Here is a 144,179-nt window from a genome sequence, read left to right as displayed (position 1 = left end):
TGTATCTCTTTCATCTGGTCTTTCAGGTCCTTAACTTCTACTGCCTGTAAATCTATTTTTTCCTCTGTTTCTTCTACTCTCCTCAGGATGCGGTTCATGTCTTCGTGTATTAGTGCCATTTCTCCTCTAAGAGAAGATTCCATTTTGTTCATTACCGTTTCCATCCTAGCGAACATTTTTGCTATTTCTCCTTTGGTTGGAAGTTGGTCCTCCATCGAACCGTTCTCTTCCCCATCCTCATCTTCCTCACCCGCTATAGTGGAGGATCTTGCCACCTCCAGCGCCTGCGATTGTCTTCTTAATCCCATTTTCTGCGGATTCTCTGTATTTTTTTTGTAGAAGCCATTTTTTCGGGGGTATCTTTGGCTGGATTTTTTATCATATATTTTTTAATTGAGCTTGGACTGGCGCTTATTTTTGGTGGATTTGCTGTTGCCCCTATGAGTAATCTTCCCTTCATTCTAATATCCATATAGCCCCGAGGAATACTCAGATTACCATCCAGGGGATTATTAAATATCTGAACTATTATCAGGAAAAGAAAGTCGTTATGTGTGTACTATGAGTCATTCCGATTTACCCAGGCTTTAATCCCTCATATAGTTTCAAGCTCAGTTTAATATTTTTGTCCTTCACCTTGGTTTTAGACTTAAAGAGTTAAAAATCAAGTCTTTGGTCTTAATTTAACTTTTCTTATTTTACTGCAGCGAAAACGTGAAAGAAAATACAATGGCCGACAGTACCATTTTTTTTTTTAGAAATAGTTGTGGAAGAGACCAGTCCCCCGTAGAACATTGCAGGGAGTGCAAAGCAAGAAAAAATTATTTTATGGCTGTACCATTACGCGTTGATATAAATATATATATTTTCCCCCTTTTTTTTTCAGCGATTAAGAAAATTATAGGCACTTTTCCCTTACTTCAGGCTTTTTAAAAGAAACCGCCAGTCAGTGAGGTTATAGTAGAATGTAGTAATGTTTCTGTACCCGCTTCACCATTTTTCATTATTATTCATATTATTATTCATATTCATAGGCATAGTAATTTTCCTTCTATTATTTCTCTATTCAATTGTTCCTCTCCTACTCAATGCTCAGTGGTATAAACATTTGTTCAACATCAGTAAACATTTGTTGGCTGGTAGAACCTGTATCATTTACTCACGGCTCCAGATCTCCATAGGACCTTTTAGTATTATTACTCACGGAACCCAGTTTACGTCTGAACCGTCTGAGATCCTCTATCCTCCTGTTATCCTCGATGCGATCCGTGGTCTATCAGCCTCTCTAGGTTTAGAGCAGTCATGGACGGCTTGAACGGGTTGGGCCGACTAGAAACAGTTGCTTGAAAACAGTTATAACAGTTATAGAAACAATTTCTTTGGCAGTTTCTTTGGAAATACACTGCGCCTGGCAGAGGGCGGAAGAGTTGTAAAAAAAAAAAACAGTTGCTTGGGAACAGTTATAACAGTTATAGAAACAGTTTCTTTGGCAGTTTGTTTGGAAATACACTGCGCCTGGCAGAGGGCGGAGGAGTAATGCAGGGGTCTGCTATAACAGCGCTACAAACAGCAGAGGGTCTACAAACAGCGGAGGGTCCTGCAGCAAAATCCTGCAGCAAAATCTTCTCAACTGCAGGCTGCTTGCTGACCCCCCCCACTGACAGTTCTCGGCGCTCTGGCTGCACCGAGGATATCACTGCACACCCCGCACACACCCACTGCGTCCAGACCGATCTCCATACACCGCTCCTCCACTCTAGAGCACCGACAACCAGCCGACAGGAACTTACAGAAGGCACCGCAGGATATGACAGGATAAGGCAGGGTATGGCAAAAGGGTAGGAAAGGGAAAGAGAGGGGAGGAGGGGAGGGAGAGCCTGTGTAATGGGAGTAATGGGTCACGGGTGCGGGTCCTTTGGGCTACGGATCACAGGCTACGGGTGCCGTGCACAGCAGAGAGCAGCACGCCAACATACCGATACACTGTGAGCCAAGGTCTCTCCCCTCACCTCTCCGCTCCGCTTCGGCAGCCAGCACAGCCCAGTCCAGTCCAGCACAGCACGGCACCCGCTCCGCTCCGGCATCCAGCGTCAGGCACCCAGCACTGTCCGATGTGTGCGATATGTGCTGAACACACCGCTATGCACACCGCAATACCGCAACCCGCAGCCCACCACATGCTACACGCCAACTATGTCTTCCATGAGGAGATCCATGAGGTGCACAGGACGTGCAACTACTCCCGTGCTACGCCCACCATTATTAAAGATGATTTGATCATTCTGTCGTGCCTTCTGCAGGATATCTTCCTTAAGGGTGTAAATTGGAAGGCAGCAGATTATGTCTCTTGGGGAGTTATCATCAGGTGCTTTAGGCCTTAGAGCTCTGTGGGCTCTGTCATACTCTTTATGTCTGCTGCAATGTCAGTCATTATGGCGTAATTCAGGGGTGATCATTAGGTATATTACCTCTTGATGATCCCTCCGACGTTGGCAAAGAGATTTCATAATCCTCTCTGTCGTCTCCCCGCTCAGGGCTCCTCGTCGGCGCCATCTTGGAGCTCTTGCCTCCTCCGCTGTAACGGAATTTTATCAAGTTAGCCGGGGATAACTTGCTCTTTGGAGTGCCCATCGAACGCAGGGAGCGATTGTGGTGTCCCTTCTTTACAAGGGTGGACATATTTAGCAGCAGGGCAGGTTGTAATCAAGCTAATGTCTCCCTGGATGCCGGAGCTCCTCTATTCTGCGGCCATCCACTCCGCACACCAAGCCACGCCCCCCAGTTTTTCCTGTAAGAACCCAATTCGTTTTTGAAGGTAATGATGTTGACAGTAAGTCTCAAATTAAATGGCATACACCTTTTAGTCCCCAAGAAATGAGAGCCATATTAAAGGAATTGGGAGATACTAGAAAGAATCCAATTGGGTTTGCAAACAGGAAGCATATGAGGCTTCTGCTACTGACATTTATCAGCTTTTTATTAAAGCAGTGGAAAGCAACATGTCTGGCTATATACTTAAAGAATGTTGTGTAGACATCAAAAATCTAAATAAGATGGCTAGTGGATGGGAGGTTTGTGAAAAATTGAAGGAAAAATTGCTCCAAATATAAAAAAAACTGATATTCTGAATTTATGAATGCTAAGCAAGGAAAAGAGGAAGCAGCAGGTGCCTATTGGAGGTGGTTAAGCGATATGGCTGAGGAGGCAGGCCTTAAAATAGAGGAAGAGAAGATGGGAGAAATTGCAAGTCCATCTACACAACTGGTGAACAAAAGTTTTTTTGATGGTTTAATACCCCATTTGGAAGAAAAGTTGTTCACGGCAAGGCCTGAGGCAGGCAATATGTATATTTGAGACCTCCTGCCTATCCTGTTATCCATAGAAAACAGGATTAACCAAAAAGACAACAAACCCAGCTGAGGATCAATCTTCACCCCAGTATCTCCCAGCCTAGCGGTGCAGTAGGACGCTCTCTCGCGAGTCTGCTCACCTTAGGGCAACGAGAGCTGGACGCTCCAAACACGTGTCGGCTCTCCTCAGGGACTATATCAGCCAGGCAGGGTCCTCACGTAGGCACACCAACCCCCAGCCTCAGCTCTCCGCTCACTCCTGCCGACTTTCGCGATCTGCCTTCCCCTGGCTCCCTCCTTCATCCCTCCTTCCACAGCAAAGGTAAGCCCCTGGTGCACAGGGCTATCCCACCTCCCTGAGCTCTGCTGGCGGCCATCCATTTCAGGATAAGCCGTGGCGGCAGCCCTCGCGCCACCTCGTCACCTCGTGGAACGATTCCCAGCTGCCAGGTTTAGGAAAGGCCGTGGCTTCACCCGCGGCCTAGCTGCGCGCCGCACCAGCTACCTCCAGCAGCACATAAATCCCCCCCTTTGATCCCATCAGCATCCCCCAGCCATCGCCAGACACCCCGGAGCCGCATCCCCCCCCACTCGCTGACATCCAGGGCTGCAATCATCGGCTCTCCTCCGGCTGCCCCCCCGCTCTCTCCAGCTCCCCCCCTGGTACCCCTCCCCCTGGTCCTCAATTCTCGGCCGATACCCCAGCCGGTCCCCCCCCTCACAGATACCACAGAGGCCATATTATCCTGCTAGGGGCTCGTGGCGCCCGCATCCACAGCCAGGAAAGTCTGTGGCTTCAAACGTGGCCTAGTGTGGATTCCCGCGATTATCCAGCCTAAACCGCCCCTTTACTACTCTTTTCAGTACTTGATCCAGGGCCACGTCCGATCGCCCCATAGGGGGGTCATGAAGGAATTTTTTCCCCTGCCATGGCACATTGGCATAGCACGGATAGGGGTTTTTCGCCTTCCTTTGGATCAACCAGGGAGGTAGGATTCAGTGAATCGCCCTCCAGTCATTTACCGAACCCCCCCCTTATCGGCATCTGCCCCCCAGTGTGCCAGAAACTATGACTAAACTGAGTTACTCGGCTGCAACCATATGGAGACTAAAGCCATTGGCCTCAATATTACCAGCCGCCACCAAAAAAGTCTTAAGGACTGAACGACTGTTTATATCATGCGCTCTGGTCAATACAAGATCAGCAGTAAGACACTGATCTCATCCTACAATGCGATTTAGACTGCCTCTTCATTACAGGAAGCTGACTCACAGCTGACTGTAACACCATTCTAGGTGAACTGGTGCCTGAGAACTATCGCATAATAAGTTGCCTCTCGATCACTAAACCAGTCCTTCAAAATACACTTCCATTCATGGAAACCCTCTCCCTACAGCTTCAAACAAACCCCCAGGAGACTGTCCATATTCTACTCTGCTATAGACCACCGGGGCCTAAATCGCAGCTTCTCACATCATTGACAGAGTTCATGTCCACTTATACACTAAACAGCAAACATCTTTTGCTGCTTGGGGATCTCAACCTTTGGGCCAACTCCTCACAGGATCCTGTGGCCGTCGCCTGCATTGACCACTTGGAAGGACTAGGTCTGCAGCAACTAGTATGTGGGCCCACACATACTTCTGGTCACATGCTCGATCTTATTTTCAGACAAGATCTAGAAATAAAAATTCTGGAAAATGAGCCGTTACCATGGACAGACCACCACGTAATCAAATTCCTGATTACCAAAATAGGCTCTTTGACTAAAACACTAAAACCAGTGACAACACACTGGACCAGATCTCAGAAGAAGCTCCATTCGGAACTCTTCAAAACAACATTAGGGAACAAAGTAAAAACAATCCATTCACACCAGTCTGCCGCGGAAACCTTGGATGCCATTAACACAGCTCTACTACAGTCAGCCGACGTAGTAGCGCCCAAATGCAAAACCTGCATCCGGAAAATCAACTCCAGCTGGTTTAACAACCAGCTGGCATTGTTTAGGCAAGAACGCAGAAGAGCGGAAGCAGCTTGGAAAAGAAGCACTACAGACGAAAACCACGCCATCTACAAGGAAATAACAAAAACATATCACAAAGAAATTTTCAAGGCCAAAAAGAATAATTTTTCCAAGATCATCACCAATGCCCTAAATCGTCCCCGCAAACTCTTTAAGCTTGTCAGCCAGACCATGAATCCAGTCTGTCTAGAAGCTCCCAATTCAGATACCCAAGAATTTTGCAATGAATTATCGGATCATTTCATTAACAAAATCGAAAGGATCTGTGAAAGCATTCAGCAAAACAGCACCCCCCACCCCCCCTCAGTTACCTGCCCAGTTCCCACAGGAATCAGGCCCAAACAACAATGTTTACTCTAAAACCCATCTCCATCGAGGCCACTAAAAATATCATCAGCGCCCTGCGAAATAGCACAGCGCCTAATGATATCATCCCCACCAAACTGCTGAAGGAATGTGCCGATATTCTGGCACCACCTATCAAGCAGCTGATTAACCAGTCATTCAGGGAAGGCATAGTGCCCACCCTGTTGAAACAAGGTATAATCAAACCCATCCTAAAGAAACCCACCCTTGACCCCAAGGACCCTGAACATCGTCGTCCCATTACAGGTCTGAACGTCTTCTCCAAGGTAATGGAGAAAGTGGTGGTACAACAGCTGCAACAGCATTTAGACACCCATAATTTGCTCGATCCTTTTCAATTGGGTTTCCGTCCAGGGCACGGGACAGAAACAGCATTGCTCAAAATATGGGATGATGCTCCCGAGGCCGCAGACGAAGGAGAATCTTGTCTTCTAGTACTGTTGGACCTCAGCATAACTTTTGACACGGTAGACCACAAACTATTGCTGACTCAGCTAGCTGAACTAACCAAAGTCGCGGAATGTGACTTATCCTGGTTCGCCTCCTTTTCGGAAAACCGATCACAAGTAGTGAAACTGGGACCGTTCATTTCTGAAAAAACGCACGGTGTCTTGCGGAGTCCCTCAAGGATCCCCTCTGTCCCCGGTGCTGTTTAATATGTATCTTCGCCCCCCTTTTTGAAATCATCAGCAGCCAGAAGCTGCTCTACCACTCTTATGCGGATGACACACAATTGTACTTTCGCATCGGTAACAAAAAGGATCATCATCTCGGACTAGAGAAATGCCTCTCTTTGATAGAGAACTGGATGACAAAGAGTTATCTTAAACTCAACGGCTCAAAAACAGAACTTCTCCTGTTTCACGCCAATCATAAGAATCAATCGGCAACACCCTGGATACCTCCGCCCATTCTGGGCAATATCATCACCCCCAGCACCAAAGTCAAAAGTCTCGGAGTCATCTTTGACACCAACATGACAATGGATGCACAAATAGGGTCAGTAGTCAGCGGATCCCACCATCTGCTGCGTCTACTACGCAGACTTATTCCATTTATTCCCAAAGAGGACATAGCAGTCGTGGTGGGAACAATTGTTAACTCCAGACTTGACTATGCGAATGCCCTCTACCTCGGACTCCCAAAGTACCAAATCACTCGCCTGCAGGTCGTTCAGAATACGGCCGCGCGACTGGTGACTGGGAAAAAACCTTGGGAAATAAATCTCACCCTCACTGAGAAGCCTTCACTGGCTGCCGGTGAAAGACAGAATCACTTTCAAAGCACTCTGTCTGACGCATAAATGTATTTTGGGAAATGCACCCAAATATCTGTGCGAAAAAATAAAGGCTTACAACCCCAATCACGTCCTGCGATCCTCCAACCAAAATGTACTCCAAATCCCCAAAACCAGATACAAGTCCAAAGGAGAAAGAAAATTTGCTGTAATGGGCTCTCGACTTTGGAACACTTTACCAGCCTCCATTCGGTTGGAGGAGAACCACTTGGCCTTTAGGAGAAAGATCAAAACCTATGTCTTTTGAGGTCAGAGGAGAACTGGTTAAACAAGCGCCCAGAGGCGATTCAGTTTGCATGTGCAGCGCTATATACGTTTTTCACTCACTCACTCATTCACTTATGTACACTGGGAAGCAGAGAGGAAGAGGAAGAGGCAAATGCAATTTCAGAATTCATGGCAACCGGGGACCAATCATATGCTACAATTGTAATCTTCCTGACCGTAGACTGGAAAGGAGCTTAGAGGCACCTCATGCTGATCCCAGTTCTCTGCCAAAAGCAGTGGATCAGGCATAGGAAAATGGCATACCAGTATCAATCATGTTAAATTGGGGAGTCAATGGTCCAGAGGCCAGAGTAAAAGTATTTTGTACAAAAGTTCTTGTAAAAGTATTTACAAGAACTCCCCTACCCTGGAGGAGAAAATGAATTAACCTGGTTAGTGCAAGCCGAAGCGTTTTTAATATAGAGGACTTACCTCCAGGATTATTATCTACAAATGTTATCTCTGGTGTTGCCCTAACCAGGATCTCTACTGATTTGGTTGAGTCCAAGCCAGGGGCAGACTGACAACTCATGGGGCCCTTGGGCAACAGGAGATCATGGGGGCCCCCTGTGTACCTGCCCACACTCAACCCACACAAAGCCCCACCCCCAGCTTGCACTGTGTGGATGCCTCAATACTGAGTCGAACCTGAGGTAAACAGTGCACAGGGGGCAGCAGGGCAGATCATTGGATGTCAAGCAAGCACAGTACACAGGGGCAGCAAATTACAACAGGACATGAAGCATTGGAACATAAAACCCTTTCCTAGGTTTGGAAGGGCGGCTGTGGTGAAGATGATGGTGTTGCCCAGGATATTATATTTGTTCCACAATTTACCCATCCTCTTGCCCAAAAGATTTTTCTCCCAACTAAACTCTATAATAAGGGGATTTATTTGGCGGGAAAGAAATCCCACATTAGCTTGCAAATTCTGACTAAACCAAAGACAGATGGAGGCATTAACCTACCAAATGTAACACTCTACTACTATGTGACTCACTTAACACAAATCCTTGATTGGAACTGTCATACAAAATACAAAGACTGGGTGGGAATCAAAGGCCTGCAGACTAAGACACCTCTAAGATTTTTGCCATGGGTCTCTAGAGATGCACACCCTCTTAATCTTAAGCTACACCCCACAATTGGACCGACATTGAGAGTCTTCCAAGCTGTTATACAAAACCATAATATAGCTTCCACCCCTGGCCCAATGACGCCTTTGACACAAAACATGGAGTTTGCAAAGGGTCACTCTACTACATCCTTTCCCCACAGGGCTGACTCAACCCCCTTGGTTATGTCCCACTGTTTGGAGAATGGCAAACTCAAAACCTTCGAACAACTACAGACTCAACTGCAAGCTAAACATTTTACATACTGGCAATATGTACAGCTCCATAACTATATCAACTGCTCATCCAACTGAAAAAAATACTTGCGTCAAGCAACATTTTTTGAACAGCTTTATCTTGCAGGTGCCCCAGTAGGAGAGGCAACTTCTGTGATGTACAAGTGGTTGCAATCCGGCATAAACAGGTCACCTTGCAAGCATAGGAGGGATTGGGAAGTGGCCAGTTATACGGCGGCAGGTCGGCTCGGCTGTGCGAAATCACGTAGGTATACGTCATTTTGCATTTCACCCTGCTCGCCCCTGGTGCCGACGCGCGTGCCCGATGGGTGCGATCACCGCCGGGCACCCGCGATCGCTCGTTACAGAGCGAGAACCGGGAGCTGTGTGTGTAAACACACAGCTCCCGGTCCTGTCAGGGGGAAAAATTACTGTTTGTCTGTTCATACAATGTATGAACAGCGATCTGTCATTTGCCCTAGTCAGTCCCACACCCCTTCAGTTAGAACACACCTAGGGAACATAATTAACCGCTTCCTCGCCCCCTAGTGTTAACCCCTTCCCTGCCAATGACATTTTTACAGTAATCAATGCATTTTTATAGCATTGTTTGCTATAAAAATTACAATGGTCCCAAAAATGTGTCAAAAGTGTCCGAAGTGTCTGCCATAAGGTCGCAGTACTGATAAAAATCGCTGATCACCACCATTACTAGTAAAAACAAAATATTAATACAAATGCCATAAAACTATCCCCTATATTGTAGACGCTATAACTTTTGCACAAACCAATCAATAATTGCTTATTGCGATTATTTTTATGAAAAATATGTAGAAAAATACGTATCAGCCTAAACTGAGGGAACAAATCTTTTTTTTTATATATTTTTGAGGGATATTTATTACAGCAAAAAATATTATTTTATTCAAAATTTTCGCTCTGTTTTTGTTTATAGCGCAAAAAATTAAAACTGCAGAGGTGATCAAATACCACCAAAAGAAAGCTCTATTTGTGGGAAAAAAGGATGCCAATTTTGTTTGGGAGCCACGTCGCACGACCGCGCAATTGTCAGCGACGCAGTGCCAAATCGCAAAAAGTGGCCCAGTCATTGACCAGCAAAATGGTCCGGGACTGAAGTGGTTAAAACAAAATTCACAGATGAACAATGGCTTAATGCATGTATCTTAGCATACAAATGCTCTATCAGTACCAACACACAAGAACCATCATATAAAATCATATAAAATCTTGACAAACTGGTGTTTAACCCCAGCCAGGTTGCATGCATGGTACCCAGAAACAACAGATGCATGTTGGAGATGTGGTAACAGTTAAACCTCGTACACATGATCGGATATCTGATGGAATCTATTCTGATGAATTTTTTCGTCGGATAACCAATGAAGCTGACTTTCATCAGTCTTGCCTACACACCATCAGTCAAAAATCCGACCGTGCCAAAACTTTGTGAAGTAAAACACTACGACGTGCTGAGAAAAATAAAGTTCAATGCTTCCGAGCATGCATCAACTTGATTCTGAGCATGCGCGGATTTTTGACCGATGGACTTCCACACAGACGATGTTTTTTTTATATAGTTTTTTTTATCCATAGGAAAAATTTAAAACATGTTCTATTTTTTTTTCACCAATGGAAAACAAATTGATGGGGCCCACACACGATCAGTTTGTCCGATAAAACAGTCCATCCATCTGTTGTCATCGGACAAACCGATCGTGTGTACAGGGCTTAAGGGTACCATGCTGCATATCTGGTGGGATTGTCCAGTTGTATGCAATTTTTGGAGTGAGGTATGCACACAGATCTATTCCGGGTTACTCGACTGCCAATGGTGCCTGATTTAAAAAGTACACAGTATTCAGAATCGCTGTTTTCGGTGATCTGAATACTTTGAAGTGCAAAGGAGGGATTGGGGGTCTTTTAGACACCCGATCCCTCCATAAAGAGTACCTATCACCACCTATTACTGTCACAAGGGATGTTTACATTCCTTGTGACAGCAATAAAAGTGATACATTTAAAAAAAAAACACAATTTAATATTATAAAAATAAATAAAATAAATAAGAAAAAAACTATTTTTAAAGCGCCCCCCTACCCACGAGCTCGCGCAACAAAGAAAAAGCATACGGAAGTCGCGCTCACATATGAAAATGGTGTTTAAATCACACATGTGAGGTATCGCCGCGATCGTCAGAGCGAGAGCAATAATTCTAGCCCTAGACCTCCTCTGTAAGGCCCCATACACACAACCAAACATGTATGCTGAAACTGGTCAGTTTCAGCATACATGTTTGGTTGTGTGTAGGCGCGAGCGGGCAGAATTCCAGCAAACATTTGCCCGCCGGGCCTTTTCCAGCGGGCAAATATTCCTGGACTTGTTTTAAAACCGTCCGCTGGAATCCTGCCCGCTCGGACATGTATGGTTGTCAGTACAGACCTACCGTACATGTCCGAGTGCCCGCCGTCCCTCGCATGCGTCGAATGACTTTGACGTATGCGTGGAAGCATTTAAAAGGCAGGCCCGCCCACGTCGCCGCGTATTGTTTACGCGCGGACTTCTGTACGATGGTTAGTACAGCCATCGTACAGAAGTCCCCGGGCAGACATGTACAGTGAAAACGGTCCGATGGACCGGTTTCATCGTACATGTTTGCCCGTGTGTACCCGGCCTTACTCTAACCTGGTAAACCGCAAGAAAAAGTTTAAAGCGTCACCTATGGAGATTTTTAGGTACCGTAGTTTGTCGCCATTCTGCGAGTGCATGCAATTATAAAGAATAACATGTTTCCTATCTATTTACTCAGCGTAACATCATCTTTCACATTATACAAAGAAATTGGGCTAACTTTACTTTTTCATTTTTTTTTTATTCATGAAAGTTGCGTTTAAATCACCACTGCACAAATACCGTTAATATATAATGTTTGGGGGTTCTAAGTAATTTTCTAGCAAAAAATACAGATTTTAACTTGTAAAAACCAAAACGTCAGAAATGGGCTCAGTCATGAAAGGGTTATTACACTTTTATCTCCTATTACTCGTTAAGCAACTACAAATAATCCGTAGTGCGACATATGCTGAACGCAGCAAAAGCTATTATCCCCAAACACTGGAAAACGACTTATGTGCCCATAGTGGCAGGATGGTTACGTGCCGTAGACTCCATTTACAGAATGGTGGAGACAGCGGCCATGACCTCTGATAACACAGAACAATTCCACAAACTATGGAGAGCATGGTTCCTTTTTAAGTACTCTGATTATTTTGCTAAGATTCAAAATGGCTGATTGCATGACCTGTGAACCCTGACTTTGGATCTTAAATAAGTAAGTGGTTCCTTCTGGTTGATCTTCCTCACATGGAAGTACACATTTTTGATGTCTACCTTTTAATAGGTATTTACGTGAGTCTTGAATGCTGTCCCTCCCCTGACCTAGCGACAAATTACCTGCATAATGACTGTGAGAAAAAATTGCTAGCCAAGAATCGATGCCTTCCACACCCTCATGTCCCTTACCCCCTACTCACCCCCCCCCCCTTTTCCCACTTTCCCCATCTCACTCTCTCTCTCTCTCTCTCTCTCTTTCTCTCTCTCTTATCTTGTCTTTGGTCTTTTCTATCCCCCCATATATAATGCTATTTTCGATAATGATCTTCATAAATTGATGTGACATTATTATCTGTGTTCTCAATTTATGACAAGACTTATTCTCTTTTGTATTGGTTTCTGTTGACACATCGGATGGACACCCAAATGGATGACACTATTTTGTTCAGTAGCAATTTATAACATGACATATGTTTGGTGTATTGTATGTGAAACAGTAAAACTGCTGTTGTATGCTTTGTTATCACCTTGTGATTTCTCAATAAAAATGTATTGGACAAAAAATTATATATAGGTGACTTTCACAATTTGAATTTAGAAATTCAAATTTTAAATTTTGAATATAATAGAATATAATAAAATAGAAAGAATGTAGATGGTTTACAAAATTAGAATTTAAAATAGAATTAAACAATACATCTGTCTTCCAAAATTCTAATTTAAATTAAATAGAATTGTAAAAATAAAATAATAGAATAAAATAAAAAGAATGTCTTCTGAAATTAGAATTTCAATTTTTGAATAGAATAGAACATAATAAAATGAAAAGCACATAGCCCTCTTCTGAAATGCAAATTTTGAACAGAAAAGAATAGAAGAGAAAATAAAAGAATATAATTTAGTAACATAAAAATAATATAATTTAATAAAATAAAAAGATTATATCATTCTTCTGAAATTCTAATTTTGAAATTAGAATTTCAAATTTTGAATACAATGGAATAGAAAGTATATACAGGTAGCCATTATTAAAATCCATAATTTCAAATACAATATAATAGAATAAAATCTATAGCCTAATTCCAAAATTTGAATTTTGAATTTTGAATAGAATGGAATAAAATAGAATAAAGCTGTCGTGCAAAATCCAATTTCAAATACCAAAATTCGAATTTTGAAAAAAATAGACTAAAAAGAAAAAATATAGCTGTCTTCCAAAAATCAAAAGTTGAATAGATTAAAATAGAATGGAGTTGAATGAAGTAGAACGAATGTATCCAAAATGTGTATTTCAAATACAATAAAATATAAAAATATATATCTGTGTTTGGAAATTAAAATTTTGAAATATGAATTTTGAATAGAAACACATAGATTATACGCGCAAACCCACCGATTTTTAGATTGCAATATTACCGATACCTCTACAACAAGCTCTGCACCTCATAGGATGAGGTTAGGGTGGCGGCCCTGTTTATATCCAATCACAGAGCCCTGGTGAATGTGGGGATTTATGGTTATTATTTCGCTGTGCTCTCACGAGTAATGTTACACCAATTCTGTATACGTTCATGATGTTTAATCACCTTCTGCTTGATTGACATGTTCTTACAATAAAAAATTATTTGGAATAAAAAAAGAAACAAATGGATTTGGGTAAAAAGAAGGAAAATAGCCAAATTCTTACATTTTAATTTCAAATAGAATAAAATAAAATTGAGAAAATACATAACTAACTCTCAAGATTAATATTTTGAAGTTCAAATTTAGAATAGAAAAGAATAAAGTAGAAAGAATGTAGCCGGTTTCCAAAATTAGTATTTCACATAAAATAAAAAAATATAACTGTCTTTCAACATTCAAATTTTACATTTCAGAATTTGAATAGAAAAGAATAATCATCTTTTGAAATGTAATCTTCCCATTTTGAATATAATAAAATAAAATAGAAAGAAAATAGCTGTCTTCAGAAATGACAATTTTGAAATTAGAAATTTGAAAAAATACAGTCATCTTTCAAAATTCTAATTTTTAATAGAAAAAAATAGAGCAGAATAGAATAAAAAAAATAAAAAAATGTCAACCTTCTTAAATTTTTAAATTTGAGTTTCAAATTTGAATACAATAGAATATAAACTATATAGTTGTCTTCTAACAATTCAAAAATTTAAATGTCAAAATATTAATTTCAAATTTAGCATAGAATATAATAAAATAGAAAAACAATAGAAAGAATATAACTGTTTTTCCTTTTGAATACAATATAAACTAAAAAAGAAAGCATATATCTGTCCTTCAAACTTCATTTGTTTTTTTTGTTTTTTCATTTTAAATTCAAAACATAATAGAATATAAATAATATAGATATCTTCTGGAAATCACATTTCAAATAGAATAAAATAGAAAACAGAGAGATAGAGATGACTTCCAAAATGTGATTTTAAAATTAGAACTTTTAATTTGAATAGAATAGAATAAAAAGAGAAAGAATGCAGCTGTTTTCCGAAATTCAAATGTCACATAGAATAGAATAAAAAAAATATATAGCTTACTTTTAAAAATTGAATTTTGAAATTTTAATTTCAACTTTAGAATAAAATAGAAAGAATATAGCTGTTGTCTGAAATTCAAATAGAATAGAAACAATAGACATTTTTTAGAGTTAAACATTTGAATTTTGAATAGAATAGAATGAATATAATCATCTTTCAAAAGTAAAATTTCAAATCAAATTAAATAGAATAGAATAAACTAGAAAATATACAATTTCTGGGGAAATTGTGCGGCGTGGTCTTGCCTCCACCAATACTCCTGACTGGAGACGGTGCCCCTGGAGATGTAAATGTGATCCAACAGTGTGTCAATCCAGTTCGATCCATTGCCCCATCAAAAACTGCTTCATCAAAAACTACCCCATCAAAACTGCACCATCCTATTTGCCCCATCAAAAACTGGTTGCTATGAAGGGTTGCTATGGAGGGTTGCTATGGAGTGGTTGCTATGGAGTGGTTGCTATGGACTGGTTGCTATGGATGGTTTGCTATGGACTGGTTGCTATGGACGGTTGCTATGGACTGGGTGCTATGGAGGGCTGCTATGGACTGGTTGCTATGGAGGGTTGCTATGGACTGATGGCTATGTACTGGTTGCTATGGACGGTTGCTATGGACGGTTGCTATGGACTGGTTGCTATGGACTGGTTGCTTTGGACTGGATGCTATGGAGGGTTGCTATGGAATGGTTGCTATGGACGGTTGCTATGGAGTGGTTGCTATGGATGGATTGCTATGGACGGTTGCTATGGACTGGTTGCTATGGACCGGTTGCTATGGATGGGTTGCTATGGAGTGGTTGCTATGGACTGGTTGCTATGGAGGGTTGCTATGGACTGGTTGCTATGGAGGGATGCTATGGACTGGTTTCTATGGACTGATGGCTATGGACGGGTTGCTATGGACGGTTGCTATGGACTGGTTGCTTTGGACTGGATGCTATGGAATGGTTGCTATGGACGGTTGCTATGGAGTGGTTGCTATGGAGTGGTTGCTATGGAGGGTTGCTACGGACGTATTGCTATGGACAGTTGCTATGGACTGGTTGCTCTGGACTGGTTGCTATGGACGGTTGCTATGGACGGTTGCTATGGACTGGTTGCTGTGGACCGGTTGCTATGGAGTGGTTGCTATGGACTGGTTGCTATGGATGGGTTGCTATGGACTGGTTGCTATGGAGGGTTGCTATGGACTGGTTTCTATGGACTGATGGCTATGGACGGGTTGCTATGGACGGTTGCTATGGACTGGTTGCTATAGACGGTTGCTAGGGAGGGGTTGCTATGGACTGGTTGCTATGAAGTGGTTGCTATGGAGTGGTTGCTATGGACGGTTGCTATGGACTGGTTGCTATGGACTGGTTGCTATGGACTGGTTGGTATGGACGGTTGTTCTGGATTGGTTGCTATGGACTGGTTCCTATGGACGGTTGCTATGGACTGGTTGCTTTGGACTGGTTGCTATAGACGGTTGCTATGGAGTGGTTGCTATGGAGGGTTGCTATGGAATGGTTGCTATGGACTGGTTGCTATGGACTGGTTGCTATGGAGTGGTTGCTATGGAGTGGTTGCTATGGAGTGGTTGCTATGGACTGGTTGCTATGGACGGTTGCTATGGACTGGTTGCTATGGATGGTTTGCTATAGATGTGTTGCTATGGATGGGTTGCTATGGACTGGTTGCTATGGACTGGTTGCTATGGACTGGTTGCTATGGACTGGTTACTATGGACTGGTTGCTATGGAGGGTTGCTATGGAGGGTTGCTATGGAATGGTTGCTATGGACTGGTTGCTATGGACTGGTTGCTATGGAGTGGTTGCTATGGACTGGTTGCTATGGACGGTTGTTCTGGATTGGTTGCTATGGACTGGTTGCTATGGACGGTTGCTATGGACTGGTTGCTATGGACTGGTTGCTATGGAGTGGTTGCTATGGATGGTTGCTCTGGACTGGTTGCTATGGACGGGTTGCTATGGACTGGTTGCTATGGACTGGTTGCTATAGACGGTTGCTATGGAGTGGTTGCTATGGAGGGTTGCTATGGTGGGTTGCTATGGAATGGTTGCTATGGACAGTTGCTATGGACTGGTTGCTATGGTCTGGTTTCTATGGTCTGGTTGCTATGGACTGGTTGCTATGGACTGGTTGCTATCGACTGGTTGCTATGGTCTGGTTATGGACTGGTTTCTATGGACTGGTTGCTATGTATGGTTGCTATATGCAGAGCATGCAGAAGTTACGCAGAGCCAAAAAAACTGAGCCATATCACCTCAGTGTGTGGGAGGAGCTATAGAAAGCCCTCACAGATGTGTGTATGAAGGTTTTTACCTCAGCGTCTCCTAGGAAACCAATGTAAACATATGCAAACACACTCTAACCAGGCGTCTCAAACTGGCAGCCCTCCAGCTGTTGCAAAACTACAAGTCCAATGAGGCATTGCAAGAATGACAGTTACTATGGACCGGTTGCTATGGAGTGGTTGCTATGGACTGGTTTCTATGGATGGGTTGCTATGGACTGGTTGCTATGGAGGGTTGCTATGGACTGGTTTCTATGGACTGATGGCTATGGACGGGTTGCTATGGATGGTTGCTATGGACTGGTTGCTATAGACGGTTGCTAGGGAGGGGTTGCTATGGACTGGTTGCTATGGAGTGGTTGCTATGGAGTGGTTGCTATGGGGGGTTGCTATGGACTGGTTGCTATGGACTGGTTGCTATGGACTGGTTGGTATGGACGGTTGTTCTGGATTGGTTGCTATGGACTGGTTGCTATGGACGGTTGCTATGGACTGGTTGCTTTGGACTGGTTGCTATAGACGGTTGCTATGGAGTGGTTGCTATGGAGGGTTGCTATGGAATGGTTGCTATGGACTGGTTGCTATGGACTGGTTGCTATGGAGTGGTTGCTATGGACTGGTTGCTATGGACTGGTTGCTATGGACGGTTGCTATGGACTGGTTGCTATGGATGGTTTGCTATGGATGTGTTGCTATGGAGTGGTTGCTATGGACTGGTTGCTATGGAGGGTTGCTATGGACTGGTTGCTATGGACTGATGACTATGGACGGGTTGCTATGGACTGGTTGCTATGGACTGGTTGCTATGGACTGGTTACTATGGACTGGTTTCTATGGAGGGTTGCTATGGAGGGTTGCTATGGAATGGTTGCTATGGACTGGTTGCTATGGAGTGGTTGCTATGGACTGGTTGCTATGGACGGTTGTTCTGGATTGGTTGCTATGGACTGGTTGCTATGGACGGTTGCTATGGACTGGTTGCTATGGACTGGTTGCTATGGAGTGGTTGCTATGGATGGTTGCTCTGGACTGGTTGCTATGGACCGGTTGCTATGGACTGGTTGCTATGGACTGGTTGCTATAGACGGTTGCTATGGAGTGGTTGCTATGGAGGGTTGCTATGGTGGGTTGCTATGGAATGGTTGCTATGGACAGTTGCTATGGACTGGTTGCTATGGTCTGGTTGCTATGGTCTGGTTGCTATGGACTGGTTGCTATCGACTGGTTGCTATGGTCTGGTTATGGACTGGTTTCTATGGACTGGTTGCTATGTATGGTTGCTATATGCAGAGCATGCAGAAGTTACGCAGAGCCAAAAAAACTGAGCCATATCACCTCAGTGTGTGGGAGGAGCTATAGAAAGCCCTCACAGATGTGTGTATGAAGGTTTTTACCTCAGCATCTCCTAGGAAACCAATGTAAACACATGCAAACACACTCTAACCAGGCGTCTCAAACTGGCTGCCCTCCAGCTGTTGCAAAACTACAAGTCCAATGAGGCATCGCAAGAATGACAGTTACTATGGACCGGTTGCTATGGAGTGGTTGCTATGGACTGGTTTCTATGGATGGGTTGCTATGGACTGGTTGCTATGGAGGGTTGCTATGGACTGGTTTCTATGGACTGATGGCTATGGACGGGTTGCTATGGACGGTTGCTATGGACTGGTTGCTATAGACGGTTGCTAGGGAGGGGTTGCTATGGACTGGTTGCTATGGAGTGGTTGCTATGGAGTGGTTGCTATGGGGGGTTGCTATGGACTGGTTGCTATGGACTGGTTGCTATGGACTGGTTGGTATGGACGGTTGTTCGGGATTGGTTGCTATGGACTGGTTGCTATGGACGGTTGCTATGGACTGGTTGCTTTGGACTGGTTGCTGTAGACGGTTGCTATGGAGTGGTTGCTATGGAGGGTTGCTATCGACTGGTTGCTATGGACTGGTTGCTATGGACTGGTTGCTATGGAGTGGTTGCTATGGAGTGGTTGCTATGGACTGGTTGCTATGGACTGGTTGCTATGGACGGTTGCTATGGACTGGTTGCTATGGATGGTTTGCTATGGATGTGTTGCTATGGAATGGTTGCTATGGACTGGTTGCTATGGAGGGTTGCTATGGACTGGTTGCTATGGACTGGTTTCTATGGACTGATGGCTATGGACGGGTTGCTATGGACTGGTTGCTATGGACTGGTTGCTATGGACTGGTTGCTATGGACTGGTTACTATGGACTGGTTGCTATGGAGGGTTGCTATGGAGGGTTGCTATGGACTGGTTGCTATGGACTGGTTGCTATGGACTGGTTGCTATGGAGTGGTTGCTATGGACTGGTTGCTATGGACGGTTGTTCTGGATTGGTTGCTATGGTCTGGTTGCTATGGACGGTTGCTATGGACTGGTTGCTATGGACTGGTTGCTATGGAGTGGTTGCTATGGACGGTTGCTCTGGACTGGTTGCTGTGGACCGGTTGCTATGGACTGGTTGCTATGGACTGGTTGCTATAGACGGTTGCTATGGAGTGGTTGCTATGGAGGGTTGCTATGGTGGGTTGCTATGGAATGGTTGCTATGGACAGTTGCTATGGACTGGTTGCTATGGTCTGGTTGCTATGGTCTGGTTGCTATGGACTGGTTGCTATGGACTGGTTGCTATGGACTGGTTGCTATGGTCTGGTTATGGACTGGTTTCTATGGACTGGTTGCTATGTATGGTTGCTATATGCAGAGCATGCAGAAGTTACGCAGAGCCAAAAAAAACTGAGCCATATCACCTCAGTGTGTGGGAGGAGCTATAGAAAGCCCTCACAGATGTGTGTATGAATGATTTTACCTCAGCGTCTCCTAGGAAACCAATGTAAACATATGCAAACACACTCTAACCAGGCGTCTCAAACTGGCAGCCCTCCAGCTGTTGCAAAACTACAAGTCCAATGAAGCATTGCAAGAATGACAGCTACCAGCATGACTCCCACAGGCAGAGGCATGATGGGACTTGTAGTTTTACAACAGCTGGAGGGCCACCAGTTTGAGACCCTTGCTAAGGCGCAGAGGAAAGTTCCCTCAGCCTTGTGTGGGAGGAGCCAACTCACCTCACAGCTGTTTGTGAGGTGTTATTAAACCCCTCAGCGTCTCCTAGGAAACCAATTGTTGGGTTTGCAGCCTCTCTGTAAACACAGCAGAAATTGAGGAATGTTTTTTGAATACTTGTCCTTCAAATGAAGGTATTTACCTCACAGAAAACACCTCACAGAAAACACCTCACAGAAAACACCTCACAACTACCTCACAACTGTGTGGGAGGAGCTATAGAATCCCCTTACAGCTGTGAGGAGATTTAATTACCTCAGCGTCTCCTAGGAAACCAATGTAAACATATGCAAACACACTCTAAGCAGAGACTCAGATTCTTGCTTTAAATTTTGAATACTTGTCCTTCAAATGGTTGTATTTTAAAAACTGTAAATCGTACAGCGAATATCTTTATATTTTACGAATTACAAGACCCAGACCTACATTTTGATGTATAGTATGTCTCTGAAATAATAAAGTTGAAGGCACAGTCGCAGTTTACAAATTCCTCAGCAAGTTTTCGTTTTCTAAACTTTGACCTCCATTGACTTCCATTGAAATAATGGATGGCGTAGGTTGCAAACAAATTGTCACATTGTGAAAATGGTTTGGTCAATCACTTAGCCGTGAACACGTGTGGTGGCAGCAGGGATAGCTGAACGTTTTGATATAAGATTTATGTAGGTCGGCTTGAAAATGAGGGAGTGGTCGCAGTTTACAAATCATGTGCTGATTTTTCAGTTTCTGACATTCCACACTGTACCTCTCCCCATTCATTCCTATGGGAAAATTTCGCCGCAAAAAATGACGATATTTCGCGAATGATTTGGCGAAACGTTCCACAAAGTAATAGCACACCATTCTGGATCAATCCGCACGTTTCGATATATTACTCGTCTATGTAGTGTAAAAACTGTGGGAGGAGATACCGTTTAAAATTTGGCTATAATAATAATAATAATATATATGTGAGATAACAATAAGTGCTCTTGCTATGCAAGACCACTTAAATAGAAACAATATTTAGCCGACTTCCAAAATTAGAATTTCAAATCAGATGAAAATATTGAATATACAAAACAAATTCTAAAAACAAATGATTGTAAGATAAGAAATATGAAGAAATGAAATGAGGAATCTAATGAAGGAATCTGAAAAGAAACAAAACAAATGTTTGGGTTGTGTAGATCTCTACTAGCCCCTCCCCCATAAAGTCCAGATCGGGGGAGGGGCTGCAGTGATGGAACTTCCGCCAATCACCACACAGGATCTCTGGAGCTCAGTCAGAGTGACCATCGGGGTCACCTCTCTTACTAAGGCCCTTTTCCCCCCAGCGATTGGTGAGTTTGGTCAGGTGACCAGCTCTGGGGAGGAGTCCTGGTTGTGTCATTCTTTTTCCATGTGAGAATTATGGAGGTCGCTGGGCTCTCGGCACCCTTCCCCCGATGATCTGTGCCTTGCAATAATCCTGTCTCTGATCTCTGCAAGCACTTCCTGTGACCTCATGACCTTTGCTCTGATACAGAATACATTGTCAGCTGTGATCCCTTTTATAGAGAGGTGTGCGCCTTTCCAAATCATTCCTCCCCCCTCCCCCCCAAAGGTGGACTCCAATCAAGGTGTAGAAACATCTCACCAACCATCCAGAGTTGGGAGGAAGCTCCTGAGATAAATCCAAAGTGTTGATGTAAAGGGTGTGAAGACTTCTGCCAATGTGACATTTCACTTTTTCCTTTTCCATCCATTAGTAACATTTCTAATATTGTGATGTCACTTTGTCATTATGGGATGCTGAGCGTAGATGAATGAGAAAACAATGAATGGAACATCTGTAGTATCATCCGGGGGGAGGGGAGGGGGAGGGGCAACATAACAACCCTGAGAGGAGTGAAGGGGTATTTATCAATCATCTGTATGATGAGAAAATCATCCATTCACCAGAAAATTTTCCCTTTCATCATCTAAGACACGTTCATCTTATTTGTATTATAAGAAGATTTATTCCCAATATGTGACGTCTTCTAAGTTATAAAAGAGACATCCGACTTCAACATGTTGTGTCTCTATGGACAGGACTGTGCAAAAGTTTTAGGCAGGTGTGAAGAAATAATGTAAAGTACAAATGATTTCATATCTACAGATTTACTTCTTTATTTTTATCCATTTATAAAATGCAGAGTGAGGGAGGAGAAGAAGAATCCAAATCCAATCAATATTTCAATCTTCCTCATCCGATCTTTTTGGTCTCCTAATACACCCCCAGTCTATGAAGGGAATCAGTAATCCGGGTCACATCCGCTGCAGCCGCGGCGCATAGCATGGGGTCCGGTGCGCCCCGCCCACCAATTCAGGTGTGAATCCGATCCAAAATCTTTGTCTGAATTTACACCTGAATGGGAACGGAAGACACACAGGACCCTTTTTATATGTGGAGCGCGGCCGCCCCGGAGCTCCATTGAGAGCCGGTCACACTCTCCTGACATGGGAATCGGATGCGGGGAAACCCACATATGTGTGACCCGGACTAATAGTCAGCAAGCAATGACTTCACATATTGAGATTGTTTTCACATTCAAGTCCAATTCAATTCAAGTTTGATTCCATTCAAATAATTAGTTATGTCAGAAAAATTTATTTTTCATTATTTTGGATTGGTTGAAATTCATTATTACTGTAATCAAAAATTCAGACAAATCCGAATCTCCGAATCACATAAATTTCCTCCAAATTTTGATTGGGAATGAAATGAAGCGCACATGTCTGATAGTAACCCGCCCACACCAGAAGGGTCCAGGGAAGCCGATCATACACAACAATTTACACTCCATTATCTTTCTTCTGTGGAATTCAAGAGATACATGTGATAAAATAAAAAGTAACAAATAATAAAGAGAAAAAAGTAACTAAACTGATGAGAAATAAAGACTTGTAAAGTGTAAATGATGGACAATGAGTAATAAATCTTGTGCTTGTCTCAGGTAGAGATGATACAAATTGTGTTTCATTTCCTTTTGTTTCAATTTGTTATTCTAGTTATTTTGTTTTGTTAAATTCATATTTGGGATTCATATTCAGAATTTGTTTGATGTGTTTTATCAAATTTTCTTCAAATTTACAGATTTTTTTTTAATTTGAAATGCTAAATTTTAAATTGGTCAAATCAATAATGTAATAACACACACAGTCTTTATTTCACAAATATGTTTACAGTTCAAATTCAGATTTAATTTGATGTAATATTAATTTCTGAAATTCGTAAATTCGAAAATTCGGGAATTCAAAATTTGTAAATCAAAAAACTTCAGAAATTTGGAAATCGAAAAATAAGAATAAAAATCTGAAAATTCAAAAACCTGACATCTTGAAAATCTGAAATAATTAAGTGGTCTTGCATAGCAAGAGCACTTATTGTTATCTCACATATATATTATTATTATTATTATAGCCAAATTTTAAACGGTATCTCCTCCCACAGTTTTTACACTACATAGACGAGTAATATATCGGAACGTGCGGATTGTTCCAGAATGGTGTGCTACTACTTTGTGGAACGTTTCGCCAAATCGTTCGCGAAATATCGTAATTTTTGCGTCAAAATTTTCCCATAGGAATGAATGGGGAGAGGTACAGTGTGGAATGTCAGAAACTGAAAAATCAGCACATGATTTGTAAACTGCGACCACTCCCTCATTTTCAAGCCGACCTACACAAATCTTATATCAAAACGTTCAGCTATCCCTGCTGCCACAACACGTGTTCACGGCTAAGCGATTGATCAAACCGTTCTCACAATATTACAATTCGTTTGCAACCTACGCCATCCATTATTTCAATGGAAGTCAATGGAGGTCAAAGTTTAGAAAACTAAAACTTGCTGAGGAATTTGTAAACTGCGACTGTGCCTTCAATTTTATTATTTCAGAGACATACTATACATCAAAATGTAGGTCTGGGTCTTGTGATTCGTAAAATATAAAGATATTCGCTGTACGATTTATAGTTTTTAAAATACAATCATTTGAAGGACAAGTATTCAAAAATTAAAGCAAGAATCTGAGTCTCTGCTTAGAGTGTGTTTGCATATGTTTACATTGGTTTCCTAGGAGACGCTGAGGTAATTAAAACTCCTCATGCACAGCTGTAAGGGGATTCTATAGCTCCTCCCACACAGTTGTGAGGTAGTTGTGAGGTGTTTTCTGTGAGGTGTTTTCTGTGAGGTAAATACCTTCATTTGAAGGACAAGTATTCAAAAAACATTCCTCAATTTCTGCTGTGTTTACAGAGAGCCTGCAAACCAAACAATTGGTTTCCTAGGAGACGTTGAGGAGTTTAATAACACCTCACAATCAGCTGTGAGGTGAGTTGGCTTGCATATGTTTACATTGGTTTCCTAGGAGACGCTGAGGTAAAAACCTTCATACACACATCTGTGAGGGCTTTCTATAGCTCCTCCCACACACTGTGAGGTGATATGGCTCAGTTTTTTTTGGCTCTGCGTAACTTCTGCATGCTCTGCATATAGCAACCATACATAGCAACCAGTCCATAGAAACCAGTCCATAACAACCAGTCCATAGCAACTAGTCCATAGCAACCAGTCCATAGCAACCAGTCCATAGCAACCAGTCCATAGCAACCCTCCATAGCAACCCTCCATAGCAACCACTTCATAGCAACCGTCTATAGCAACCAGTCCAAAGCAACCAGTCCATAACAACCAATCCATAGCAACCGTCCATAGCAACCAGTCCATAGCAACCAGTCCATAGCAACCAGTACATAGCAACCACTCCATAGCAACCCATCCATAGCAACCAGTCCATAGCAACCAGTCCATAGCAACCAGTCAATAGCAACCAGTCCATATCAACCCGACCATAGCAACCAGTCCATAGCAACCAGTTCATAGCAATCGTCCATAGCAACCAGTCCATAGCCATCAGTCCATAGCAACCCTCCATAGCAACCAGTTTTTGATGGGGCAAATAGGATGGTGCAGTTTTGATGGTGCAGTTTTTGATGGGGCAATGGATCGAACTGGATCGACACATGGTTGGATCACATTTACATCTCCAGGGGCACCGTCTCCAGTCAGGAGTATTGGTGGAGGCAAGACCACGCCACACAATTTCCCCAGAAATTGTATCTTTTCTAGTTATATAATGAACTAACCTAGTAATAATAACTTAACTATTACTAACTATTAAGTTATAGGTATCAAAATTTTCTTTTAAAATGTGGTTGTTAGTGAACCTAACAAATACAAATTTATCTGAAGTTATGAATTATCCGTAATAATCAGTGTCGTATCTAAACAAAGTAACAAATTAAAAATAATAATAATAATAATAATATAAATGTATTAGTATTATTATTATTATTATTATTATTATTATTATTATTATTATTATTATTATTATTGTTATTTAATGTTTTGTTTAGATACAGCATTCTTTATCTCAAGTAATTCGTAACTTTGGATACATTTGTATTTGTTACATTCGCTAATAGCCAAATTTGAAAGGAAATTCCAATATCTGTTATTTTATATTTATTATTAGTTAGTTAATTATTTCAAATTTTTAGGTTTTTGGATTTTCGTTCTTCACAATTTTCTAATTTTTCATTCTTATTTATATATTTTCAGATTTTCAATTTTCCTAATTTTCAAATTTTCAAATTTCCGAATTTTTGAATTTACAAATTTTCTAATTTTCTACTCTACGAATTTTTATATTTAACAATTTATGGTTTCTGAATTTAAAAATTTTACAAAATTTACCAATTTTACAAATTTGTTCCGAACCCCAAATTTTCAAATTTCCGAATTTAAAATTTTCTATGGATTTCCAAATTCTGAATTTATGAATTTTCAAATTTTTTAGGTCAGCTTTAGTGATATTTTTTTTTTTTACAGATTTACAATATCCAAATTTTCTAATTTTCAAATTTTACAAGTTTCTTGATTTCCGAATTTTCTAATTTATGAATTTTTGGAATTGTAGAATCTCCGAAAAAAAACAAATGAAATTAAAACTACGGGCCAGATTCACATAGAATTGCGGCGGCGTAATGTATCGCATTTACGTTACACCGCCGCAAGTTTTACGGGAAAGTGCTTGATTCACAAAGCACTTGCCTGTAAACTTGCGACGGCGTAGCGTAAATCCGTCCGGCGCAAGCCTGCCTAATTCAAATGGGGCGTGTATCATTTAAATTAGGCGCGTTCCCACGCTGAACGTACTGCGCATGCTCCGTTTTAAAATTTCCCGTCATGCTTTGCGCGAAATTACGTCGCACCGACGTCATTTTTTGAATGGCGACGCGCGTTACGTCCTTTCCTATTCCCGGACGACTTATGTAAAAAAAAAAATTCTAAATTTGACGCGGGAACGACGGCCATACTTTAACATGGCTAGTCTAAATATAAGCCATGAAATAGCAGCTGTAACTTTACACCGGGAAAAGCCGACTAGCGACGACGTAAGAGAATGCGACGAACGCGTGTACCTTCGTGGATCGCTGTAAACAGCTAATTAGCATACCCGATGCGGAAAACTACGCAAACTCCACCCAGCGGGCGCCGAAGTATTGCATCTACGATCCAAAGGCGTACAAAGCCGTACGCCTGTTGGATCGAAGCCAGAAGCTGTCATATCTTGGTTTGAGGATTCAAACTAAACATACAACGCGGGAAATTTGAAAATACGCCAGAGTATCAGTAGATACGCCGGCATATTTCTTCTGTGAATCTGGCCCAACATTTTTTTTCAGCAGTGCACATGTCTAATTTCAGGGACACACAAAATGTTATATAGTGGCATGTTGGGTATTTACGGAACACAATCTTATATATTATATTTTATTAACAATTGGGGAATGTATTTCATCTGTGTGCACTAAGATCTAATTAACTGTGTTATTTTTTAATATGTATTGGATAAACTGTTTTATTAAAAACATAAAGTGACATAAAACCACCAACATTTTATTCTCCGGGGTCTCTGCTATCAGACAATATAGAATGTTTAGGGGGTAACTAATCTTCAGTAAAAGTGATGAAGGTGATATTGTAGAAGAAATGGCACACATTTGTAGGATGAATGTTGTATTTCTATATTATGGAGGTGTGATGTGATTGGTCAGGAAATGGTCAGGTGGTGTGGGGTGATGACATCACAAGGAATCTCATTCTGTACTATTTTATGGAATGAAATCTCTTTTGATGTCCTAATTAGGGTTGAGCGAACCCGAACTGTAAAGTTCGGGTTCGGTACGGACTTTGGGTTTTTTTTGCTCCTGAACCCGAATAATTGGAAAAAGTCTGGGTTCGGGTTCGGAGTTCGGGTATGTTTTGGCGCGCTGCACGGCAGTCAATCGCCATTCGTTTTACTACTGTGACTGAGGACTGATCACAGTCATGCCTACTTATGGCATGGTTGTGATTGGCCAGTGCAGCATGTGACCCAGCATGTGACCAGCCTCTATATTAGATCGAGGCACACATCACAGATCGTCACTCTGCTGTAGTTATGATAGGGAGAGGCTGCTGCTTATTCTTAGGGACAGTGTCAGAGAGTTGTATCCTGCTTCAGAAATCTAAACAAGCACACTTTATTCATCATCACTCTGCTGTAGTTATGATAGGGAGAGGCTGATGCTGATTCTTAGGGACAGTGTCAGAGAGTTGTATCCTGCTATATAGGTGAATCTCTGCCCATTTCACCAGCACTCTACCTGTCCCCTGTGATATACTGTCTGTGCAGTACATTGTTTAGGGCTGGCTTCCTGCTTCTCGCTATAGGTAGAGAAATATATAGGTGAATCTCTGCCCATTTCACCAGCACTCTACCTGTCCCCTGTGATATACTGTCTGTGCAGTACATTGTTTAGGGCTGGCTTCCTGCTTATTGCTATAGGTAGAGAAATATATAGGTGAATCTCTGCCCATTTCACCAGCACTCTACCTGTCCCCTGTGATATACTGTCTGTGCAGTACATTGTTTAGGGCTGGCTTCCTGCTTATTGCTATAGGTAGAGAAATATATAGGTGAATCTCTGCCCATTTCACCAGCACTCTACCTGTCCCCTGTGATATGCTGTCTGTGCAGTACATTGTTTAGGGCTGGCTTCCTGCTTATTGCTATAGGTAGAGAAATATATAGGTGAATCTCTGCCCATTTCACCAGCACTCCACATGTCCCCTGTGATATACTGTCTGTGCAGTACATTGTTTAGGGCTGGCTTCCTGCTTATTGCTATAGGTAGAGAAATATATAGGTGAATCTCTGCCCATTTCACCAGCACTCCACCTGTCCCCTGTGATATACTGTCTGTGCAGTACATTGTTTAGGGCTGGCTTCCTGCTTATTGCTATAGGTAGAGAAATATATAGGTGAATCTCTGCCCATTTCACCAGCACTCCACCTGTCCCCTGTGATATACTGTCTGTGCAGTACATTGTTTAGGGCTGGCTTCCTGCTTATTGCTATAGGAAGAGAAATATATAGGTGAATCTCTGCAAATTTCACCAGCACTCCACATGTCCCCTGTGATATACTGTCTGTGCAGTACATTGTTTAGGGCTGCCTTCCTGCTTCTTGCTATAGGTAGAGAAATATATAGGTGAATCTCTGCCCATTTCACCAGCACTCTACCTGTCCCCTGTGATATACTGTCTGTGCAGTACATTGTTTAGAGGTAGGTTCCTGCTTCTTGCTATAGGTAGAGAAATATATAGGTGAATCTATGCCTAGTTCACCAGCACTCTACCTGTCCCCTGTGATATACTGTCTGTGCAGTACATTGTTTAGAAGTAGGTTCCTGCTTCTTGCTATAGGTAGAGAAATATATAGGTGAATCTCTGCCCATTTCACCAGCAATCTACCTGTCCCCTGTGATATACTGTCTGTGCAGTACATTGTTTAGAGGTAGGTTCCTGCTTCTTGCTATAGGTAGAGAAATATATAGGTGAATCTATGCATAGTTCACCAGCACTCTACCTGTCCCCTATCATATACTGTCTGTGCAGTACATTGTTTAGAGGAAGGTTCCTGCTTATTGCTATAGGTAGAGAAATATATAGGTGAATCTCTGCCTCTTTCACCATATTACACTATTTTTGTATTTAACATTTCTCAAAATTAGGGCAAGACCCTAAATTTGGGAAATATGAGTAAAACGTCAAATAAGGGACGTGGCTGCTGTCGTGGTGCTGCTGGTGGAGCTCCTGTTACAGGGAGAGGACGTGGTCGATCTGTGCCAGCTACACGCACAAGTGAAACACCTTTCTCCGGTGTGAGTAGCCGACAGAGCCTGCAGTGGTATTTGGTCGGGCCTAATCCAGCTCTACAAATGTTGAGGCCAGGAGCAGAACAGGCGGTAGTAGATTGGGTTGCTGACAGTGCCTCCAGTTCCTTCACATTGTTTTCCAACCAGTCTTGTGCTGAAAGTTCAGAGTTGGTGCCTGCAGCCGATGTCCACCATCAGTCTTTCACCTCACCCCCTTGCAAATCAGCCAAGCAGTCTGAGCCCCAAAGCATGCAGCAGTCTATTCTTCTTTTTGATGAGTCTGTTAGCATGTGTTCCCAGGGCCATCCACCTAGCCCAGTCCCAGAAGGGGAAGAGATTGAGTGCACCGATGCCCAACCACTTATATTTCAAGATGAGTACATGGGGGGACCATCACAGCACATCTTGGATGATGATGAAACACAGTTGCCAACTGCTGGTGCTTTTGCAATTGTGAAGACCGACAAGGAGGGCAGTGGTGAAGACTGGGTGGAAGATGATGTGCAGGACGATGAGGTCCTCGTCCCGACATGGAATCAACCTCATGCAGGTGACCCGTGTAGTTCGGAGGAAGAGGCGGTGGTCGCACAGAGCCACCAACACAGCAGAATAGGGAGAAGGGTGCCAAAGCAGAGCGTCCGTCCCCTAGACAGTACGCCTGCTACTGCCCAACGCAGCAAGGGACCGAGCACACCAAAGCCAGGTCCAAGGAGTTCCCTAGCGTGGCAGTTCTTCACACAATGTGCTGATGACAAGACACGCGTGGTTTGCACGTTGTGCAATCAGAGCCTGAAGCGAGGCATAAATGTTCTCAACCTGAGCACAACCTGCATGACCAGGCATCTAAGTGCAAAGCACGAGCTGCAGTGGAGTAGACACCTCAAAAACCAAGAAAGGTCTCTGGCTCCTCCTGCTTCCTCTTCTGCATCAGTCTTGGGCCTCTCTGCCTCTTCATCCACCTCCGTAGTGACAGTGCCACCTGCCACCCCTCAATTAGAGGACCGGCAAGCAACACTACCACCTGGGTCACCAAACATCTCCACAATGTCCCATGGAAGCATTCAGCTCTCCATCTCCCAAACACTGGAGCGTAAGAGGAAGTACCCTTCTACCCACCCGCGATCCCTGGCCCTGAATGCCAACATTTCAAAATGACTGGCCTTTGAAATGCTGTCATTCCGTCTGGTGGAGACGCAGTTTTAAAAGCCTGATGGCATTGGCTGTCCCACAGTACGTGGTGCCCAGCCGCCACTACTTTTCCAGGAGAGCCATCCCTTCCCTGCACAACCAAGTGGGGGACAAAATCAGGTGTGTACTGCGCAACGCCATCTGTGCCAAGGTCCACCTAACTACGGATACGTGGACCAGTAAGCACGGTCAGGGACGTTATATCTCCCTAACAGCGCACTGGGTAAATGTAGTGGCGGCTGGGCCTGAGGCGGATAGCAGTTTGGCGCATGTCCTTCCACCACCGAGGATTGCAGGGTGCTTCAGTTTGCCTCCTGTTCCTAACTCCTTCTACTCCGCTTCCTCATCCTCTACCGTCTCCTTAATCCCCTCACTGGAGCGTGAACGCAAGATGCGCAAGTACAAGCACACGCTGATAGATGCGCTGCTGGTGCAATTCCCACCTGGCAGCGGGGCACAGTGGAAGCAGAAGGTGAAGGCAGAGGAGGAGGAAGAGGTCGCTAATGCAGCAGGGGCACCGCCAGCACCTCAGAAGGCAGGGTTAGCATGGCCGAAATGTGGAAAAGAAAAGCTTTGTCAGCACCCCACAACAAACAGCACCACCAGCTGATATGGAACGTTTTAGCAGGAGGCAGCATTTCAGCAACATGGTGGAGCAGTATGTGTGCACACGCCTACACGTACTGAATGACGGCTATGCCCCCTTAAACTTCTGGGTCTCCAAATTGGGCACATGGCCTGAGCTTGCCCTTTACGCCTTGGAGGTGCTGGCCTGCCCTGCGGCCAGTGTATTGTCTGAACGTGTATTTAGCACGGCAAGGGGCGTTATCACAGACAAGCGCAGCCACCTGTCTAGAGCCAATGTGGACAAGCTCACGTTCATTAAAATGAAACAGGCATGGATCCCACAGGACTTGTTCGTACCTTGTGAAGAATAGACACCGGACCGGCCTTACCCAGCCATTGTTTTTTTCTGATCTTTCTAGGGTTGCCATCTCATCCCTTTAAAATCAAAAACATATTAATTACACAGGTTCTCTGGCTGATTAAGTTGCTGCTAATTAAACTCACTTGGTGCCTTATCGACAGTAAATTAGCCCCAGAACCTGTGTAATTACTCTGTGTTCAGGTTTAAAGGGATGAGGTAGCAACCCTAGATCTTTCTCACTCTTTTGGGGTTTACCCTAATTTAAAAAAATACATATATTAAAAACCAAAACCTGCTGTGTTGGCTACCTCCTCCTCCTCTTCCTCCACCGCCGCTTCCACCTACACCGCCACATCCACCTCAACCTCCTAATACATATGGACCTCGTCCTCCTAGGTCAAAATGATTTTATTTATGTTATTTTATGTTATTTTGAGTTATTTCCCTATCCACGTTTATTTTAAGAGTATTTGCCATGCTGTTCCCGACATTTTGCAAAATTATTATTTTTTTATGTTATTTTGAGTTATTTCCCTATCCACGTTTATTTTCAGAGTACTTGCCATGCTCTTCCCGACATTTTGCATTTTTTTTATGCCATTTTGAGTTATTTCCCTATCCACATTTATTTTCAGAGTACTTGCCATGCTCTTCCCGACATTGTGCTGCCATTTGCAGCCCTCCAGCCCGTTCCCTTAGTTTTTTAGAGAAATTTTTGTAGTCAAAAATCCGGGTCCCCATTGACTTTAATGGGGTTCGGGTCAAAGTCCGGGTTCGGGTTCAGTCCCGAACCCGAACTTTTTTTTCAAAGTCTGGGTTCGGGTCCGAACCCGGACATCCAGGTGTCCGCTCAACTCTAGTCCTAATCATTAGAGGTAAACCTTGAGTGAATGAATTCTCATAAGATGGAGATGGTGATTTCCAGAATAGGTAATACATGTTCACATGACAAAGGTCACATGACAAAGGATAACACTTTCCACTGACAAACATCACCTGATATTACAAAGTTCAATCCCATTACAACTTTATCAGACAAGACATGAAATGACATGGAGTTGGGTAAAAGGTTTTCCTAATGACACGTCAGCCTTACATTACATAGACATATTATAATAAGAAAAGATACAATTAATAATTATCTTATCATTTCATAAATTCTTCCTCATTACCTCTATGACATTCAGGAAGGGATTCCATCTACTTTATCAGAGCCGCCGATCCCTACAATCCCTCCACTAATCTCTCCCTGTGCACTTTATATTTTCCCTATCACAGATAAATCACATGTCACTATGGCCACTGTGACCTCACTCTATTATAGAGGGGGCGGGGCCATCCAAAACCTTCCTTATTGGCCTTGTAAGTTCAAAGGTCAGGAAGTGCATTATGATAATAAAGACTTTTGTCTGACAATTCCGGCACTGATGAGGATTGTGCTATTCTGGGATGTCTGATTGTTTCATTCTAATCACATTACAAATAAAATAAATGTGTTTTCCTAAAATAAAAAAAATCCTCCACGTCTTACAAATTCTGCCGGGGGTGTGTAGACTTATGAGCACAGCTGTAGCTCCGCCCCTGTACAGTATATACATGTAATATAGAGAGAGCTCTATCTGTACAAGATTACATCATAGATGATTTTGGGGGGGACAAGAGGACCCTTGTAGGGGATATTCTCACCGGATTTCAGGGGTCCAGATACCCCAGGGGGCAGCAGTGAGGCCCCGTAATGTCACCCCCTCCTCTTGGAAACATTGGAAGTCGGGGCTCAGGTAAGTATTTGTCTTTTTTTCAGCAAATGATTAATTTTTAATCCTCCTTTTCAGGTGATTTGTCTTTGGGGTGAAGATTCACATGAAATGACAACAATGGAAGATTCCTGGACAATGTACATCAGTGAAGACTCTTTGGGGAATCATGTAACCGGGGGATTTACAGGCAGGAATTGTGGGCAGAACATTGTCACCCCCATAATTCAAAGTGTCCAAACAAGGACTTTATATCAGTGTCACCAGATACTATTTCCATGGAGACTTGTGATTACATAAAAATAATCTTTGCAGGTAATGTTATGATGGTAAAGATTATATGGGATGGAAGTGGTCGGGTTCCATCAACATGACTGAGATCTTTGGATTGCAGTGCTGGGGAACATTTTATTATGTGTCCTGCCGGTGTGCTCAGATCTTTACACCCAATAATCATTGTACGGACCAATATCTGTCTTCAACTACTGACCAATAGAGAACTCCTCAATGGTCATCACATTATCTGCTGTTCTTCTATTAATTGAGGTATTTTTCCTCACATAACATGTACAGCAGGGGGCAGTCTAGAACCTCAACCACATACTGGTCACCTCCATCCAATGGTACGTCCTTCTTCCTCTCTAATACAAAGATACGATGATGTGAAAGTATTTTAGTTGTAGCCTCGCCTTCCCTGCCATGGTTTGCTTGATCAGGGCAAGAACAGCCTTACATGGAAACAGCAAACATAATGTAAAAAAAATAATAAAAATAAATGTTAAAAATACATAACAAAACAGTGATGGTTGGTGGGAAATGACTGGGTCTGGACCGACGTTTGACTCTCACTAATATCAAAGGTGACGTTTCTACCTTTTGCGGGGTCTCTGGTGAAGATCGGGGGGGGGGGGTACTTAGACTCGGTTCCTCAGTCCTTTTTGTGGCTCCCACCCTCTCCAATGTACAGATAGCACAGAGGGGCCACTATTCACTTCATCCATGGGAATCTGGTTCTCTCTGGCCTTCAGAAATGGTCTTTGTAACCCATTAGAGAAACGCCCCTCTCTCTACTCTCACCTCCTGATATTCCTTGTAGTCATCACCTCTGCCAGGCAACACATCAATAATTGTATTACATCGCTTCCCTTTCTTCTGACTCTTGCTTCAGGAGAGGAGATTTTGATGTTTGCATTTCTTTTCAGGTATATTGATTATTATTTGGTGATGATAGGACTTCTCTTTTATGCTGAACTGATTTTTTTGCAACACGACTTCTCTATAGAAAAGTGTGATTTTGTTTCCTGTGTGACTGACTGCATTTGTCTATGTGGATCCGAGTTCCCCGGCTGATTTTTTATATACAACAAGCGCTCTATGACCAACTTATCCATTGAAGAGGTCAGACTTATAAGGGGAGTGGATGACGGATTGGGGGGTTCCTGAAGAGATTGAAGAACACAAAGGATCTCCTTCCGTGTCACTGAGGAGGAGATTTATTACACTAAGGCCCCATACACACGAGAGGATTTATCCGCAGATACGGTCCAGCGGACCGTATCCGCGGATAAATCCTCTCGAGGATTTCAGAGGATTTCTCTGCGATGGCGTGTACACACCATCGCATTGAAATCCGCGCTGAAATCCTCTGGCGATGACGTGTCGCGCCGTCGCCGCTATTATGACGCGGCGACGGGCGCGACGCTGTCATAAAAGGAATTCCACGCATGCGTCAAATCATTACGACGCGTGCGGGGAATCCCTTTGGACGGATGGATCCGGTAAGTCTGTACAGACGAGCGGATCCATCCGTTGGAATGGATTTCAGCAGATGGATATGTTGTGCAGCACAGCATATATTCGATCTGCTGAAATCCATCCCAGAGGAGATTTCTCCGCGGAAACAGATCCGCTGGCGTGTACACACCATAGGATCTATCCGCAGAAACCCATTTGCTGGGATTTATCTGCGGATGGATTCTATCGTGTGTATGGGGCCCTTAGTATGGGGGGGAATTGATCTTCACATGTTGTACATCATTAAAGGGAATTTCATAATTTTTCACATTCTTTGGTACTTTTATTGTGGGATGAGATTGTGTATGTTATATCATTGGAGATCTATGTATTCATCTTACACTGTTTGGCACTATATTATTCACACATTTAATATTTATTATTGTTTGTGTAAGAGTGATTATATTTATTTGAGGAATATTGATGAATAATATACTGTATAATGTTTTGGGGGTTTATTTATATATATATATATATATATATATATATATATATATATATATATATATATATATATATATATATATATATATATATATAATAATATATATATAATTTTATTTTTTTATTTTTTATGCAGTGCTGTGTATAATTGTAATACTTATAGGAAAGGATTGGGGCCCTTTTGGGTAAGTACACTCATTTCAAAACATATTAAGCCAACGTAATTCTAATGTTTAATGTCTTCTTCAGAATAAATCCTATGATTGATTAATGAGCACCTGGAACCTGTTTTTAGCTTTGGAGGTTTTCATCTCAGGATCTGGTGAGGTGTGGGGTAGGAGTGTTGTCTCTGCAGCATTGTATGGGGAAGCCAAATACTCCCTTGTGGTAGAAGTTTACAAAGAAATATATACAAAGAAATATATACAAGGATTTTTTTTTTATTAGGTCCGAGAAAGTTAATATCCTTTCAAATGTACTCAACTTATCTCTTAACATGTGAATTACTGAGAACAAGATCTCGTCAACATTAACTAATATTAAATATAATTTTTGAATACACCAATAAAATGTATTTATTAATATATCCGGATACATCTACATACAATATAATAACGTGACCCTGACACTAAAAATACATCACAATCAGCTGATAAAAGAACATGTTTAATATTTATCTTCGGGGAAGGTGGTGAGTGAAATCTTCCCTCTCTTGAAGAGTGATGGTGTCTCTTGTATCTGACACTTTAGGATGATTTGGATACTTTGTCCTCCTCTGGTCACTGTGGTTCCTCCTCACTGAGTGACTATATTGTTCTGTAATGATGTAACAGCTGGTGGGAGGAACCACTACACCCCGCAGGGGACAAGGTTTCCAACCAACCCAAAGTGTTTGATCCCAGCAGTGTCCAGAGCAGACATTAAACTCACCATCCATCAGAGAGGTAAGTATTAAATGTTCATATATAACAATGTTCATTCTCAATACTCTAGCAAAATACTAAAATTAACAATAATAGAGATAATGTTATAACTACTGGTAACCCAGTGTTCCTCCATACATATTAGTGGATAGCTGCTTTTGTATTCAGGTCAGGTCTGAACAGAATTATGTAACATTTTGGGAAAAATATACAGCCAAGAAGTCCAGAACTTGAAGCCATTATAGCAAAAACCTCCACAGCCACCATGTATTTCCCTCTGGTGCTCAGATAGGCCGGGATCATGGCAATCCAGACACTGCAGAACACCAGCATGCTGAAGGTGATGTACTTGGCCTCATTAAAACTGTCCGGTAATGTCCTGGCTAAAAAAGCAATAATGAAGCTCACAGCTACCAGAAGCCCCATATATCCCAGGACAGAGTAGAAGCCGATAACCGATCCCTCATTACACTGAATGATGATCTTCCCCTGATAAGAGTGAATGTCCCAATCCTGGAAGGGAGGAGAAATAGACAACCAAGTGACACAGATTAGGACTTGAACCAATGAGAAGACACAAATGATAGAATTGGACAGTTTGGCTCCCATCCATTTCCTCCAGGGACTCCCGGGTTTGGTGGCTTTAAAAGCAATGCACACCATGATACTTTTGGCAAGTAGAGAAGAGACGGCAACTGAAAAGATGACACCAAAAGAGGTGACACGCAGCATGCAGGTCACATCTACTGGATGGCCGAGGAACAAGAAGACACAGAGGAAGCTTAGGATGATGGAGACCAGGAGAAGAAAGCTCAGGTCCCGGTTATTAGCTTTAACAATGGGGGTGTCCTGGTAATGTATAAATATCACCAATATTAAACCAGTCAGAAGACAACAGAGGATGGAGACAGCTGAAAATACTCCAACAATGGGATCATCAGTGTAGGAGAGAAATTCCACCACTCTTGGAACACACCGATCCTTCTTCTCATTTGGCCATTCTTCATCAGGACATTTCATGCAGTTTTCACTGTCTGCAGGAAGAACAATACAAACACAATGAGCATCGGGGTCAGAGCTTCTGAGGAAATGAATTGTCTTGTGTTCTCTCCCTTAGTGCATTGGGGGAGATTTAAGCCTAACACTGAATTTTTTTTCCATTCAACCCCCTTGGTTTAACAAATAAAAACTGGAGAGCTACAAAATAATGTTAGTACAGTGATCTCCCCCACTGAGCTTTGGTGTTCTGACAGGGGGATCTATTGACTGAGAGCGCTGATCGGGGGGGTAGATCGGCAGCCAGCTTCTGTTGGGTTGGCTGCCTTACATATTGGACAAATGTCACCCGATATTCAGCCCGTGTGTACTAGACTTAAAGGGAAATATAATTAATTATAGTAATCTATCACACAGTTTTAGAAAAAATATACTAGGGATGAGTTTGAGGTTCGGGTCGAACATAAGTTTGATTCGAACATCGGGTGTTCACCCGTTAGCCGAAAAAAGAACATTATGGGGACTTCACGGCTACTTCTAGTGCCGTGGAACGCCCCATAATGCACTGAGAGATCGCAGTGCATTGCTGTATGATGATTAGCCAAAGCATGCGCCATGACCTGCATGCTTTGGCCAATCCCAGTGCCCTCTGCTAAGAGAGCCATAATCATGGCTCAGGGGGACTAAGTCCACGCCCCACACTATGTAATGCTGCCTGCACGGTGGCCCAGTGTAGTGTGTTGTTGGTGTGAACGGAGAGAGTGTGATTTAGATTAAGCGGTAGGTTATTTCAGTTAGCTGCAGTGTATTTCATATACAGTACGTATATACAGCCAGTCTAATATATATATATATAGTGTAGCCTATATCTGACTGCAGTGCATTCCTGGTGTACTTTTTCTACTACTTTTCTGGTGGTGTACACAATACAGTGCAGCTGTAGTGCACTTTTCTGGTGGTGTACACAGTATCTAATACAGTGTAGTGTAGTGTAAAACAACATTTTTCATCATGTCTGAAAGGCCACCAAGAAGAGGCAGACACTCACAGGCCACTAAAAGAGGGCAAGCAGGCTCTGTGTCTACAGTCAACAGTGCTGGTCGTGGATATGGTACATCCTCTGCACATGGCCACACTTGTCCTATTTTTCTGCTGCTGGCTGTGTTATTGAGCCACAACTTGCAGAAGAGTTTGTGGAGTGGATAACAAAGCCGTCCTCACCCTCCTCATCCTCTGTCACCCAGTCTCAGAGTAGTTTGCCTTCCAATGCAGCTGCCAAAGCGGCCTATTCCACCGGCTCCTTGTCCACAGTCACTACTTCTGTTGCCCCACCATCAGGCACGGAGGAGTCCCCAAACTATTCGACCGCAGTGTCGGTACATGTTGCTGGAGGATGCGCAGCAATTTGAAGGACCTGAAACTGGCAGTCATGTTCTCCCAGTTGCAGCATACTGCCAAGTTTGCTCCAGTGATGAGCAGGGAGGGGGTGATGAGGTCGCTGACTCTACTTGGGTGTCTGATAGAAGAGAGGAGAAGGAGGAGGCACATCTCCAACAAGGCAGGATGCCCTCCAGGGGGCAGCCATCCTATTGCATCACACTGCAGAGCTAAGCAGGTGCAGGGCGCTGCTGACTCCCCGCTGATTTTGAAAAGTTATTTGGTGTGGGCCTTTTTTGAGATGTGTGCAGCAGATCGCACCGTTGCTGTTTGCAAGCTATGTCTTAAGCAGATCAAGCATGGCCAAAACAGCAGCCTTTTGGGCACCATATGCTTGACCAGACATATGACGACCTCCCATGCAGACCATTGGCAACAGCACTTGAAAGACCCACATCAAAGAACAAGGCGGACTTCTCCTTGCTCCTCATCTGGGATCTCCAACCCCACCATACGTCCAGTCATCTCAGAAACCTGCACTGAGAGGAATGGAGATATAGCAATAGGTGTCCCAAGTACTTGCGGCCAATCTTCTAGTGACACCACCATCAGATTTTAGCAGGCAAATTTCCCTACCCCAGTTGCTAAACCGTCAAAAGAAATTTGGTCCCAGCCATCCACATGCTTAGCGTCTGAATGCTCGCTTGGCGAAATTGCTAGCACTGCAACTGCTGCCTTTTCAGCTGGTAGACTCTGCCCTCTTTTGTGAATTTGTGAATCAGTGGCAGGTTCCCAAACGCCATTTCTTTTCACGAAAGTCCATTCCGGCTATGTACCAGCATGTGGAAGGCCATGTCTTGGCCTCGTTGGACAGGGCGAGCAGCAGGCATGGACAGGGACATTACCTTTCTTTCATGGTGCACTGGATAACTCTGCTAGCAGGACAGGACAGGACAGGGTTCAGTATTGTTGGAGCTTGTTTATGGCTGGTAGACTCTGTCCCGATTGTGAAGCGCCGCCCGCCAGCCTGAATCCCGGAAGTGATGACATCATTACATCACGGAACCTCCACGATCACCGTCCCAGCCGCCAGCCAGCGCTGTACACATTCAGTGCAGACAGAACTGCTACAGGACCCAGATCTCCACCATCAGCCCATGATGTACACACTTCACCAGGACTAAAGCGGATGAAACACATTTAACCCTTGACATGCCTGATTATCTCTACTCATATGTGAGTGTTTTTAATCCCTTTATATTAAAGATGTTTAAAATATGCTGCACTTAGAGGGCGCCACTCTCTTTCTTCTTGTTTGTTCTTGGAGCCTCTTCTAGCTTCCATCTACTTACTCAGCAACTTTCCTTTACACCTCCTTACATGGACTATATACCATATATGGACTCATAGGGCCAGATTCTGGTACATTGTGCATATCTCTACGGCGGCGTAACATATGTCATTTACGTTAAGCCGCCACAAGTTTTTCAGGCAAGTGCTTTATTCACAAAGCACTTGCCTGTAAAGTTGCGGCAGCGTAGCATAAAACACCCGGCGGAATTCAAATTTGGCAGGTAGGGGGCGTGTTTCATTTAAACACGCCGAACGAACTGCGCATGCGCCATCCCTAAGATATCCCAGTGTGCATTGCTCCAAATGACGTCGCAAGGACGTCATTGGTTTCGACCTGAACGTAAATGACGTCCAGCCCCATTCACGGACGACTTACGCAAACAACGTAACTTTTTAAATTTTCGACGCGGGAACGACGGCCATACTTAACATTGGCTGCGCCTCATATAGCAGGGGCAACTTTACGCCGGGAAAAGCCTAATGTAAACATCGTAACTTTACTGTGTCGGCCGTGCGTACGTTCGGGAATTCGCATATCTAGCTAATTTGCATACTCAACGCGGAAATCGACGGAAGCGCCACCAAGCGGGAAAAAAAAAAAAAGTTACCCTCCGACAGTGTAAGAGACTTACGCCTGTCGGATCGAATGGATATCTATGCGTAAGAATCAGTCGCATAGATACGACGGCCCAGATTAGGACTTACAACGGCGTACATGGCGCTGCGCCGCCATAAGTCCTTTGAGAATCTGGGCCATAGTGATTTTAACTCCCTTCCTGCCCATCCACTTTCCACTTTCCATTTATATATTTTATTGTTCTTTTTAGACAGCTATATCCAGAGTGTGCCATATCAACCCACTGTTTTTTGTAGGAATGATGCTCTGTTGGACCTGGTAATCTCAAACCATGCAGATCTTATTACTAATGTTCAGATAATGGAACACCTGGTTATCATAACATGATTTCATTGGATGTTCGCTGTAAGCAAAAACCACATACAGGAAAGATAAAAACACTTAATTTTAAGAGAGCAAATTTTCCAAGGATGGGGGCTGCTCTCCAGGTCTTAGACTGGGAGAGAATATTGGCATCGATAAACACAGAAAATAAATGGGAATTCTTCAAAAAGACTGTTTATGAACTCACTGCAAAGTATATTCCCATGGGCAATACGTTTAACCTCTTCCATACAGGGCAGTTATACACCCTTCCATACCAGGCCTATTCTGGCACTTCTCTCCTACATGTACAAATCATAATTTTTTTGCTAGAAAATTACGCAGAACCCCCAAACATTATATATTTTTTTTTAGCAGACACCCTAGGGAATAAAACGACGGTCATTGAAACCTTTTATCTTGCACGGTATTTGCGCAATAATTTTTCAAACGCCTTTTTTTTGGAAAAAAAATGTTTCATGAATTAAAAAAATTAAAAAACAGTAAAGTTAGCCCAATTTTTTGTAAAATAGGAAAGATGATGTTACACCGAGTAAATAGATACCTAACATGTCACGCTTTAAAATTGCGCACACTCATGGAATGGCGCCAAACTTCGGTACTTAAAAATCTCCATAGGCAACGATTTGAAATTTTTTACAGGTTACCAGTTTAGATTTACAGAGGAGATCTAGTGCTAGAATTGTTGCTGGCACTCTAACGCACGCGGCGATACCTCACATATGTGGTTTAAACGGCGTTTACATATGTCGGCGGGACTTGCGTGTGCGTTCGCTTCTGCGCGCAAGCTACCGGGGACAGGGGCGTTAAAAAAATAAATTGTATTTCTTTTTTTCTTTTTATACATTTATTTCTTTTTTTACACTTTTTTTTTTAATTTTTTTTTTTTTGATCACTTTTATTCCTATTACAAGGAATGTAAACATCCCTTGTAATAGGAATGTGTGTGACAGGTACTCTTTATGGAGAGATGCGGGGTCAATAAGACCCCACATCTCTCCTCCAGGCTGGAAAGCATGAAATCGGTGAAAAAAAATTCACCGATCTCATGCTTGCTGTTGCTTAGCAGCCGCAATCGCGGCTTTGTTTACTTACGGGACCCGGGCGTGACGTCATCACATCGCGCCCGGGTCCTCCGACGGTCATAGAGATGACTGGTGACCATCTGGTCACCAGTCATCTCTATGCTTCCTGCGAGCGCCGGACGATTCGTTCTCCGGGCCCCCGATGGCACGGGAGAGCCCGGAGAAGCACCGGATGGCGGCGGGAGGGGGGGGATGTCCCCTCCCGCCGCCTGTAAGAACGATCTAGCGTCGGAACCGCCGCTATGATCGTTCTTACGTTGTGCAGAATCGCCGGCACAAGAGAAGGATATCTGAATGATGCCTCTAGCTCCAGGCATCATTCAGATATCCCCCCCACAAAGCCCAGGACGTCATATGACGTCCACTCTGAACGGCAGAGGTTCTTTGTGGACGTCATTTCACTATGGGCCGGTAGGGAAGTGGTTAAAAGGCTAAAAATAAAACCTATGTGGCTCACGGCCAAAGTTAAAAAAGCTATAAATAATAAGAAAAAAGCTTTTAAAAAAATATAAAAATGAAGGAACACTGGTGTCGTTTAAATGTTACAAAAAATATAACAGAATATGTAAAAAGGAAATCAAGGATGCGAAAACTCAAAACGAACGTCAGATTGCAAAAGATAGTAGGACAAACCCCAAAATTATCTTCAAATATATTAATAGTAAAAATGTTAGGTCTGAGCATGTAGTATTTACAAAAGTATTTACAATTACAAGTATTTACAAAGAGTATTTACAAAATAATCTAGAGTGGGTGATTGGGGACAAAGAGAAGGCTAATTGATTAAATGCTTTCTTCAGCTCTGTGTATACAAAGGAGCATGGGGGAGTTCATGTCCATAATGGGGGTGGTAGTGACACAGCCCCAAATTATCCACAATGGCTCAAAAGTGATATGGTCCAGAAATATTTAGACACAATAAAGGTGGATAAAGCACCTGGGCCTACTGGCATCCACCCACGGATCCTAAAAGAATTGAGCTCTGTAATTCCAAAGCCATTGTATCTAATTATAAGGGACTCATTAATGACGGGAATAGTACCACTGGATTGGCACAGGGCCAATGTGGTTCCCATATCTAAAAAGGGAACACAGGGCCAGATCCTCAAAAGGGATGCGACGGCGTATCTACTGATACGCCGTCGTATCCCTGTTTCTATCTTTGGAACTGATCCACAGAATCAGTTTCCAAAAGATAGGGAGAAGATCCGACATGTGTAAGGGACTTACACTGTCGGATCTTAGGATGCAGTACCTCGGCCGCCGCTGGGGGCATTTCTCGTCGAAATGCCGCTTCGGGTATGCAAATTAGCACTTACGGGGATCCACGAAGCTTTTACGCTTCGTTTTTTCTCCTTAAGTATTAGTTTGCAATCGCAATATTAGGGCTGCTTTTACAAGACCTAAACTGTTTAGGCCTTGTAAAAGTAGACCCTTCTACCCCGCGTCGCCGTCTTTTTTTTTTCGATTTTTTTTTTCCCGCCGCAATTCTCAAAACCCGGCGCAACGTAAAACCGCGCAAAGCACGTCTGGAAAATGACGTCGTGAGCATGCGCAGTACGGCCGGCGCAGGAGCGCGCCTAATTTAAATGGGACTCGCCCCATTTGAATAGGAACGCCTTGCGCCGGCCGGATTTAAGTTACACAGCCGAAAATTTCTAGGTAAGTGCTTTGTGGATCGGGCACTTAGGTAGAAATTTTGCGGCAGTGTAACTTAAATGGGAATATTTAAGTTACGGCGGCTGGCTGTGGATCTGGCCCACAGTTTTTACCAAGTAACTATAGACCTGTTAGTTTAACTTCTATAGTTGGGAAGATACTGGAGAAATTAATAAAAGACCACATAGATGAGTTCTTGCTGGAAGAAAAACTATTTAAGCAACAGACAACATGGATCCATGAAAGACAGAAGTTGTCAGACAAACCTGATGTCTTTTTATGGAGAAGTAAGTAAAACCTTGGACAGAGGGATGGCGGTGGATGTGGTATACTTGGACAGAGGGGTGGTGGTGGATGTGGTATACTTGGACAGAGGGGTAGCGGTGGACGTGGTTTACTTGGACAGAGGGGTGGCGGTGGACGTGGTATACTTGGACAGAGGGGTGGCGGTGGACGTGGTATACTTGGACAGAGGGGTGATGGTGGACGTGGTATACTTGGACAGAGGGGTGGCAGTGGACGTGGTATACTTGGACAGAGGGGTGGTGGTGGACGTGGTATACTTGGACAGAGGGGTAGCGGTGGACGTGGTATACTTGGACAGAGGGGTGGCGGTGGATGTGGTATACTTGGACAGAGGGGTGGTGGTGGACGTGGTATACTTGGACAGAGGGGTGGCGGTGGACGTGGTATACTTGGACAGAGGGGTGGCAGTGGATGTGGTATACTTGGGCAGAGGGGTGGCGGTGAACGTGGTATAATTTGACAGAGGGGTGGCTGTGGACGTGGTATACTTGGACAGAGGGGTGGTGGTGGACGTGGTATACTTGGACAGAGGGGTGGTGGTGGACGTGGTATACTTGGACAGAGGGGTGGCGGTGGACGTGGTATACTTGGACAGAGGGGTGGCAGTGGATGTGGTATACTTGGGCAGAGGGGTGGCGGTGAACGTGGTATAATTCAACAGAGGGGTGGCTGTGGACGTGGTATACTTGGACAGAGGGGTGACTGTGAACGTGGTATACTTGGATTTTGCAAAAGTGTTGAATACAGATCCGCACACACGGCTCATGTGTAAGGTAAAGTCTACAGGCTTGGAAATATCAGTTTGTAAATGGATAGAAAACTGGCTAAAAGACAGAATTCAGAGAGTCGTGGTTAATGATTCTTACTCTGAATGGTGGAAGGTTATCAGTGGTGTACCCCAAGGTTCAGTGTTGGGACCCTTACTTTTTAATATCTTTATAAATGATATCGGGTCTGAGATCAAAAGTAACTTTTCTGTCTTTGCAGATGACACCAAGCTATGCAGTGGAATAACGTCCTTACAGGATGTCTCCAATTTACAAGCCAACCTCAATGCTCTGTCTAATTGGGCGACTATGTGGCTGATGAGGTTTAATGTTGATAAATGTAAAGTTCTGCACTTGGGGGCAAAGAATATGCATCATACATACTAGGGGGAGTACAACTGGGAGGATCCGTAGTGGAGAAGGATCTGGGGGTTTTAGTTGATCATAAGCTCAATAATAACATGCAATGCCAAGCTGCGGTTTCAAAGGCAAGCAAAGTCCTTTCTTGTATAGAGAGGGATGGACTCCAGAGAGAGAGATATCATCTGTACAAATCATTAGTAAGACCTCATCTGGAATATGCAGTTCAGTTAAGGGCCCCAGTTCTCAAATTTAGGGAGATGTTCGGCCTGCAAAGTGTAAAGTGTGTACAGAATCACTTTAAAGGACTTTAAATGTTTTCATTTTCTAATTCAATATCAGAATTTATTCTTAAAGGGACACTAAAGGTTCAGGGTTTAAAAAAACAAACACACATATCATACCTACCTCCACTGTGCAGTTCATTTTTCACAGAGTGGCCCTGATTGTCCTCTTCTGGGGTCCCACAGAGGCTCTCGCGGCTCCTCCCCGCAAGAGCTAACCCCCTCTGAGAAGCTCTCTCCTGTGTGATACAGTCGGCGGCCATAGTCGCCCCCCGGAGTGCCGTGTCATTGATTAGATTGACAGCAGCAGGAGCCAATGGCTGCACTGCTATCAATCATCCAATGAAGAGCAGACAAGGTCTGGGGGAAAGCAACACAGGATCGCGACAACAGAGATTCGGTGCTCAGGTAAGTAAAACGGGGGCTCGGGGGGCCGGTGACTGCAAGGTGTTGTTTCACCTTAATGTATAGGATGCATTAAGAAGAAAATACAGCAAAGCTTTACAACCCCTTTAAATGAAACATAAAGCTTACCAGATTGGTTTGATATTTCTCCTTCTGAACACGGAGCACAATTATAACAACATGGGTGATATCCTTCTCTTACAGATTTTCTGAACCCCGGAAGACATTCCTCGGAGCATTGACCTCTTGGGACCTGAGATACTATAGAGCTATATGATCTATTCAAGAGTAAAGGTACAGATATAATAGTGTAGGGAAGCCGAGCTTCTGATGTTTAATTGCAATTAGCCGACCTCCAGCTGTTGCAGAACTACAAGTGGACATGGACCATTCCAGAAGGTGGCCCTTCATTAGTCTGGATACCACAGAATGTTCTGATCCAGAAGACAGCATCTAGGAGTACTAGCAGAATCCTTTCATTAGAAAGGTTACAGCCATACAACTATCAGTACAGTATAAACTCTGCTTTAATAATCCAAAGTGAAAATTCTTAGATGGATAGAGAGGGCAATCTGTCACAAAGACCTTACACAAAGATTACTGAGAGGGGGTGGGGAAACCCCAGCTGCCATGGTGCACATTGGCACCAATGACAAAGTCAGAAGGAGATGGAGTGTCCTAAAAAGCTATTTTAGGGACTTAGGAGCTAAATTGAGGAAAAGGACTTCCAAGGTAGTATTCTCAGAATTACTACCAGTACTTCGAGCCACACCAGAAAGGCAGAGGGAGATTAGGGAAGCAAACAAGTGGCTGAGGAGCTGGTGTAGAAATGAGGGGTTTAGGTTCCTGGAGAATTGGGCTGACTTCTCCATGCCAATAGACCTTACTTTGTACGGTAAATGTCTATGGGGAACTGTATCAAATGTTTTTGCAAAATCCAGATATACCACGTCTACGGGCCTTCCTTTTTCTAGATGGCAGCTCACCTCCTCATAGACAGTAAAAAGATTGGCTTGACAAGAACGATTCTTTATGAATCCATGCTGATTACTAATAATGATACTGTTGTCATTACTAAAATCTTGTATATAGTCCCTTATAATCCCCTCCTAGAGCTTGCATTCAATTGATGTTAGGCTAACTGGTCTGTAATTCCCAGGGATGTATTTTGGCTCTTTTTTTTTTAAATATTGGCGCTACATTGACTTTTCTCCAATCAGCTGGTACCATTCCAGTCAGTAGACTATTCATAAAAATTAGGAACAATGGTTTGGCAATTACTTGACTGAGTTCCTTAAGGACCCTCGGATGCAAGCCATCGGGTCCTGGTGACTTAGTAATATTATATTTTTCAAGTCTATTTCTATTGCTGTCCTCTGTTAGCCATGAGGGGGCTTCATGTGATGTGTCATGAGGATAAACATTGCAGTTTTGGTTACTGAAGTCCCCCTGTGAAGACTGAGGAGAAGAATAAATTCAATACCTTCGCCATCTCTCCATCCTTAGTAACCAAATTCCCTTCATTATTCTTTATAGAACCAATATGATCTGACCTCCCTTTCTTATTATTTATATACTTAAATAATTTATTGGGATTTTTTTTACTCTCCTCCGCTATGTGCCTTTCATGTTCTATCTTAGCCACCCTGATTGCAACCTTACATTTCTTGTTCCATTCTTTGTAAAGTTGGAATGCTGATGATGATCCCTCAGCCTTGTATTTTTTGAAGGCTTTCTCCTTTGCTTTAATATGCATTCTTACGTTGGAGTAAAATTGTTCGCTGTTCGCCGAACAGGCAATATTAGAGTCGAACATGAGTTTGACTCAAAGCTCATCCCTACTGGTGACCCCACAATAGGGAGAAAACTTCTCTGCAAAAGGGAATTTAATAACACACACGGCCATTCACTAAAATTAGAAGAAAAATGGTTTAACCTTAAACTGCGTAGAGCAGGGATATGCAATTAGCCGACCTCCAGCTGTTGCAGAACTACAAGTCCCATGAGGCATAGCAAGACTCTGACAGCCACAAGAATGACACCCAGAGGCAGAGGCATGATGGGACTTTTTGCAACAGTTGGAGGTCCGCTAATTGCATATGCCTGACGTAGTTTTTTTTTACTGCGAGTGGTAAGGGTGTAGAGTTTTCTTCCACAGGGGGTGCTTTAAGCGGGGGAGGAGCATCGATAATTTCAAAAATCTATTAGATAATCACCTGAATGACCACAACATACAGGGATATACAATGTAATACTGACATAAAATCACACACATAGGTTGGATTGATGAACTTGTGTCTTTTTTCAACCTCACCTACTATGTAACTATATGTAAAAATCAACCACATTTTAGGAGTCACTCATACAGAAATCCAGGTAGCTCCTTTTTTTATGAATATACAGTAACTGCAAATTTCTGATCGGGGGAATTACTACTCTCTTTATTTTCTTATTTTTATGGTCAGATGAATTCAGAAGGTCTGGATAAAATCTGGCAATGGATAATACTGGCGATCATTCCATTCCAAAGTCTTTTATCTTCTTCTGTGCACAGGAGTCGGGGTCCTTCTATGAGTGTCTATGTCCCAGTCTGTGTGATGAGGAGGGGGAGGTAATAGTAGTCAGTCACATTCAGCTGGACTTGTTCTGTAATGTAGAAGATGTTTTGTAGTTCATCCACTTCTTCAGGTATAATGAGTGATGGGAACATATCCCGATATTTATATCCACACATCTAGACCTGACACCTTCATCTAATCACCATGGAATGAGTCAGGGCAGATGTTGGCCGTCTATGAACAGGATGGGGGAGGGGGTTAGGTTTTGTCTGGAGATGGGTTTAGGGTCAAAACTAGAATGTTTCTTGTATAAGTTCTGGATCAGCTTCCCCAGTGTAACTCACCTTGTCTCCTTTCCATGTTATTAGCTCTGGATCTAGTGTAAGTTGCTGACCCTCTGAAAGGGACCCATCAAAGTGACCCACAATCATCCAATCAGTGAGATTTGTATATGAAATTCTTGTAATCCAATTTGCAATTTCCAGTGGGCTGGGCAGTTCTCCTTTATCATTAAAAATCATGACCTCGCCATTCTGATCCTTGTACTGGACTTCTTTTACATAGCGGGACAGCTTAAATAATGACAGAAATGAATATAGGTAACAAGTATATAGAAGGTTTAGTAATTTTGTTGAGTATAGATTGTTTATCTAGTTATATCTCAATCAGAGAATGTCATCGGGATCAGATGACCTGTTTGCTGAGCATTTATAATCAGATACATTTTATTGGGACTATTTATAAACAATTTGCCTTGTGAATGTGAACGCTCCAGAGATAAATCAATAATTCTTCCCCTTTACAATACACTGGCTCAGCCTCATCTTGGATATACAGTTCAGTTTTGGTCACTAATCCTCAGGAAAGATGTCAATGAATTAGAAAGAGTTCAGCAAATGGCAATAAAAGTAACAAGGAGGACAGAGGATCTCATCTATGAGGACTGATAGATTACAGATATTCACTCCGGAGAAGAGGCACGTAATCCTTTTGCCGCCTGGTCCGTTTGTCATACACACCTGACAGAGGGAGGTTTTGCACACAATCCGGTGTCTGCAGCCCCTGGGATTGTGTGTGAAACTGACAGGTAGCCTCGCTCTCACACACCCTCGGTACCAGCACCACCATGCTCCACCATGCTTACCAGGCTCTGCTTGCCCATCTGCGGGCCTGAGAGCTCCATGGCGGATGCTGGTTTCTGGAGAGGAAGGAGAAGAGCGGACATACATCCATTCTCCTCCCCTTCTTCTCTGACATCACTTCCGGGTCAAGTTCTCGGTGTCCCTGGCTCGCTCAGCCAGAAAATAATGTTTTGCAATGTGATCTGCATTGTAAAACATTTAGTGGAGCACAGAGGAGACATTGGGGTCTTTTAGATCATGCATATCTCAATAAAGAGAACCTGTCACCAAAAATACATTACATAGGGGACTTTTTGTGCCCTATGTGATGGAAAAAAACTGTTGTGCCCTCTTACATCAAATGTACTTGACTTCCTTCATCACCCAACAAAGTAACTTTGGTTGAAATCTACCTCCCCTATATGTATGTAAGGACAGGTACTCATATATATATATATATACATATACACACAACTCCATCTCATTATGCTGTTACATTGTGCTAATCCTACTCTAACCCTGTCTGTCCCTTCCGGGACCATTAAGACCAGACACACACTAGATCTAATGTGCTTAATATGTCACATGTCCAGTCACATGACTCTGGCCCTTTATGAAACCAACATCCATCAATGTAAACATAACCCTCACATATTTAGCATGCTGCACTTTAATATTAATACTATATTCCATGAACACTGGCTCATATACAGTATCTCATAAAAGTTAGTACACCCCTCACATTTTTGTAAATATTTTCTTCTATCTTTTCATGTGACAACAGTGAAGAAATTACACTTTGTATCTACAATTTTGTGTAGTGAGTGTACAGCTTGTATAACAGTGTACATTTTCTGTCCCCTAAAAATAACTCAACACACAGCCATTAATATCGAAACCGCTGGCAACAAAAGTGAGTACACCCCTAAGTGAAAATGTCCAAATTGGGCCCAAAGTGTCAATATTTTGTGTGGCCACCATTATTTTCCAGCACTGCCTTAACCCTCATGGGCATGAAGGTCCCCAGAGCTTCACAGGTTGCCACTGGAGTGCTCTTCCACTCCTCCATGATGGCATCATGGAGTTGGTGGATGTTAGAGACCTTACACTCCTCCACCTTCCATTTCCATCACAACACTGTAAGAGCCCATGGCTGGACAGACGTGCCCCCAGGGAAGGCAACGATACCCTCCCCGGAATCCAAAAGCAACACATGGGTAAGAGGGGTCCCCCGAGAAACTCCCAGCAGATCCAAAAGGTGCCACCAAGGTGAAGGGCACAACAGCCACATCACCAAGCTCTTCAATTCTAAAATAAGAATATATAAAAATAAAATACCATTCCCAATGTATCTTAAAAGGGAACCCCCCTACAAAAACCTCCTTAGCAGGCATGAAAAATAAACCATACACCATACCTAAATATTAGAACACTAGTCAAATTCCAGAATAGTAGTGGATATCGATTATGACCAGCACCAAAACAACCGCTTAGTGGCACTATCGTCTGTATAAAATACAAATATTTCCCATCAGTATTGACAAAAAATAGCATATCCCATTGAGAAACACCCAATGGGAGGACATAGTAGTGCTAGGTTATACATTGCTATAATATCCCGTATGTGGCATACCTCAAAAAGAACCCGTCCAACGCTCCTGCAGCATCATCGCCATCAGCCATGACAAACATGCTGGGCGGCGATAGTGGTTAAATAAGAAAAAGGAAGGGGCGCGAACGGAGCGTGTAGTGCCATGACGCAATTACGCCCGATGCCACATAACACCGAACAGGGCAACGGGATGCATGACGTCATGACGTAATCATGTCCGACGTCACGCAGCACCAGCGCCTACCAACAAGGCTACCACCGGGACTTCCGGGACTATGAGGATAACGGGACATACACCATTGTGTGAGCAACCATGTCACACGTACTGCAAGCATTCAACTATGATTTAGACTCTGAGGGGGCATTATATCTAGCCACACCTACTTGGCTGGTCTATAGTTGACGCTTTATCAATGCCAACATAGCACCGCCGGTCATATATTTTTTGTAGCCACCACTCATAAAGGGGAAATCAAAAATGTGGGGTAAAAAGATAATCTAAAATATGAAGCATCAAAGGGCACACCCGCTGATGCATGCATGGCCCCAAGGCAAGCACCCACCGGGAAACCCCAAATGGCAGCACACCAGGCTATAAAATAGGCCGCCCCCAAAAAAGAAGGTGGCCCACATGCACCGGGTGGGAGAAAAAGAGAAACACCCCAAAGGGTCACCACAGTCAACCCCGGGGACACACCAGCCCAGCACGGCCCAAATCAGGGCAGGAATAAAATCAATATCTACAATATACACACATTACAGAGTACCAAATGTAACATATGGATAGTAACATGCAATAGAAGGAATCATATAGAGCAGATGGAAATGACTAAAGCATATCAAATCAATGGACATACCAAGGGTGTTATCACAGAGTACCCACGTTTAGGGATAGATTAAAGCAATATTAGAATGGAATCACTCTTTTTCACATCCTCCTGAGGCAAAGCCTTTCAAAAAGGGCCTGAAGCTAATTTGTTCATTTAATCCAGGAGGCATGGTAGCCCCAAGGTCCGCAATCCAGCGGGTTTCCTGCTGGAGCAGCACATTGTTCCAGTCTCCTCCCCTGAAATTAGGATGAATCCTATCCAGAATCAGAAACTGGATCCCGGGAAACTTTCCCTTATGTTGTTGTATCACATATCTCCCCAATGGGAGCTCAGGATTTGCATGGAGCTTATGTGTCTAGGGGCTTGCTTGTAAAATTGCAATTTCGTTTTGCCTACATAGAATCTATCGCATTGGCACGTCAGAAGATATACCACTCCCTCGGTTATACAATTAAAGAAATGGCGAGGTCTGTACGGGCATCCATTGGGAAAAATATTGCCCTGTCTGATATTCATGTATTGACATACTGGACAGCCCCCACATGTGAAGGTACACTTTTTCATGATAATATGTAAAAGGGGGCGCTCATTACAGTGTGTAATCAAAGTGATTGAATAAATCCGTCTGTACCAACAACTTAATATATACAAATGGTGAACAATAAGGTTGCAATAAGAAAAATATGAAAAATTAGATAAAAAAAGGAATAGTGTACTAATAAAGTCCATTCAAATAGTGATTAAGGTGAGATCCATTCAAACAGGTCCTGAACAGATTGAACTGGAAGAACAATATTGAACGTTCATATCAGAGGTGTCATCCTCCACCAAGAAAAAGATCCCCCAAAAGTGCTCTAATGGATGGCTCCTTACCGCAGGATGTTGACCTAATTGTTTAGAAAAGGTCATAAACAGTGTTTGGTCACTAAACCAGATATAGGATTCAGCTATGCAGCAAAGTGTCTCCTGGACTCGGATGCTCTCATAAAAGAGGGAGAAGGAGAACCGCCATAGTGAAGTATTGTTTTATTAAATAATAAAAAAGACAACATAGCCAGATGGCCTCTTACTTGGAGTAGTGCCTGTGACCCGGCACTGAGGATAGTCGGCAAGGCAGGTGTGCTGTAAAGAGAGTTCCTCGCTGGGGAACTGACGTGTGTGGAGGAGATTCCTCGCTGGATAGACAGCGTGCGTTCCAAGCACGAGAGCCAGCGGGACCGGAAGTGCGTCGTTCGTACGTATCTGGGCGCCTCGACGTACGTTTCGTGGTCGTGGTTTTTCATGGGTCTCGATAAAACACTCCTTTAAATTCACTCTGGACCAACTGGTCCTTGAGAGAAGAAGCCCGTCGATAAGTAATGACCGGTGCCTTGGTCACAAATGGACCAAGCATAGGATCTATAGATAGAAGATGCCAAAACTTGGTGATAATACCCTTTACAGCTTGATGCTGATTATGGTATTTTGTGATGATCCTTATGCCGCATACACACCATCACTTTATGTGATGAAAAAAAACGACATTTTCTGTGAAGTAAAAAACGACGTTTTTGAAACTTCAATTTTCAAAGACGAAGTTGCCTACACACCATCGTTTTTCTCACAATGTTCTAGCAAAGCGAGGTTACGTTCACCACGTTTTTCCATTGAAGCTCGCTTCATAAGCAGCTTCTGGGCATGCGCGGATGAAAAAATGTCATTTTAAACGACGTTTTTGCTACACACGGTCAATTTCTGTGAAGTAAAAGTTGACGTTTTAAAAAACGACACATAAAATTGAAGCATGCTTCAATTTTTTTTGGTCGTTTTTTAGAAGACATAAAACAACGTTTTCCGCCACACACGGTCAATTAAAGTGACGTTTTTAAAAACGTCATTTTTTTTCATCACATAAAACGACCGTGTGTACGCGGCATTACAGTGTTAATATCATCACTTTTCTTCTTCTTGGGACCAAACAAAAGTTCATGTCTCTCCTGTCCATTGGCCCGTCTGAAGGCTTTTTTCAGACAGGTATGGGAATGCCCTCTTTGTAAAAGTCTATGCCTTAAGGCTCCAGCCTCCAAGAGAAAGGTATCCTGGCTGGAGCAATTTTGCTTCAGCCTCAAATACTGGCTATACGGAATGGATTTAACCAGAGCCTGAGGGTGTGAGCTAGTCGCATGGACAACAGTATTTCCAGCCGTGGACTTCCGGTATAGTCCACTTGACAGACTTCAATCAACATTCTTTGTCAAAGTTACGTCCAAAAAAGTGATACTTGTTTCACTGAAGGCAACAGTAAATTTCAAATTGAAGTCAGGTTGGTATGTCATAGAGAAAATCTGGTATAGTTGTACCAGTTGAGCAGCCTTATAGTACTTCAAGAAGTGGGGAACTCCCAGTCCACCTCTCCACTTTGAGATAAAAAAGTATCTCATAGGGGACTTGTGTCCTCATGTGATAAAAATAAAGTGTAAGAAAATAAAGTCAAATCCATACACTTTAACCCCTCACAATACATATATATGAACCTCCCCCACATACAAACATATACAAAAATAAGCCCAGATGGTAGGGACTTCTGCACACTAAAGCTTTAAAGTGATACTAAAGGTTTGTTTTTTATTTTATAAATATGTTCCTTTAAGCTAGTGTACTATTGGTTCACCTACCCTTTCCTTCATTTTCCCTTGTAAATGCTTTTTTCCGTGTGTGTATTGGTAACTTCCTGTTCCTCATCTGTAAGCTTGTCCCTTCATCCGAGCAGTTCTTCCATGGGGGTTACTATGCGTGCTTGCCCCCTTCCTTGGAACTACATCCCTACGTTGAGACGCTGTGTGGGTTCACAGGCACGGGAGGCATGGGAGCCCAGGGCGTGTTTAAGATGCTGTAGCTCTGACTATGGGCGTGCTGGGGAGGTGGGAATGGGCATGTTTAAATGGGAGGCATCTGGCATCTGTGCAAGGTAGAAATAAAAATGAGAACTAGGCACGTTCGCGTTTTCTCACAACAAAAATGCGGCACTGCGCATGCACGATGCCGCTAAGCATCAAGGGAATTGTAGTTCCTTTGAAGCCGTGACGTAGATGCAGGGAGCTCACTCGAAAACCAGGAAGTAGAGGAGAATATACAGAGAGGACGGAGGGAGTGCTGATTGTAACGGGAGGGCCCGTGGGACCCAGAAGCTCTTAGAAAATATGAGATACTCCTTTTTTCAGCTTTCCCGATGCCTCTTATGTGTAAATCACCCTGTGTCTCTAATAGGGGCACAGGGTGAATGAGAACCCCACTATGGTCTGTGCTAGTCAGATTCAATGTGGTATACATTGTATATATTGTTTGTTGGCTGTTGTGCACTATAAGCTTGCTGTGATGAAAGGGGTGGGGTGTGATTGCATCCTATTGTCTATTGAAGTAATTAAGTCTGCTACTGTGGTGATGTGGATTGGAGCTTGGTAGACAGTCTGGCTACCTATTATGGGATGTTTAAGTGTCTTGCTGTGAGGAAAGGGGGGGGGGGTCACTCCAGCAACCCCTCCCCTGCTAAGACTGTTTACTGAAGGAGAAGTTTGAACACACCTGACCTGTATCACCATTGTCATTGGACAATTTAACCCACCCTGTTTCCCAAGGGTGGGAGGGATGTATTTTGAAGAGAAATGTATTACCATGTGCTTGCAATAAAGATCCATTCCCTGTTTTGAACCTCAAACAGAGCTATGTGTGTCATTAATGGGGGGGGGACTCGTATGGGTCATGTTCGCCGGATTATGGAGTGTCGATAGCTGCCTTGTGTGCAAGAATGGAATATCCTAAACGGCTTTAACCCCTGTCCGATTTGGGGTTCCGTTACACTGATAAAGCGGAATTTTCTAACAGGTAACTAAACAATTTCTGTACAAATAACATCTAGATTCATGATCTATATTGCATATAGATAAGATATTGACCAAAAATATTTTACCATTACAACCCCTATAATTTTTCTGCACATGTTATCAACACATATGCTGGAGTGAGAACAATAATTTATCAGTTATCTGGTGTGAGTGGATCATGGGTGTAATGTCAGGCTTCTGCAGACAAGTCCTTTAGCTTTCTGCCCATACATCTGTACAGGCTTTTTGTTAGAAATCTGGAGGACTTGTGAATGGACTATGAGAGCACTGATCAGCACAATCACAGTCCATCGATACTACAATTCTGCCTGCCATGATGGAAGACAGGACTTGTAGTTTATTCATTCTCAGATTCATGTGAATTAATACCATGGCTGTGTGGGCAGAGCTGTTTTTTAATGTGGTTGTGGTTTTGGGAGAGAGGAATCCACTAACCACTGGCACGGGGGTGAGGGAACATGTGCTGGAACATTTTACACCCTAAATATGTTTCTGCCATGTAACATGTTCCAAAAGGTGAACTTATGGCCCATACATACGATCAGAATTTCCATTGGGATAAACTCAGACGGATTTTTCTGATGGAATTCTGTTCAAGCTGTCTTGCATACACACTGTCACATTAAATTCTGACCGTCCAAAACGCAGTGTAGTACAACAATACGACGAGCCAAGGAAAATTAAGTTCAATGCTTCTGAGCATGTGTCGATTTGAATCTGAGCATGCATGTTTTTTCTCCCCAGAGTTCCATACAGATGTTCTCTTTCCAAGTCCGTCGGAATTTCCAATGGAAAAACTCCAATGGGGCACACACATGGTCGGAATATCTGATGAAAAATTCCGTCTGACTTTTTCCATCGGAAATTCCGATCGTGTGTACAAGGCTTAGCCTTTAAAGCATTACCTATGGAAAAGTGAAGGTACTAAGGTTTGTCACCATTTCAGAGGTACAGGTAATTTTAAGGCTTGACATACTGGCTATTAGGGATGGGCCGACCAGACCCCTGTTCGGTTTGCACCAGAACTTTCGAATACTGAGAAAGTTCAGACCCAAATAACGAACCCCAATATATATGCAAATTATTGGGCATACAATAGTTATAGGGATCTGGGTTCTGCCCTGGGGGACATGTATCAATAAAAAAAGTTTATGAAAAACATCATTTTTAGATGAACAGTGATTTTTAGATTTTTAAAGTGAAAGCATACAAATTAGAAATTCCTTCCAATATAGTGCCTGGGGGGTCCCCTTAGTCTACCTGTAGAATTGCAGATCTGTACCATGTCTAGAATCTGCTTCAGCATTAATTGCTTTTATAAAGCCATTTTCCCTACAAACTATCATTATTTTGCTCAGCAACAGCTGGGGAGCCAATGTGTATGATGAGGCCACAATGTAGTGCACGGGGATTAGAGATTTTTTGGATACATTCTGGTGTCACGTTGACTTTGGATAGAAGTAACAGGTGCAGAAAAATTGTTCTTTGGGTATCGGTGGCGCCTTCCCACTGTAACCCTATATAGGTGATCGTAATGAAAGCAAGAATTGGCCTTGCTGTAAAAAATTGCAATGATATGCACCTGTCAAACAGGTGCAGAAAAATGTGTCTTTGGGGGCTAATTCTGCCCATGAAACCTATGCCAAAAATATTCTTCCAGATGAAATGATTGAGCACCCTCAAATCTAGGCAGCCTTGAAGTCCTGCAGAGATTCCACATCCAAAAAAGACTTAATCAGTGACATCGGCATTAGGGGCATCATAGCTGGTAATCTAGGACTGATTCATTTTTATAAAAGTCAAACGGTCCACAGAGTCTGTGTACAGATGCATTCTATGATCAATAACAAAAACTCCTGCAGCACTGAATGCCTGTTCTGAAAGCACACTGGATGCAGGGAAGACCAACAACCCAATAGCATACTTGGCAAGTTTGCCTTCAAACACTGGGCATGTGGGTGGCAGTGACTGTGTTTTTTTTCCACTGATGCAGATAGGGCATAGAAATTTGCCGGCTACAATCTACAGCTGATGGTGTGCTGCTGGTAGATGTGCTGTTAGGACCTGGGACACCCTGTGCTTTACCATCATCCCTGTCAGTGGAGGCTGCTGAAAGGTAACAACTAGAGTTGAGCGGACACCCCGAACTCCGAACCCCATTGTAGTCAATGGGACACAGACTTTTAGAAAAAAAAATGCGCGGAGGTCCCCACAAATTCAATAACCAGACCCTTTAGGTCTGGTATGGATATTAAGGGGAACCCCGCCGTCAATTTAAAAAAAAATCACGTGCGGTTCCCCCTAAATATCCATAACCAGACCCTTCAGGTCTGGTATGGATATTAGGGGAACCCCCGCCGCCAATTTAAAAAAAAATGACGTGCGGTTCCCCCTAAATATCCATAACCAGACCCGTTATCCGAGCATGTTGACCTGGCCGGCCGCAGAAAAGAGACAGAGTGGACAGAGTGTGGCCCCCCTCTCCTGAACCGCACCAGGCCACATGCCCTCAACATGGGGAGGATGTCCCCATGTTAATGGGGACAAGGGTCTCATCCCCACAACCCTTGCCCGGTGGTTGTGGGGGTATGCGGGCGGGAGGCTTATCAGAATCTGGAAGACCCCTTTAACAAAAGGGACCCCCAGATCCTGACCCCCCTGTGTGAAATGGTAATGGGGTACACTGTACGAATAACGCGCTGAAGCTGTGACATTACTTATATAGTGGAGGCAGGGCCACCCGTCACGTGACCCTGCACCCTCTGACGTACCCTCTGCTACATCACTGGGGAAGCCCAGGAAGAGGGAATACTGGGCTTACCCAGTGACATAGCAGAGGGTACGTCAGAGGGTGCGGGGTCACGTGATGGGTGGCCCTGCCTCCCCTATATAAGTAATGTCACAGCTTCAGCGCGTCATTCGCTGGGCTGTGTCCAGCTGTGAGAGGAGGTCGGCGATGCTGCGCTCTGGATGGATGGATCTTCTCATCGTTGGAGATCACCCTCATCCGTCGTTGGATCTTCTCATCGCTGGAGATCACCCGTCGCTGGATCAGGACAACGTTGGAGCAGGAAGCCGGGAACGAGTGGATTATCACCGCTGGAGTTTTTTTATTTTTTTTATTAATAAAGGACTTTATTCTACGGTGTGTGTTTTTTTTTTTTACAAGAATTTACACTTCCTTCGTGAAATGGTAGGGGTACAGTGTACAGGGGGGGTCAGGATCTGGGGGTCCCCTTTGTTAAAGGGGTCTTCCAGATTCTGATAAGCCTCCCGCCGCATACCCCCACAACCACCGGGCAAGGGTTGTGGGGATGAGACCCTTGTCCCCATCAACATGGGGACATCCTCCCCATGTTGAGGGCATGTGGCCTGGTGCGGTTCAGGAGAGGGGGGGCGCACTCTGTCCCCCCTCTTTTCTGCGGCCGGCCAGGTCAACGTGCTCGGATAACGGGTCTGGTTATGGATATTTAGGGGGAACCGCACGTCATTTTTTTTTAATTGACGGCGGGGTTCCCCTTAATATCCATACCAGACCTAAAGGGTCTGGTTATTGAATTTGCGGGGACCTCCGTGCATTTTTTTTCCCGAACTCCGAACCCGGACCCAAACTTTTTCCAATTATTCTGGTTCGGGTCCGGGTTCGGGAAAAACCCAAAGTCCATACCGAACCCAAACTTTACAGTTCGGGTTCGCTCAACTCCAGTAACGACTTGGTATCGCATTGGCAGACTGAAGTGGGTAAAGAGGAGGAGGAGGAGAAACAGATTTGTACCCATTTTGTGTGGCTTTTAGGTGCTTTTTCCAACGGGCTGAGTGGTTGAACATTAAATGCCTTGTTAGACATGTGGTACCCAAATGGTTGGTGTTTTTGCCACGTTTAATGTGCTTAAAACACAGTTGGCAGATAGCAACAGTGCGATCTGCTGCAGATGAGCTGAAAAAGGCCCGGGTAGCTGAGCTTTGGGGAGTTAACAGCTGCAGAATGTGATGGAATAGGGTGGCTGCTCTCTACTCTTTCTTGATGTCGGCCTCCTTGAGGTTGTACTGCCTCACCTTCAGTTTCCTCTTCTGCTCTATCTGGCACCCAAGTCGCATCAGTGGCGTCATTATCATCATCTCCATCTCCTCCATCTTCATCATTACCACTGGAGACAACTTGGCAATACGCTGCAGTTCGGGAACATGAATGCCAATTTGTCTACCAGTGTTCCTCCCTCTCTCTAGGCTCATGTTCCTGTCATCCTCAACCTCAGAATCAACATCTGAATACAGTAATGGCTGGGCATCATCAAGGAGCAAGTGGCTGACACTGTGGTCAAATGAATCAGCTGACTCCTCAATGGCTGATGTTAGGGCTATGGCAGGAATAGATGTGGACAAGGATTCAGGTTTATCCACTCTGGCAACTACAGGGGACTGCACACTTGTCTCTGCTTGTGTGACAGAGGATGAGGAGGATGAGGAAGGTTTAGTAAGCCAGTCCACCACCTCCTCTGCATGCTGTGGCTGGATAGCACAGGCAAACTCACTAAACAGGGGAAATTATGCCCTGCCTGAGGACTGACTACCACGTCCACCTTTGCCTGTGGACACATTTGTTGCTGTCTCCCTTACAGTGCCAAGGGAACGTCTGCCTCTCCTTGTTGTCCTCCCAGACATTATTGGGAGGGAGGGGGCAGTGCTTATAAGCAAGTGTAAAGAAGAAGTTGAATTTTGTATGTAGATGCACTTTAATCAATGTAAAGAGGTGTTTGGTGCACTTTAATTTGAGTAATCACACTATACAGACACACTCCATGGATACACTATAATATACTGCAATATAATGCCCAAAAATGTACAGTGATGCACAGAACTACTGTATTTGGCGTTAAACTGGCAGTAACGCATGCAAAACTATATGGCATTAAACTGGCAGTAACGCACACAAAATTATATGGTGTTAAACTGGCAGTAACGCACACAAAAAAATATGGTATTAAACTGGCAGTAACACACACAAAATTATATGGTGTTAAACTGGCAGTAACACACACAAAACAATATGGTATTAAACTGGCAGTAACACAATCAAATAGACGGTGTTCAACCATCACTACACTGACGCTATCTGAACTGTTCCTACTCTAGCTATACACTAATGTCAAGATTACTGACACGGTCTCACTACACTACAGGGAAACTATCTGGTCTGTGCCTACTCTAGCTGCACACTACGCAAAGCTGAATGATGGTCCTCCTCATTACACTCACACTATCCCTTGACTGACACTAAACTAATATTCTAAACTGTCAATTTAAGCAAAATATTGCAGTATGAATGAATGAATGAAAAACTTATATAGCGCAGCACATGCGAACCAAATCGCCTCTGGGCGCTTGTTGTTCCTGTCTCCTTTGATATCAAAAGAGATGAGTTTTGATCTTTCTCCTGAACGCTAAGTGATTTTCCTCCAACCGAATGCTGGTTGGTAAAGCGTTCCATAGTCTGGGACCTTGGACCGCGAATCTTCTTTCTCCTTTGGACTTGTATTTGGCTTTTGGTATTTGGAGCAAATTTTGGTTGGTGGATCGCAGCACGCGATGGGGAGCATTCCCATGGATACATCTATGCGTTAGACAGAGTGCTTTGAAAACGATTCTGTCTTTAATGGGCAACCAATGAAGGGCTCTCAGTGAAGGTGAGATTGATTCCCATGGTTTTTTCCCAGTCACTAGTCTGGCCGTATTTTGAACGACTTGCAGACGAGCGATTTGGTACTTTGGGAGTCCGAGGTAAAGGGCGTTTGCATAATCCAATCTGGAGTTTACAATTGCTCCCACCACGGCCGCTATGTCTTCTTTCGGAATGAAAGGAGTGAGTTTACGTAGTAGGCGCAGCAGATGGTGAGATCCGCTGACTACTGACCCTATTTGTGCATCCATTGTCATGTAGGAGTCAAAGATGACCCCGAGACTTTTGACTTTGGCGCTAGGGGTGATGTTTTTGCCCAGAATGGGCGGGGGTATCCAAGTTGTTGCAGGTTGATTCATACGCTTGGCGTGAAACAGGAGAAGTTCTGTTTTCGCTCCGTTGAGTTTAAGATAACTCTTTGTCATCCAGTTCTCTATCGAAGAGAGGCATGTCTCTAGATTGAGATGGTGATCCTTTTTGTTGCAAATGCGAAAATACAGTTGCGTGTCGTCTGCATATGAGTGATAAAGCAGTTTATGGCTGCTGATGATTTCAAAAAGAGGACGAAGATAGATGTTGAACAGCACTGGCGATAGAGGCGATCATTGAGGGACTCCGTACGATACCGTGCGTTTTTCAGAGGTGAAAGGTCCCAGTTTCACTGTTTGTGATCGGTTTTCCAAGAAAGAGGAGAACCAAGGTAAATCACTGGCTACGTCAGCTAACCGAGTCAGTAACAGTTTGTGGTCTACAGTGTCGAAGGCAGCGCTCAGGTCCAGTAGAACCAGGAGACAAGATTCTCCTTCGTCTGCGGCCTCTAGAGCGTCGTCCCATATTTTGAGCAATGCTGTTTCCGTACCGTGTCCGGGGCGGAAACCCGATTGGAATGGGTCAAGTAGGTTATGGGTATCTAGATGCTGTTGCAGCTGTTGTACCACTACTTTCTCCATTACCTTGGAGAGGACATTTAGGCCTGTTATGGGATGACGATGAAGGGGGTCCTTGGGGTCTAGGGTGGGTTTCTTCAAGATGGGCTGAATTATGCCCTCCTTCAACTGGGAGGGCACTATACCTTCCTTGAAGGACTGATTTATAAGCTGCATGATAGGAGGTGCCAAGATGCCGGCGCATTCCTTCAGCAGTTTGGTGGGAATGATATCATTTGGTGCTGTGCTGTTTCGCAGAGCACCGATGATATTTTTAGTGGCATCGATGGAGATCGGTTCTAGAGTGAACTTCTGTGGGTATTATGTGAATGATTGCAGGGGGGGTTGAGGGGGGTATTGTTTTGTTGAATGCTTTCCTGGATTCCCTCAATTTTATTAATAAAGTTATCCGATAATTCATTGCAGAACTCTTGGGTGTCTGAATTGGGGGCTTCAAGACAGACGGGATTCATGGTCTGAGTGACCATCTTGAAGAGTTCACGGGGGCGGTTGAGGGCGCTGTTAATAGCCTTGGAAAAGTAATTTTTCTTGGCTATGAAAATTTCTTTATGGCATTTTCTTGTTATGGCCTTGTAGATGATGAGGTTTTCTTCTGAAGCGTTTCTTTTCCAGGCGGCTTCCGCCCTTCTGCGCTCTTGCTTCAGTAACGATAGCTGGTTGTTGAACCAGTTAGAGGTGTTTTTCCGGATGCAGGTTTTTCGTTTCAGCGCTATTAAGTCTGCTGACTGTGATAGGGCTGCATTTATGGCATTCAGAGTTTCTGAGACTGTTTGGTGTGGTTGGATTGTCTTTATTTTTTCCCTTAATGTGGTTTTGAAGAGTTCCGAATGGAGCTTCTTCTGACATCTAGTCCAGTGTGTTGTCACTGGTTTTGATGTTTTTGTTAAGGGGGGGATTTTGGAAATTATGAATTTAATTGCATGGTGGTCTGTCCATGGCAACGGTTCATTTTCCAAGACGTTTATTTCCAGGTCTTGTCTGAAAATAAGATTGAGCGTGTGACCTGAGGTATGTGTGGGCCCACATACTAATTGCTGTAGCCCTAATCCTTCCAGGTGGTCAATACAGGCGTCGGCAACGGGATCTTGTGAGGAGTTGGCCCAAAGGATGAAATCCCCGAGCAGCAAAAGGTGTTTGCTGATAAGGGTGTAAGTGGAGATGAACTCCGTCAATGATGGCAGAAGCTGCGATTTTGGGCCAGGTGGTCTATAGCAGAGTAGAATATGGACGGTCTCCTGGGGATTTGTTTGTAGTTGTAGAGTAAGGGTTTCCATGAATGGAAGAGGGTTCTGAAGGGCTGGTTTAGTGATTGCCAGGTGATTCTTGTGAATCACTGCCAGGCCTCCTCCTCTTTGCCCTATTCTGTTTTCAGTTATGATACGATAGTTTGTTGGCACCAATTCTCCGAGAATGGTGTTACAGTCGGCTGTGAGCCAGCTCTCTGTAATAAATAGACAGTCTAAATCGTGTTGTAGAATGAAATCGTGGATTTCTAGTCGGTGTTTTACCGCCGATCTTGTGTTGATCAAAGCACATGATATGTGCTTAGGCTTGGCTAAATGGCTGAGATTCTTGACAGTCGATCGATCTTCAATAATCGCTTGATTCTTAGGGCGCTTTTGGTGATGGCTGGTAGTATTGCGGCAAAACGCCTCAGACCCCAAATGGTTTTTGCGGAATACCGCAGCTTAACCATAGTTGCCAACACCATGCGGGGGGGAGGGGAGATTTATTAGGGGTGATGGAGGGGAGATTAACTTAATCCTCCCTCCTGGCTTGGTCCAGAGGAAGGCAAAAAACCCCGGCCGAGCTGTGCCAATCTGCTGCGGCAGGGGAAAAAATTCCTTCCTGACCCCTCGAGAGGCGATCGGGCAAAGCCCTGGATCAAGTTCTACTTGTATTGAGAGGGGGGTGGTGGTGATGAGGGGGCACCCTTGTTGCTGGGTGTAGCAGATGGTGGCAGATCAGGCAGCCGGAACCAGGCTGGGAGCTGCCTGTTGGGTGGATTGGTTCTGCTGAGGAGGCCAATTTTTCAGTGAGGGTGGATAAAACCTGATGGAGAACAGATAGACCATCAGGTCCACCTGGTTGTTAATTGACAGCACTCCACAGCAGATTGACAGCTGTGGAGGCCCTGATCGCTGGCTGGGAAGAGCGCAGGGAAGTGTAGGTATCTTTTCTGGGGGCGGGGGGGGGGTTTCAGGGTGGTCTTGGCTGCGATCGCCGGGTGTGTGAGGCGGCGCGCCGCTAGGCCGCGGGTGAAGCCGCTGTCTTTCCTAGATTGCGGCTGCCGCGGCTCTCCACAGGCCGGCGCGGATGTCCGGATGGGTGCGGAAAATGGCAGAAGGTTGCGGCGGGGAGGTGGTGGGGGGGATCCCTTGTTTATGGACGGGGATGTGGGGGTCTAGTAGAGGGGTAAGGAGAAGGGGAGAGCCGTACTGGTCGGGTTTCTTCGGCGGCTTGTCCTGAAAAGGACGGCCGTCAATGATTCCAACAGATGGCCCTGAGAGCAGGCTTACCTGTGGTCCTCCCTGGAGAGGGGGCGCAAGGGAGAGCCAGGGGGCTTCAGGGTAGGCCGGGGGGAAGCCAGGTAGTAGTCTGCGAAGGAGAGCTGGAAGCAGACAGCAGTCAGGGGGAGAACAGGGGCAGGGGCTGGGTGAAAACCCTGCCTGTCTGGCTCCAGGAGCCGTGCGTCCTACTGCTAGGTCTGCACGCCGATTACTACTGGAGCTCAGTTCTAGCCCTGGGGAGGAGTCACTCTTTCAGACTCAATCCTAGTAGCACACTATCTAACTAACTAATAGCACTAAACAGAGCCCTGTTCTATCTCTCTCCACGCCAAAATCACTCTGAAAATGGCTGCCATTGAAAGAATACTTTTATACTGTGAGGTGGGAATGAGCCATGATTGGATAAAGTCATGATGACAGTCATAATAAAGTCGCTGAATGACCGAACAACAAAAGTTTGGCCGAACTTATGCTCAGGCCCGAACCATTCGCCCATCCCTACTGGCTATATATTTATTCAGTGCAACCTCATCTTTTACATTTTCCAAATAAGTGGGTAATATATTACATTTGTATGCCCTAAAATTATCTTAGTGTATCTTTTACTGAAAACAAAAGATTACATTTGGTAAACCATTGCACTAATATCATGTGACAGAAAAAGATGATACTATAAGCATTGTTTCTCCAGGGTCTCTGCTTTCAGAAAATATACTGTATACTGTTTGGGGGTTTTATATAATCTTCAGGCCTAAAATGATTTTTTTTAATGTAGCACTACCCCCGGAGGAGCTGCTAAGTATTTTTGGGTGGCACGTTACCTCTGGCTCGAACCAGTGGTCATCACCACCATCTGACAAATAGTCCAGATCAGAGTCCGCATACTCTTCTGCAGGTAAACATGTGCGCACAAATTTGTCACTTTATCCCCAGTCTGCTTACCAGTTCCTGTCATGGGCTCCGCGAGGGCAACATCTTCCCCAGAGTCTGGTCCATGTAGACGCTGGGGTAGGCCTCGAATGCGGCCGCGGGAGGCCTTCACATAGCCCACCTTCTTCCCGGCGGGTATGGTAGGAACAACTGCTGTGCAAACATTTTCTGTAACAACATCTGCTGGTGGCTCAGGAACATTTTAGCGACATCATTGTTGGTGTCACTCACCGTAGCAGACACAACAGGTGAAGAGCTGGAAGTAGGTCAGGAAATAGCTTATTCTAAAGTGACAGCGCCTGTAACCCAGTCCACTCGATAGGCGCGGGGCGATTCAGTAGACTGACCCACTCCAAACAAATAACTCCTCCCCCTTCTGGGCATCTCAGTCAAACAACCTGACCTTAACCTCTTCTTTACGAGCACAGTTCAACACCCCAACAAGTTCAGACTCTCAATAGCGAAATGACTTTCCAATTCTGTTGCTAGAGGTAACAGCCTATCACGAGCCCCCACATGTAGCACTACCCCCGGAGGAGCTGTTGAGTATTTTTGGGTGACACGTTACCTGACCTCTATCTTCTCGTTGTCCAGGGGAAATGGAGAGTCTGAGGAATTCCAATGTCCACACAATGCACTTCTTTTTCTGAGATTTATTTGTAGAACTTGGTAGAAAAGAAGTAGAAAGGGGTGGAAGGGTAAATAGGTAGGCTGGTTCAGGTGTATAATCACAAAAAGGAAATACTCCTGCTTCCAGTAAACAGTCTCTCATCACCACTCTAGCCAGAGTGGATATTACTCACCCGGATAGGTCCCTCTCACTGGCCTAGCAGCCGGGATAGCGCACGGAATAAAGTACAATCTCTGCCACAGACCTTCCTTTATGAGGAGACACTTTGGTCCAGAATCCCCTGCCACAGGATTAAACACCCGGATCTCTCCAGCTTAACCTTGGTAGAACTTTGGATCCGACAAATGACCACCATCAAGCCTCTCAGTGTATGGTGCATCCTTCAAAGAAGTTTCCAGGCCTTCTCCCAAGATACCAGCCTCTTGCATGGTCCTCTCCAGGTTAGGTCCTCTCCTGGCTTCCTTCATCAAGTGGCTTCCTCCCGCAGGGCGGACAGCACAGGATCACTGTCATGGACCTTGGGGTATTAAAGTGTTTCTACTTGACATCTGTTACACAGGAGAGGGACATTACAAGCGGTTGGCTTATTCAATGCAAGGACACCTGCTTTTAAGATGCTAAGTAAGGTGAATTGTGAAAGACATGTCATTAACCATTATGTGATAACCCTGTGTTAAAGCCTTTTGATTATCAGGTGTGGGTATCTTCTGTCGGAGACAGTCCGTCTGGCTAGAATTGTGAATTGAAGGTTAATTGAATCTATTATGTGTGTTTGAAGATGTATGTGTTTACACTAAGGGCCTTTGTATTGTTCTAAAGGTCAGAAGCCTCCTGTCAGGAGTATTGAATTAGCATGCTATTATCTAAAGAAATGTAACCTCTCAGAGGTAGTAATTAAGTTCTGCTAAATAGACCGGGCTATTGTGTACCATTGATTACCCCTTGGGGCTTCTGTCTCAATACACATAATAGTCTTTCTATCCAAGCTATTGGACCAATCCCTGTTGACTATTTCAAGTCCTCATTTGCATGATTAAGGAGGACCTGAGTGAGGACTGCATATACTTTACAATTGACCAATAGGAAAGCAGTTGTTGGGAGTGGGATGTTCCAAATTCTGTATAAAAGTGTGCTGTGTACTTGAAAATAAAGAGTCCTGCTTGAACATACATACAGCCTGCCTGGTGTGTGTTCTTAATGGGTCTGAACGGCACATAGCTGTAGTTTGGATCCCGGAACCTTGGATGACTGGACCATCAGACGTTGCATTCTGCAAGCTGACTCAAAAGTAGCAGAGGAGTGTCGGGAGAGCAGGACCTGAGCGAGCAAAGGGGTCTCGTCACAATCACCTTTTGCAAATGCAGGCCCCAGTCTGACTACTGGGCCTACCAGGTGAAACCCCGACCCCAGACCAACGTGGTCCCAGAGTCAGGCCTCAGGACGTGTAGATGGGCCACGAGGCATGAACAACGAACCCCCGCCAATGGCGTCTGTCCCTTAAGTACCCCTCCCCTGCATGCACAGCAGGGCGACCAATCCCACTGATTCACTGCCGAGGGGGACAACCAATACACTCTGACTTTGCTGCTGCCAACCTTGGCCTGGGATGGTAATAACACCCCCATGCAAGCAATGGTGGGTACTCCCAGCACAGCCATGGATGGAACAGAGGCTAAATTGCCCTCAATCACATTTGTCTGACCCAAATAACAGTTCAGACCCCCACTAAATTTACATCAGCGCCTGTTCAACAGGAGCAGGGCGCTACATTAACCACTAGCCGACCGCGCACCGTCATTATACGGCGGCAGGTCGGCTCTCCTGGGCGAGAGCCCGTAGCTATACGGCGGCTCTTTGAGCCGCCACTAGGGGGCGCGTGCGCGCGCCGCCGCTCGCCCCCGACTCCCGTGCGTGTGCCCGGCGGGCTCGATTGCCGCCGGGCACACGCGATCGCTCGTTACAGAGCGGGGACCGGGAGCTGTGTGTGTAAACACACAGCTCTCGGTCCTGTCAGCGGGGGAAATGCTGATCTTCTGTTCATACAATGTATGAACAGAGGATCAGTGTTTGCCCTAGTGAGGCCACCCCCCCACAGTAAGATAACACACATGGACATACTTAACCCCTTCCCCGCCCCCTCGTGTTAACCCCTTCACTGCCAGTGGCATTTTTATAGTAATCCAATGCATTTTTATAGCACGGATCGCTATAAAAATGCCAATGGTCCCAAAAATGTGTCAAAAGTGTCCGAAGTGTCCGCCATAATGTCGCAGTACCGAAAAAAAATCGATGATCGCCGCCATTACTAGTAAAAAAATATATTAATAAAAATACCATAAAAATACCCCCTATTTTGTAAACGCTATAACTTTTGCGCAAACCAATCAATAAACGCTTATTGCAAATTTTTTTTACGAAAAATATGTAGAAGAATACGTATCGGCCTAAACTGAGGAAAAAAAATGTTTTTTTATATATTTTTGGGGGATATTTATTATAGCAAAAAGTAAAAAATATTCATTTTTTTCAAAATTGTCGCTCTATTTTTGTTTATAGCGTAAAAAATAAAAACCGCAGAGGTGATCAAATACCACCAAAAGAAATCTCTATTTGTGGGAAAAAAAGGATGCCAATTTTGTTTGGGAGCCACGTCGCACGACCACGCAATTGTCAGTTAAAGCGGCGCAGTCCCGAATCACAAAAAGTGCTCTGGTCTTTGGGCAGCAATATGGTCCGGGGGTTAAGTGGTTAACATGTGTGCAAAAATTTAAAAAAATGCTCCAGAAGTGAAAGGGTTAAACACCTCTAAACTAAACATGAACCTAAACTGGGTGTAATCTTTGTCTGGGCGCATTGTGTTCCAGTACTGAACTGACCGAGTATAAAAAGATACGAGTAAACTTTCATTGGACGCTCTCACCTTATACTTTAGTGTGTGTGAATTTATTTCCGATTTTTTTTTATTCATTTTAAAAGAGAAATCCATGTCATGTAATGCTTGAGCCAAAATGTAGACTGAGATATACACTCTATAGGATGTTTTCTCATCAGGATAATATAAATGAAGTGGAAGATTCTCCAAACTGCAGTCCCTAAGAGTACATCTTTGTATGAGTGGAATAAGGACATTTTTCATTTGGTTTTTTGAAAAGCATCCAAATTGAGTTATGAGAATATCCTCTATCAGGGGGTCATTTGGGCGGCTGGATGGATAAATATTATAAAAATATTCCAGCAATTCCTTTATGTAAACGGGGAGGAATGTAAACACTAAACTGCAGTTACTGAGAGCTAAAATCATGTCACTCATTGACCAAGAATCTGGTATAATAAATGTTTTCTCCATGTAATAAGGGACATTATTATACAAAAAATTGTAATAATACAGACTTACTGAGCCACAAATAATAAGAACGTCCGTGGTTGAGATCCGCAGCTCTGGAGGAATTTTATCATAATTCTCATTAGACACCAGAATCCTGAATTCAATACAAATTCCATGATCAGATAAATGTTTGCTGAGATGTCGGATCTCCCTCTCTCCGTATTCATCATCAGATGTAAGGATCCCGACCCAGTTCCACTTCAACCTTTCCAGTAACTTTGCTATGGCCACATATTGCATCTCATCATCCGGAACTGTCCGGAAAAAGTTTGGATACATCTTTCTATCACTCAGCAATGTATCTCTGGCTCCATAACTAATCTAGAAAGAAAGAAAACCGTCTGTATAAATAATGTGGAACGCTTAATATCCAAATGGAAAGAAGAAAACCTTAGAAAATGTTTAAATGGTCTTTAGAGAGCAACAAAGTGTCGTCTGATCTGTCTACAAGAGGTCTATAAGCAGATTTTAGTGGTGCTTTTATTTTCACCGGACCAACCAGATAAAGATGTAAGAATAAATGTATTATTTAACCTCCCTGGCGGTCTTCCCGAGACTGACACGGGGTTAGATTTTCTTGCTACTATCGGTAACCCCGTGTCAGTCACGGGCTTGCCTCGCTAGATCCACAGGCACTTTTTACTTACCTTGTCCCTGGATCCAGCGATGCCACCGCGCTGTGTGAGCGAGCGGGACCTCGCTCGATTCACATAGTGCCTCCGTGTGACGCCGATCTCCGTTCCCTGCGACGTTACGACGCACGGGGACGGAGAACGGCGCCAAATTCAAAAAAGTGAACAAACACTATACACACAGTATACTGTAATCTTATAGATTACAGTACTGTATGTAAAAAAAACACACCCCCCCTGTCCCTAGTGGTCTGCCCAGTGTCCTGCATGTCATTTTATATAATAAAAACCTTTTTTTCTCCCTGCAAACTGTAGATTGTCCATAGCAACCAAAAGTGTCCCTTTATGTCAAAAATAGTTTTAGATCAGCTAAAAAACAGCGATAATAAATTATAATTACTTGCAGAATTGTGCGATAGCGATTTGTGGGGAAATTCGTCATAAAAAAATAAAAGTAATGACAGCGACAATTCTGCAACTGAGCAAATTTCAGTGATTTTGATTTGATTACATTATTGAATAATTTTTATTATAATTATATTATTATTTGTTATAATTATTTATAATTATTTATTATATTATAATTTATAATTTTGTTTTTAAAAAAATGTAATACACGGGATGCCTATTAGAATCTTGTTTGGTCAGATTTAAGTGAGTTATTTCTAAAAATTACAGACCTACAATATAAAACGCCAAATTTCCTTGCAAATAATGGTACCGCTTTTAGCATGTTTTTTCTGAAAGAATCATACCGCCAGGGAGGTTAATAAATGACTACAGCCATCAGTGAAATCTCATAAGACATTAATGGTGGAATTTATCAAAACTGGAGCAGTCAGAATCTGGAGCAACCAATCAGCCTCTATCTTCAGCTTGCTTAGTTAAGCCTTGAAGATGAAATATGGAAGCTGATTGGTTGTCATACACAACTGCCCAGATTCTGGCTGCTCCAGTTTTGATAAATTCCCCTCTAAGAGTTCTTCCTCCTGTAATCCCACCTAGGGGTCTCCTGATCATCAGTTTTCTGGACAGACACTCCCACTGCAAGACTGATTTTGGCTTTAGCTGGTGGTGGACAACCGAGTATAAACACAATTACCATCTCAGCTCCTGAACTTGTATATCCTTTATGGACCAGATCAATGTTTACATTTCCACTATGGGTCTGTCTATTCAACCAGAACTCTCATTTCCTCAGATAACACATCTGTGATATTCTGTATATACTGTAATGTTTTCTCAAAATAGAAAAAAGGTGCCAACCTTATGTGTATATGTGTGACAGCTGCCCCTTTAAAGCGGTGGTTCCCCTAAAAATAAACTTTTAACATTGCTTTTCCCACATTAATTACGATTAGAATCGGCTGGTTTTATTAAAAAAAAAAACGTCCGTACATACCGTTTGCTATATTCGTTCTCACCGCCACTTCCGGGTACGATGCTGAAAATACGGTATGTACGGGGATAAGATAAAAAAAACAGCCGATTGTCATTATGACAACTCGGCTGAATATAATGTTAAAAAATGTTTTTTTTGGTGAACGCCCGCTTTAAGGTAAGTTTCCTCCTTTAACATCACAATCTATGGCCCGGATTCAGATACAATAGTGTATCTATCGGCGGGCGTAATGTATCTCAGATACGCTACGTCGCCATAAATTAGGGCGCAAGTTTCGTATTCAGAAAGAAATTGCGCCCTAAGTTACGGCGGCATAACGTATATGGTCCGGCGTAAGCCTGCTTAATTCAAATGTGGGGTGTTTTATATAAATTAATTGTGACCCCACGTATTTGACGTTTTTTACGAATGGCGCATGCGCCATTCGTGAAAGAATCCCAGTGCGCATGCTCGAAATTACGCCGCAAATCGTCAATGCTTTAGACGTGAACGTAACTTACATACAGCCCTATTCGCGAATGACTTATGCAAACGACGTAATCGACGGAAAATTTGACGCTGGCCCGACGTCCATACTTAACATAGGATACCCCTCACATAGCAGGGGTAACTTTACGCCGGAAAAAGCCTAACGTAAACGACGTAAAAAAATGCACCGGGCGGACGTACATTTCTGAATCGGCATATCTACCTAATTTGCATATTCCATGCGTAAATCTACGGAAGCGCCACCTAGCGGCCAGCGTAAATATGCAGCCTAAGATACGACGGTCGGATCTTAGGGAAATCTATGCGTAACTGATTCTATGAATCAGTCGCATAGATACGACCCCGCAACTCAGAGTTACGACGGCGTATCTGGAGATACGCCGTCGTAACTGCTATCTGAATCTGGCCCCATGTCTTTAAATGTATGCTAATGTCTTGTATATCTTGCATTTTTCCCTAATTACCATGATTGTAATATGCTGTGAATGTCCCCTTTTGTCCACATGCATGTTGTAAGCTTTCCATGCTTTTTTTTTGGCCTACATGCAACCTTCTCTTCACTAACCTGTCCAGCATGCTATCCTAGGCCCAAACACACCTAGCCTAGTCTTTTTTCTACCTAATTTTTGTCTGCTCCGTTGTAGTTCTGCCCCCCCCCTTAAAATGTGTCTCAATGTATTTTTTATCATTCAATTTAGGCAGAGTGCTACCTGTTTCAAATTTTTGGGCCTAAACTCAGCTAGAACCCCCCCTCCAAAAGTTTATTTGGCCATCAGAGGGGTGAGGAGTCTGATAAGTGGGACTTTTTTTTTTACATGAAATACTCCAATAATAAATATACTGTGATGTTGCACAAGGATGTTTTTTGTATTGTGATAGCAATGTTTGTGCCAATGTCATAATTGCATTTTTTTGTTTGTCCCCACAGTTTCCCTCCACGCCACAGGAATGGCAGACTGTGGCAGAGAGGCAATAGACGGGAAACACGTCCGCATAGTGCCGCCACCCCGTTCGGAGTCGTACTATTTCAACTATAAAGGTTTTAATAGTATCGTGTTGATGGCAGTGGTGTCGGCACAGTACGAATTTTTGTATGTGGACGTGGGAAAGAACGGCCGGCTGTCTGATGGGGGAGTGTTCGCGCAGACGGAGTTTGCCAAGCGTCTACAGTCTGGTGGTCTGGCACTGCATTTTGTTTTTCTCGCGGATGAAGCTTTCGGGCTTGGACCTCACCTCATGCAGCGTTTTCCCCAGAGAACCCTCACCCCGGAGAGGAGGGTTTTCAATTTTCGGCTGGCCAGAGCCCGGAGGGTGGTCGAGAATGCCTTTGGGATACGCGCCAGCCGGTTCCGCCTGTTCCAGACAGCGATACACCTAGCGGAATATAAATTGAACACCGTTGTTTTTGCCTGTTGCATTTTGCACAATTTTTTATGCAGGCACTCCCAGTCATACCTAGCCAACATTGGTGCTGAGGCAGGACTACCCTTAGATACCTTTCCTTGCCTGGACACTGGTCGCGCTGGCTTGGCCCCCCAATCTGCTCGTGAGGCACGCGACAAATATGTTGAGTACTTCTTGGGTAGGGGGGCCATTGCTATGCCAGAACATATTTCTTTCTAATTTGACCCCCAAAAGAAAGAAATATTAATTAGTAAATAATTTGACCATTGGAATTTATACAGTTGTTTGTCATTCTTGCTTTGGTTTCTTTTATCTGTCTCCCTGGTTCTCCAACTAGTGCACTTCTAGTGCCAAATGTATTTCTGACGTCACCGCACGCTGAGGACGAATCCTCGTTCTGCTACGCCGGCCAGCTGTATATGTTTTTAAGCTGTTATTATCTTCATGATTGTAAGTGCATCCGTTTACCTTTCTTATTAAATTTATTGCGGTAATACACTATGTGAGTCTCTCCTTGTTTATGGACACTCTGCCACTCCATTGGTGACCCTCGAGGACCATAACATCAAGGACGCTCTGGTTCCCCATGCTGGATTACATCTTTCCCCGCTTTGTCTGATCCCCAATGGGATCATAGGCTCTGGTAAGGGTCAGTGTGTGCACAAAGAGCCAATACCTTAGGCTCCGTAGGAACTGCTCTGACCCTTTTGAATTCTCTGAACAAGCTAAGGTGCTGACGGATAGATTTTTGGAAAAAGGGTATGATAAGAGGTCTCTAGAAGAGACTTTGGATATTGTTAGCTCTATCCCAAGGGCCGATCTCTTAATAGAGCGACCCCCAGGTGAACGTGACCAGTTTCAGGGGTGTGCCCCTTTTATCACCTCCTATTCCATTCAACATGGAGGTGTTAAACAACTGATTAACAAACACTGGCATTTGGCAAAAAATGACCCTGTACTAAAAGAACTTCTCCTGGAGAGACCTAGGGTCATTTTTAAAGGTGCACCTTCTCTACGAAACCGTATAGCACCCAATATTCTGAATCCTCCTTGTAGTGTCTCAAACTTTTTTGACCAGCTAACAGGGTTTTATCAGTGTAGATGTTGTAGGGTTTGTTCTAACAACTCATGCAGGAACAGACAAACTACTACTTCGAATCTACCGTTACTAGGAAGGAACACTGTATAAAGCCATTCATCACCTGTGGGACAACAGGCGTTGTTTATTTACTGCAGTGCCCATGTGGTCTTCAGTATGTGGGCCGTACCAAGCGACCACTACGTGTTTGTTTGAACGAACATATCACCAACATAATTATGGGCTTTAAGAATCACTTGGTATCTAAACATTACCTTCTGAAACACAATAAAGACCCATCCAATACATTATTCTTGGGAATAGACAAATATAAGCCCAATTGGAGGGGTTGCTCTCTGGTGAGAGAAATATCAAAGCTTGAAATGGCTTGGATACATCGCCTAAAATGCTACACACCTTATGGTCTAAATATTGATACCGATGTTAATGCATTCATTAATAATGCTTGATGTTCAGTATGAATTTATAATGTACCTAATTGTGGTTTATTTGTATAAGCCTTGCTTTTTTTTTATTAATTCTCAATTAATATTGTATTATTATTTATAAAAAAAAAAAAATTGTCCTCACATACTTTCACATAAATTTTTCACTAATAAGGCTTAATTGCCCTATGGATACTAACCTACTATTGGTTCACATTCTCATGTAATTCCCAATAAGGGTTAATACACATTTTTTATACACCTAATTAGGTTTACTTTAGTTCACAATGGAGTTCCCCTCAATTCCAGTAGGGGGTCTGTATATCTTGCCTGCTAATTTTGCAGGTATCTTTTTACACGTTTTTGACCTTATTATATTTTAATTTTTAACATTACATTTTATTATGTAATGTTTATAATTATTGTATATAAAACAACATTTCTTTATCTTTTCATTTGTGTAAATTCTGACTTGGCACAGATCTCCCTGTCTTTAACCGCAGAGACTTTCGTTTCTCTGTAGCGTCTGTATTATTAGTTTCCCATTTCCAAAATGAAGTTTTCTTTATTTCGGGTTCCTGGCGATCAAAGCGAGGCTTGGATATATAAAGTGGTGAATCACTGCAGAGCCCATTCCCATTGAAAACATCAACGTATGACGAAACGCCTGGGATGACGGCGTGCAGTGACGTCACTGCGTTTACACAAGGAGGAAGGGCTCCTATTTCATGCTGGCCGGCATTTGTTTTTATCGCTCGATTGCACTTTTCTTGTGTAAGTAGCATTTTATCTTTTAACCACTTGGCAACCGACCCATTGCCAAAGTACGTCCTGTTTTTAAAGATGGATATCTTGGTAATGGCAGCAGCTGCTGCCACAACCGAGCTATCCATCTTTAGTGCCAACGGTCCTGTAAACGATAACGGCGGTCTCCGCAGGGGATTTCGCCGCGAGATCACCGTTATCGGTGGTGGGAGAGGGCCCCCCCTCCCGCTGCTCTCCCGCGCCCTCCGCCGCTTACCGGAGCCGTCGGTAGCGGCGGAGGAGATCGGGTCCGTTCGGCACCTGTGTGGGGATGCGACTGAGGGAAAAATCACCCCCACCCGTCCCCATATGTCTGCTGGGCGGAAGTGACGTCAAAACTTCAGTCCCGCCCAGCGTCTTAAAGCAACATTTTTTTTTCTGTCATTTGAAAAAATGACAGTTTAATTTTTTTTCTTTTTTTGCATTTAAGCCTAAATATGAGATCTGAGGTCTTTTTGACCCCAGATCTCATATTTAAGAGGACCTGTCATGCTTTTTTTCTCTTACAAGGGATGTTTACATTTCTTGTAATAGGAATAAAAGTGATATTTTTTTTTATTTCAGTGTAAAAAATTATAAAAATAAATAAAAATAAATAAGAAAACAATTTTTTTTTTTAAAACGCCCCGTCCCGACGAGCTCGCGCACAGAAGCGAACGCATACGCGAGTAGCGCCCGCATATGAAAACGCGATCGTTAGAGCGAGAGCAATAATTCTAGCCCTAGACCTCCTCTGTAGCTTAAAAAATGCAACCTGTAGAATTTTTTAAACGTCGCCTATCGAGATTTTTAAGGGTAAAAGTTTGACGCCATGCCACGAGCGGGTGCAATTTTTAAGCGTGTCATGTTGGGTATCATTTTACTCGGCGTAACATTATCTTTCACAATATATAAAAAAATTGGGCAAAAATTATTGTTGTCTTATTTTTTAATTAAAAAAAATGATTTTTTCCCCAAAAAAGTGCGCTTGTAAGACGCAAATACGGTGTGACAAAAAGTATTGCAATGACTGCCATTTTATTCCCTAGGATGTCTGCTAAAAAAAAATATATAATGTTTGGGGGTTCTGATTAATTTTCTAGCAAAAAAATTGTGATTTTTACATGAAGGAGAGAAGTGCCAAAATAGGCCCGGTTGTCAAGTGGTTAAATAAACCAGTTTGTACATACTACGCTATGTTGCGGTCTCCATCCCTATATGTGGTATATCGTTGGCTGCCTGAAACGGTCTAGGAAGAGTACCCCACACTAAGGCCCCATACACACGAGAGGATTTATCCGCGTATACGGTCCAGCGGACCGTATCCGCGGATAAATCCTCTCGAGGATTTCAGCAGATTTCTATGCGATGGCGTGTACACATCATCGCATTGAAATCCGCGCGGAAATCCTCTGGCGATGACGCGTCGCGCCGTCACCGCGATTATGACGCGGCGACGGGCGCGACGCTGTCATATAAGGAATTCCACGCATGCGTCAAATCATTACGACGCGTGCGGGGAATCCCTTTGGACGGATGGATCCGGTGAGTCTGTACAGACGAGCGGATCCATCCGTTGGGATGGATTCCAGCAGATGGATTTGTTGAGCATGTCAGCAAATATCCATCTGCTGGAAATCCATCCCAGGGGAGATTTATCCGCGGATAAATATCCGAGTGTACACACCATAGAATCTATCCGCAGAAACCCATTTGATGGGATTTATCTGCGGATAGATTCTATGGTGTGTATGGGGCCTTAGTCTGGTCATATCCCGCCGTGGATTTCGTATTTGCTGTGGTCTATGCTGCATCTCTGATCCATCTTGTGCTGTGACCCCATACCCTGGATTATCCTGCTATGGAATATAAATAACGCTGTTATTTAATCACCCTCTGGTAAGCCTCAGTCCATGTGGTGGCGGCGGCTCACACATTCATCAGTGCACTGGGCGTTGTCTGTTCTGGAGTTCAACTGTTTTTGGACATTATTACCACTTTTGTTTTATTTACAAAGGACTTGATTGTTGTTTTTCATTTAAGTTGGCGCAATTTTTTTCTTTTTTCTACAGTGTGTACATTGGTGGTGTGTATCCTTCTAATTTTCACAACTGTTCGTCAATCAATCACTGGGTGATGTCCTCTGTGTTTCGATTGTTTAATCACGGATTTACACTATGTTAGTATCTTTTTCTTTGGGTGTTCCGTGCAATTATCGGTGAATGAATGAATGACTTGTATAGTGCAACGCATGCGAACTGAATTGCCTCTGGGCGCTTTTTCCAGCCAGTATCTGCTTGGCTGGTGCGGTCATTTTTACCCCGTAGGATCATGACACGCTCGGTGATTACTGAGGACCCCGTCAGGAGGCACGTTACGGTTTATCCATTGGATTGTGACACTTCCTGCACTATCTGATCCGTTAGGATCTTAGACTCTGGTAAGGGTCAGCATTTTTGTTTTGGTGGTGGTTTCCACATTTTCTCATCTATTGCAGCGGTGTGATATCTCAACACTATATAAACTGAACACGTTCATGATATTTATTTTGGACCTTTTTTCATATATCAAAGACTGTGCAAGAAAGGCTTTTTCCTTCATTTGGACTATTTGCTTTAGTTTATTATTCACAGATATTCAACACCTGGTTTTCTATATATAATTTTGCACATGACTTTTCACTAAGGCATATTCAATCTCATTTTTTAGCGTGACTCCATTTTTTGCTTTGTATTATTTATGTTGTATAACATTTTTGAGTCGCTGCTTCATTCTCTTAATATTTTATGTGGTATGCGCATTATTTTCTTTCTCCAAATGTAGTTCTCCATTTCACAGTAATCACTCACTTTTTTTAAATCTACAAACTGGTATTGAGCATAGAAATAAGAAGCCACTCAAACTTTTTTTTTTGTAGAGTTTTATTCTGTGCACAACTTGTGCTTTTTTGAATTATTCAGGTAAAAACATTTTTTTTTTTTTTGCTGTGGTACAAAAAAACATGCCTTTTTCAAAAAAGCAAATATCAACAAACAATGGAACTTACAAAGTTCAACCTTATTAGAAACACATGTGATGGGGTGATGTCGCCCCGGAACAAGCCAAAATTTGAAGATGCACACATTTTGATCGGCAAAATGGGGATTTCTCTCCTGATCCCATGACAAAAGTCAACATGTGCTATCTGCCATCATGGGTGATCAATGGATGTGTTTTGGGGTGCAAACCCTTCCTCTCACCTACTTGAGTAGCGAGGAAGAGGTTGCACCCACCAAGCACAGACAATCGATATCCTGTGATGGCATATAGCACATGTTGGCACACTGTGTGCATCTTCAAATTTTGGCTTGTGGATTATCCAATACAAATTGGTGTGCAAAACATAACATCTAAACTGGTTTGGGGGGGGGGGTTAATCTTTTATACGGCCCATCATGTCAAGGATGTTCTTATAATTTTGCTCAATGACATTCATCCTTTTCCAAATAATGTCCATTTCAGTACTGCATTCCATAATTTGTTGGATCACGTTTGGGCACTAGCACCGGAGAAAGGTGTCCTAGCAGATGCTGTGATACCACCATGTTCATCCCCTAAAAAAATACAAAAGTGTTTATTAGAAATGTGCAGGCCTACCTACATCTCTTTTTCCCTGTGAAGCTGGGGTGACAGACACTGACCTGTTGTGCTGATAATCTCCACCTCCCCATCTTCAACACCTCCTTCTTCCACAACTCCTTCTTCCACCTCTCTTTCTTCCTCCTCTATTTCTTCCACCTCTCTTTCTTCCTCCTCTATTTCTTCCACCTCTCTTTCTTCCTCCTCTATTTCTTCCACCTCTCTTTCTTCCTCCTCTATTTCTTCCACCTCTCTTTCTTCCTCCTCTATTTCTTCCACCTCTCTTTCTTCCTCCTCTATTTCTTCCACCTCTCTTTCTTCCACAACTCCTTCTTCCACATCCTCCTCCTCCACATGCTGAGGTTGGTGGGGTTGTTCGGGTCTGGGCCTCTTTGCCTCCTCCGAATGGTGTCCTCTTCTTTCCCCTAATAAAATGAAACAATCAGCACACAGATATTGGAGGGCAGAAATAGAAAACATTGCTTAGAAGTGGGGTACAATTGTCTGTTTGGGATCAATCCTAAAAACATCCCCTTTGTTTTTCTGACTTCTCCCAAGCTGGAATACTGCCGCTTTTTGGCAAAGTGACACACATGGATGCACCCCAAAAAAAAACATTTGTTGGGGAGACCCTAATAAAAATGTTAGTTAGCTCTTGAGTCTAGATGTGAAAACAGCTGCTTATTATCACTATGTGAATGAATCCGGTTTGCATTTCACATTCTAGTAAGGTTGAACAAACACATCATCTTGACAACAATGTTTATAAATGTTGGTTTACGCCAAATAGGCATGTTCAGGTGTGCTTTTCCTGGAACACCGGAAAACATCGGATTTTGGAGGAATGATGTTTACAACGAATGGAAAATACGACACTTTGCCAACTTGTAAACAGAAATTTGTCATGTTAAAAAGTACAACCAGGCCAAAGAAGCACATGGAGAAAAACCTGTCCACAAATTATAAAGACAATTGCAAAAAGCACATAACAATTACCTACTTTTCTCAATAATTCTCTTGATCTTCCTATACTGCTCTGGCTCCTGCAATTTCAAGTCAGACCACCTTTTTCGGAGCTGCTCCTTGGACCTCCTGACCCCAAATATCTCATAAAGTCTCCTCGCCACTTTGTCCATTATTTTGTGCTTCCTCCGATTAGGGGTGTGGTATGGGCCATGATCTCCATCATAATCTTTCCTCTGCAGTATGTCCACCATCTCTTCAAGTGACATATTTGTCGCTTTGTAGCGCCTGGGCCAGGATCGTGACGTTACAGCATCCGGCCTTTCCTCGTCGGGGCAGGATCTACCACGCACCTGTGACTCCACCATATTGTCGTTTCACAATGATTAGGGGTGTGGAATAGAGGAAAAGGTCCGTCATGGGCGGGCGAAGAGGGTGGCGTTTCACGCATGCACACGGTATATAAGGAGAATGACGTGAGTAGGTTTGTTACACATAGTCTGCACAAGCGGAAGTGACAAACGGCAGAAAAGAGGGTAAATGTGAAACTGGGCCCATCAGAGGCCTATAGACTGGAGTCATGGGATGGGGGGTTTATATGTTGATTGCACCCTTGAGCAATTTGTTATCTTGGGGCCCCCCATGCAATATTTCTCTCCATCTGCTCGGAGACATCTCCAAAATATTTATGTGAGACTGCAAAACCTCTGTATTTTATTGTGTATCAGATCAGGCAATGATTGTGCTTGTTGGACAGAGGTAATTCAGCAGTGAATCATCTCATCAAAGCTGAGGGGCATGATATCTACACATGAATGGTGCCTTGATGAATGCTCTCATTACTTTTGCATGTTTTTAGGACACTTATTTAGTGAAATGTAAATACAGAGTCTGCAGGTAAAATCAAAATTTTCCACAACAATGGGGCAGAGCTGGGCAGCATTTTAGTGGCAGCAGGAGACACTGTGTTTGAAGGTCAAAAGATTGTGCGCAGATTCTGACAATGTAAAAGCTGAGCCTGGTGTTTATATGTTTTTGTTTTGCTATTCTAGAAAGAAAAATTTAAAATGGAGAAATTCAATATCCCCGACGTGCTAAGTAAATGTATTGATAAATACAGGGAACTGACCTGTCTATGGGACGTCAGGCACCCAGCCTATCAAAAGGCTAATGTGAGAGCGGCAACACTTGAGCGATTTGCAGAATAAATGCAGACTTGGATTCCGAAGGCCACATCCACCATTAAATGGGATAAAATCAACAACCTCAGGGGCACATACAGAAAGAACTATGTCAAAGTGCACCAATCTTAGAGGTCAGGAGCATCAGCAAGTGATGTAAAGGAGCCCAAGCTGTGGTACTACAAGCACCTCAGCTTTTTGCATGATTCAATAGAGGCCCGGGAATCAATTTCTAGTCTTCCTTCCACCCTTTCTTCCACCCTTCCTTCCAGCGGCCTTTCCACGGTTCTCCCCACCCCTGCAGAGTGTGCCCAGGAGCTGGCTGACACCCAGGAGCCATATCTTCTGACCCAGGAGCCAGATATGCTGTTCTTCAGTGAGGTATAGTAGTTTACAACATATTTCTTTCTTGGCTGCAAATTAGTGTTGGTTTAACGAGCTGATTTTGTAACCAAAAAGGAAAGCTTAGAAAAACAACATAAAGTCAAGAACATGAAAATGTGTGTGATTCATTTTGCTAAAAATTAAAACATGTCCCTTATTTCTACACAAGAAGAGACCAGCCAGGAGGCGGCAGCTCCGGAAGGCGTCAGCCAGGAGGAAGTGGTGATTGGCAGCCATGAGGAGGCTGGGCCGAGTGGCAGTCAGCAGGTGCCATATCACAGGTGCCTCCCCTCCAGATGCGCCCACCAACAAAAAAGAGGTGCTGGAGCCAGTTGGAGGAGGAGACCCTGCGGGTGATCAGGGAGGCTGCAGAGATCATGAGGGCCCCGCTGAACCCAGTGGAGAGCTACGCCTCCTACCTAGCAAACAAGATGCAAATTTTGGGGGAGGGACAAAGGGGCCTGGCCCAAGATCTGATCAACTCTGTGATATGGTGGGGGAGAAGGGACCTGCTGACTGTGACCACAGAATTGAGTGACCCGGCCCGGGCTTCTTCTCCTCCTCCTCCTGCTGCCACATCGTCACCACCCGCAAGGGTCCGTGGACGGGGCCGTGGAAGTACCGCTGCAAGGCAGCCTGGAAGGAAGGCTGTAAGGAAGACCAGAAAGTGATTCTCTGGCTTCCAGCTGATTTTTCCCCAAACTGAGGTTGTTGTAGTACCACAGCTTGGGGTCATTTATGTCATCTGCTGCTGCTTCTAATTTCTGGGATCTGGGGACAACATTGAGACTCCTGAGGTTGTTGATTTTGTTCTTGATCATGGTGGAATGTGCCTTTGGTGTCCAAAAAGTCTGCATGTATTTTGTGAATTGGTCAAGTGTTGCTGTTCTTTTTTTGATTTGGTTTTGCCAGAATAAATGGCAATTTCATTTACGTTAAAACCTTGTCTATTGTGTTTTCTGGTGAATAGCCATCAAACATTTCAGAAATACAATGTGTAATTAACAAAGGACACAACCTCCTTGAGGGGGGTTGAAACAAACACATTGGTGTGATAACTTGACCAAAAAAAAAAACATTTCTCCACAAAAAAAAAAAAAATTGGTGTGATAACTTCAACAAAAAAAATATATGTGGAGTCCAAAAAATTATTTTGGAGATCTGGCTTAATCCAAAAACATAAATAAACATGAGATCACAAGCAAAAAAGAAAATAAATCAGTATGGGAGAACTCTGTCTAAATAGCATCAGCACAACAACGTGTTTATTCTAGCAATAGAACGAAGAAAAAAATGCGCTGAAATAAACGAGACACTAATTTTAAAAATGTAGAATGTGCCATGTCAAAAACGAACGCGAGTTTTACAAGAACGAGCGCTCCCGTCCCTTCATTTAGTCTGAGCATGCGTGGATTTTGGACAGATGAAATTGAACTTCATTCCATTTTCATCGGTTTTGTCCGACCGTGTGTACAAGGCCTCAGATAAGATTAACACATCAAAGGGTCTTCTGTACCTTTGATATGTTAGAATTCAGCTGGCTTTGACAGTTCAATTGAATTCCTGGTCAATATGATAACGTAATACAATATGTTGTGCAATACATATAACACAATATATTAAATACGTACACATATATATTAATATTACAACAGGGTCAAGGGAAGAAATAATGGTCTGTTCAAAGACACAATTTCTGGAGTCTTGCAAGTAGTCATCCGACATATTTCCGATGTTGCAAAAGTTCAACTGAGCAAATTTTAATGTCTCCTAGAGACACCACTATGCACATGTCCAGAAAGTCTCCTAAGACATCACTCAGAAGGCTTTGAATGATTTTTGGAGCATTGCACGGTCCCAATGTCCATTCCTTCCTCAAAAGGGTGCAGGCTCAGTTCTTGAGGTGTAGGGACAGGTGCTGTGGAACTTGATGAAGATTCAGATCGTCTCTCTCTTAACCTACGATCTATTGTGACAGCACGTTGTATGGTATCATTGAGAGATTGGGGGAGATCTGCTCTAGCCAACTCATCCTTGAGTGGTTACGGAGTGTAATATCGTCCCACTCAGTATCAATGGCCCACCTCTGAAATTGCGCTATGAAGTCCTCAACAGGTCCTGTACCTTGTTTGAGATTCCTAATAGCATTTTCCGCAGTGAGTTGCTTGTTGAAATCATCATAAAGCAAGGACATAGTTGCGAAAAACTGTGGACATGAATTTAGGATGGGATCCTATTTTTCTAGGTAGGTATTTGCCCATGCCCATGGTTTTAGTTTTCTGAAAATTTATAACGCACATGTGAATGTGCACAGAGTAAAAATAGTTTGATAATCAACAATGTGTGGCTTCTTCTTTCTATGCTCAATACCAGTTTTAAAATGAAGTTGTTGTTTACAGTGACAATGGTGGTAATGTACTAAAGACAAATCCACTTGGAAGTTAAAGTGCACTAGGAGAACCTAGGAGACAGATAAAAGAAATACAGGCAATAATGTCAAATCTAGCTTTTCACTGAATTTTTATTTATTTTTTAGAATTTAAACATTGTCTGGCATAGCAATGGCCTCCCTACCCGTAAAATATTCAACATATTTCTCCGCACTGCACAGGTGCTTTGGGGGGCCAAGCCAGTATGGCCAGTATCCAGGCCCGTCAGGGGATTATCTGAAAGTCCGGCCCCAGGCCCAACTGTGGCCAGATAATTCAGTGCATTTCTCCTTAAAAAGTTGTGCAATATGCAGCAGGAGAAAACTATATGATTCATTTTGTAGTCCGTCATATGTATAGTGGTAAGGAATAGGCGGAACCAGCTAGCCATTATCCCAAAGGCATTCTCAACAACCCTTTGGGCTCTGGCCAGCTGGTAAATAAAAATCCTCCTCTCCGAGGTGAGGGTCCTCAGGGGAAATGGCTCCATCAGGTGTGGTCAAAGCTCGAAAACCTCATCAGTGATAAAAACACATGGAAGGTCCTCAACATTGTCTTCATCAGGTGGCAGTGCCAAGCCACCAGTCTGGAGATGTTGGGCAAATTCTGTCTGTGCGAACACTCCACCATCGGACATCCGGCCATTCTTCACCACGTCCACATACAGAAATTCATACTAATACCACCGCCATTAACACAATACTATTAAAACCTTTATAGTTATAATTATGACCCCGAATATGGTGGTGGCACTATGCGGACGTGCTCCCCATCTATTGCCCCTCCACAGTTGGGGAAGTCCCACCGCTGGTCAAACTGGGATGCCATATTCTGCCTTTCCTGTGGCGTTGAAGGAAACTGTGGAGTCAAACTAGAAAAAAATAGTACTTTTGCACATAACATTGCAAGCAGATTGCAAAAATACATTCTTGTCCAACATCAGTATAACATTTATTTTAAGGAGTATTTAAATACAAAAATAGAAGGCTCAATTATCAGATTCCTCACCCCCTCTGATGCCCCGTTGTAAACATTTTAGGGGGGAGGGGGTTCTAGCTGAGTTGGGGGCCCTCCAAAAAAGCCTCTGCCCCCCCTGCTTGAATTTAATGAGAACAAAAACATTTGTACACATTTTAGGGGGAGGGGGTTCTAGATGAGTTTGGGCCCTCCAAAAAAACCCTCTGCCACTCTGCTTGAATTTAATGAGAACAAAAACATTTGTACACATTTTAGGGGGGATGCACTACAATGGAGCTGAAAAAATACATTGGTAAGTGACTAGGGTATGTGTATATGGGCCCAGTATAGCTTGCTGGAGAGGTTAGTGAGGGGAAATATGCATGTAGGCCACAAAAGGAGCATTAAAACCTTACAGCATGCATGGGGACAAAGGGGACATTCACAACATATTACAATCATGGTAATTAGGGAAGGATTAAAGAAATACAATACATTAGCTTAAATACATAGAATGTGATGTTAAAGGAGAAAACTTACCTTAATATACCATATTTGCCGGCGTATAAGACGACTCGGCATATAAGACAACCCCCTAATATGCTGCTAAAAATGGTGGTTTTTAAGTCTACTCACCGTATTAGACGACCCCCTTGGGTGGAAGTAATGGGTTTTAATTAAATGAAGAAGCCGCAGCCCGCCGGTGCTCTGTACGGCTGTATGTAGTTTGTATATGCGCTGCTCAGCCAATCCCGATGCACTGTGTTGATGACAGAGCATGCTAAGCCTGCTCGGATTGGAGTAACAACCTCTGCCAATCCGAGCAGGCTACAAAATGTAGCCTGCTCGGATTGGCAGAGGTTATTACTCCAATCCGAGCAGGCTTAGCATGCTCTGTCATCAACAGAGTGCATCGGGATTGGCTGAGCGGTGCATATACAGAATACATGCAGCCGTACAGAGCAATCGGCAGCTGAAATCGATCGAGCAGCTGCTTCACCCGGCGTAAAAGATGACCCCCGGTTTTTGGCTGTGCAATTCCAGTGTAAAAGGTCATCTTATATGCCGGAAAATATGGTAGTCCTTCTGCAGGACTGAATTATGACAGAACAGGTCTCTGGTATAATGATACCGAGAGCCTGGGGGGAGATGCCTGTTGGGAACTTAAGGTCCTGCAGGCTTCTCCCAGTTGCCAGGCATCACAACGTGGCAACTAGTGATGGCTTGGTGAATCACAGTGTCCTGCCTCGTGATATAGGGGGACAGCAAATCCAACAGACGGTGAAAAACAGGGTCCGTCATCCGGAGATAATTCCTGAAGTCATCAGGATTATTCTCCTGTATTTCTCACAGAAGAGGTATATGAGAGAATTGGTCCCGCTGGAGCAACCAATTATTCATACATGAACTCCTCCTCACCCTGTTCATGTACTGAGCTCGGGTCAAAGTATTAACCCCAACACCAAGCCCAAATGCAGCACGAGCAATATGACGAGAACGTGCTTCCAACATGGCTAGAAACCGGTCAGCTGGTCAGAATGAACTAAACAGAACGCACTGAGGAACAGAAAGTCCTATGAAGAACAACCTGAAAAACAGAAACGAGTGGACAAGAAAGCACTGAAAAACAAATACAACCTTACTACATGCCCTGAAAGACAGATACGAACCCACAAGCACCAACTGAACACCAGAAAACGATCTGAAAAGCATGGAGACTGAGATTCAAGATCTATCTATAGATAGTCCTTCTCTCCACAACCCTAGCCCGGTGTTTGTGGGGGTTTGCAGGTGGGAGGCTTTTAAAAATAAGGAGGCCTCCAGATATGGACCCCCCTATGTGAATGAGTAAGAGGGACATAGTACTCCTACTCATTCACAAAAGTGTAACCTATAGAAAAAGACACACACATGTTATTAAAAAAAACACCCAATAAAAGCTCCTCATTGTAAATCCATAATTATGTTTATGCCTACTGCCTGCCAACCTGTCAACACTAAAAAACCCTAACAGACCCAGTGCACATGACAGGGAAGGGATGGGTATAGCAATGATGTCATTGATCAAATATGGTCCTGGCTGGGGATTAATTGCCATGTAAGCCAATGACATTGGTAACTTTGGTGGCTCCTAGTTTCCTGAAATATTAATTGCATATTCACTTTTTTACCAAATGTATTGGGACACCTGCCTTTACATGCACATGAACTTTAATGGCATCCCAGTCTTGGTCCGTAGGGTTCAATATTTAGTTGGCCCACCCTCTGCAGCTATTACAGCTTTAACTCTGGGAAGGCCGTCCACAAGGTTTAGGAGTGTGTCTATGGGAATGTTTGACCATTCTTCCAAAAGCACATTTGTGAAGTCAGGCACTGATGTTGTATGAGAGGCCTGGCTCGCAGTCTTAGCTCTATTTCACCCCAAAGGTGTTTGCAAAGGGTGGACCAACACAATATTGAACCCTATGGATAAAGACTGGAATGCCATTAAAGTTCATGTGAGTGTAAAGGCAGGCATCCCAATACTTTTGGTAATATAGGGTATGATCATCAGGGGACTGAACGGGAAAAAGTTCAGGCATTTGTCCAAATACAATAACAGCCAAAGAGGCTTTTGCCCGGCCAAATCACATCGGAATTCCAACGGAATTCCATCGGAAAAATATAGAACATGTTCTATATCTAAATTCCAATGGAATTCATCAGAATTTCCAATGAAAAAACTCAGATGGGGCTACACACGATCAGAAAATCCGATGGAAAAAGTCCATTGGACTTTTTCCATCAGACTTTTTCCCTCGTAAATTCCAATTGTGTGTACGGGGCATTATACTTTGTGATGCTTTGCCACAAGGATTATTTGTACCCTTTTGACCCACCTCATCATAAAACGACTAGCTGTCCTAAAGTTACATAATATAGGACATTCTTCTTTTCTTACCTGGGTGTAACCATATAGATTCAGCAGCTGGGCCATTTGGAAAGTGGTGTCAGAATTGAGATCTCCAATGAAACCAGCCAGGGCACCCCGCTCCATACAGGAATAATTTGGAGCTTCCTTTGTATGTCCAGACAATATCTGTAGAACGTCTTTTATAGCTTTATTCACATGTCCACAAGAATCATACACATGATATCCCAGAGTTATGTTGGGCAGAATATCTGGACTGCGGTTTATCTCATCAATAGCAAATATAAAAGCCAGGAGATGTCTGTATTCTCTCGTGTAAACCCTGCAGAAAATTTAGAGTTTTTCATTGGTCTACAGGACAAGGATTCAAGCGGAAATGATTTATGCAAAAATAGATAATACATTTCAACCACAGATCTATGGTGGGATTGATATTCAATCATTCCTGCATTTATATAAGTTATAGCCGTGGTTGGCAATTTAGGAGGTCTAGAGGACCTCAGCTGTAGCCCCTGATATCACCAAGTAGCTGCACATAATATTCAGTATATGTAATTCTACAGAAGGAGGTCAGAGAATGGAGACTTACTAGAGGAAAGGGTCAGAGACTACAAACGTGCTACAAGGCTGGTTGGAGCCTACAGACATGCCATAGGAGACAGTCAGGGTCAGAGATAAGACAATCTTCCTGGGTTTCGTTTGTGAAAAGTTTATCAAATCTTGCTTAAATTCTAAAGTTTGTGAACTGTCAAACCCCATTGAAGTCCATGTGGGAGAATATTGTTTTTTTAGTTCTCTCCATTTCTCTCCAATAGACAAACTATTGTCAAACAAAAAGGCATGGGAACTGGCCACTGCCATGATGGGGGGAGGGGGGGCAAACTATTGTCAAACACAAAGGCATGAGAACTGGCCACTGCCATGATGGGGGGAGGGGGGGGGCATGTACCAATACCATAATAATAAAAATTTGTCTCTCCCTACACAGTATTTTCAGCTCTCCATAACAGATCCCACACATTAATAATATGGTTTATGTAAGCTCACCTCTTTTTCAGAAAGTGGGTTGGGTTATTTATTTCCGTATATTATTGGGTCTTGTGACCGGGGAAATGACTAGGGATGGTATAAACCCAGGTTTGAACCAAATGTTGCTTGTTTGGAGGTTAGGCAAATGGCTGAACTAATTTTGAATGTGGCCAGGTCAAACCTCCGGCACCAGCTGGAAGGGAGACATTTGGTATCAGAATTACTAAATGTGACCTCTTCCCTTCTGACTGGTTCTTAGGAAACCGGAAGCCACAAACATAATCTGCTCCGTCGCTCATTTGTTTTGGTGGGTTGGATCAGAAATGTTGGACAAACTGATTGATAATGGATTTATATTATGGATTTTTTTTTAAAGTTCTTGTCAAAAACGGTGGTGTGCTTATTTTTTCACTTATTCTAAGAATGAGTAGGCTACTGTGTACCTCTAACTCATTCACATAGGGGGAGGGCTTGTATCTGGGGTTTCCAGTTTCCAATAAGCTTGTCCTCATCATTATAGTGCTTGCCAATGAGGCCCTCCTGGCAAGGTACCCCCCATGCTGGGGAAATGTGGCCTGGTATGGTTCAGGTGGGGAGGCTGAAATCTTACTTCACTTTTCCTGGTCTGACAGGGGCCATGATCATATACAGTAAGTGTCACATGTGGATTTTGGGTGGAACCACATGCTTTTGTTTGCCTGAAATTTCATCTTAAAATTCGTATTAGACCCTACTGGTCTGGTATGAATATTTATGGGAAGGCCATATGCCATTTTTTGAGTGCCATCTTTATCAGACCATCATCAGGGATATGGGTCATTTGTGCATCCTTAGGGGGAATTATACACATTTTAGTTTTGTGTGGGGTCCACCATTAACATCTATACCAGACCCTCACCTGGGATAATAGTCTGCTATAGATTAGGAGACCCCTCAGCTGTTTGGTAGGTGGCTGTAGCTGTGATTTTCCAGCAACTTAAACAGCATTTTTTTTTAATTTGCAAATGTTAATGTTGCTGTTGTAGGTTGTATACATCATCCAGATGTGCCACTTTACCAGCGGGGTCAGGGAAACCCCAAAGGATGTTAGTTATTTTCTTTTCCATTCCTGTTCACAAAACAGTTCAGTTTTGGGCACCAGTTCTCAAAAAGGATATCGGAGAACTGGAGAAAGTGCAGAGAAGGGCAACCAAACTGATAAGAGGCATGGAGGAGCTCAGCTATGAGGAAAGATTAGAGGAACTGAATTTATTCACTCTTGAGAAGAGGAAAATTAGGGGGGATATGATCAACATGTACAAATATATAAGAGGTCCATACAGTGGACTTGGTGTTAAGTTATTCACTTTACGGTCAACACTGAGGACAAGGGGGCACTCTTTACGTCTAGAGGAAAAGAGATTTCACCTCCAAATACGGAAAGGTTTTTTCACAGTAAGAGCTGTGAAAATGTGGAACAGACTCCCTCCAGAGGTGGTTCTGGCCAGCTCAGTAGATTGCTTTAAGAAAGGCCTGGATACTTTCCTAAATGTACATAAAATAACTGAGTACTAAGATTTGTAGGTAAAGTTGATCCAGGGTAAATCCGATTGCCTCTCGGGGGATCAGGAAGGAATTTTTTCCAATGCTGTAGCAAATTGGATCATGCTCTGCTGTTTTTTTTTTGCCTTCCTATGGATCAACTGTGGGTATGAAGTTGGGTGTATGGGATTGTACTGTGTTTTTTATTTTGTTTGTTTATTTTTTTTGTGGTTGAACTGGATGGACTTGTGTCTTTTTGTCAACCTGACTAACTATGTAACTATGTAACTATGTAACTTTGCCTATGTACTCAAGGGTTCTAATCACACCCCCCCCCCCCACACACACACACACACAGTTTTTCAGTTTTCATCTCTGACAGCAAAACAACCCCCCCATGTTGTAGAGTTGAGGAGAAGGGGAGACATTCTTTAGTTTAGCAAAAGAAACTTGGCAGAGCTGACACCATTCCTTGTTATTTCACGTTTTCTCTGTCACGTTTTGTGTGAAATATTAAAAGGCGTAAAAAATTGTTAAACCCCCCCCCCCCAAACAATATATTTTCTGAAAGCAAAGACCCTGCAGAATACAATGGTGGTAGTTTGATTTTTTATGATATTAGAGGCGCAGTTTATTAAATAAATATTTTCAATAGAAAATACACTAAAAGTAATGTTACTGCACACAAATAAGATGCATTACACAACTTTTGGTAAAATATAAAAGAGGTTGTTCTGAGCAAATAGAGACCCAACATGAAAAGCCTTAAAATTGTGCATTCCGGTGAAAAGGTGAATGTAATTCTGGCCATCAGAAACAGAAATACTATATAATGTTATTGTGGTGCCTTAAAATTCATGTCAAACCAAAACCTTGTTTTCCTTTAGACAGCCACTGTCCAGGGCTCCATTAGAGAGATTTCCCCTCAGTTCCTGTCCTGCAGATAAAAGTTCTACCAGTACAGTAAGTAGACCCCAACACACAACACACCTCAAAGCACCATAATGCACATACCAAGCACTGAATTCCTTAAAAAAAAAGGGTCATGTGGGTTTTTCATCCCATGTGGTACATTGGCAGCTATTCGTAACATTATCACACATCTCTCCTAAAGACACAGCTCTGTTGATCAGATTGGGAGATTTACACTTCATATTTCACTTACCCTGCACACATGAGATTATAACTAAGACTTCCTTTCTGTTTCCAGTCTATCACTATAGAATGTACAGCGAATATCCCTCCTATAATGATGTCTCCATCCTGAGAATACTTGTACTCAAATGTATAATTCCTCATAGTCATATCACAGCGGTGAGCAGAGTTCTGGGTGTCAGATGTGCAGGGGGTCACACACAAAGACAACAACCACAATAATATAAGAAGATATCTGAAGACAACATGGCCGAGTCTCTGATAGACTCCAATGAGTTCTTCTCCCAACCTCCTCATCACTGACAGCAGCCCAGGATCCTGACACTGACTTAATGGATGAGCTAAAGGCTGTGAGAGTGTCAGGTTTATAAAGAATAATTCTGTTATTTATTACTGATAGACTGGAATATGAATCTGCTTATAGAGCAGGAAAAAAAGGCCAAACCTAAAATACACAGAATCCATCTTTGTCAGCACCGTAGATAGTGAAGGTTATACAAATATCATTATGACATATTGTACATGAAACAGAAAAAATGAGAAGTTGTGAAATTGATGGCCAAGACTGCCGTGTTTATTATTAATATTCATATTCATATTATTATTATTATTATTATTATTATTATTATTATTATTATTATGTATAAATACAGGTGTAGGGATAAGGTTCAGCAATAAAAAAGAAAAAGTGCAGCGCTAAATTACATATGGTAAAAACCATATATAAAAAATGTATTTTGCAAAAAGCAAATACAGTGCTCACAAACAAGTGAGAATATATTGGACCTGATTAAAGTAAACAAATATGAATACCTAGAGGTATATAACAAAAAATATATAATACATGTGAATAACCCTATATATCACAAGGGTGATATAAGTGAACAAAAGTCCAATACTAATAAATGGAACTACTTCAATTACAGAAAGTCCAAATATGAAACAAATAAATAAAAAGCCTCATTGAGGTAGACTAAGTTAAAAAACATGTGAGGCGAGTCGTCTCAAGGCAGGAATCAGATGCACGATCCGTAGTACAATCCAATAATGACTTGAACAGGTGAGAGAAGTCACATCAAGGTATCACTCTTTCAGGGTCAGCCAAGACATCCAAATGGTAAATATAAAAGATGGATACTCTTACCAGATAAGGTGGACACACTCGTCAGCGATGGTGTGTCAATCGGGCATGTACGAGCTCCTCAAATCGGTGGCAACAAATGGAACAGCCGATGAAATTGTTGATAATCACCATCAGAAGTCAAATGTATCCAAATTGGTATAAATCCCTGAAGAAATCCTTACAGAGGGCAGCAGGTGTATATGTCCGTTCATAGGAACATTGAAGGAAAAGGAAAACAGAAGAGACCAGTACAGGTCTTTAGAAGAGACCAGTACAGGTGATCACATAGAAAAAATAATGCAGCGTGGTAAGCAGGTAGCAAATATAGGCTATGTACCCAACATGTTTCGAGCTACTGGCTCTTCAACTGGGGCATGATCCATGTCGGGTACATAGCCTATATTTGCTACCTGCTTACCACGCTGCATTATTTTTTCTATGTGATCACCTGTACTGGTCTCTTCTAAAGACCTGTGCCTTTTTATTCATTTTTTTGCTTTTATTGTATTTATCCATGCCTAATAAAGGCCTTTTTTATTGGGAATAACTACACCATGTGGAGCTGTTTTCCTTTTCCTTAAATGTTCCTATGAACGGACATATACACCTGCTGCCCTCTGTAAGGATTCCTTCAGGGATTTATACCACCAATTTGGATACATTTGACTTCTGATGGTGATTATCAACAATTTCATCGGCTGTTCCATTTGTTGCCACCGATTTGAGGAGCTCGTACATGCCCGATTGACACACCATCGCTGACGAGTGTGTCCACCTTATCTGGTAAGAGTATCCATCTTTTATATTTACCATTTGGATGTCTTGGCTGACCCTGAAAGAGTGATACCTTGATGTGACTTCTCTCACCTGTTCAAGTCATTATTGGATTGTACTACGGATCGTGCATCTAAATCCTGCCTTGAGACGACTCGCCTCACATGTTTTTTAACTTAGTCTACCTCAATGACGCTTTTTCTTTATTTGTTTCATATTTGGACTTTCTGTAATTGGAGTAGTTCCATTTATTAGTATTGGACTCTCTTTTTTTTCACTTATATCACCCTTGTGATATATAGGGTTATCCACATATATTATATATTTTTTGTCATATACCTCTAGGTATTCATATTTGTTTACTTTAATCAGGTCCAATATATTCTCACTTGGTTGTGAGCACTGTATTTGCCTTTTGCAAAATACATTTTTTATATATGGTTTTTACCATATGTAATTTAGCGCTGCACTTTTTATTTTTGTATACAACATTGTTCCATTGTTGGTGCTGGCTGCTACACTTATTATTTATCTTTTTACATGATTAGTGCAATTTTTCCTTTATGTTTTTTATAAGGTTCAGCAGTTACCATAGATTTGTGGTTAATCCCTGGGATTCATAAAGCTTGTGAATCACACACTTTTGGCTGAAAAGTTTACAGGTTCAACACCAACATAGAGAACAACCTCTAATGCGGTAAACAAGGAATGGATGAAGGAATGGATGACCTATCGTATCGATGGATGGGTGGGGTCACAGCAGCTTTATTATCAGTGTTGATAGGGACAGCTGACACTTCTGTGTAGAGAGAGATTATTATTATTATTATTGTTTTATTTTTATTTTTCAATCGGTACATGTCCCCCATGGCAGTGCATAAATTAGAATATTAGCATGTTACTGCCAGTCTGCTCTTTAAGCTGCCTTTTGTTTGAAGACTGCCACTGGATTGTTTGAAAGACTAAGTGCAAGAACAGTGTGCACCTAATCCACCGCCCATCATTCACCAAACCCCCTATCCCAACTGATAAGATAAAAGTTAGGCATATACCAGTTAGGCCTATTATCCCCAATTAAAACTATCTTGCTGCTGGACAATTTTACACTGTATGCTGTTCAGTATCCTAATGAGAATTTGACAATTTGAAATCAGTATAAAAACTTTTCTGTGGCGAGCCAAGGTCTCTATATTGATGTCTGACTTTTTGTGACTACTTTGACAATAAATGTGTGATCCAGCAGAAGGTATTTTAGACCTGTTTTTGTATTTGATATCACATTGTGTAGTGGGACAAGGCAAGGTCTACAAGCTGACATTTTCTGATGCAGAGGTCAAAAGATGTACCAATGACAAAATAAAAAATCTCTCCCTACACAGAACTGTCAGATGTCCCTAACAATTCCGACCCACACTGACAATATGGCTGCTGTAAGGCCACCCTCATATGAGAAGAGGTTTGGGTTATCCATTCCTTTACATTATTGGCTCTTGTGACTCAGATGGCTAGAGGCAATAAGTATGCACTGCATTATAGGTTGCCCCTTATTTCTGTTGGTGAACTTGCAAACTTATCAGCCAAATGTCTAAAATGTGCAAATTTTGTGAATGCCGGGGGAATTGCTGAGAATTCAGTGTACTGGTGAAGTCAAACTTCATCCCTAACAATTTTTTTAAATATTTTGAAACATGTCAGCATGCTTCAGTTACAGTACATGTCTAAATACTGAGAGACAAAATAATTGAAATGGGGCAATAAACACAGTGGGTGGTGGGTGAGGGGCGTAGCTTGGAGTAGGGTACACATGTGCTGAGCTCTGCTTCCAGTCTGTCGTATTCCTGAGATCCTGAGTGCCCACTTTTGGTATTTTTATCTTCATTTAGTGTACTGTCAACCCTTCTCCACATGTCCCTGTCTCATAAATCCACTACTCCTACGCCTTCTCTGGACAAATATCAGAGGCAAAAGCGTAATCACTTGAAGGAAGATGGCGCCGCTGCTGTACTAGCTCCGGATCCTGCCATGGCTGATATCACTAAAGTGCTGAAGGCTATTTCCACCTTCCAAGCAACTCTGACGACTAATGGCGCGTACACACGGTCGTTTTATGTGATGAAAAAAAATGACGTTTTTAAAAACGTCACTTTAATTGACCGTGTGTGGGGGAAAACGTCGTTTTATGTCTTCTAAAAAACGACCAAAAAAAATTGAAGCATGCTTCAATTTTATGTGTCGTTTTTCAAAACGTCAACTTTTACTTCACAGAAATTGATCGTGTGTAGCAAAAACGTCGTTTAAAACGACGTTTTTTCATCCGCGCATGCCCAGAAGCTACTTATGAAGCTAGCTTCAATGGAAAAACGTGGTGAACGTAACCTCGCTTTGCTAGAACATTGTGAGAAAAACGATGGTGTGTAGGCAACTTCGTCTTTGAAAATTGAAGTTTCAAAAACGTCGTTTTTTACTTCACAGAAAATGTCGTTTTTTTTCATCACATAAAGTGATGGTGTGTATGCGGCATAAGATAGAGAGGTGAAAGTGGACATATCCCTCATAAGACATGATATGCACAAACTGTGAGATCATATCACAGAGATGGAGGCCAGGATCAGTCAAACTGAGGACACCCCCAGAAGCACACATCGGAACCCATGCAGCATCAGATCCAGCAATTCACCCAGAAACCAGTTGACCTGGAGAATAAAGCCTGGTGCTTGATTTGCTTTTTGCTTTATCAGCCTCCCTGAGGGATTAGAAATCCCCAGCCCTGCTACCTTTCTAGAGAATCTCCTGATCACTACCTTTGGCAGGGCGGTCTTGATCTTGATTAACCCATGGCCCCCATAAAGTTTCTCACGTGGAATGTTTGTGGAATCTGTGATAAGCTTAAATGCTCCGCTGTCTTTAATTACCTCAAATTACACTGTGATCCTAGTTGAGACATACATTACTGGGCAACTTCAAATAGCTATTAAACTCCCCTGGATAGGCTGGGATTGCCATGCCATGCACACCTCTTCCCGGGGAGTTTCTGTTCTGATTGCCAAAACAGTCCAATTTGAGATTCTATCAGTAATCTTGGACCCTCAGGGCAGATTCATTTTTTATGCATGTGGTATTGTATGGGAGGCCTTATCTAATTTTGGCCTGTTACATTCCCCCCCCCCACAGTTCTATGGTAGTTAGTGACGGTTTTCTATTTATGGCCCAATTTCCAGCTATGCCAGCTATTTAGTTGGGAAATTTTGATATGGTTCTCAATCCAGCACTAGATTGCCTGCACTCATTCTCTGCTATCGCATCGCCGACTCAATTAAGTTGTTTATTTGTGGACTTTGCTTTGAAGAACACTTGTAAATATATATCCAATCCCCCATATTCAATCACTGGCTAACTCCTGCCACCTTAAGCTCAGCAACATCTCCAGAATCCGACTCTTCCTGACTAATGACACCACAAAGCAACTTATTCGCTCCTTGATTATATCCCGACTTGGAAACTTTTTCCTTAATGACCTACCCTTAAGCATGCTATCACCCCCTCAGTCTATTATGAATTCTGATGCTAGACTAATACACCTCACTAACCGATCTGTGACTGCTGCTCCTCTCTGCCAATCCCTTCACTGGCTTCCCCTACCCCACCGTGTAAAATTCTAAATGCTAACCATAACATACAAGGCCATTCACAACATCGCCCCCATCTACATCACCAACCTCACCTGCAGATATCACCCAAATCATCCCATCCGCTCCTCCCAGGACCTCCTGCTCTCTAGCTCTCTTGTTATCTCCTCCCATGGTTGCCTTTGGGACTTCTCCAGAGCCTCTCCCATCCTCTGGAACTCTCTGCCCCAGTATGTCCAATCAGCCCCCACCCTGTCCACCTTTAGGAGATCCCTGAAAACAAATTCATTCAGAGAAGCCTATCCCACACCTAACTAACAACTATCCCGAGCCTCCCCCATCCAATTCTTTGTAGCTATTACCTTTTGTACCACCACCCCTCCAATTAGAATGTAAGCTCTACAAGCAGGGCCCTCCTTTACCTTTTTGTATTGAACTGTACTGTAATTGTTTTGTCCCCCTATACCTTGTAAAGCGCTGCGTAAACTGTTGGCATATAAATCATATATAATAATAATAATAATAATAATAATAATAATAATAATAAAATAATAAGACGGAATACCCGACCACTCAAGCATTTTCTTTTTTTCTCAGCAATGCATTCAACCATGTCCCATATAGATTTTATAGTGGTGTCCACTACCCTGCTACCTCTGATGGAGAAAGTAAGATTCCACCCTGGAATACTTTCGGACCCTGGACCCCTACTGGGTAACTCTCCACCTCGCTCCTCAGGTTAGGCCTCATCCTCAGTGATTACTCTCTTTTTTAGCTGACTGCCCTGGCGGATCAAGAGAACATTCAGCAAGAATGCAATTTTACTTTACCTTCATAACTCTAACCGCGATACAGCCTAGGTGGGGTTGGTATGGAGGATTGGTATGGGAGGCTTTCAAATTACATGCCCACTCTCTATTATCTAGGTGCATAAACCAGCTGAAAGCCTCCTCCAAAATTATTCTACAACAAGCCACCGACCGGCTGACGTCCCTCGCTGATACTTTTTGCTGAAACTTTTGCGGCAAATTCTTCTCCCGACAACACCATTGCGTTGAAATCACAAACTCGGGGGGCGTGTCCGGAAGCTGCCTGGTATGGACGTGTGAGCACTGAGCTCCTCCACAGCCCACAGTGAAACGGCCTGCTGCGGGGACACAGACGGCTCTTTTATGGGTGGATCCAGGCGCACCCGATCCTCCAGGGTCCGGGGGTCCTCTCAAGCACCGCCCGGTACCTCTGCGACCCTCCGTGGGTACTTTTCGCCACCCCCCATGCTCAGGGATGTCCCCAGACTGTTCTGTACGGCCTCGGATCCGGGCCTAACCTCTGGGAGTCCTGACTCCCCTGCCTCTCCTGCTCTATCAGAGGACTTTCCCCCCCTGCCAGTCCATGATAGTGCCTGGGCACCAGGGGCCTTACAAATGGTGCCCCCTGGTGCGCACAGGCCACAGCCTGCGCCCCTCCTGCTCCCCCCCAGCCTCAGAGAATTTCACAGGGCATGGACCCCGAGCCTGATGTGTGGGGGACGGATCCGGCAACATCATACGCCCGAGTGGCTGGCTCCCCGACTGGGGTCCCTGTGGACAGACATGCTTCCCCCCAGTGCGCCCCCCAGAATGGCTGAGCCCTTCAGTGCCCCAGCTGCACTCCGAGATCCCAGCCCGGCATGAGGCCCCCCTGAACTTACTGCGGGGTCCCCCCCCCTCAGCAAATCTCCCAACCCCATCAGGGGATTGACCCTCGTCTTCCTGAGCACCCCCCCTGGCAAGCGTACCTCCAGGCCATGCCAACTAAAGATGACTTCAGGCTGCTCATTGAGGAGGTCAAATCGGCCTGCTGCGCTGAGATTAAATTTCTCCATGCCAACTTTAAGCACCTTTCTGACAGAGTAGAAATGGCGGAGGAGGAAATCCAAGAAACCAAACTAGCGGTCCATCGCACTCAGGTGCAAGGCGCCGACCATCGTTTAATGCTTAGAGACATGCAGCACCAAGTGGAGGATTTGGACAACAGGGGGCGCAGGAACAACATCCGCATCAGGGACCTGCCTGAGTCGGAGGGCCCCGAGGACCTGCATGATACCCTTCAGACCCTCTTTAACGATCTTTTGGGCGAACCCCCGAACAAGCCGATAGAGATGGATCGGGCACACCGCACCCTTCGGCCCAAGGGCCCTGCTTCCAGACCTCGCGACATCATCTGCAAAATCAACTCCTTCCCCCTGAAAGAGGACATTATGCGAAAAGCCCGCACCATCAGGAAGGTGGTCCTTGGCAACTCTCAACTACAGCTGTACCTGGACTTGTCTTGGATAACCCTGCAGAAGCGCAGACTCCTACAACCCCTCCTTCTCTCGCTGCAGGAACGTGACATAGTCTACCGCTGGGGTTCCCCTTTCAGCCTCACTACCCGTCGGCAGGGACAATCGACGGTGCTCCGGTACCCGGAAGACCTGGAGGCGTTCTGCGAAACTATGGACATCCCTGTTCCCCGCCTCCAAGAATGGGACTTGGTGGCAACGCCACCGCCGCCACCCACGGTCTGACGGCCATGATTAAGCACTAAATTACGAGTGTGAAAAGTGTCGGCTGTCCTGTCTTTGAGGTTGCAGTGACTGTGTGTGTACAGTTCAAAATAAAAGACAACTTTCTTTTAAGTTATTTTGGAGTGCGGCTGTCCAATTTCTTTCCTCCACTTTTTGCTACAAGCATTGCCAGCACCTTGGTAATCCAACCGTCCTTGATTGCTTACGGGGCTCACCTGAAGCAGTGAAAAATCTCCCCCCACGTGCCCCCACCGGCCCCAGGCATGGCTGAAAACTGTTGACCCTGGACCCCATTCTGGCCACTCTTTTGGCATGTTCCCCCTTTGCCCCCCCTGGCCCACCCATTAACCACACTAGCAGTCCCCCCTAGGCCCTTAGCTAGTCACTTAGCCCTTAGGTTTATCCTTCCAGAGTTTCCTTGATACCTGATTGCATTTCTCTGTTTATTGATTGAAACTGTTCTCTATGTCCCCCCGGCCTGGTCCCTCCCCCTTCTGGGGGGTCTTGGTCGGGAGGACTTATTGGAACCCTCTGGGTCCTGAATGGCGCGGTGCATTCGGGCCTTTTTTGCACTATGTTACCTTGATTGTTGTGCATTAAATGCTGTTGTCTTTCTTTTTTTTTCTTCCTCTTTCCCTCTTTTCCCTCCTCCTTCCTTCCCTCCCTCTCCCCGCTCCCACGGTCCGGCTCGTGCCCCTGGCGGATACCCGATCGGCTCCCGTGTCCTGGCGCCCCCCTCAGGTGAACCCCGCAACTGGATCAGATAAGTGGCCTCTTGTTTGCATATACCCGTGACTATGGCTAATATAGTATCTCTTAATGTCCACGGCCTAAATTCAAATAAGAAGAGGCATCTTGCCCTGAGGGAGATCAGGCATTCTGGGGCAGACATTGTCCTCCTTCAGGAGACGCATTTCAACAAGGGAGATGCCTTTGCGTTTGCGGCCAGACAATACCCCTAGGTTTTCCAGGCGTTTAATCACCGAAAGCGGGCGGGAGTGGCCATCCTTTTCAAGCATGGTTCCCCCTTCACGTGTTCCGAGTCGTTTATTGACCCAAGGGGGCACTATATCATCCTGAGAGGCCTCTGGCAAACACAACCCATCACCTTGTGCACCCTATATGCCCCTAACACCCACCAGATTCACTTCCTCTCCAGGATACTTGCGCGCCTGTTTCGGGCGCCTAATGAATATCTGCTGATTGGCGGGGACTTTAACCTATCTCAGTCGGTGACCCTTGACCGCCAGGTAATGAACCCCTCTGACCCGCAAACCCGAGCCCACAGGGACTTTCCGCCAGCTCACAAGACGTTATGCCCTATTTGACACATGGCGCGCCCTTCACCTGGGGGACAGACAGTTCACGTTTTACTCGGCCCCACACCGCATGCACTCCCGTATAGACAACTTTTTCGTTAACAACGCTACCCTTCGTGTTACTAGGGAGGCCCGGATATTGCCGATATCCTGGTCGGATCATGCCCCGGTGGTCATGACCCTGAACCTGGGTGCCCCCAACCAAAGGCCGTGTCACTGGCAGCTGAACAACTTTTTGCTCCAGTATGGCCCCTCCAGGTCGGAGCTGGAGTCGACGTTGCAGCATTACTTTGTTGAAAATGACACCCCGGATGTCTCCCTGGCCACTCTCTGGGAGGCCCACAAGGCGGTCCTTCGGGGGCGCTGCGTGGCGCTCTCCTCAGCCATGAAAAAAGATGGGACCTGAGGATCCTGGAGATCCAACTGCAAACTTCTCCTTCCATACCCCTTCTTAAAAGGATAGTCTTTTTGCGCACAACACTCCGAGATCTGGCTCTGGGCCAGGTGGAGAAGGCCCTGCTCCGACTGAAACAACAATACTATGACAAGGGAAACAAGGCCCACTCCCTGCTGGCACGTAAGTTATCGGAACGCTCCCACATGACCACCTTCCACCAGATTAAAGACGGGGCAGGATGTCTCCTGACCCACCCTCGGGATGTAGCTTGTGCCTTTGAGGAGTTTTACACGGCCCTATACAGTGACCCTGACATCCCGCACGACCCTCCATCCCCCGATATCGCTGACCGCCTGCATGACTACTTAGAACGCAGCGGAATCCCCAGGATCCAGGCTGCAGCCCTTCTCTCCCTTAACGCCTCTATAACTGAGGAGGAACTCACGGCCACCATTAAGACACTGCCTGCACATAAATCCCCTGGCCCGGATGGCCTCCCATATGAGTACTATAAGACGTTCCTCCCCATCCTCCTCCCGCGTATGTGTAAGTTGTTTAATGCCTTCCTTCAGTCGACCCCCATCCCCACAGACATGCAACGGTCGTTCCTAACACTGATCCCCAAACCCTGACAAAGACCCGTCTGCGTGCGCTAGTTACAGGCCAATCGCGCTACTCAACTCAGATCTAAAAATATTTACCAAGCTCCTCTCGCTGCGTTTGAATGTGGTTCTCCCTTCCCTGGTCCACAAGGACCAAGTAGGCTTTGTCCCCCTCCATCAAGCGGGGGACAACACAAGACGGGTTATCGACCTGATAGATGTGGTAAACAGGGAGGGCCAAGAATCATTGGCCCTCAGTCTAGATGCAGAAAATGCGTTTGACCGCCTTAGCTGGCCCTTCCTGTTTTCCACGCTAAAACACGTGGGGTTCCGGGGCCCCTTCCTCCGGGCCATACGGCACCTCTACACGAACCCTACGTCTCAGGTTAAGACCCCCTTTGCCCATTCTCCTTCTTTTCCGATAGCCAATGGGACACGCCAGGGATGCCCACTCTCGCCGCTCCTTTTCGCACTATGCGTAGAACCCCTGGCGGCGTCTATTCGCAGGAACCCGGACGTTCGGGGAGTTCCGGTGCGGGGTAGGGAATTTAAGATGGCGCTTTTTGCGGACGACGTAATACTGACCCTGACCCAACTCAGAATTTCCCTTCCTAACCTGCACGCGGAACTTGATTTATATAGGTCCCTGTCGGGTTATAAGATAAACGCGGCAAAGTCGGTAGCTCTCACCATTAACATCCCTGACGAGGAGGTCCGACATCTAAAACAATGCTTCCCCTACCATTGGGCAACAGCGGGTCTGAAATACCTGGGTGTGCAGATCACCCCGTCTTTTGACACCTTATATAAGGCTAATCCCCCCCCCTCTATAGGTCCATAAGAGAAATTTTGCAGAAATGGAGGGCCCATCACATCTCTCTTTTGGGTAGGGTGGCCTCTGTTAAGATGGTCATCCTTCCCAAACTCCTCTACCTCTTCCAGACGTTGCCTGTCCCAGTCCCATATGCGGATCTACGTAAGCTCCAAGCGGATTTGGTACGCTTTGTCTGGAATTATGGGCGGCACAGGATACTCAGAACGGTCCTGACAGCATCCCGCACCGACGGGGGATTGGGGTTCCCCGACTTGCTTAAATATTACCAGGCAGCCCAATTGCGCGCCGTTACCTCTTGGTTCCCCCAGCGCTCCTATAACAAATGGACAGAAGTTGAGAAAATATGGCTGGCCCCCACGCACCCGAATAGCCTGTTGTAGAACGCGAGCGCGGAGGTGGACCCGGGCCGACTTTTAGGACCCATGCTCCACCTCAGGACGCTTTGGCGTAGGCTGTCCCCGGCGTATGGTTTGAGCTCAGAGCGGTCCCTTTTGACATCTTTCCTGTTCAACCCCAGGATGCCTGATGGTCTGACCCACCAGATGTCGTCACCTTGGGCGACGCGTGACCTCTTCCACTTTGGTCATTTAGTGGACCCTATTACCCGAAAACTGCACTCATTCTCTGATTTGCAAAAGAAATTCAAATTGCCTCGCCAGGTGTTCTATGGGTATCTGCAGATAAGACACTATGCGCAATCATTTGCCCCAAAGCTCCAATTTTCGGTGCCAACGCCTTTCGAAAAACTGGTACTGGAGGGATCTGCTCGCCGCGTGTTGATATCGTGTTGATATCAGACATATATAGGCTGTTAAACTCTCGCTCCTTCCCCTCCATGGGTAAGCATGCATACATACTTTGTTGGGAAAAGGCGCTTGGGGAGGAGATCCCGGAGGCTACATGGCAGACGATCTGGACTCAGGCAGCTAAAAGCTCTCTCTGTACGCTGTACAAGGAGAACGCCTATAAAGTACTGTATTTTTGGTATATGACACCAGATGTTCTCCATGCTATATATCCATCCAGCTCCGAAAGGTGTTGGCGTTGCCAGGGAGCCAAGGGTACTTTGTACCACATATACTGGACCTGCAGTTGCTGTCTCGCCTCCTGGGAGTACCGGTCCCCTATTTTTACTAGGGGTGTCATCCCTGCTGATCCCAAATCCTCCAAAAAATTGATGATGCATGTATTAACGGCCGGGAGGTGCCTGGTCGCTCTCCATTGGAAGAGCCTGTCCCCCCCCTCTCAAACTGACCTGTACGCCAGGATTAAAGATGTTGAGCTAATGGAGAAAATGACAGCTAGGCTGCAGGATAGATTGGAGAAGCATGACAAGATTTGGTAGGAATGGCATCGCCATGAGGATCCGCCCTGAGCCACGGGTCGAGCCTCCCCTTACCCCTTCCCCGCCTTCTCTCTCCCTACCTCCCTGCACCTGCAGTCCCCCTACCTGTTCTTTCTTCATCTCCATTCTGATCCATTCCTTTTATTTATTTTCTGTCTCTATTATTCAAGAGGTTTTTTTTGTGTGCTATGTTTCGACTTCCGGCAGAATGTGCTGGTGGTTTAGCCGCTTACGTGGGGAGCCGCCAAGCTCCCCCCTGATGTCTGCCTTCTAATGTGCTGCAATATCATATGCACTGTTTTTGCTAATGTTCTGAAGTTTTCTTTTTGTATTGTCTCCTCTGTGACTCAGGGGTTACCCTGTGTCTAATAAAATTGTTATTTGAAAAAAAAAAAGAAATCACAAACTCACCTTGCTGACAAACTGCACCATGAAAAACTTAACAAAAGCTTTTCTTTTGTAGGCAATGGATTTTTAATCAGGGTTAGCGGTCTGGTAAATTGCTGGATTAATTGGCACACCAAGACTGTAGGTTATTATTTTGTTGGACATGCAGGACACCCAAATTACTGGTCCATCGCTGATTGCTGCAGAATTTTGTTTATATTATAAATCCTTATAATCCTCGCAAGTGACCGGTACTACTTTGGACACTCTACCCTTGAGTCCCCCTCTCCACGGATTAAATTGCCACTGCAACTGCCACCCTTGCCCCTGCTAAAGCCTCTAAATGAGACAGCCTTCCCCTTGACTTCTATGCTGCCAATTCGGAGGTCTTAGTCCCCGAATTGTTTTCCCTGTACAAATATATCTTTGAAGCGGCTGTCCTACCAGACTTCATGAGGGAGGCCTTGAATATTGTGATCCCGAAACTGGGCAAGGACCTCACTAACCCGATTCATATCGCTCAATTTCTCTACTACATGTGGACATTAAAATCCTAGCAAAGGTTCTGCCCATATTCCTGTAACAAAAAGCAAGATACTCTAATGGCTTATACGCAGCTTACAAGTAATGAAAAATATGCGTTTTATAAAAAATATAATTTTTATTTTCAACGGGTAAAATTGCATCAGCAGAAGTAGTTTCATTCTGACCCACCTTCCATGTTTGACAGCCTGCCAGACTTCTAATCTCTAATGTAAACACAGATCAGGTACACAGGAAGAGGGGAGAGCAGAGTGCTGAGCCCTGATTAATGGCTACATTGCTTCTATTAGGAATTTTAGAATGAATTGCTCCATGATGCTAGGTTATATTGGGACAAAATCAGAGCCCCCCACCACAAAGCACCCCACCCCATGTTGAGGGAATGTGGTTTGGTATGGTTCAGGGGGTGTGGCACTTGCTCGCCCCCCTCTTTCCTGACCTGCTGGGCTGTATTCTCAGGTAAGGGCCTGGTATGTTTTTTTTGGGGACCCCACACTATTTTTGTTTTTTCTGCATTTTGTTGTTTACATTTCAGCTGAGGAAGCCCGTGGACAGCTGATGAGTCATCGGTTTTTAAAGACGTGGTGGCCGGGTTACTGGCCCGCTGCTTAACAACCAGCTATTCTTCAAACAGAATTCAAATCGGTCGATCATTTTTCAACTGTTCCGACTTGTATGAAAATTTGGAATTCATTACGAAATGAATAAACAAAATTAATGGAGTTGTAAAGGATTTTTTTTTGCTGAAATGACTGTTTACTGGGTATAGAGACATACTAGTTAACTGATTCCTTTTAAAAATGATTAAAAATAGATAAAAAATCAATCATATAATGTACCTACAGTTTCAGTTTCGTTTTTGCATGCTGTTTCCAGCTTCTGTGATATACAGAGAAACAGAGCCAATACAGGGCAGTGATGGTTTGTAAAATGAAACTGATTGGTGCTACAGTAATCACACCTCCTTAATTAGTGGCCACAGAGAGAAAGCTCCCATGACTTGTTTCATAAGGAAACAGACAACCAGAACAGAGAAGGATTACAGCAACATCAGAGCAAAAACAAACAATGAGGACATGAAACCAGGACTGCAGTAAGGTAAAGGAAGCAATTTAGCTAAAGAAAAAACTCCTTTACAAACCCTTTAAATTTAATGAATTTCAACAAAATGTGTTACTATTTGCTACAATTTTATTCAGAGATTCAGATTCAACCGAATCTCTGAATAACCAAAAACTTGTCAGAATTTGTATTCACACCGAAACAAATCTCACATGTGTAATGAGCACGGCTTGGTTTCCTCCAGACATAACATTTAGAATTGAGGCCAAACATTTCCATTTTGGTTTTATCAGATGAGAGAATCTCTGTCCTCACAGTCTGAGATTTCTTCAGGGGATTGTTTTGTGAACTCCAAGAGAACCTTTATGTGTTTTGCACTGAGGAGAGTCTTCCATGTAGACACTAGACATGTGCAATTCATTTATTTACACATCAAAATTCAGACAACATTTTCATTAATTGGAGATTCGGATGTCTCTGAATTTCCAAATCACAATCATAGCAAATGTCAACTAATAAATTATAACAAAATGAATTATACAAATTTGCAAATTAATTTGAATTTGAAATAGATAGATAGACTCTTGCCTGATCCCCTATTTTGCATCCAAAATAAAGTATGCCTTTTTACTACTGCTGTCACTTTTGGGGTGCAAATGTATCAGAAGTTATTTGTGTTCTTTACACAGTTTGGAGGCATCTTGGCTAGAAGTGTGCACAGTAGTGTATTTAGGTTTTGTGCTACCTTAGGCCTGACTAAACTTGTGCACCACCTACCTTCCTGTCAAGGCCACACCCATTTCTGTTTAAGGCACACCCTGAAATTTTTGAGTGGGGACACTAGTTCTTAGAGCATGGGGGGACATTGGATTCCCTTAATTTGCATATATTTCCTCTCACTTGCTGTTATGGGGCAGGAAGTGAAGAGAAATCTCTGCAATGGGACAGGGATGGTAAAAAAAAATTAACTGACAGGGGCTCTAACCCAGTGGTCCCCAACCTTTTTGGCACCGGGGACCGGCTGCGTGGAATAAATTTTGCCAAGGCCCGGTTGGGGGGAGGTTGGGGATGGCATGCGGGGGGTAAGCGATTTTTCGCGGGCAATTTGTCAGCGCAGTATTTCTATTACATTGTAGTAATACATTAAATAGTTAAACCCACCATAATGCAGAATCAGTGGCAGCCCACCCCCCACATTACATTCCCAACCTCCACTTTAATTTACTCAGCCCCCCTCACATGACAGTTCTTGGTCACCCCAATTTAACTTCCTCAGGCCCCCCCACACTACAGTCCTCAGTCCCCCCCCCACACTCCAGGCTTGCCACCTACATCCATGTCACTTGTCAGCTGCAGCCTGCCACTTGCCACCTGCAGCCATATCACTTGCCACCTACAGCCTGCCACCACAGCCTGTCACTTGCAGCCATGTCACTTGCCACCTACAGCCTGTCACTTGCCACCCACAGCCTGCCCCTGCCACCATGTCACTTGCCACCTGCAGCCATGTCACTTGCCACCTGCAGCCATGTCACTTGCCACCATGTCACTTGCCACCTGCCACCATGTCACTTGCCACCATAGCCTGTCACCCACAGCCTGCCACCTGCAGCCATGTCACTTGCCACCCATGTTCCCCTGTGTAACCTTCCCCTCAGAAAATTCACTTGTCACCTTCATCAGTGTCCATCTGTGTGACTTATTTCTTTACCTTTCACACCCTCTGGTGTATGGTCTCTCAGTGAGTGGGGCCATGGGTGGGAGGAGGAGGAGTCGGGAACTCGGTCGGCAGTCGTTGAGCCGATCCAGCAGGTACACAGAACAGACACCAGACGACCATGTCCCTGCTGCTGTCACACCCTCTCCATGCCGCCGAGAGATCACAGTCACACTAGTCCCTGCTTGTGCCGAAGGAGGCGGTGCCGATGTGGGCAGTGGAGAGGACTGTGCACAGCATGTCTGGATAGGGACAGGAGACTGAGGAGAGGCGTTGCAGGGAGGGAGGCGGGACAGTTCTGGATGGAGGGCCGAGGTAACAAACAGGTGATTGGCTGCTAGGATGAAGGACAGTCCTAGCAGCCAATCGCCTGTTTGATAACCTTCTATTACATTGTAGTAATACATTAAATAGTTAAACCCACCATAATGCAGAATCAGTGGCAGCCCACCCCCCACATTACATTCCCAACCTCCACTTTAATTTACTCAGCCCCCCTCACATGACAGTTCTTGGTCACCCCAATTTAACTTCCTCAGGCCCCCCCACACTACAGTCCTCAGTCCCCCCCCCCACACTCCAGGCTTGCCACCTACATCCATGTCACTTGTCAGCTGCAGCCTGCCACTTGCCACCTGCAGCCATATCACTTGCCACCTACAGCCTGCCACCACAGCCTGTCACTTGCAGCCATGTCACTTGCCACCTACAGCCTGTCACTTGCCACCCACAGCCTGCCCCTGCCACCATGTCACTTGCCACCTGCAGCCATGTCACTTGCCACCTGCAGCCATGTCACTTGCCACCATGTCACTTGCCACCTGCCACCATGTCACTTGCCACCATAGCCTGTCACCCACAGCCTGCCACCTGCAGCCATGTCACTTGCCACCATGTCACTTGCCACCTTCAGCCATGTCACTTGCCACCTGCCGCCATGTCACCTGCCACCATGTCACTTGCCACCATGTCACTTGCCACCATGTCACTTGCCACCACAGCCTGTCACCCACAGCCTGCCACCTGCAGCCATGTCACTTGCCACCCATGTTCCCCTGTGTAACCTTCCCCTCAGAAACTTCACTTGTCACCTTCATCAGTGTCCATCTGTGTGACTTATTTCTTTACCTTTCACACCCTCTGGTGTATGGTCTCTCAGTGAGTGGGGCCATGGGTGGGAGGAGGAGGAGTCGGGAACTCGGTCGGCAGTCGTTGAGCCGATCCAGCAGGTACACAGAACAGACACCAGACGACCATGTCCCTGCTGCTGTCACACCCTCTCCATGCCGCCGAGAGATCACAGTCACACTAGTCCCTGCTTGTGCCGAAGGAGGCGGTGCCGATGTGGGCAGTGGAGAGGACTGTGCACAGCATGTCTGGATAGGGACAGGAGACTGAGGAGAGGCGTTGCAGGGAGGGAGGCGGGACAGTTCTGGATGGAGGGCCGAGGTAACAAACAGGTGATTGGCTGCTAGGATGAAGGACAGTCCTAGCAGCCAATCGCCTGTTTGATAACCTTGGGCAGCTCCGCCCTCCACCCAGAATTGTTCCGCCTCCCACTGTCGGCTCTGTGAGGATTACAGAGCGATGGCAGGAGGAAGAAAAGTCTCATGCCGCCTGCTCGCACTCGCGGCCCGGCTGCAGAAGGGCTGCGGCCCGGTAGTGGGCCGCGGACCGGGGGTTGGGGAACACTGCTCTAACCCACCCTTACTCCAAAATGGAAAATAAGTGTTGCCTATAGTTCTACTTTAAGCACAAATTTCAGATAATTTTATATAGAAGGACTAAGAAGATATAACCATGTCAAACATGTAGCACAGTGAGGAAGGTTTGTGGTCCAGGCTGATAGGACAGTCAAAATTGTTGGCCTAGGCCAGGATACAGCGTTGCGTGTGCGCTGCCAAATTTTTTTTTGTTTTCTTTTCGTTTATCTTTTTTATCAGGTGATTCGTTATGATCGCAATTGGTAAAATCGGGAATTTGTAAATTTGTAAGTTCGAAAATTCATAAATTTGAAAATCTGAAAATAAGAAAGAAAATCTGAAAATAAGAAATAATAACTAACTCTCTAACTATCTAACTAATAATATCTAACTATTAAATTATATGTATTGTAATTTCCTTTCAAATTTGGCTGTTAGTGAACGTAACAAATTCGAATTTATCTAAAGTTACGAATTTATCCGAAGTTACAAATGCCGCATCTAAACAAATGGAACAGATTTTTTTTTTTAAATAATAATAATAAAAAGTTTTTATTATTAATATTGCTATTAATTTTTATTAATTTGTCACGTCACTTTTGTTTAGATGCGGCATTCATTGTTTCGGGATAATTTGTACCTTAAGATACATTTGTATTTGTTACGTTCCCTAGCTGCCAAATTTGAAAGATAATTCCAATACATATAATTTATTAGTTAGTAATAGTTAAGTTATTATTAGTTAGTTATTATTTTATATTTTCAAATTTTGGGGGTTTCGGATTTTCAAATTTCAAACTTCTGAATTTTTGAATTTACCAATTTCCGAATTTTCGAATTTCCGAATTTATTATTTTTCAAAAATTTATATTTACCAATATTCAGAAAAAAATACTTTATTATTTGTTTTCTAACTCATCTATTCAAAATATGTAAGAATTATCACATTTTATCTCAGAGGGTGATAAATTCCCCAAATATGTAGACCAATGAAATAACATTAAGGTTTTAAAAAAAATAAATAAACAATGATGATTCCTACTTGGGCTGCTTTATAGAATATAAAAGGATAGAAAGTCACACTTAGAATGAAAACCCTGTGATGGCAAACAAAACACAGGGGTGTGTATCTCAAGATACAAAAACCCTTGCTGGTATCAGTGATTAGTCTAGAATTAGAATTAGAATTTTGAATCGAATAGAATAAAATAGGAATAATATAACCATCTTCCCAAATTAGAATTTTGAATTGAACAGAATAAAACAGAAAGAATATAGCCATTTTATGAAATTTGTGTTTAAAATATAAAATAATAAATAAAAGCTGTCTTCGAATATTCACATTTTGAAATAGGAATTTTGAATAGCAAAGTATAGAATTTAATAAAATAGAACGCATATAGCCTTTGTTCAAAATTTGAATTTTGAAATTTAAAGTTTAATTTTTGAATTGTATAAAATAGAGTAAAAAATAAAAACAAATAGCCACCTTCCAAAAGAATATAGCCTTCTTCCAAAATTCAAATTTCAAACAGAATAGAATAAAATCTAAAAATACATAGGTGACTTTCACGATTTGAATTTAGAAATTAAAATTTAGAATTTTAAATAGAATAGAATAAAATAAAATAGAAAGAATGTAGATGGCTTCCAAAATTAGCATTTCAAATAGAATAAAAAAAATACATCTGTCTTCCACAATTCTAATTTAAATTTCAAGAAGTGCGCATGTGCGGGGCCACGGGAGCAGACGTGCTCTAGCTGAGCTCCGTTCGCTCCGGCTCTTCTAGGCTATATTTAGCGCGGGCAGCGGGGGACCGAGCGCCGCAAAACACCGCGGCTGTATCCCCAGGAAGGGGATGAATAAGCGGGCGAGGGGGCAGCCAAAGCGGGGTCAATTTAAACTGACCAGGACGTCCGGTGGAGCGGGGCCTTCTCCTGACACTAGGCCGCAGTCCAGGATTGTGCAGGGTCGGAACGACGCACGAGGCAGTGCAGCTTCCAAGAAGGATTCCCAGGCTCAGGGATCCCACAAGCAAAGCCTCCTGGAACAGATGGGAGATCCGTTTGCATCCCAGTCCTCGGGGGATGCAGATGCAGACCGGAGGGGTGAGTTCTGTTCCCAACTACCCATCCCCAGGCTCCTATGTGGCGCAGCAGGGCCCAATGTATTCCCCTGTTTCTTCCCTGGATGGAAATATAGCTGAACTGACTGAGGCACTGTTCAGCCAACCCATCCAGGACTTAGTGGCTTCTCTGGTACCACATTACTCGCCAGATGCGGTTTTGTTGGTCCGTTTCTCCACCATGTTGCAGCAGGAATTATCTAAAGCCTGCACTCTGATTACAATGGATCTTAAGAAGGACATTCGCAGTTTTGGGGAACGTTTTGAGTGTATTGAAGCGAAGGTGGATGGTACTGTGAAAAAGGTTAATCAGAATGCTAATATGATTACTGATCTCCAAAATCGGCTAGAGGAGGCTAACAATAAAATTGAAGATTTGGAAAATCGCTCTCGAAGATACAATGTGCGTATACGGGGTCTCCCTTAAACTTGTACTGATTTAGAGGAGGTCATGTGGGAGCTTATGAAGGAATTGATACCGGATATTGCTGACCACCACATGGAGATTGACCGCATCTACATGGCCTTGACGGTCCCAAGGTTGGATGGTTTACCACGAGATGTGATAGCTAAACCACACTTTTATCGCATCAAGGAAAAGCTGATGCTGGCGGCTCACAACAGGCCGGATTTATCGCTGCATGGATCCCCGATACAGCTTTTTACTGATCTGGCTCCATCTACAGTACAAAAAAGCAGAAACCTAAAGCCACTATTGCAGCAGCTGATTAACAAACAGATAAAATACAGATGGTCGTTTCTGTTTAAACTGACTTTTACTTATAAAGGCCGTTCTCACTCGTTTACAACGTTTCAGGCAGGTGAAGAACTTTTACTAGAATTGGGAATCCTCACTCAGGACTCTCCGTCATCATCTCCCCGGCCTGCAGAAGATCTTCCTCTTTCTCCGATATGGCAAGAGAGTAAATAGCGCCAAACTAGAAAATCGCAAAGAAAGACTTGAAATACTTGAACTTCCTTGTTTATGAGGACCATGGGCGTCCCGTTGTTAGAGACAGAGTCTGGTTCTCTTTTTGGACAGATCCCCTCCGTGACCGCCCTTACTGCACCTTTTTGTGTGGGGGTGGTACTTTCTGTTTTTTTTTTTTTGTTTCCGGTCGGTCAATGTTCAAAATTGCAATATGTTTGTAGCGATTGGACCGGGTAATTTTATTTTCAGACAGCTTATAATGTTGATGCGGGAGGGTGATCAGATCCTGCCTGGGGTGGGTCCCAGGGTTGGCGCGACCGCTGGGGAACTGGCCTGCCCTGTGATCGCTCCCCTAGTGCGAGACGATCTGCTAGGTCTGCCCAGTTATTTGTCTCTTTTTCTTTTTAAAGTATGGCTGTTGCCCGGTGGTTAAATTTGATCACCCCGGTAGTCTGAACAAAAGATTACTATTATTGGGCTGGAGCAGTCAGACATGCCACTCTGTGGAGGATGGTACCCTTGCACACTTTGTTCCAGATGTTGCGTCCGGCGGGGGCTTTTGCCCATTTAGTTTTGGGATTTTTCAGATATAATTGTTTAAATTTCCGGCCAATAAGGTCGTTGTTGTCTTCTCTTATGTCTCATACTTCTTTTTTTCTGGTTCTTCTCTTTTCCTTTTTGAGAGCTTCGGTCCAGTTCCCTATCCGTGTGGTGACACCAGTGGGAGTCCTGCAGTCGTCAGTCCTCATTCAAGCAGCCTTTTCTACTCACTTGATGTTTCAAGGTAAGAGTGCTCTGCCCTGCCATGATGGCTAAGTCTTATTCTACTGATTACTCAGTAATTACCCACAATGTCCATGGCTTCAATTCCCCTATCAAGAGAGCAAAGGATTTTCAGTTTTACCATAGGCAGAGGGCTGATGTTCTCTTGTTACAGGAAACTAATTTTTCTAAGACCTCAGCGCCTCGCTATTTCAATGCTAGATATTCGCAATACTTCCTATCGTGTGGGGGGGGGATGGGGAGTGGTGAGTTTTCTTTTCTAAGCGAATCCCTTTTACGCCCATTACAATAGTTAAGGACAAGGGAGGAAGGTATTTAATGGCTGTGGGACGTCTACACGATCAGTTGGTCTTGTTAATTTTGTACGACGCCCTCGAACACTGGGCAGCTAGAGTTTTTCCAAAACATGCTTAGAATATTGATTCCTAGGGTTCAGGGACAGGTGATAATGTGAGGGGACAGCAATATCCCATTGGATAGGACTATGGACAAATCGGATCCAATAACATTTATCCTGAGGCGACCTCCGATTAGTAGCAGTAAGGTGGCGCGTTTGCTCAACTCTTGCGATCTGATTGATATCTGGCGGGAGTGTAATCCCTCGGTGAGATATTTCACTTATTACTCTCAGGTGCATCATTCCTATTCTAGGATTGATCATCTCTTAGTCTGTACCCCCCTGCTCCCATATATCACTTCTGCTAAAATACTAGTTACCCCCTGGTCAGATCATTCACCGATTAAACTTACTACTAAAAGGTTGTGGACTAAAGCGGCCCCCTCCCCGTGGCGGCTCAATGCGAGCATATTAAATGACCCCATGCTCTATGAAGAGATTGAACGGGAGATTCAGGCTTACTTTTAAAACAATAAATCTACCGACACGTCCCCTGTTGTTAATTGGGCGGCCCACAAGGCGGCGATGCGGGGTAAATTGCTACAAATTGCGAGTAGATTAAAAAGGACACGGGAACACACAATTAAACAATTAGAGAACAATCTGGAGGCTCTGTTGGCGGAGCAGCATAAAAATCCCCGGACAGATTTGAGTTTTAATATAGACGAGGTGCGCTTAGCACTAAATCTTAGTCTGACTACACAAGCTGAGAAACACATTAGTTGGTCCAAACATAGGTTCTACACAATGGGGGATAAACCGACTACGTTATTGGCAAGGAGGATGGTTCCCCCGGCCTTACACATCAACGCTACCAAAATTGCGTTTACCGACTGGTCATTTTTCTCAAAATCCTGAGCGAATCGTTCGAGAATTTCATAACTTTTATGCATCGTTATACAGTCAGCATGGTAGATCAAACCCAACCACGGTTGAAGCATTCTTTTGTGGCATTAATTTGCCAAGATTGGCTCAGGACCATGTTGATCTTATGGAAGGGGCAATAACGGATACTGAGGTTAGGGCCGCTATAAAGTCCCTGCACCCCACAAAGGCTCCGGGGGCCGGATGGTTTTTGGCCACTATTACAGGAAATATCAAGACATTCTCATTCCTCACCTGTGCGCTCATTTCAATGACCTACGTCGAGGTGGTAGGCTCCCCCCACATGAAAATGCCGCTTTTATTCATGTTATACCGAAACCGGGTAAGGATCATGGGGACTGCGCAAACTATTGTCCGATTTCATTAATTAACACAGACTTAAAAATTCTGACTAAAGTTCTTGCTCTTCGGGTAAATACCTTCCTCCCACGTTACATTCACCCGGACCAGGCTGGCTTTGTTCCTAATAGGCAGTTGTCAAACCAAACCTGTAGAATTATAAATTTGATTTCGGCCATTCAATCAGATTGGGATGGTGAGGGACCTAGAAGGGACCTAGATGGGGTATTATACTCTCATTAGGTATCCAGAAGGTGTTCGACTCCCTTTCTTGGGAATATCTGTTCGATGTGTTGTATCGTTATGGATTTGGCGAATGCTTTCTAGCCCTTCTCCGAACATTATATGACGCTCCTACGGCCTCCTTAGTTCTTAGGGGATACTCCTCCCAACCCCTCACTATTAGGAGGGGAACTAGGCAGGGATGCCTGCTTTATCCGTTATTGTTTGTCCTGGCAATATAACCGCTGGCTATAAAAATTCGGGAATGCCAGGATGTACAGGGGATAGTTGGTGGCGGATATGAACACAAGTGTTTACTTTTTGCAGACGACTTGTTGCTGACTTTAATTTCACCAATAACGTCACTTCCTAATTTATATGCTATACTTAATCCATTTTCGGAAATTTTGGGATTACAAATTAATCATAGCAAATAGAGCACTTAATATCTCTCTGCCAAGCTCCACCCAGAAAGTACTTGAACAAACGCATCGGTTTCAGTGGGAACCTGAAGCGCTTCCCTACTTGAGTATCAACTTAACTTAATGCGTCGTAATGATTCGACGCATGCGTGGAAGTATTTACCTTCAGGGTCGCGCACGTCGCGGCGACGGCGCGGCCACATCACCGCGGATGTATTCCGCAGGGATTTTGATCTGATGGTGTGTACAGCCATCAGATCCAAATCCGCTGGAGGATGTGTACAAGGCCTAAGACTTTTCACAAGATTTTGGAATGTATCTGTGGTCATTTTTGACATTTCAACCAAAAGAACCTTAGTAGGGTCAGGTACTGATGTTGGATGAGAAGATCTGACTCACAATCAGGCTGAGATCAGGACTGTGTTCATGACATTTGAGTTCCTCCACACCAAACTTATCAATCCATGTCTTTATAGAGCTGGATTGATTTGTGCCCAGGGGGACAGTCATGCTGGAACAGAAAAGGTTGAAAGAAAACAATTGCCTACATATACTGTAGAGCAGGGATGTCAAACTCAATTTCATTGTGGGCCGCATCAGCAGTATGGTCGCCCTTAACCACTTAAGCCCCGGACCCAAATGCAGGTAAAGGACCAGGCCCCTTTTTGCGATTCGTGACTGCGTCGCTTTAACTGACAATTGCGCGGTCGTGCAACGTGGCTCCCAAACAAAATTGGTGTCCTTTTTTTCCCACAAATAGAGCTTTCTTTTGGTGGTATTTGATCACCTCTGCGGTTTTTATTTGTTGTGCTATAAACAAAAATAGAGCGACAATTTTGAAAAAAATTCAATATTTTTTACTTTTTGCTATAATAAATATCCCCCAAAAATATATATTTTTTTTATTTTCCTCAGTTTAGGCCGATACGTATTCTTCTACATATTTTTGGTAAAAAAAATCGCAATAAGCGTTTAACGGTTGGTTTGGGTAAAATTTATAGCGTTTACAAAATAGGGGATAGTTTTATTGCATTTTTATTATTTTTTTTTTACTACTAATGGCGGCGATCAGCGATTTTTTTCGTGACTGCAACATTATGGCGGACACTTCGCACAATTTTTACACATTTTTGGGACCATTGTCATTTTCACAGCAAAAAATGCATTTAAAAGGCCAGCATCGTGATCGACAAAATTGCCGACCGTAGTATCCCTCTTACACCCCTAATCTGCCTCTTATTCTGCCCTATTCAGGATATTCCAATATCAAGCACAAGGCTTATCCACACATTTCTCCCCTCCATTCATTGGGCCATAGCCTTTAATTGGCGCTCCGCTTCTGTACCCTGGCCACAGATTCTCAGTCGTATGATAAACATTAAACTCTCAGAGAGAATTCACCATACGCTATATGATTCTATGCCCCAATATAAAAAAAAAATGGTCTCTCTGGGACGCCACGCTTCTGGTTCAGGTCTAATTGTCACTAACCATAACCCTTTCTCCCTATTCAATGTTTATTATCAATGATACTTGTATACATTCCTGTACCATCACTGTTATTCTTTTTTGTACCTTGACTTTTTCTACAATAAAATCGCTTGTAAACAAAACAATAAAATGCATTCTTTATTGTGGAAATGACAGTTGCAGTTTGGGAGTTAACCACAGAGGGCGCTAAATGGGTTATGTTTCACCTAGTGTGTGTTTAAAACTGTAGGGGGGTGTGGCTGTAGGAGTGACATCATCAATTGTGTCTCCCTATAAAGGGGATGACACGATCGATGCAGCCGCCACAGTGAAGCACGGGGAAGCCGTGTTTACACGCGGCTCTCCCCGTTCTTCAGTTCCGGGGACCGCTCACGGGACCCCAGCGGCGATCGGGTCTGCAGGTCTCGCGGTCCCGGAGCTTCGGACCGGGTCGCAGGCACGTGCCCGCGACCCACGGCTGGGTAGATGTAAAGGACATGCCGGTACGTCCATCTGCCCAGCCGTGCCATTCTGCTGACGTATATCATTGTGCGGCAGTCGTTAAGTGGTTAAAGGGACAGTTGTATCTGGGATTGCTATGTACAGAGTTCAGGGGTAAAGAGTGTGTTACATAGAGAATGCAGAATTCAGGATTACACTATGTACAGAGCACAGGGTTCAGGGGAACACTATGCACAGTGCGCAACCTCACCCCCTCTCCAAAGCTCCCTCACATCTCTCTCTCCTACCTGGCCTGACTCTAGTACCTCCCTGTGTAGGTGGCTCTGCCTCACCCTGCTGGGAGATCGTTTTCTCTCTCAGATTCTGGAAATCTGTCCCCGCTGGGCCCCACTGTGAGTGTGTACAGGGATCTGTTATTTCCAGGAACCACTGAGAGCAAAGATGTCCCTTGTAAACATAGAAGGCTTCTGTGTTTACAAGTGACATTGAGGAGCGGAGGGTGAGAACTAGAATGGAGTTCCACATTCCGGCTACAAAACTGGGTTGGAGGATCACATGTCAGGGCCTGGCGAGCCGTATTCAGCCCGTGGGCATTGTGTTTGATATCTGTGCTGTAGAGGGATGAATGATAATAGAAGGAAGACTGAAGCTGTTTCTGGTACTGCTGGTACTGGATTGCACTTGTACTGGCAAATGATCTGGAATCTTTCTTTTCTATCACTCTCCAATCAGTGTGTGAGGGCAAAGTGGGGGCAAGCTGCTATCTTCATGTGTTGGTTACATTGTGTGAGGCTTTGATTGGTCACAGGATTTTATTTCTGATCAGCACTGACCAATAAACAATGCAGTGACAGTACTTTGCTTGTGCATGCTGGGGGGGGGGGGTGTGTAAGAGCAAGAAAACAAATGAAGCTCTAAAATATCATCCAATCCTGTGACATCCACCTTCAATCCACTTATGTACAATAGGCAGACAGAAGGCAGTCAATGTCCCCAAAAATCATAATTCTGATGATGATGTCATTCATAATGATGATCTACAGCATTATACATTGAATCAATGTGTTACATTTACATCAATCTCTTCCCCAGCATTGTCCCTCTTGTGTTCAGTTCAGGTTTGAAAAGTAAAATGTAGAGTTTTGGAGAAAACATACACAATAATATTCCAGCACTGGAGGTCAGTATGGCGAATATCTCCACAGCCACCATGTATTTCCCTCTGGTGCTCAGATAGGCCGGGATCATGGCAATCCAGACACTGCAGAACACCAGCATGCTGAAGGTGATGTACTTGGCCTCATTAAAACTGTCCGGTAATGTCCTCACCATGAAAGCCAGAAGAAAACTCACAGCTGCCAGAAACCCCATATAACCCAACATAGAGTAGAAGCCGATAACTGACCCTTCATTACACTGAATGATGATCTTCCCAGGATAGGAGTCCATGTCATACTCCTGAAATGGTGGAGAGATGGACAACCAGAGAATGCAATTCATAACCTGAATGGATGAGCAGAATAACATGACTGTATTGGGAAGTTTGACTCCCACCCATTTTCTACAAGAGCTTCCAGGTCTGGTGGCTTTAAAAGCAATGAAGACCATGATGGTTTTGGCGAGGATAGAAGATGCTGAGATGGTGAAGGGAACTCCAAAAGTGACTTGTTGCAGCATACAGGTAATATCCACAGGACGGCCAAGGAACAGGAATACAGAAAGGAAGCTCAGTATGAGGGAGAGGAGCAGAATGAAGCTGAGGTTCCGGTTATTGGCTCTGACTATGGGAGTGCTCCGAAACCAAACAAATAGTCCAAGTATAAGGAGAGATGTTGTAGCAAATATGACTGAAGTTATAGAAAAAAATAAAACTAGAATGTCCTCCTCGTATGATAAATACTCATTGACCTTGTCACTACAAATAGTTTTAGCTTTGTTAGGCCATTCATTTTCAGAACACTTCTTGCAGAGTTCACTGCCTGTAGAGTAAAAAGAAGTGAAAATAACATTAGGCACGGTATACTGAGAATGCAACTTTTTGACAGTTTTAGCCTCTTCAGTGTAATAATTTTCCAGACTATTACTCTTCAGTAATCATACATCCTTTTTTTCCCACAAATAGAGCTTTCTTTTGGTGGTATTTGATCACCTCTTCGGTTTTTATTTTTTGCGCTATAAACAAAGAATGACAATTTTGAAAGACTTTTTTTTTTTTTACTTTTTGCTAAAATACATATTCAAATATATATATATATAAAAAAAATGTATAGCAGTAAGATGGGCTTATGATTATGTGCTCGAGGTCCCTTGCTCTGTGGGACTGAAAGTGCCTGGGACATGAACTGACAGTTTTGTTATTTCTAATGGGTTACACTTTGGGTGGTTCTGGGCTATTTCTATTTTTGTAGATCACTGCATTGCTTCTTTGATTTGTGAGTAGGCCCTAGAATGCGTTTGCTAACGCTTGTGGAAGTGTTGAGATTCTTTTGTATTGTCTTTTTATATCTTTTCAATAAACATAATTGAATAATAAATGCAATTAAAAATCTATAACTAGCTTTCAAAATTTGAATTTTGACGTTACATTTTTGAATAGAAAAGAATAAAGTAGAAAGAATGTAGCCGGTTTCCAAAATTAGTATTTCAAATAGAATAAAAAAATGCATTTGAATTTTGAAAGAATAAAGCCATCTTTCAAAATTCAAATATTTGAATAGAAAATAATGGAATAGAAGAATTAGAAAACAGATGATAAAGGTGCTGGTTGGCTAAAGTTTTCCAGATATTTCACAATAAATATTTATACACAGAGGAGTATATTTCCCTACAAGTGGGGGAGGAGTCTGATGGTCATGATGTCTCGTAACTTCTCCACAAAGTACGGAGAACAATGAAAATGGCACCACATGGAAGTATAAATGTATCTTCACTGTGACACTAAAGATTATTACCTGACTGTAATTTATTCTTCTTTTATTACAAGGTACATTTGTGTTGGTCAGATCTACGCCTCATACAGTTACATCTGGTGACTTGTGAAAGTGTCATTGCCTAACATTTCCAAGGGACAGTTGTGTGATATTTTCCCTCGGAAGACAAAATTAGACATGTGCAATTTGTTTTGATCCAAATAAGTTTTTTAACAAATTTTGAGAAATTTGTTAATCCGGAAAACAATTTTTTCTGAATATTCGTAAATTTGAATGTTTGAAAATGTCTAAATTCAGAAATTTGAAGATTTCGGCAGTATGAAATTTAAAAATTTAAAAATCCGAAAACCCGAAAATTTGAAATTATGAAATAATAACGATTTAATAATAACTTAACGTTTACTAACTATTAAATTATAGGTATTGGAATTTCCTTTCAAATTTGGCAGCTAGCGAATTTAACAAATACAAATTTATCTGAAGTTACAAATTATTTGTTCCATTCCATTTGTTTAGATTTCGGTTGGTTAATTCATAACTTCGGATAAATTTGTATTCGCCCCCGTTCACTAACAGCCAAATTTGAAAGGAAATTCCAATACCTATAATTTAGTTAGATATTATTAGTTAGTTAGATAGTTAGTTAGTTAGTTAGTTAGTTAGTTAGTTAGTTAGTTAGTTAGTTAAATAGTTAGATAGTTAGTTATTCTTTCAAATTTTTGGATTTCCTTTCTTATTTTCAGATTTTCAAATTTTTGAATTTATGAATTTTGAAATGTATGTATTTACAAATTTTCAAACTTACACATTTTTTAGTTTTCAAATTCACAAATTTACGAATTGCGATCATAATGAATGGCCTGATAGAAAAAAATAGAACAAAACATTTTCCGGCAGTGCACAAGTCTAGACAAGACGCCTCCAAACTGTGTAAACAACACAGATAACTTCTGATACATTTGTGACAATGTTACATTTGCACCCCAAAAGTGACAGCAGTGATAAAATAGACATATCACCTATATTTTGGATGCAAAATAGGGGATCAGGACAAGAGTCGGGCCCCTCATTGTTGTTGCATTACATGTGCAACTTATCTGAGTCATTGGCTAAACAAGAAGAAAAATTACATTCCTTTCCCAGTCTCATTAACTAGATTTAGGTGGGCATGGGCCACCCGACATACTGATCATCACTGAAAAAGTATGAATGTAACTTTGTGAAAGAGACAAAGAAGGAATCCAGCAGCACAATGAGATATAAGTAGAAATGTTCACAGAAATAATATTCAGAAATGCAAATTCATCAGGAAATTACATTCAACAGATATGTGGAACTGCCTAAGGACCCAGGGCGGCTCTTAAATGCAAAACCACATACCTGTACATTAATTTTGTCTTTAGGTCTCGGGTGCGCACGCAGTGCCATAGACCTGCTCCCCTGTGATTGGACACAGTAGGAGCCAATCAGCGGGTCTGGCAATAATTCTGAGAGAGGCAGAACGACAGTCTGTCTATGTAAACAAGGCATACTGACGTTCTGCTAGTAAGGAAGACATAGATTTTGTGAGAGACACAGATCTCTGTCTTTGTACAGTTAAACCATCCCCCACACAGTAAAAAAGCACTCCCAGAGAACACATTTAACCCTTTGCTCACCACTGATGTTAACTCCATCCCTGCCAGTGTCATTAGTACAGTGACAGTGCATTTTTTAGCACTGATCACTAGTGTTGAGCAGAATATGCCATATTCGATTTCGCGATATATCTCGAATATATATTCGAATATTCGAGATATATTCGCTAAATTCGAATATTCGTGATATTTTATCGAAATTAAATGATTGCGATTTTTCGCTATTGCGAATGCGAAAATAATTGCGATTTTTCGATAACTGCGGTAGGAGCACTCTGATTGGCTCAGAATATTCGTGATATTTTATCGAAATATCGCAACATGCGAATGCGATATTTATTGCGCAATTTCGAGAAATGCTGGAGGAGCGCTCTGATTGGCTCAGAATATTCGTGATATTTTATCGAAATATCGCAACATGCGAATGCGATATTTATTGCGCAATTTCGACAAATGCTGTAGGAGCACTCTGATTGGCTCAGAATATTCGTGATATTTTACAATACAAAATAATTGCGAATATTCGGCAAATGCAGAAGGAGCACTCTGATTGGCTCAGAATATTCTTGATATTTTACAATACAAAATAATTGCGAATATTCGGCAAATGCAGAAGGAGCACTCTGATTGGCTCAGAATATTCTTGATATTTTACAATACAAAATAATTGCGAATATTCGGCAAATGCGGAAGGAGCACTCTGATTGGCTCAGAATATTCGTGATATTTTACAATACAAAATAAAAAGTGTTTTGCATTGGTGGTGATTCTTTACTCTATCCATCTGTCACAGCCATTTGTCAATCAAACACCTTGAAGATTGAACACGTTCATGCTGCATGCTTTGGACTTTTTTTCACTTCACATATCAAAGACATTTTTATGAAAGATTATTTTTCTATTATTGGGACTATATTTCTTTATATATTTGTTTCACTGTGTATTTCACAAGTTATTTGCGCTTGCTTATTTTATAATTTGCCCACATGTCTTGTCACTAGACATATTTTTTATTCTTGTAGAGCGACTCCATTTTCTGTCTTGTATTAATTTATGTTGTATAACATTTTTGAGTTGCTGCTGTATTCTCCCCTTTTTTAAGGTATGCGCAATTTTTTCCTTCTTACAAAAAATAATATCAAACATACAAATATTCATAACATACACATACACAAAGCCCCCCCCTTTTGCATCAGAGACAATCAGAGTTCTCCTACCACAGTTCGCAATCATTTTCGCATTCGCAATAGCGAAAAATCGCAATTTTTTTTTTTTCAATTTGGCAACATAAAAGGATCGCCTCAGCTTAGCTACTCGGCCCAGGGTCTCTAATCATACCAGCAATGCTTTTAGACGTCGATAGGATGTGATCTGTTTTAAAAATCAAATTGAAAAAATGCGAATATTCGGAATTGCGAATATTCACCGCGAAATTCGAAATATAGCGCGATTTCTCGAATATGCTATATTCGAGTCGAATATTCGCAATGCGAATATTCGTGAGCAACACTACTGATCACTGTATTGGTGTCACTGGTACCCAAAAACTGTCAATTAGTGTCAGATTTGTCAATGTTGCAGTCCTGCTAACTAGTGAAAAAAAATCATAAATCTAACCCATAGTTTGTAGACGCTATAACTTTTGCGCAAACCAATCAATATGCGCTTATTGGGATTTTATTTATCAAAAATTTGTAACAGAATACATATTATCCTAAATAGATAAAGAAGTTTGATTATTTAAATGTTTTTATTGGATGTGTTTTATAGCAGAATGTAATTTTTTTTCAAAATTATAATTTTTTTATAGAGTACAAAAAATAAAAACCGCAGAGGTGATCAAATACCACCAAAAGAAAGCTCTATTTGTGGGGAAAAGGAAAAACTATTTTATTTGGGTACAGCATCGCACACCCGCGCTATTGTCAGTTAAGGCAACGCAGTGCCGAATCACAAAAAATGGGCTGGTCAGGAAGGGGGTGAACCTTCCGGAGCTGAAGTGGTTAATGGCCAAATATGTGTAGTCACCTGACCTTCACACCTATATGGGCTGATTGGGCATCCCATTTCAAAATGGTGGTCATTAATATCCGCTGAGGCCCCGTACACACGACAGGATCTATCCGCTAGGATTGATCCGCGGATCAGTTCCAGCAGATAGATCCGGTCGTGTGTACGTCCGAGCGGACATTTCCCAGCGGATAAAAATCCAGCCGACGGATTCCCAGCGGATAAAAATTTCTTTGCATGCTAAGAAATCTATCCGCTTGAATCCAGTCCAGCGGACTGATCCGGTCGTATGTACAGACTCACCGGATAAGTCCGTCCGCTCCTATCCCTCGCATGCGTCGTAATGATTCGACGCATGCGTGGAAGTATTTACCTTCAGGGTCGCGCACGTCGCGGCGACGGCGCGGCCATGTCATCGCGGATGTATTCCGCAGGGATTTCGATCTGATGGTGTGTACAGCCATCAGATCCAAATCCGCCAGAGGATTTATCCACTGGAAACGGTCCGGCGGACCGTTTCCAGCGGATATCCTCTCGTGTGTACAAGGCCTAAGACTTTTCACAAGATTTTGGAATGTATCTGTGGTCATTTTTGACATTTCAACCAAAAGAACCTTAGTAGGGTCAGGTACTGATGTTGGATGAGAAGATCTGACTCACAATCAGGCTGGGGTCAGGACTGTGTTCATGACATTTGAGTTCCTCCACACCAAACTTATCAATCCATGTCTTTATAGAGCTGGATTGATTTGTGCCCAGGGGGACAGTCATGCTGGAACAGAAAAGGTTGAAAGAAAACAATTGCCTACATATACTGTAGAGCAGGGATGTCAAACTCAATTTCATTGTGGGCCGCATCAGCAGTATGGTCGCCCTTAACCACTTAAGCCCCGGACCAAAATGCAGGTAAAGGACCAGGCCCCTTTTTGCGATTCGTGACTGCGTCGCTTTAACTGACAATTGCGCGGTCGTGCGACGTGGCTCCCAAACAAAATTGGCGTCCTTTTTTTCCCACAAATAGAGCTTTCTTTTGGTGGTATTTGATCACCTCTGCGGTTTTTATTTGTTGTGCTATAAACAAAAATAGAGCGACAATTTTGAAAAAAAATCAATATTTTTTACTTTTTGCTATAATAAATATCCCCCAAAAATATATATTTTTTTTATTTTCCTCAGTTTAGGCCGATACGTATTCTTCTACATATTTTTGGAAAAAAAAATCGCAATAAGCGTTTATCGGTCGGTTTGGGTAAAATTTATAGCGTTTACAAAATAGGGGATAGTTTTATTGCATTTTTAGTAATTTTTTTTTTTACTACTAATGGCGGCGATCAGCGATTTTTTTCGTGACTGCAACATTATGGCGGACACTTCGCACAATTTTGACACATTTTTGGGACCATTGTCATTTTCACAGCAAAAAATGCATTTAAAAGGCCAGCATCGTGATCGACAAAATTGCCGGCCGTAGTATCCCTCTTACACCCCTAATCTGCCTCTTATTCTGCCCTATTCAGGATATTCCAATATCAAGCACAAGGCTTATCCACACATTTCTCACCTCCATTCATTGGGCCATAGCCTTTAATTGGCGCTCCGCTTCTGTACCCTGGCCACAGATTCTCAGTCGTATGACAAACATTAAACTCTCAGAGAGAATTCACCATACGCTATATGATTATATGCCCCAATATAAAAAAAATGGTCTCTCTGGGACGCCACGCTTCTGGTTCAGGTCTAATTGTCACTAACCATAACCCTTTCTCCCTATTCAATGTTTATTATCAATGATACTTGTATACATTCCTGTACCATCACTGTTATTCTTTTTTGTACCTTGACTTTTTCTACAATAAAATCGCTTGTAAACAAAACAATAAAATGCATTCTTTATTGTGGAAATGACAGTTGCAGTTTGGGAGTTAACCACAGAGGGCGCTAAATGGGTTATGTTTCACCTAGTGTGTGTTTAAAACTGTAGGGGGGTGTGGCTGTAGGAGTGACATCATCAATTGTGTCTCCCTATAAAGGGGATGACACGATCGATGCAGCCGCCACAGTGAAGCACGGGGAAGCCGTGTTTACACGCGGCTCTCCCCGTTCTTCAGTTCCGGGGACCGCTCACGGGACCCCAGCGGCGATCGGGTCTGCAGGTCTCGCGGTCCCGGAGCTTCGGACCGGGTCGCAGGCACGTGCCCGCGACCCACGGCTGGGTAGATGTAAAGGACATGCCGGTACGTCCATCTGCCCAGCCGTGCCATTCTGCTGACGTATATCATTGTGCGGCAGTCGTTAAGTGGTTAAAGGGACAGTTGTATCTGGGATTGCTATGTACAGAGTTCAGGGGTAAAGAGTGTGTTACATAGAGAATGCAGAATTCAGGATTACACTATGTACAGAGCACAGGGTTCAGGGGAACACTATGCACAGTGCGCAACCTCACCCCCTCTCCAAAGCTCCCTCACATCTCTCTCTCCTACCTGGCCTGACTCTAGTACCTCCCTGTGTAGGTGGCTCTGCCTCACCCTGCTGGGAGATCGTTTTCTCTCTCAGATTCTGGAAATCTGTCCCCGCTGGGCCCCACTGTGAGTGTGTACAGGGATCTGTTATTTCCAGGAACCACTGAGAGCAAAGATGTCCCTTGTAAACATAGAAGGCTTCTGTGTTTACAAGTGACATTGAGGAGCGGAGGGTGAGAACTAGAATGGAGTTCCACATTCCGGCTACAAAACTGGGTTGGAGGATCACATGTCAGGGCCTGGCGAGCCGTATTCAGCCCGTGGGCATTGTGTTTGATATCTGTGCTGTAGAGGGATGAATGATAATAGAAGGAAGACTGAAGCTGTTTCTGGTACTGCTGGTACTGGATTGCACTTGTACTGGCAAATGATCTGGAATCTTTCTTTTCTATCACTCTCCAATCAGTGTGTGAGGGCAAAGTGGGGGCAAGCTGCTATCTTCATGTGTTGGTTACATTGTGTGAGGCTTTGATTGGTCACAGGATTTTATTTCTGATCAGCACTGACCAATAAACAATGCAGTGACAGTACTTTGCTTGTGCATGCGGGGGGGGGGGGGTGTGTAAGAGCAAGAAAACAAATGAAGCTCTAAAATATCATCCAATCCTGTGACATCCACCTTCAATCCACTTATGTACAATAGGCAGACAGAAGGCAGTCAATGTCCCCAAAAATCATAATTCTGATGATGATGTCATTCATAATGATGATCTACAGCATTATACATTGAATCAATGTGTTACATTTACATCAATCTCTTCCCCAGCATTGTCCCTCTTGTGTTCAGTTCAGGTTTGAAAAGTAAAATGTAGAGTTTTGGAGAAAACATACACAATAATATTCCAGCACTGGAGGTCAGTATGGCGAATATCTCCACAGCCACCATGTATTTCCCTCTGGTGCTCAGATAGGCCGGGATCATGGCAATCCAGACACTGCAGAACACCAGCATGCTGAAGGTGATGTACTTGGCCTCATTAAAACTGTCCGGTAATGTCCTCACCATGAAAGCCAGAAGAAAACTCACAGCTGCCAGAAACCCCATATAACCCAACATAGAGTAGAAGCCGATAACTGACCCTTCATTACACTGAATGATGATCTTCCCAGGATAGGAGTCCATGTCATACTCCTGAAATGGTGGAGAGATGGACAACCAGAGAATGCAATTCATAACCTGAATGGATGAGCAGAATAACATGACTGTATTGGGAAGTTTGACTCCCACCCATTTTCTACAAGAGCTTCCAGGTCTGGTGGCTTTAAAAGCAATGAAGACCATGATGGTTTTGGCGAGGATAGAAGATGCTGAGATGGTGAAGGGAACTCCAAAAGTGACTTGTTGCAGCATACAGGTAATATCCACAGGACGGCCAAGGAACAGGAATACAGAAAGGAAGCTCAGTATGAGGGAGAGGAGCAGAATGAAGCTGAGGTTCCGGTTATTGGCTCTGACTATGGGAGTGCTCCGAAACCAAACAAATAGTCCAAGTATAAGGAGAGATGTTGTAGCAAATATGACTGAAGTTATAGAAAAAAATAAAACTAGAATGTCCTCCTCGTATGATAAATACTCATTGACCTTGTCACTACAAATAGTTTTAGCTTTGTTAGGCCATTCATTTTCAGAACACTTCTTGCAGAGTTCACTGCCTGTAGAGTAAAAAGAAGTGAAAATAACATTAGGCACGGTATACTGAGAATGCAACTTTTTGACAGTTTTAGCCTCTTCAGTGTAATAATTTTCCAGACTATTACTCTTCAGTAATCATACATCCTTTTTTTCCCACAAATAGAGCTTTCTTTTGGTGGTATTTGATCACCTCTTCGGTTTTTATTTTTTGCGCTATAAACAAAGAATGACAATTTTGAAAGACTTTTTTTTTTTTTACTTTTTGCTAAAATACATATTCAAATATATATATATATAAAAAAAATGTATAGCAGTAAGATGGGCTTATGATTATGTGCTCGAGGTCCCTTGCTCTGTGGGACTGAAAGTGCCTGGGACATGAACTGACAGTTTTGTTATTTCTAATGGGTTACACTTTGGGTGGTTCTGGGCTATTTCTATTTTTGTAGATCACTGCATTGCTTCTTTGATTTGTGAGTAGGCCCTAGAATGCGTTTGCTAACGCTTGTGGAAGTGTTGAGATTCTTTTGTATTGTCTTTTTATATCTTTTCAATAAACATAATTGAATAATAAATGCAATTAAAAATCTATAACTAGCTTTCAAAATTTGAATTTTGACGTTACATTTTTGAATAGAAAAGAATAAAGTAGAAAGAATGTAGCCGGTTTCCAAAATTAGTATTTCAAATAGAATAAAAAAATGCATTTGAATTTTGAAAGAATAAAGCCATCTTTCAAAATTCAAATATTTGAATAGAAAATAATGGAATAGAAGAATTAGAAAACAGATGATAAAGGTGCTGGTTGGCTAAAGTTTTCCAGATATTTCACAATAAATATTTATACACAGAGGAGTATATTTCCCTACAAGTGGGGGAGGAGTCTGATGGTCATGATGTCTCGTAACTTCTCCACAAAGTACGGAGAACAATGAAAATGGCACCACATGGAAGTATAAATGTATCTTCACTGTGACACTAAAGATTATTACCTGACTGTAATTTATTCTTCTTTTATTACAAGGTACATTTGTGTTGGTCAGATCTACGCCTCATACAGTTACATCTGGTGACTTGTGAAAGTGTCATTGCCTAACATTTCCAAGGGACAGTTGTGTGATATTTTCCCTCGGAAGACAAAATTAGACATGTGCAATTTGTTTTGATCCAAATAAGTTTTTTAACAAATTTTGAGAAATTTGTTAATCCGGAAAACAATTTTTTCTGAATATTCGTAAATTTGAATGTTTGAAAATGTCTAAATTCAGAAATTTGAAGATTTCGGCAGTATGAAATTTAAAAATTTAAAAATCCGAAAACCCGAAAATTTGAAATTATGAAATAATAACGATTTAATAATAACTTAACGTTTACTAACTATTAAATTATAGGTATTGGAATTTCCTTTCAAATTTGGCAGCTAGCGAATTTAACAAATACAAATTTATCTGAAGTTACAAATTATTTGTTCCATTCCATTTGTTTAGATTTCGGTTGGTTAATTCATAACTTCGGATAAATTTGTATTCGCCCCCGTTCACTAACAGCCAAATTTGAAAGGAAATTCCAATACCTATAATTTAGTTAGATATTATTAGTTAGTTAGATAGTTAGTTAGTTAGTTAGTTAGTTAGTTAGTTAGTTAGTTAGTTAGTTAGTTAAATAGTTAGATAGTTAGTTATTCTTTCAAATTTTTGGATTTCCTTTCTTATTTTCAGATTTTCAAATTTTTGAATTTATGAATTTTGAAATGTATGTATTTACAAATTTTCAAACTTACACATTTTTTAGTTTTCAAATTCACAAATTTACGAATTGCGATCATAATGAATGGCCTGATAGAAAAAAATAGAACAAAACATTTTCCGGCAGTGCACAAGTCTAGACAAGACGCCTCCAAACTGTGTAAACAACACAGATAACTTCTGATACATTTGTGACAATGTTACATTTGCACCCCAAAAGTGACAGCAGTGATAAAATAGACATATCACCTATATTTTGGATGCAAAATAGGGGATCAGGACAAGAGTCGGGCCCCTCATTGTTGTTGCATTACATGTGCAACTTATCTGAGTCATTGGCTAAACAAGAAGAAAAATTACATTCCTTTCCCAGTCTCATTAACTAGATTTAGGTGGGCATGGGCCACCCGACATACTGATCATCACTGAAAAAGTATGAATGTAACTTTGTGAAAGAGACAAAGAAGGAATCCAGCAGCACAATGAGATATAAGTAGAAATGTTCACAGAAATAATATTCAGAAATGCAAATTCATCAGGAAATTACATTCAACAGATATGTGGAACTGCCTAAGGACCCAGGGCGGCTCTTAAATGCAAAACCACATACCTGTACATTAATTTTGTCTTTAGGTCTCGGGTGCGCACGCAGTGCCATAGACCTGCTCCCCTGTGATTGGACACAGTAGGAGCCAATCAGCGGGTCTGGCAATAATTCTGAGAGAGGCAGAACGACAGTCTGTCTATGTAAACAAGGCATACTGACGTTCTGCTAGTAAGGAAGACATAGATTTTGTGAGAGACACAGATCTCTGTCTTTGTACAGTTAAACCATCCCCCACACAGTAAAAAAGCACTCCCAGAGAACACATTTAACCCTTTGCTCACCACTGATGTTAACTCCATCCCTGCCAGTGTCATTAGTACAGTGACAGTGCATTTTTTAGCACTGATCACTGTATTGGTGTCACTGGTACCCAAAAACTGTCAATTAGTGTCAGATTTGTCAATGTTGCAGTCCTGCTAACTAGTGAAAAAAAATCATAAATCTAACCCATAGTTTGTAGACGCTATAACTTTTGCGCAAACCAATCAATATGCGCTTATTGGGATTTTATTTATCAAAAATTTGTAACAGAATACATATTATCCTAAATAGATAAAGAAGTTTGATTATTTAAATGTTTTTATTGGATGTGTTTTATAGCAGAATGTAATTTTTTTTCAAAATTATAATTTTTTTATAGAGTACAAAAAATAAAAACCGCAGAGGTGATCAAATACCACCAAAAGAAAGCTCTATTTGTGGGGAAAAGGAAAAACTATTTTATTTGGGTACAGCATCGCACACCCGCGCTATTGTCAGTTAAGGCAACGCAGTGCCGAATCACAAAAAATGGGCTGGTCAGGAAGGGGGTGAACCTTCCGGAGCTGAAGTGGTTAATGGCCAAATATGTGTAGTCACCTGACCTTCACACCTATATGGGCTGATTGGGCATCCCATTTCAAAATGGTGGTCATTAATATCCGCTGAGGCCCCGTACACACGACAGGATCTATCCGCTAGGATTGATCCGCGGATCAGTTCCAGCAGATAGATCCGGTCGTGTGTACGTCCGAGCGGACATTTCCCAGCGGATAAAAATCCAGCCGACGGATTCCCAGCGGATAAAAATTTCTTTGCATGCTAAGAAATCTATCCGCTTGAATCCAGTCCAGCGGACTGATCCGGTCGTGTGTACAGACTCACCGGATAAGTCCGTCCGCTCCTATCCCTCGCATGCGTCGTAATGATTCGACACATGCGTGGAAGTATTTACCTTCAGGGTCGCGCACGTCGCGGCGACGGCGCGGCCATGTCACCGCGGATGTATTCCGCAGGGATTTCGATCTGATGGTGTGTACAGCCATCAGATCCAAATCCGCCAGAGGATTTATCCACTGGAAACGGTCCGGCGGACCGTTTCCAGCGGATATCCTCTCGTGTGTACAAGGCCTAAGACTTTTCACAAGATTTTGGAATGTATCTGTGGTCATTTTTGACATTTCAACCAAAAGAACCTTAGTAGGGTCAGGTACTGATGTTGGATGAGAAGATCTGACTCACAATCAGGCTGGGGTCAGGACTGTGTTCATGACATTTGAGTTCCTCCACACCAAACTTATCAATCCATGTCTTTATAGAGCTGGATTGATTTGTGCCCAGGGGGACAGTCATGCTGGAACAGAAAAGGTTGAAAGAAAACAATTGCCTACATATACTGTAGAGCAGGGATGTCAAACTCAATTTCATTGTGGGCCGCATCAGCAGTATGGTCGCCCTTAACCACTTAAGCCCCGGACCAAAATGCAGGTAAAGGACCAGGCCCCTTTTTGTGATTCGTGACTGCGTCGCTTTAACTGACAATTGCGCGGTCGTGCGACGTGGCTCCCAAACAAAATTGGCGTCCTTTTTTTCCCACAAATAGAGCTTTCTTTTGGTGGTATTTGATCACCTCTGCGGTTTTTATTTGTTGTGCTATAAACAAAAATAGAGCGACAATTTTGAAAAAAAATCAATATTTTTTACTTTTTGCTATAATAAATATCCCCCAAAAATATATATTTTTTTTATTTTCCTCAGTTTAGGCCGATACGTATTCTTCTACATATTTTTGGAAAAAAAAATCGCAATAAGCGTTTATCGGTCGGTTTGGGTAAAATTTATAGCGTTTACAAAATAGGGGATAGTTTTATTGCATTTTTAGTAATTTTTTTTTTTACTACTAATGGCGGCGATCAGCGATTTTTTTCGTGACTGCAACATTATGGCGGACACTTCGCACAATTTTTACACATTTTTGGGACCATTGTCATTTTCACAGCAAAAAATGCATTTAAAAGGCCAGCATCGTGATCGACAAAATTGCCGGCCGTAGTATCCCTCTTACACCCCTAATCTGCCTCTTATTCTGCCCTATTCAGGATATTCCAATATCAAGCACAAGGCTTATCCACACATTTCTCCCCTCCATTCATTGGGCCATAGCCTTTAATTGGCGCTCCGCTTCTGTACCCTGGCCACAGATTCTCAGTCGTATGACAAACATTAAACTCTCAGAGAGAATTCACCATACGCTATATGATTCTATGCCCCAATATAAAAAAAATGGTCTCTCTGGGACGCCACGCTTCTGGTTCAGGTCTAATTGTCACTAACCATAACCCTTTCTCCCTATTCAATGTTTATTATCAATGATACTTGTATACATTCCTGTACCATCACTGTTATTCTTTTTTGTACCTTGACTTTTTCTACAATAAAATCGCTTGTAAACAAAAAAATAAAATGCATTCTTTATTGTGGAAATGACAGTTGCAGTTTGGGAGTTAACCACAGAGGGCGCTAAAGGGGTTATGTTTCACCTAGTGTGTGTTTACAACTGTAGGGGGGTGTGGCTGTAGGAGTGACATCATCAATTGTGTCTCCCTATAAAGGGGATGACACGATCGATGCAGCCGCCACAGTGAAGCACGGGGAAGCCGTGTTTACACGCGGCTCTCCCCGTTCTTCAGTTCCGGGGACCGCTCACGGGACCCCAGCGGCGATCGGGTCTGCAGGTCTCGCGGTCCCGGAGCTTCGGACCGGGTCACAGGCACGCGCCCGCGACCCACGGCTGGGTAGATGTAAAGGACATGCCGGTACGTCCATCTGCCCAGCCGTGCCATTCTGCCGACGTATATCATCGTGCGGCAGTCGTTAAGTGGTTAAAGGGCCAGTTGTATCTGGGATTGCTATGTACAGAGTTCAGGGGTAAAGAGTGTGTTGCATAGAGAATGCAGAGTTCAGGATTACACTATGTACAGAGTGTAGAGTTCAGGATTACACTATGTACAGAGTGTAGAATTCGGGAGTGCACTATGTACAGAGCGCAGGGTTCAGGGGAACATTATTCACAGTGTGCAACCTCACCCCCTCTCCAAAGCTTCCTCACATCTCTCTCTCCTACCTGGCCTGACTCTAGTACCTCCCTGTGTAGGTGGCTCTGCCTCACCCTGCTGGGAGATCGTTTTCTCTCTCAGATTCTGGAGATCTGTCCCCGCTGGGCCCCACTGTGAGTGTGTACAGGGATCTGTTATTTCCAGGAACCACTGAGAGCAAAGATGTCCCTTGTAAACATAGAAGGCTTCTGTGTTTACAAGTGACATTGAGGAGCGGAGGGTGAGAACTAGAATGGAGTTCCACATTCCGGCTGCAAAACTGGGTTGGAGGATCACATGTCAGGGCCTGGCGAGCCGTATTCAGCCCGTGGGCATTGTGTTTGATATCTGTGCTGTAGAGGGATGAATGATAATAGAAGGAAGACTGAAGCTGTTTCTGGTACTGCTGGTACTGGATTGCACTTGTACTGGCAAATGATCTGGAATCTTTCTTTTCTATCACTCTCCAATCAGTGTGTGAGGGCAAAGTGGGGGCAAGCTGCTATCTTCATGTGTTGGTTACATTGTGTGAGGCTTTGATTGGTCACAGGATTTTATTTCTGATCAGCACTGACCAATGGACAATGCAGTGACAGTACTTTGCTTGTGCATGCTGGGGGGGGGGGGGGTGTAAGAGCAAGAAAACAAATGAAGCTCTAAAATATCATCCAATCCTGTGACATTCACCCTCAATCCACTTATGTACAATAGGCAGACAGAAGGCAGTCAATGTCCCCAAAAATCATAATTCTGATGATGATGTCATTCATAATGATGATGATGGAAACAATATGACTGAATTTGTTTAATCTGATCTACAGCATTATACATTGAATCAATGTGTTACATTTACATCAATCTCTTCCCCAGCATTGTCCCTCTTGTGTTCAGTTCAGGTTTGAAAAGTAAAATGTAGAGTTTTGGAGAAAACATACACAATAATATTCCAGCACTGGAGGTCAGTATGGCGAATATCTCCACAGCCACCATGTATTTCCCTCTGGTGCTCAGATAGGCCGGGATCATGGCAATCCAAACACTGCAGAACACCAGCATGCTGAAGGTGATGTACTTGGCCTCATTAAAACTGTCCGGTAATGTCCTCACCATGAAAGCCAGAAGAAAACTCACAGCTGCCAGAAACCCCATATAACCCAACATAGAGTAGAAGCCGATAACTGACCCTTCATTACACTGAATGAGGATCTTCCCAGGATAGGAGTCCATGTCATACTCCTGAAATGGTGGAGAGATGGACAACCAGAGAATGCAATTCATAACCTGAATGGATGAGCAGAATAACATGACTGTATTGGGAAGTTTGACTCCCACCCATTTTCTACAAGAGCTTCCAGGTCTGGTGGCTTTAAAAGCAATGAAGACCATGATGGTTTTGGCGAGGATAGAAGATGCTGAGATGGTGAAGGGAACTCCAAAAGTGACTTGTTGCAGCATACAGGTAATATCCACAGGACGGCCAAGGAACAGGAATACAGAAAGGAAGCTCAGTATGAGGGAGAGGAGCAGAATGAAGCTGAGGTTCCGGTTATTGGCTCTGACTATGGGAGTGCTCCGAAACCAAACAAATAGTCCAAGTATAAGGAGAGATGTTGTAGCAAATATGACTGAAGTTATAGAAAAAAATAAAACTAGAATGTCCTCCTCGTATGATAAATACTCATTGACCTTGTCAATACAAATAGTTTTAGCTTTGTTAGGCCATTCATTTTCAGAACACTTCTTGCAGAGTTCACTGCCTGTAGAGTAAAAAGAAGTGAAAATAACATTAGGCACGGTATACTGAGAATGCAACTTTTTGACGGTTTTAGCCTCTTCAGTGTAATAATTTTCCAGACTATTACTCTTCAGTAATCATACATCCTTTTTTCCCACAAATAGAGCTTTCTTTTGGTGGTATTTGATCACCTCTTCGGTTTTTATTTTTTGCGCTATAAACAAAGAATGACAATTTTGAAAGACTTTTTTTTTTTTTACTTTTTGCTAAAATACATATTCAAATATATATATAAAAAAAATTTATTCATCAGTTTAGGCCAATTTATATTCTTCTACATAGTTTTGATAAAAAAAATTGCAATAGGCGTATATTGATTGGTTTGTGCAAAACTTATTGCGTCTACAAACTATGGGGTAGATTTAGAGACTGTGGGCCAGATCCACGTACATCGGCGCATATCTAGACCGGCGTAGCGCATCTCATTTATGTTACGCCAGCTCAATTTAGAGAGGCAAGTACCGTATCCACAGAGTATTTGCGTCCAAATATGCGCCAGCATAACGTAAATTATGAGGCGTAAGGCAGGGTAATTGAAAGTGGGAAGGACGTGGGCGTGTTCCATTGAAATGAGCCGTGACCCCATGCAAATGAAGGGCCGGCCGTACTGCGCATGTGCATGACGGCGACTATGGTCAGAGCCTCTCTGCGCATGCTCAGAACTCGGCCCGGCACAATCAGTGAGATAGGAACTAGGCCCGGCATACTTAGTGAGATACGCCCAGTGCATAAATAGGCCCAGACATACGCCCTTCCATTGCAAAAGTACATCCATTTGTTTCCCTTTCTGAAGCAAGGTGCTTTTGTTCCGTTGTCTGTGGCTGTTTGTTGGTTTGTGTCGTGTCGTTGTGGTTTTTGGAAAGTGTCTTTGATCGTGTGTTTTGGAAAGATGAGTGGGAGGAAGAGAAAGCTGAACTACTCCTTGCGGGAGAAGGAGATTATTGTGAGGGCCATTACCAGATTTGATAGTTTGCTGCATGGCCCTGAAAGTGCCAACACTACCCCGGCCAGGAGGAGGCAGATATTGCAGGATATCACAGACGCTGTCAATGCATTGGGGGGTGAGACCCGGACCCGCAATGGGATACAAGAAAAATAAATGATCTCAGGCATGTGGTCCGTGGAAAGCTGGCCAAGATCGTGGCTCATGTCAGGGGCACTGGAGGGGGAACACCATGCACTGTCAGGCTGACTGCTGAGGAGCGGCTGGTGGCCCAGTGCTTCCACAGGCAGCAAGTGGAGGGCCTGCCTGGCTTTGACTCCACTGAGGAGGTCGGGAGGACAGGTAAGTGTTTTTTTTTCTATCTGGTGAGTAGCATGTGTGGGGGGGGGGATATGTGACAAGTGTGTGGATCCTCCAACCTGTGTATGTTTTGTGTCATCCACAGATGTGCAGGAGGGTTCTGGGCCATCTGGCCAGTCTGCAGCCTCCACCGGACATCAGTCTGAGGAAGACACCCAGGCAAGCCCGGAGTCCTCTGAGGAGGTTGAGGAGGAGGAGGTGATGTCGGGGAATGATATCACGCTCCATTTGGAGGAGGCTTCCCCTAGGGCTGGCAGCAGTCAGGCCTCCATCAGGGGTAGCCCCTCCCACTACTCCCCCAACAGGGCTCCCCCCCAAGGGGCTCCCCTTCTCCCAGGCCACAAGCCTCATCTGGAGGCAGGAAGGCGACCCAAAAGACCAGGGGGGTGGCAGAGGTTCTGCCGGCAAATCTGCGGAGGGACCAGGCCTTTCAGACCCGCCATCTGGGTCAGGTCACCCAGACTTTGGGCCGGATGGAGGAGAGCCTGGCCTCCATCAGGGAGTCAGTTCAGGACATGGGCTGCAACTCTTTGGCAGTGATAAACTGCTACAATGACCTGCACACTGCCACAGCAGGCGTGGGTCAGGAGGTGCGTGCCCTGACCCAGGCTGTCCAGGCCAATATGGCAGCCCTCAATGTGGGCCTCACACAGATCGCCCAGGCCTTGGAGGGCAGGCCGCCAGGTGGGCAGAGACCAGGGGATGCTCCTCCTTCCCCTGATTCCCCCCCCATGAGTATAGCTATGACCATGGATGCCCATGGCATGTTGGCATACAGATTGTTGTCCTGCAAGTGTGGCTGCTCAGCTAATCCCTAATGGTGTTGCTTTAGCTGACCTGCACACGTCTGGTGCAAAGTTAAAGCTGCTTTTATAAGGGGTAACTTTAGACCGGACGTACAGCTGATGCGCACAGCGCGTAGCCTGCGCCGGTCAAACGTACTTTTGTAGATCGCCGTATCTCCCTCATTTGCATATTTGCATAGCAAAACAATGGTGCGTCTAGCGTATTTTTGTGCCCACGATGCGCCGGTGTAATCTTTTTACGTTGGTTGGAAAAATCTGTTTTTCAGGCGTATCTCGTTTTGGGGATACGGCGCATAGATACGCCGGCGCATATTTACACTTACGCCGCGCATCTCGAGATACGCCGGCGTAAGTGCTTTGTGGATCTGGCCCTGTAATTTTTTTAATGTTTTTACTGGTAATGGTGACGATCTGCAATTTTTTGCGGGAATGTGACATTGCAATGGACAAATCTGTCCCCAAATTATACTTTTTGATGACCAGTGACAGTATTACATTGATCAGTGCTATAAAAATGCACTGATCAATGTAAAAATTACACTGGCAGGGAAGGGGTTAACAGTATGGGTTACTCATGGGGTTAACTGTATTTTTCATTATTTTCTTGTGTTCTAATTGTAGGGGATGGACTTCCAGGCACATGACAGAGATCACTGGGAACAGTAGATCTCTGTCATGTCTCCTCTCAGAATGGGGATCCGCCCTGTTTACAAAGGCGGATCCCCAATCTGCCTTTGTACTAGGCGATCGCAGGTCGCTGTCAGACACCAAGTCCACCCGACCCGCGGGCACGCTCCTGCACAAGCCAATGTACAGCTACAAAGATTAGCACAGGAGAGCCAACCTGCCGCCGTATAATGACCCCGGCTGGTCGGCTAGTGGTTAAACGTTTTTATTTTCTAATTTAATATCAGAATTTATACATAAATGTACTTAAATTAACATAAATCTTACCAGATTGGTTTGATATTTCTCCTTCTGAACATGGAGCACAATAATAACAACATGGGTGATATCCTTCTCTTATAGATTTTCTGAACCCTGGAAGACATTCCTCGGAGCATTGACCTCTTGGGACCTGAGATAATATAGAAGGATATGATCTATTCAAGAGCAAAACTACAGATATAATAGTATAAGTAAGCCAAGCTTCTGATGTATACAATGATGTAGAATGCATACCTTGGTGGAAACACATGGACCATTAATGAAAGGTGGCCCTTCATTAGTCTGGATACCACAGAATATGTTCTGATCCAGAAGACAGAAATAGACATCTAGGAGTACTAGCAGAATCCTTTCATTAGAAAAGTTACACCAACAAAACTATCAGTACAGTATAAACGCTGCCTTAGAAACCCAAAGAGAAAATCTCTTACAATACAAAGAGAAGAAAACAAATAGCCATTTACCTCTATTAATCACATACAATCCGGCACTAGAAGGGGTGACAGAGATAATAAAATAGATGGAACCCATCATAACAGAGGACAGAACCCTGAAAGGAATATTTCAACAACCCCCATTGCTAACCTTCAGGCAACCACCCAACCTCAGACATCAATTAATCAGCAGGAAGCTTCATTCTGAGGACAGGGACTCAAACAAGGGAACAAAACCAACAACAAGTGCTGCAAATGTTGCAAACTATGCAGACACATAAATGTATTAAACATCGTCACACAAACAAAAGGAGCCTTCAGTATTACAGGATCATACAGCTTGGCCTCCAGTAATGGGATGTACTTCATTCAGTGCAAGCATGGGTCATACATTGGTGAGACAGGACAGTTGTTACAACAAAAGAATGAATCTTTATAGATACAATAAAAGAACATAAAGAAGAGGATTACTGAGCACATGTGGGACATCATTTCCCACAACCCGACCATTTCATGGACATTTTGGTTACTAAAGGAACTTTTTAAAAAAATACTCAGGAAATGAAAACCTTTTAACTGTGAATAATAATTCTATATGACAAAAAGGGAATGATCTGAATGTGGACCACAGTATTTTAAATCACTTTTTTTTTAACAAACTAAGCTTTATTGAGTTCCACACAAAATACAACATATAGGTATAAGTAGCATACTAGACATTAACATAAAACCCAATAGCAAAGAACAAATTGAGGATATTGATTTATGCAGCAGCATCAATTCACAATGCGACACAAAAAGAAAAATAACAGAAAAGAATAACATTGACACAGAGGGGGGCCTCTCGGGCGAGAGGCAGAGCCACAATCAGCAGTATAAATTATTAAAGAAGCAATATCACAATTAGCCTCAGTGATATATTGGGGACAACTTAAGTGTTAATTTATACAATGGAGGGAGTAGGAGTACGAAGTACAAGTCAATGGAGATTGTAGCCATCTGTCTAATGCCCCGTACACACGATCAGGATTTCTGATGGCTTAAAATCCGATGGAATTTTTCGCCGGAATTCCATTCGAGCTGTCTTGCATACACACTGTCAGACCAAAATCCGACCGTCCAAAACACGGTGATGTAAAACACTACGACGAGCCGAGAAAAGTTCAATGCTTCCGAGCATGCGTTGACTTGATTCTGAGCATGCGTGGGTTTTTTCTCCGTCAGAGTTGCACACAAACAATAGGAATTTCCTATTGTTTTATTTTCCATCGGAAAAAATAAAACATGTTCTATTTCTAAACACCGATGAACTTTTTTCATCGGAAATTGCGATCGTGTGTACGCGGCATTAAGATTTTGTTTTATTTGCCTGGACAGCCCCTATTGGTATAAATAAACTTGTTGTAAGGTAAATTGTTATATATTACATTAATCCAGGAGTGTGTTTATCCATATCGGAGTCCAAGAATAGACCCAACAAGCATTGTCTAGGATTCATTGTCACTGGTGAGCCCATCTGACCATGAAGACATTGGACAACTTGCGCCTAAAATCCCTGAATATGAGGACAATGTCAGAGTAAATGCCCAAAGGTACCAGTGGAGATTAGACATTTGGGGCTTGGGGAGGGACAAAACTTAACCATACGTTCTGGGGTAAGATATGATCTAGGACTAATGTATATTTGAGGAAGCCTATCTGACATTTTAGGAGACACTCATTTACCATCCTCCAACAAATCACTCCAATCTTCATTATCCAGTTCACCTGCCTCAGCTTCCCATCTAGGTTTGAGGGAGTAAGCACATTGGGATGCAGATGGGGTGATTAGCATATCTTAGAATTCTGATATCAACTTACGGGGCTCATCACTGCTTATCATGGCCAAGGCATCTAGAGTAGACAGAACTGGGTAATTACCTCCAAACTGCACATGCAATGAATGATGCAGCTGGAGGTAACTAAACAGCATGTGGTTCGGAAAAGTGACTGATTTTAGTTGGTCAAAGGCTTTGAGTCTACCATAATGAAAGACATGTGAAAGCATATATATACCCTTTGAGATCCAGACCTTTGGGTAGGGAATCTGTGGAATTTCACCCAGGTGTTTAATATACCACAATGGAGTATTGTTATGTAAGATAGAGCAGTTCATTTTAGACACGGCCAGGTACCAGATCTGTCTGTGCTGGAATAGGAGGCCAGAGTGGCTTGAAGAAACAAGGGAGCAACCCAGACCCCTCAGCAAATCACAGAACGCATGCGAGAGATGTGACTCAGGGACTTGACAGACCAGCGAGAGGTATCTATGGTTATCATATTTATCAAAATGGAAAAAGTGGAAGAGTTGTGCCTCCAGGCAATATAAACCAATGTCAGGGATTGCCAATCCACGAGAGACATTGGGTTTTTGAGGACCTTCCATGACAGCTTATGTCTACTGGCACCCCAGATAAAGGACTGTAACAAAATATCCATAATTTTTAAGTATTTTAGTGGACTATACACTGGAGAGTGCCAGAGGACATATAAGATTTTAGGCAGTAAGATATTTTTTTCTAAGCTTATCTGACCCATAACTCCCAATGGCAATTTTGCCCATATCTGAGTTTTACATGTAAGTATTAGGGGCTCCACATTCGATAGATGAAGTCTGATATGGTCCTAGAGACCTGGATACCAAAATATTTAAAGAAACTGACTCTCACCGTGGGCAGGGTTGCCTGATCCATTGATGGAGGGAAAACATCAGTCGGGAGGATTTGGGATTTACCCCAGAACCCCAGAACCTAGAAAATTGTTCAATGATATGAAGTGCCGATGATAAACAGGGACCTGAGTAAAAACATATCTAAAATCATATAATCAGTATAGAGCCCCACTTTTTCCACTAAGGAACCAGAACACAGATCTTGAATTCCAGGGTGGGACCTAAATGACATAGTCTGGGGTTCAACTGGCATACAGTAAGTAAAGCCATTCTACTGAATCAAAAGCTTTGGCAGCATCAAGTGTGATTACCACCAATGAGCCAATTTGATTGTGAGAGGCCTGAAGATTCATAAATGGACGTCTGGTGTTAAAGGCTGTGTTCTTGGCCTGCATAAAACCTGTCTGACCCTGATGAATTAAAGATAAAATTACATTGTTTAGACAAAGGGCTAGGATCTTGGCTAGTATTTTGATATCAGTTTAGAATCACAAAGGGTAGAAGCCTCATATATAGCGTGATAAAGAGCCAATGATTTAGGTACTAATGTGTCAGAGAAGAGGGTATAGAACTTAATAGGCAAGCCATCTGATCCCGGAGCCTAGGTCATGGCAAAGTGAGCCATAGCGAGCTATGTATCATCTACTGAAATAGGAGCCTCCAATATAACTTCCTGTGCCTCTGTCAATTTAGAGAAGGTAAGAGCATCCAAAAGTCATGTAGAGTTTGGGCAGTGTAATCGACAACCCCAAAACAACCCCAAAAATATGGCAAACTCTCTTCTTCGCAAATCATTTCTGGGTCTGTAATGAAACCATGTGGAGGTGATCTTAATGCAATAACCACTGGGGGTCTGGAATCTATATGAGCCAGATGAGCTATAGATTTACCTGGGTGAGGTCCATGTTTAAAAATTCTTTGCTTATTGAAAAAAATGTTATGTCTAGACCACTCATAACACATCTGGTATACAACTCTAATTTTGAGTCTAGTAAGAGAATCTGCAGAGGGTAAAGTTTCATATGGAACCTCAAAAGAGGTTACCTGAGCTACTGCCTGAACATAGGGAGATTTAGAAGACTGCTTATATCTAGAGATATGCTCTGTTAGTAGTAGACAGACATATTTTTTAAATGCTTCCCATACCGCCAGCGGGATTGCTGTGCCGGAATTAAAGTTAAAGAAAAACTTCCATTCTGTATTCAACGTATCTGTATCCGGTAATATAGATAACCATAATGGATTCAGCCTCCAGTTTGGTGTAGAGGAACTAGTAAAAGGCGTTAGGGGCATGATTTGATAACAAACAGCAGCAGAATCCAGCCTTCTGTAGTCTTAAGATTAGCTGCTGGAAAGTCAATTTGAGACAAAGTGGAATGAGGGGTAGAAAAACAGGAGTAAGCCTTTTGACTGGGATAGAGATGTCTCCATGTATCTATAAGGGCAAAGTCCAAAAATAGTCA

At 43.3% G+C, this 144,179-nt stretch overlaps 1 protein-coding gene across 1 annotated transcript; it reads right to left on the bottom strand.

The window, feature by feature from the left end:
* Positions 1-35,953: 35,953 nt before the first annotated feature.
* Positions 35,954-88,627, bottom strand: LOC120924732 (vomeronasal type-2 receptor 26-like). The gene is made up of 2 exons (XM_040335749.1): positions 88,594-88,627; positions 35,954-37,285 (listed from the first exon to the last, which is right to left on the bottom strand). Exon 2 carries the CDS (start codon positions 37,269-37,271, stop codon positions 36,393-36,395), a length of 879 nt encoding a protein of 292 aa, XP_040191683.1. The 5' UTR covers positions 37,272-37,285; positions 88,594-88,627; the 3' UTR covers positions 35,954-36,392.
* Between the last annotated feature and the right edge of the window lie 55,552 nt (positions 88,628-144,179).

This window comes from Rana temporaria, chromosome 1 (assembly GCF_905171775.1).
Source record: "Rana temporaria chromosome 1, aRanTem1.1, whole genome shotgun sequence".
NCBI classification, from domain to species: domain Eukaryota; kingdom Metazoa; phylum Chordata; class Amphibia; order Anura; family Ranidae; genus Rana; species Rana temporaria.
The sequence above is the reverse complement of the archived record's forward strand: the minus strand, read 5'-3'. Positions and strand labels throughout refer to the sequence as shown.

Bases quoted from the DNA above. Each gene is read 5' to 3' on its own strand.
- LOC120924732 (XM_040335749.1), bottom strand. From the start codon at position 37,271: ATGAAATGTCCTGATGAAGAATGGCCAAATGAGAAGAAGGATCGGTGT.